At 36.5% G+C, this 135,195-nt stretch overlaps 24 protein-coding genes, 2 non-coding genes and 1 pseudogene across 36 annotated transcripts; 10 read left to right on the forward strand and 17 right to left on the reverse strand.

Annotated features, from left to right (window-relative positions):
• Window positions 1-1,439: 1,439 nt before the first annotated feature.
• LOC108862374 (alpha-glucan water dikinase 1, chloroplastic) lies at window positions 1,440-10,428 on the reverse strand. Its single transcript, XM_018636479.2, has 33 exons — window positions 10,269-10,428; window positions 9,647-9,930; window positions 9,514-9,555; window positions 9,327-9,427; window positions 9,148-9,226; window positions 8,929-9,020; window positions 8,684-8,837; window positions 7,927-8,325; window positions 7,720-7,827; window positions 7,519-7,614; window positions 7,301-7,441; window positions 7,122-7,210; window positions 6,618-6,752; window positions 6,319-6,481; window positions 5,981-6,070; window positions 5,709-5,894; window positions 5,534-5,596; window positions 5,390-5,452; window positions 5,236-5,295; window positions 4,981-5,133; window positions 4,793-4,876; window positions 4,387-4,563; window positions 4,173-4,279; window positions 3,872-4,085; window positions 3,684-3,787; window positions 3,474-3,606; window positions 3,225-3,350; window positions 2,826-2,936; window positions 2,545-2,643; window positions 2,307-2,480; window positions 2,131-2,223; window positions 1,920-2,035; window positions 1,440-1,821 (listed from the first exon to the last, which is right to left on the reverse strand). The coding sequence occupies exons 2-33, from the start codon at window positions 9,887-9,889 to the stop codon at window positions 1,617-1,619; spliced, it is 4,200 nt and encodes a 1,399-aa protein (XP_018491981.2). The 5' UTR covers window positions 9,890-9,930; window positions 10,269-10,428; the 3' UTR covers window positions 1,440-1,616.
• A 510-nt stretch (window positions 10,429-10,938) lies between these two features.
• LOC108860041 (uncharacterized) lies at window positions 10,939-11,771 on the reverse strand. Its single transcript, XM_018633948.2, has one exon. The coding sequence runs from the start codon at window positions 11,714-11,716 to the stop codon at window positions 11,213-11,215; it is 504 nt and encodes a 167-aa protein (XP_018489450.2). The 5' UTR covers window positions 11,717-11,771; the 3' UTR covers window positions 10,939-11,212.
• Window positions 11,772-12,398: 627 nt separating this feature from the next.
• On the reverse strand, window positions 12,399-14,695 carry LOC108863024 (F-box protein At1g10780). The gene is made up of 4 exons (XM_018637311.2): window positions 14,472-14,695; window positions 13,261-14,007; window positions 12,900-13,177; window positions 12,399-12,821 (listed from the first exon to the last, which is right to left on the reverse strand). Exons 1-4 carry the CDS (start codon window positions 14,497-14,499, stop codon window positions 12,585-12,587), a joined length of 1,290 nt encoding a protein of 429 aa, XP_018492813.2. The 5' UTR covers window positions 14,500-14,695; the 3' UTR covers window positions 12,399-12,584.
• An 8,667-nt stretch (window positions 14,696-23,362) lies between these two features.
• On the reverse strand, window positions 23,363-28,027 carry LOC108863026 (uncharacterized). Of its 4 annotated transcripts, none has more exons than XR_008946016.1 (10): window positions 27,660-28,027; window positions 27,323-27,569; window positions 26,809-26,908; window positions 26,070-26,126; window positions 25,612-25,717; window positions 25,426-25,508; window positions 25,251-25,312; window positions 25,061-25,136; window positions 24,483-24,680; window positions 23,363-24,390 (listed from the first exon to the last, which is right to left on the reverse strand). XR_008946016.1 is itself a non-coding variant. In XM_057010524.1 (8 exons), the coding sequence occupies exons 1-8, from the start codon at window positions 27,517-27,519 to the stop codon at window positions 24,624-24,626; spliced, it is 738 nt and encodes a 245-aa protein (XP_056866504.1). In that variant the 5' UTR covers window positions 27,520-28,027; the 3' UTR covers window positions 24,400-24,623. The 4 variants fall into 4 exon arrangements, 1 of the variants encoding a protein (XP_056866504.1); XR_008946018.1 differs by having other exon boundaries at window positions 27,323-27,572; XR_008946017.1 differs by having other exon boundaries at window positions 23,363-24,345; window positions 27,323-28,027.
• A 274-nt stretch (window positions 28,028-28,301) lies between these two features.
• LOC108857225 (eukaryotic translation initiation factor 3 subunit H) lies at window positions 28,302-30,999 on the reverse strand. The gene is made up of 12 exons (XM_018631179.2): window positions 30,839-30,999; window positions 30,680-30,759; window positions 30,377-30,493; window positions 30,199-30,302; window positions 30,048-30,114; window positions 29,592-29,725; window positions 29,460-29,508; window positions 29,241-29,312; window positions 29,055-29,156; window positions 28,902-28,969; window positions 28,625-28,777; window positions 28,302-28,531 (listed from the first exon to the last, which is right to left on the reverse strand). Exons 1-12 carry the CDS (start codon window positions 30,846-30,848, stop codon window positions 28,474-28,476), a joined length of 1,014 nt encoding a protein of 337 aa, XP_018486681.1. The 5' UTR covers window positions 30,849-30,999; the 3' UTR covers window positions 28,302-28,473.
• Window positions 31,000-31,201: 202 nt separating this feature from the next.
• On the reverse strand, window positions 31,202-32,657 carry LOC108859256 (uncharacterized). Of its 2 annotated transcripts, none has more exons than XM_018633143.2 (4): window positions 32,519-32,657; window positions 31,941-32,016; window positions 31,693-31,797; window positions 31,202-31,560 (listed from the first exon to the last, which is right to left on the reverse strand). In XM_018633143.2, the coding sequence occupies exons 2-4, from the start codon at window positions 32,007-32,009 to the stop codon at window positions 31,555-31,557; spliced, it is 180 nt and encodes a 59-aa protein (XP_018488645.1). In that variant the 5' UTR covers window positions 32,010-32,016; window positions 32,519-32,657; the 3' UTR covers window positions 31,202-31,554. The 2 variants fall into 2 exon arrangements, with proteins under 2 accessions (XP_018488645.1, XP_018488644.1); XM_018633142.2 differs by having other exon boundaries at window positions 31,202-31,564; window positions 32,519-32,654.
• Window positions 32,658-39,740: 7,083 nt separating this feature from the next.
• Window positions 39,741-41,523, forward strand: LOC108858414 (F-box protein At1g11270-like). Its single transcript, XM_057010837.1, has one exon. It carries the CDS (start codon window positions 39,793-39,795, stop codon window positions 40,732-40,734), a length of 942 nt encoding a protein of 313 aa, XP_056866817.1. The 5' UTR covers window positions 39,741-39,792; the 3' UTR covers window positions 40,735-41,523.
• A 403-nt stretch (window positions 41,524-41,926) lies between these two features.
• On the reverse strand, window positions 41,927-45,747 carry LOC108862163 (phosphatidylinositol 4-phosphate 5-kinase 7). 2 transcript variants are annotated; one of them, XM_018636209.2, is made up of 10 exons: window positions 45,554-45,747; window positions 45,259-45,346; window positions 44,099-45,163; window positions 43,786-43,953; window positions 43,414-43,579; window positions 43,206-43,316; window positions 42,935-43,122; window positions 42,686-42,840; window positions 42,389-42,554; window positions 41,927-42,311 (listed from the first exon to the last, which is right to left on the reverse strand). In XM_018636209.2, exons 2-10 carry the CDS (start codon window positions 45,267-45,269, stop codon window positions 42,032-42,034), a joined length of 2,310 nt encoding a protein of 769 aa, XP_018491711.1. In that variant the 5' UTR covers window positions 45,270-45,346; window positions 45,554-45,747; the 3' UTR covers window positions 41,927-42,031. The 2 variants fall into 2 exon arrangements, with proteins under 2 accessions (XP_018491711.1, XP_018491710.1); XM_018636208.2 differs by having other exon boundaries at window positions 44,099-45,172; window positions 45,554-45,746.
• Window positions 45,748-47,430: 1,683 nt separating this feature from the next.
• Window positions 47,431-54,719, reverse strand: LOC108862164 (ATP-dependent DNA helicase Q-like 4A). 2 transcript variants are annotated; one of them, XM_057010946.1, is made up of 26 exons: window positions 54,581-54,719; window positions 54,057-54,137; window positions 53,793-53,960; window positions 53,654-53,714; window positions 53,055-53,471; window positions 52,596-52,769; window positions 52,373-52,503; window positions 51,774-52,140; window positions 51,569-51,700; window positions 51,329-51,415; window positions 51,088-51,215; window positions 50,746-50,866; window positions 50,507-50,658; window positions 50,300-50,435; window positions 50,086-50,209; window positions 49,946-50,016; window positions 49,758-49,826; window positions 49,545-49,667; window positions 49,305-49,463; window positions 49,132-49,212; window positions 48,742-48,903; window positions 48,542-48,597; window positions 48,354-48,450; window positions 48,154-48,248; window positions 48,001-48,078; window positions 47,431-47,905 (listed from the first exon to the last, which is right to left on the reverse strand). In XM_057010946.1, exons 2-26 carry the CDS (start codon window positions 54,077-54,079, stop codon window positions 47,599-47,601), a joined length of 3,519 nt encoding a protein of 1,172 aa, XP_056866926.1. In that variant the 5' UTR covers window positions 54,080-54,137; window positions 54,581-54,719; the 3' UTR covers window positions 47,431-47,598. The 2 variants fall into 2 exon arrangements, with proteins under 2 accessions (XP_056866926.1, XP_018491712.2); XM_018636210.2 differs by having other exon boundaries at window positions 54,540-54,702.
• Window positions 54,720-54,953: 234 nt separating this feature from the next.
• Window positions 54,954-57,378, reverse strand: LOC108862165 (serine/threonine-protein kinase SRK2A). Of its 2 annotated transcripts, none has more exons than XM_018636213.2 (10): window positions 57,169-57,378; window positions 56,907-57,093; window positions 56,734-56,808; window positions 56,545-56,646; window positions 56,304-56,357; window positions 56,136-56,228; window positions 55,923-56,015; window positions 55,721-55,825; window positions 55,544-55,642; window positions 54,954-55,464 (listed from the first exon to the last, which is right to left on the reverse strand). In XM_018636213.2, exons 2-10 carry the CDS (start codon window positions 57,024-57,026, stop codon window positions 55,126-55,128), a joined length of 1,080 nt encoding a protein of 359 aa, XP_018491715.2. In that variant the 5' UTR covers window positions 57,027-57,093; window positions 57,169-57,378; the 3' UTR covers window positions 54,954-55,125. The 2 variants fall into 2 exon arrangements, with proteins under 2 accessions (XP_018491715.2, XP_018491714.2); XM_018636212.2 differs by having other exon boundaries at window positions 56,907-57,101.
• A 652-nt stretch (window positions 57,379-58,030) lies between these two features.
• LOC108856580 (transmembrane 9 superfamily member 1) lies at window positions 58,031-61,989 on the forward strand. Its single transcript, XM_018630418.2, has 12 exons — window positions 58,031-58,360; window positions 58,581-58,773; window positions 58,842-58,946; window positions 59,246-59,263; window positions 59,357-59,454; window positions 59,537-59,689; window positions 59,881-60,015; window positions 60,146-60,312; window positions 60,412-60,506; window positions 60,602-60,975; window positions 61,229-61,502; window positions 61,583-61,989. The coding sequence occupies exons 1-12, from the start codon at window positions 58,271-58,273 to the stop codon at window positions 61,648-61,650; spliced, it is 1,770 nt and encodes a 589-aa protein (XP_018485920.1). The 5' UTR covers window positions 58,031-58,270; the 3' UTR covers window positions 61,651-61,989.
• A 2,123-nt stretch (window positions 61,990-64,112) lies between these two features.
• Window positions 64,113-65,972, reverse strand: LOC108856266 (zinc transporter 4, chloroplastic). The gene is made up of 4 exons (XM_018630033.2): window positions 65,704-65,972; window positions 65,554-65,617; window positions 64,703-65,424; window positions 64,113-64,623 (listed from the first exon to the last, which is right to left on the reverse strand). Exons 1-4 carry the CDS (start codon window positions 65,716-65,718, stop codon window positions 64,174-64,176), a joined length of 1,251 nt encoding a protein of 416 aa, XP_018485535.1. The 5' UTR covers window positions 65,719-65,972; the 3' UTR covers window positions 64,113-64,173.
• A 3,681-nt stretch (window positions 65,973-69,653) lies between these two features.
• On the reverse strand, window positions 69,654-73,973 carry LOC108859061 (MLO-like protein 4). Its single transcript, XM_018632908.2, has 16 exons — window positions 73,821-73,973; window positions 73,514-73,700; window positions 72,927-72,984; window positions 72,598-72,809; window positions 72,386-72,502; window positions 72,102-72,162; window positions 71,695-71,786; window positions 71,524-71,598; window positions 71,282-71,367; window positions 71,122-71,171; window positions 71,010-71,050; window positions 70,749-70,922; window positions 70,634-70,669; window positions 70,481-70,548; window positions 70,348-70,408; window positions 69,654-70,262 (listed from the first exon to the last, which is right to left on the reverse strand). The coding sequence occupies exons 2-16, from the start codon at window positions 73,637-73,639 to the stop codon at window positions 69,807-69,809; spliced, it is 1,713 nt and encodes a 570-aa protein (XP_018488410.1). The 5' UTR covers window positions 73,640-73,700; window positions 73,821-73,973; the 3' UTR covers window positions 69,654-69,806.
• Window positions 73,974-74,271: 298 nt separating this feature from the next.
• On the forward strand, window positions 74,272-74,356 carry TRNAM-CAU (transfer RNA methionine (anticodon CAU)). Its single transcript is given in 2 exon segments — window positions 74,272-74,309; window positions 74,321-74,356. It is a non-coding gene; the product is annotated as a tRNA-Met (tRNA).
• A 73-nt stretch (window positions 74,357-74,429) lies between these two features.
• Window positions 74,430-75,587, forward strand: LOC108860078 (uncharacterized; annotated as a pseudogene).
• Window positions 75,588-75,793: 206 nt separating this feature from the next.
• Window positions 75,794-75,867, reverse strand: TRNAR-UCG (transfer RNA arginine (anticodon UCG)). The gene has a single exon. It is a non-coding gene; the product is annotated as a tRNA-Arg (tRNA).
• A 1,047-nt stretch (window positions 75,868-76,914) lies between these two features.
• LOC108856747 (probable receptor-like protein kinase At1g11050) lies at window positions 76,915-78,999 on the forward strand. The gene has a single exon (XM_018630624.2). The coding sequence runs from the start codon at window positions 76,997-76,999 to the stop codon at window positions 78,869-78,871; it is 1,875 nt and encodes a 624-aa protein (XP_018486126.1). The 5' UTR covers window positions 76,915-76,996; the 3' UTR covers window positions 78,872-78,999.
• Window positions 79,000-79,373: 374 nt separating this feature from the next.
• Window positions 79,374-84,012, forward strand: LOC108856229 (wings apart-like protein 1). Of its 2 annotated transcripts, none has more exons than XM_018629994.2 (13): window positions 79,374-79,920; window positions 80,336-80,435; window positions 80,539-80,881; window positions 81,065-81,177; window positions 81,379-81,507; window positions 81,647-81,740; window positions 81,836-81,928; window positions 82,013-82,632; window positions 82,717-82,967; window positions 83,053-83,200; window positions 83,287-83,384; window positions 83,468-83,552; window positions 83,647-84,012. In XM_018629994.2, exons 1-13 carry the CDS (start codon window positions 79,499-79,501, stop codon window positions 83,728-83,730), a joined length of 2,580 nt encoding a protein of 859 aa, XP_018485496.1. In that variant the 5' UTR covers window positions 79,374-79,498; the 3' UTR covers window positions 83,731-84,012. The 2 variants fall into 2 exon arrangements, with proteins under 2 accessions (XP_018485496.1, XP_018485497.1); XM_018629995.2 differs by having other exon boundaries at window positions 79,375-79,920; window positions 83,471-83,552.
• A 1,164-nt stretch (window positions 84,013-85,176) lies between these two features.
• Window positions 85,177-86,942, reverse strand: LOC108833375 (uncharacterized). The gene has a single exon (XM_018606800.2). It carries the CDS (start codon window positions 86,832-86,834, stop codon window positions 85,260-85,262), a length of 1,575 nt encoding a protein of 524 aa, XP_018462302.2. The 5' UTR covers window positions 86,835-86,942; the 3' UTR covers window positions 85,177-85,259.
• A 787-nt stretch (window positions 86,943-87,729) lies between these two features.
• Window positions 87,730-90,813, reverse strand: LOC108833374 (uncharacterized protein At4g04980). 2 transcript variants are annotated; one of them, XM_057010320.1, is made up of 10 exons: window positions 90,684-90,813; window positions 90,285-90,605; window positions 90,095-90,186; window positions 89,871-90,004; window positions 89,719-89,787; window positions 88,751-89,639; window positions 88,493-88,658; window positions 88,249-88,413; window positions 88,020-88,172; window positions 87,730-87,948 (listed from the first exon to the last, which is right to left on the reverse strand). In XM_057010320.1, exons 1-10 carry the CDS (start codon window positions 90,708-90,710, stop codon window positions 87,730-87,732), a joined length of 2,235 nt encoding a protein of 744 aa, XP_056866300.1. In that variant the 5' UTR covers window positions 90,711-90,813. The 2 variants fall into 2 exon arrangements, with proteins under 2 accessions (XP_056866300.1, XP_056866301.1); XM_057010321.1 differs by having other exon boundaries at window positions 88,020-88,173; window positions 88,214-88,413; window positions 89,871-89,997; window positions 90,094-90,186.
• Window positions 90,814-93,579: 2,766 nt separating this feature from the next.
• Window positions 93,580-94,753, forward strand: LOC108833373 (uncharacterized). Its single transcript, XM_018606797.2, has one exon. It carries the CDS (start codon window positions 93,828-93,830, stop codon window positions 94,605-94,607), a length of 780 nt encoding a protein of 259 aa, XP_018462299.2. The 5' UTR covers window positions 93,580-93,827; the 3' UTR covers window positions 94,608-94,753.
• Window positions 94,754-104,722: 9,969 nt separating this feature from the next.
• On the reverse strand, window positions 104,723-107,201 carry LOC108861485 (pentatricopeptide repeat-containing protein At1g12300, mitochondrial-like). The gene has a single exon (XM_018635359.2). The coding sequence runs from the start codon at window positions 106,869-106,871 to the stop codon at window positions 104,997-104,999; it is 1,875 nt and encodes a 624-aa protein (XP_018490861.1). The 5' UTR covers window positions 106,872-107,201; the 3' UTR covers window positions 104,723-104,996.
• Window positions 107,202-109,194: 1,993 nt separating this feature from the next.
• Window positions 109,195-111,377, reverse strand: LOC108861486 (pentatricopeptide repeat-containing protein At1g12300, mitochondrial-like). The gene has a single exon (XM_056986340.1). The coding sequence runs from the start codon at window positions 111,228-111,230 to the stop codon at window positions 109,362-109,364; it is 1,869 nt and encodes a 622-aa protein (XP_056842320.1). The 5' UTR covers window positions 111,231-111,377; the 3' UTR covers window positions 109,195-109,361.
• A 2,766-nt stretch (window positions 111,378-114,143) lies between these two features.
• On the forward strand, window positions 114,144-118,402 carry LOC108861484 (protein STRUBBELIG). The gene is made up of 16 exons (XM_018635358.2): window positions 114,144-114,483; window positions 114,817-114,946; window positions 115,037-115,108; window positions 115,204-115,269; window positions 115,369-115,440; window positions 115,515-115,586; window positions 115,658-115,729; window positions 115,821-115,886; window positions 115,974-116,039; window positions 116,115-116,629; window positions 116,700-117,055; window positions 117,147-117,418; window positions 117,498-117,636; window positions 117,715-117,830; window positions 117,914-118,067; window positions 118,145-118,402. Exons 1-16 carry the CDS (start codon window positions 114,393-114,395, stop codon window positions 118,205-118,207), a joined length of 2,322 nt encoding a protein of 773 aa, XP_018490860.1. The 5' UTR covers window positions 114,144-114,392; the 3' UTR covers window positions 118,208-118,402.
• Window positions 118,403-119,276: 874 nt separating this feature from the next.
• LOC108861482 (katanin p80 WD40 repeat-containing subunit B1 homolog KTN80.1) lies at window positions 119,277-124,948 on the forward strand. 2 transcript variants are annotated; one of them, XM_018635356.2, is made up of 17 exons: window positions 119,277-119,610; window positions 119,907-120,037; window positions 120,124-120,241; window positions 120,319-120,545; window positions 120,629-120,731; window positions 120,846-120,916; window positions 121,209-121,283; window positions 121,376-121,519; window positions 121,593-121,755; window positions 121,966-122,343; window positions 122,425-122,658; window positions 123,074-123,837; window positions 123,930-124,004; window positions 124,093-124,205; window positions 124,290-124,406; window positions 124,499-124,567; window positions 124,685-124,948. In XM_018635356.2, the coding sequence occupies exons 1-17, from the start codon at window positions 119,586-119,588 to the stop codon at window positions 124,743-124,745; spliced, it is 2,868 nt and encodes a 955-aa protein (XP_018490858.1). In that variant the 5' UTR covers window positions 119,277-119,585; the 3' UTR covers window positions 124,746-124,948. The 2 variants fall into 2 exon arrangements, with proteins under 2 accessions (XP_018490858.1, XP_018490857.1); XM_018635355.2 differs by having other exon boundaries at window positions 119,278-119,610; window positions 121,960-122,343.
• Window positions 124,949-128,890: 3,942 nt separating this feature from the next.
• LOC108859609 (endonuclease 1) lies at window positions 128,891-131,911 on the reverse strand. Its single transcript, XM_018633521.2, has 9 exons — window positions 131,683-131,911; window positions 130,883-131,063; window positions 130,660-130,767; window positions 130,511-130,566; window positions 130,311-130,394; window positions 130,122-130,217; window positions 129,969-130,033; window positions 129,820-129,893; window positions 128,891-129,253 (listed from the first exon to the last, which is right to left on the reverse strand). The coding sequence occupies exons 1-9, from the start codon at window positions 131,806-131,808 to the stop codon at window positions 129,132-129,134; spliced, it is 912 nt and encodes a 303-aa protein (XP_018489023.1). The 5' UTR covers window positions 131,809-131,911; the 3' UTR covers window positions 128,891-129,131.
• Window positions 131,912-132,630: 719 nt separating this feature from the next.
• LOC108860605 (syntaxin-125-like) lies at window positions 132,631-133,915 on the forward strand. The gene is made up of 2 exons (XM_018634471.2): window positions 132,631-133,215; window positions 133,297-133,915. The coding sequence occupies exons 1-2, from the start codon at window positions 132,752-132,754 to the stop codon at window positions 133,727-133,729; spliced, it is 897 nt and encodes a 298-aa protein (XP_018489973.1). The 5' UTR covers window positions 132,631-132,751; the 3' UTR covers window positions 133,730-133,915.
• Window positions 133,916-135,195: the final 1,280 nt, after the last annotated feature.

A 135,195-nucleotide genomic window follows, 5' to 3' on the forward strand; every position in this document is an offset into this window, starting at 1 on the left:
CAACCAATTAGATTTCATAATCTTTTTTATTATTGGTTAATTAATTTTAAAATTATATCTTTAAAATATTTTTTATTAGAAAATACAATTTTCTTAATCTTTGTGCACTATGGTAAAACATCAAGTATTATAAAACGGAGGGAGTAATAAAAAAAATACGAATACGTACGTACTGTGGTATACTAATATCTATAATATGATACGTACATAATTATGCGCTTCATATTTCTGTAGTACTTTTTTGTCCATTACATGATAGATAATCTTAATTGATGTCTTGCATTGGTGGAAATAATTACTACCCCCAATTAATGGTGTAGTACATAAATTTACTCAACGAACAATATACACATGCAGCATGATATTCTCAAAGGGAAGAAATTAGAAGACATGCATGATGTTCAAATCATGGACATGATAATTAGATTCGATATAGCATGGCAAACATAACTTTGATACTTGTTTCATAAACCTTAAGAACTGATATTCGGAATCTATTACACACGCTATATAACTTGAGATTTATACTCCAAGTAAGCTATATTATCAGATATAAAGTCCGTTAGTTCATGTACCAAATTATATAGATTGAAGATTCATCCACAGTTCCACTATTAGAGTGGGTTCTTAAAAGATGAAGAAAGAAACCTTAAACTTGTTAGTTAAGCATTGAATACGATAATTTATACTACTACTAATCCTTCTTTTTGTTTTGCGTAAAATTCAAAACCAACTCATTAGTCATTAACCTAGCTAGATCATTACCTCATACTAGTACTTATCGTGAATACCATAATTTTCATTGATTGACACCCTATCTTAACCAAGATTTTATTTGTTGAAAACATGAATTCAAGATCTGTGTGTGTGTGATTCTTACACAAGCGGATGACATTACTGCAATAATTGGGATCATTGGTCAAACCGGTAGTGTGATCTCTACAATATTATTGTGGTTTCTATTTAAGTGCACACATTTGGATTTCTGTGCTTTAACTGCGGATATACATTTCTAATAACTGAACGAACCACTGAGAATGAGATGGTGGTTGGGTTCAGAGAAACCCACTCGTGAGATTCCAATACAAACACATTAAATTAGTAGAAACCAAAAATAAAAGTAGAAATAGAGAAGAAAACAGAAAATTCAAAGAAGCTGGTGGTTATCATTTGGCAGCTAACTTAACTTAGAAACAGAAAGAATAGTGTAACTTAATTCAATCTTATTTCGTGGACGTTGCCAAATTATGAAATCTTAGTGATAGAAATATTTTTTGTTGTAATTTTGACCCTAGAGACTATTATCTATAACTTGCCTAAGTTAATCAGAATTGTAATGACACCTTTGACTCACTAGACCATAAAATCAAACTTGAAGTAGTGTCTCGCTCGACCACTGAAACGGCAAGCAGTTTCAGTTACTCTGAAGAAACCACGAGAAAGCAAAAGCTGAAGAAGCTTTCAACTCCAATACAAAGTGTTTGCTTACATTTTGGTGGTAATGCGATATGATGTTATTTTGTACTACACATTGATCTATATGCTCATGCTTTTTACTCTTTGCTTATAGAGCAAATAATAAGTTCACTGGACAAAGAACGTCATATATACACTGATCACACTTGTGGTCGTGTCTGGACAACATAGAGTTTCCCGTCTCTGATCACCCCTTCAATGTCTTGTGCAGTTCCATACAGCTTCTCAATGGCATCTCCGGCACGTGCAATGTCTGAGAGGATCTTTCTCTGGAAGCCCTCGTCCGTGATCAGAGGATCTGTTGTGTAATCGAGAACGACTTTGTCTTCCTCGTCCATCGGTACACTGCCAAAACAAAAAGGAGAAGTTTTATTGTTCAGCAAGTGCTGTGATGTAATTAATCAAAGACAATGACAATAGGTTTTGAGTTTTGTTTATGTTACCTGTCGTAGAGACCTGCACCTGCATAACCTTCGAGATCCTCTCCGTTAGAATCAGACCTGAAGATGATCGAACGTCTTATGAATAGCCCAATCGGTTTGCTTGGGTAACCCAACACCTGAACAATGAACATCCCAATCGGTTTGACAACATCCTATTCAAAGTTTTAAACAAATAAAAAGAAAAAAACACTAGGGGTTAGGCTTTTAGAACCAGTGGAGAATCGAGGTTGTTTTTCTTGGTGATGAAACTCAGAGACCGACCAGGATATGCTCCTACAAGAGTTTCACCAAGGCCTTTCACAACCTGAAACCAAAAAAAAAAGAAAGAAGGAAAAGTCAGGTGAAATTGAAAGATTCATTGGTTCGCAACATGGTTAGATCATTTACCTCGGCGTAAATCTCTGATGAGTCTCCAGAAGAAGGGTTGGTTGTGTGAATAACGAACGCATAGTCCGCATTGATGACTTCTTGGACCAAAACAGCCATACAGAGATAGTCATGATCCAGTTTTACTTTCTTCGTGCTGAAGTAGGCTCTCTCGTTCCATTTCGACGCCCAGACCTGAGATTTAAAATAGCCGGTTAGTGATAGATTTGACATATTCAAGTTAACGCCGAGATTTGACCTTTTTAATGGCTGCCCATGCTTGTTCCCATCTCTGTTCACCTTCATCACCCGGCCATGGCATGTCGGATTTTTTCATAGTACTTTTTAGTTCTTCAACCTAGGCACCCCAACCATTGCAAAAGGCACACTTCTATTAGCAAAAGCTTCAGGTTTGATCAATGGTATCAAGAAAATAACATCCAAACTCAAGCAATGCAAACGCATCAATGAAGGGGCTGGCCAAATAATTGATGATTGTCTCACAAGGTTCTCACATAAAAAAAAATCAATATGACATACCAGTTCTGCGGGTGCAACTAGTCCCAAAACTGTCTTGCGTATTTCTCCGAGAGCATCTTGGTCTCCCTCATCAAGACTTTTCTTCAATACTTGCAGTTTCTCACTCACCGCCTGCCACATCCAGAGGTAGTGAGTTTGGGTGAAGGTAATCATGAAAACAGCAAAGTCTTAAGATGTATTGGTTTTAGACAGGAACTACTTCATGATAGTCATTAGTCATGCACACTAAGGCACATTGGTAACAAATCCTAAGAGACCTTGGAACTAACTCTACTCTTAATATCTCCAGATGAAGACCACCAGTAAAGAACAGCTAAACTATTCAAGTGACCAAAAATCAGCTAATTTGTCTTCATATTTTATTAAAACCGAATTAGTTAAGAGTCTGCTATCGTGTACCTGATTCGTCTTTTCAGAGAGAACCTTCTCAAAAACACCAAATGGCAGCGCAACTGAAGTTGGGATACCAACCCAAGAAGGAACTTTCCCTTTCAGATATCCAATATTTCTTGATTTAGCACCAACCTAGATAAAGATAATTATGGGGTTGCATTAGCCAGACCCATTAAGTTAGTTATAAAAACATGAGTAAAGCTAAGTATTATGTTGTATGATACAAAGATAAAAACTACGAAAAGAGACACTAACCAAGTCATTTGTGAACTCCTCAGACGATATAGCATATCTACCCACAAACTGCTTCTTGACCAAAGAAATGCTTGGAGGGGCATCTTCTAAGTTATCCGAACTTTGACTCGAAAGTTCACTCTCGTTTACCTCTCTGAGTAAAAGAATCAATTAAAAAAATGAATTAAAAGAATTCAACATAATAACACTATCAATCACAAGTATAATCACCTATAGACCACATCTGCAGAGGTTGGTTTTAGGCTCAGCACTTTCCCATCCATTGCTTGAAGATCAGATAAGATACCAGAATCAAAACATGTCGCAAAGCAGATCTGCAAATGAAAGCCAGACAAAGTTGAATGAACAGACCGCGAGCCTCGATAACCGTTTGGCACCTTGGTGAAAGTTTTTCTTACCTTTCCATTTCTTGCTCGAACAGAAACATGAGATAGTACATCCGGCATGTCAGGTGTCAGTACTGCAACAGCACCATCAGGAATTTCCTCCTCTCCTCTCACTCTGTTTGCAACTATAATCGTAGGTCTGTCGTAGGTTTTATTCTGTACAGTGAGCAATTCATCCACAACAATGACATATCCAACGACCTCTACAGGACTAATAACCTGCCAACTGATCAAGAGAAAGCAAAAAAAGAAGTTAGATACAACTTGCTACAATGTCATATTAACCAGTTAGATAATTGATTGGCCATCTAACCTTCCCAAGTTGGCAGTCTGCCTAAGAACTGGGTCAAGTCGGTTAACCAATGACGACAGTGCTGCAGCAGATCCAGCTCGAATGATCTCTTCAGTAAATATGCTAATCTGGTAAAGTGGTTAAAATGATATTATAAGCATCTCATGTTTCAGGGAAATATAAAAATGATGGACGAAAAATGACGATGGTGTCAGATGCACGAAGAGTAGCTTACAGCCCACTGTTCGACTCCAAGACAAGATCCAAGATACTCAGCCGACGGTTGCAAGATTTCAAGGTACCTCTCAGCTTTGCTTGCCAGTGCCAGACGACTTCTGTCAAGAACAGATTTTGCATACAGAGCCCAATGATCTTTTTTGTTCTTGAACATGCTGAGGGCAAATTGCCATCCCTGCAAAACCAGTAGAACATAATCATGCATCTTGTCTAAACTCTTCACATTTTGGGCCATGGAGCTTTAGCCACAACGAAAAATTAGAGGGAGTTTAATTCTGTATAAAACATGGCTATACTAGTGGAAAAGGTAAATAGACTAGTTAAGGAAGCCAAAATGCTAGATCTTGATGAAACCAGTCTATGGGTAAGTTCTATAGCATATGGCAAAGTCACTGAATGTTCACCTTCAAGCAGTAGATAAGATCCTCATTGTCATCTGAGGAAAGGGCGAGATTTTCAATAACGAGGCTGATGAAGTACATAATTTTCTGCAATATAAAAGCACTATATAAGAAAAAGAAGATATCTTAAAAAGAAACTATTGTCACATGATGTTCAAGAAGTTATCATGACGAGTAATAAATCCACTAACCTCAGGTCCAGCATTATTCAGTTGCTCATATCCTCTTTCAATAGCTGTTCTGACAGTAGAATCGAGAGCCAGGTCCAAGAACAATAGATCCTTGAGGCGGTCATGAGACTTCAGCAGAAGTGGCCTTAGCTCTTGACGAGCTTCGAGCAAACCCTACATCAATATTCCTCCTCATGGTAAGTATACAGTGCGTTCCAAAGAGTTCATATCAGTAGTAAAAATAATATCGACCAAGTCGATAGAAAATTATAACACCTCAAGAAGTGGCTCAACATTCTTTTCTTCAACATGTTCTAGGACGAAGCGAAGCAAGTCCTGTTGAGGGAAGTGCCAACACAATGTAAATTGTACAGACTTGACAGGTGTATTAATTTCTTGAAATGCGTAAGGAAGATGAGAGGAAAGGTACTGGATATCCCGAAGGCAATCCTGATATAGGATTAATCTGCACTCCGACCATGAAACCTCTGGCCTGAAAGGCAACAACAAAAACGATCAGTTACCAGTTCCAAGAAGAGTCATTACTGTTAACTTTTTAGTATAATGGCATTACATCATCTTGGTAGCCCATGCAATTTTGTATAGCTGACTCTAGGTCCGCCCCTGAATGAACAGCCTAAACAAAGTAAAGAAGACCACAAATTACATGATATCCCTTAGTAAAAACAAGCAGAATAAGGTGCAGCTAGTTTCGTAAATAGCGGCTAACAGGAAGTTGGAGAATCAACCTTTAAAGTCCTCATGTAGTGTCCAAGATCACGGAGGAGACCATCTTTTTGGTCATTTCCAAAACTTGGTTCAGAACGTATGGCACGATCATAACTTAAGAGTCGCTCTTTGGTTATGCCATTGTCATTCAAAGTCTTCCAGTAAACACTCATGTCAAAGTCACTTTTGATATAATCCATCAAAGCCTACAGAGAGAAAAGTGTTAAGAAATAGATTAAGATTGGAACCAGAATCAGGAACCATTATATTATTAGGGTTAAAGTACAAATACCTGACAAATGATAACATCATCTGGACTAGTGTTGTTATGCAACTTCTGATGCCATTGCTCCATCATTCCACCCTTGCATTTATTTTTGCTCTGCAAACAAGAAATTCACTCAATCTTATAACCAACAAAATTATCTCATCATGTTTCAAATAAATAGAGAAGTTGCAGGCTAATGAGGGCATCCCATCCCATCCCGAGCTTTCTTTGAGAAAAAAGGTGGGACAGTGGGAGATATTGGAACCACTAGAAGACATGGAGTTCTAACCCTGAAGTAAAATTATTGTTCGCTCAGAAGTAAAATCATTTTGACTAAGATTATGAGAAATCTAAAGACCAACCTGGATGACTAGAATTTCGTCTCGGATTCGTTGCCCAACATCTCCTTCACCGCCCCGACCAACAGTAGACATTATCATCCGCAAAAGTTCTCTGTACTCTGGATAACTTGCATAAACGTCCTGTAGACCGCTAGTCAGCCTATCCTGCGCTTGGCTTATCTCCCTGAAATAATGTAGCGAGTTGTGTAATTTTACTCAACAAAATTATTGCAGATGCCAGAACAAATTAAAAGGCTCCCACAAGATATGATAAACTTTTACCCTGCGGCAGAATAAGAGTCACATTCTTTGAACTGTACCTTGGCTTAACATTGTAGCTTTTGTTCCACACAAGCTGTCTTGTAGCCATAAACCTCATCCAAACTAGCATCCCAGCAAAGCCCAGTTGACCAGCATTTTTTGCCTCGTCCACAAGATCTGATGCAATGTTGAATCTACAAATACAAAAGGAAGATTTACCCCGTGACTAAAGTTAAGAGTATTTTCCAGAAGTTGCAAACCACTTCATGCACAAAAGAGATGTATGACTGAGGATATAAATTTAGTGACTGTGAAACATGGATCAGTCACTGTATTAGCGATCGTTGTATATGGATCATCGACTGTAAGTTGTAGAATTTAGTGTTAGTCTCTTCAACCTCAAAGGCGGAAAAAGCTGACCCAAGAAAACTAACAAAAAGTTGGGTCACCAGCTTGGAAGGGACTTGAAGCAGAAAAATATTTAAAGGAAAAATGCCAGTTAAGCTTCTTCAAGTCTAAAAAACACGAATAAAATAACCAGAATGCTTGACCATAAAACTGACCGATGCATGAAAGACTGTTGGGCCTCGCTTTCCAGATCTGCAATTTTATCCAGTAAATTATTGGCTGTACCTTTTCCATCACCATGATCCTGTCAAACGGAACAATAAAAAATTAAGTGTCTAGGAGACAATAGACCCAACTGAAAGATCTTTCTAGAAGACCAAGAAGGAAGAGGAACCTTCTGAACATGTTTTTCTTCTTTAGCAAAGTCCACATAAAAGTCACTGTCTTTATTTTTAAGCCACCTCTCACCAACATTGAGTACAAATGGCATGCCCTTGTAACTCTCGCCTTCTATTTCCAGCTCAAAAGTTTGTACCTACAGTTTTGGTTAACATGAGGCTTTAATATTCAAAGCTATTCGGCTTATAGTACAATAGATTCAACTAGTCATACCGGACTAGGAAGATCTGTTGAAGCAATAGTCAGTTGTGTATCAACAGCGCCACGTACTGGCAAAGAGTTTGGTGGCAGTATATCTGAAGGTGGGTCCTGCATTGTCAATGACTCATAAACTCAGAGCGAAAGAGGTAAAAAAAAATTGCGATCAATGTGAAAAGTATGCTCTTGTCTGAGAAATTTAAAAATAAAACTTACCAACCACTCTCCAGCCTTTTGAGACAAAGCCCAGTGAAGGGTAATTGGCTCTCTGAAATCGGTTGCCAGATGAATTTTCGTCTTTCCGGAGAGTTTGGTGACAAGAACCTAAATAAAGGGAATAATGACTTGCCATTAGATTGTCGGATGTATATGTAGCCCAAAACTGCGATAGAGAAGAGAGCAAGATAGTTACTATCAACTAACCAAAATCGTGCTGCCTTCAAGCTTGAATATTTTCTTGCTAAAGATTGGAGTGGTTTCTTGTTCCTCCTTTGCTCTGGCGTATAACTCGAGAGTTGTTAAGGCCCGTGGTTCAGTTGAAGATATGGATTTTGGGTCAACAAAATCAGCAACGTGCTTACATATAAGCTTATTCAGGTCCCTTCCTTTGCGCTGGATCTTCTCAGTGCTAAAATATTGTTTTTGCTTTGGTTGCTTGGAAACTTTTTTCTGCGACTCCTGTTCACTAGATGAAGTCCCCTTAGATTTTGTAGATTCACTGGTGTTGTTATCTTTCTTCAACAGCTTTGCTCGGAGATCTTCCACTGAAGCACCTCTCATCATTCCCTCGCGTAGCTCCGTACGGGCGACTTCATACTCCTCCTATTGACCATAGACTAGTTACTCAGCTTAACTATAAAACAATGGATATGCACACAATGCAGAGTACTTGATTAAAATGCAACTATTATTTACACAGGTTTACCGGATAAAGCAAGAAAAAATATTTTATGACACCAGCAGCCAAGCTTTTTTAAGTGTTACTTTTTCGTAATATAATCCCAACGAAGTATTTTGTAATTGTGGAAATATTAACCGGTGATGAACTCAATCCTAATGCCTTGTGAGAATGATAATTCCTCTATTAAGTGAATCCCACAGCAACAATAAGGTGAAAAATTAAACTGATATCAAAGAAAAATATCCTTGGAGATATGCTAGTATAGGTACAACGTCTTACCTTCTCTTTCTCAGGGCTGTAATTTTGTTTACCATTACGCTCCCATCTAAGATATGCTTGGATCTGTACAAGATCCTCAGGAACAGACACATTGTGATCCACGTTCCTTTCCGTGGGTAAGTTTATACGAAAATTTTGACTATTGCTTTTGTACCTGCACATGTTGAGATTATAAGAAACGACACTAAAATTAGGTGTCTATCTGTTCCAATTTAAAGAGTAAGAAGAAGAGAAAACAAGCTCACCATTTGTTCCGACTTTCGTCAAATATAAGAAACTCGATAGCGTGTATGGCATGATCATCTATCTCTATTTTAAGGTAAGAGTTGCCACCTGACTGTGAATGAGAACCCAAAGAACCATTTTGAATATCTTAAGTCAGACTGGTATCAACTGGAAAAGATACCATCACAAGTAGCAATGGAATGTTGTATGTAATGTAGAGGAAGGAATTTAAAACTCACTTTCACAAAAGGAGTTCTAAGCGCCCTGTTCTTGTAGTTTATAGTTCTATCCGGACAGCGAGAAGGTAGAACCCATTTCCTGACAGGGAAAATAAGAAAGAAAGTTAAACAAAACAATGTGACATAGTAATCTTGAAGAAACAACTAGGCAAGCTGAACATCATTTGAGAAGACCGTACTCATTGTTGTCACGTATTGCACCCCAGTGGAGAAGCAATGAGTCACTTGTATTAGCTATCTGGATATTCACTTCTCTTACATTTGTAGAAGTGACTTCAACCTATTGAATTATATACGTTAAACTTACCATCACAGAAATATTATCGCTACAAAACCAACAAGATAATATCATAAGGATAGACTTACCAGTAAGTCAATGTTTCCGTCAAGATTAAATCTCTTCACTGCCTGTTCAAGGATTGAGAAGTTGTTGCAACCAAACAATGTCAATACAGGGTTAGAACAATCTCCTTTAAGAAAAGAAGAACTTTTTTTTTACCTGAGAAGCAGGATCCATGGCAAGGACAGCTTGTGTAACAAAAGAGACAGGTCTTCCTGTTCCAGTGATCAGTCTCCGTCTTGTCTTTTTAAGACCTTTCCCGTATAACTGTGCACCCAGACTAGATCTTCCAATCTTCCCCGCAGCCGGAACGCAAGAAGAGTTGAGCTTGTTACGATGTTCAAAACTCACGGGACGAGTGAAACCCCGGTTAAGTAAGTGATGAACCACGGAGTTACTCATGCTTTCTTTCTTGTCACACTTGAATCAAAAGCTTGGCGGATCTGATAAGTAAAGTATTAATTATATAAAACGATAGAATAACAAAAACAAACATGGATGAAACAAGTTATACTAAACAAAGGTAATTTCTCCAAAGCCAGAGATACTTTTTCTTCTTTTAGATATTTTTTTTTTTTTTTGCTTTTAGTTACTTCATCAGCTAATATGGGTAACAAGTTCGATAATATACACAAAGAAGAAGATAATTCTACGCAAAAGAGTCACAAAGCAATGGCAATAGCAACTTCAATCAAACATAGAGCCACGAAATCGAAACGGAAGCACATATGAAACAAGCAGAATCCAAACGAAACTGAATGTAAATTCAAAGACAATTCACCTGTTGATCAGATCCTGAAGCCAAGAAATCTGAAAAAAGAAAAGAAATCTCAGTGATCTTTGAAGGTGAGTGAGTGAGGTTTCTCTCTCTCTCTCTGGTCGCCCTTCTTCACTCACGTGTAGTGGAAGTAAGACGAGGGGCACTTTATCCTGCGATTACGCCACGCGGCGCTTCGTGATTTGAGCCTGTAGGAGGAACGGTAGTCCAGTCTCGTGTGAATCTTCTTGGGCCCCGTTGATAGTCGGTATCTATGGGCCCCAGTTTTGTGATATTTTCATATGTTCAATAGAGAATCTCTTATCAACGTTAATTTTATTTTTATTTCATTTTCTGTTTGTCTTTTTGTTTTGATATTTTAAGTTTCCTTCTTTCTCTTTGTATTTTTTTCTTTGGTCGACATGTTTTTTTTTTCTTCTACCATTCGCAAACCACAAATTACAGAAGATATTTTAAGCTTTCATTATACATCTCTATGCTTTGTAGCAGAGTACAAAGCCCACTTGTTATTTCATGTACTTTTTAGGTGTGGTGTTTCTTCACATTGTCAAAAGATGTATGTTAAATAGTAATTATATGACTGCTTTAAAAAAAATAGTAATTAGATGATCTTTTTTTTTTTTTGTAAACTGCTTAGAATTAGATGATCTTTGCACCAAATCGACAAGTATAATGGTTGAGATTTTTTAAATTACCATAAGAAAAAGAATTCTATCAGCAATTAATTTACAAGAAACCAAGTATAATTAATAACCACCCAGTGGCGTTTTACATGACAAACGATGATCCAGCAAACATCTCCCCCTCAAAACAAAAGTTGCAACATAAGAAAAAACATTTTTAATTATTCAAGATTTTTTTTCCTTCTTATTCATTTAGACGAAATTAATTAGTTTTTTGTTTGTTTTGAGAAAAAATTAAATAAATGGTAATCTGTAATCAATCATCTAAACCAATGTAGACAACGACAAGCAGTTGCTGCTAATTTTTCTCAGGTCGACCGCTACATTCTGAACCGTATTAACTTGGTTCGCGTCAATAAACCCTTCAACACATACACCGTAATCAGACACAGCCGCGGTCAAAAACGTGTTCATCCCCATCACGTCACGTTTCCTTATACTCTTCCTCGCGTTCGCAAGATTATAAACTGCATCGCTAAACGTCGCGTAACACGTCGCGATTGCTTGGTTACCGTCTTTGTACCTAGCCGCTTCAGCTAAAGCCACTTTTGTCTTAGCTTCCAAAGCCTGAATGGTTCGGTGCGTGGCACGTCTTGGGTTCGTGATACGTTTAATCAAAGGTTGGCATAGGGATGGATACGCGGTGTGTGAGCAGAGGTTCATCACACGTGACGCTTCTGTGACTTGAGTGGAGACGAGGAAGGTCAATACGGCGACGGATACCGCGACAGCCGCAAAACGCAGCTGGAAAATGTCACGGCCCGCCATTTTATTTTGTGTGTTTAAATCTGTTTTAGTTTAACTGAGAATAAATTAGCTTGGTGTAGTTTTTGAATTGGGACTCTTGTTGTTTATATATAGAGAAGTCTTTTGGGTTTTGAAATTGTTGGTAGTACGTTTTTTGCGTTTATTCCTGTTTTTGTTTGGCAATGTATGAAAATGTTACTAATAATCTGAGGTTTGTCTTGCTTTTAGGAGATTATTTTCTTCCTTTAATCTTAGTCCAACCAAAATTTTATGCAAGTTTAAGTTTTTTTATCATAAATAAGTACATTTTTCTAAATTTTAAACATTTTCTATTTTTTTTTTTAAATTGAGAACTTGGCTGCTTTTAATGTGTCCATAATTACCGTAAACTAAACAAAAGTAAAGCAATTTAACCAATAGTGCAACTATTTCATAGAGAGTGGCAGCCGTCAATTTAGTAGTAGCATGCATAGTGGATGTATTGTTTATTTTGAGAGTGGCAGCCGTCAACTATTTCACAGGTGTATCATTTTTTTAGTTTTGTTTTCTTAATTTTTATTGATCATAACTACTGGCATATATAATTTAATAATACAATCCAGCTTAAAGAATTAGTGCAACTAATGCCTATATCAGAACAAGAAACCAACTTAAAAAAAGAAAAACTAAAATATCAAGAAATGAGTCCATGATGATTTGTATATAAAGACAAACAACAAGTAAAATTACCGAACCTTTGTCGGAATCAGAGTTACAAGTTCATAACAATGAATCAGGAAAACAAAAAGTTACTCAAGAGTTCAAAACTAGAAATGCTCAGCTTACAGAATGAGAAAACCAGAAATCAATGGCCCAAATATTGATTACCAGCAAAAAAAAAAACAATATGTCATTCAATGTGAACAAGATGTTTATTCATGTGGTGGAACTTGCAGATATCATCGCAGAAATCATCAGCACTGCTGTGGTTACTCTTCATCCTAAGAACCCTTATCACCATTCTTCTCAAACCTTTAGCGTATCTCACAAGCGACTCAAGCGTGTTCATCTTCTGTTCTGCGTTCAGTGGAGATCTCACTGTGATTACGACTTCCTCCAAACACCCTATTTCAAATCCTGTCTCAAGCTGCATAAGAGAAATCCAAATCAGGCTTTGATTTAACAGAGAAGGTTTCTGATGAAGAAGAGTGTTCTTTTTTTTTACCTTCTTTAGGCTGTTTTTCTGGCAAAGTGCAGCGAACATTGCTCCATGGATATCAAACTTCTGAAGCTTGGGATGGTTCTTGAAGAACTCGACAAAATCAATCTCAGGGAAAGGTTGAAGAGCCTCATTGCCTGTGAACTCAACCTTCATAAAGAGATGCTTCACGTCTCTCCCTTGCTCCAGAATTGTGGTTAGTGCATCCCAACACCATTGTACACCTCTAACTGACAAGGACTCAAGGGATGACAGGTTACGGAATTGCACCATGTAAACTCTCCCTGTTAACCAAGAAAGAACACAAAGTAAGACCAATGACATCTACAGACAGTAGTAGTTAAACTCAAAGACAAGATATGTTTACCAGAAACATTGGCGATGGATAAGTTCTTCAAGAAACTGGTTTCAGGGACACTGATCCAGCTACAGCCTTGTACATCAAGAGACACTATCCTCGGAGCCGTGAGCGAGAGCAAGGTGTTACCTTGTCCGTAAAAATCAAGCTTACAATGCTCCAAAAACGGCAGGCTGATCGATATGGATTTAACTCCTTCACAAGCAAGAAGAAGCAAGCTACTCAGATTCGGGCAAGCACGCAAGGCACTACCCAACGCATTATCATCCATCCTAGCTCCAACAATCTCAAGACAACGAAGTTTTGGGAACAAATCCCACTTAGGAGGACTCATCATCAAAACACCCCAAAGCTTCAAAGTCTCCAAACCCTTAACCACCCCAATACAATCAAGCTTCAAGGGACCCTCCACGAGAGCCTCGTCGGTAGCGAGATTCTCCATTCTCAGCTCCAACAGCTTGAGAGATTGAGAGACATGGGAGAGCCAGGACCCTAGGCCTTTGCTGGTGAAGGGGCTGTAGAGGACGAGCTCCTCGAGGCGGTGGAATGAAGAGATCATCTTGAGGACGATGGCGTCGGAGAGGGCGACGTCGGAGATGTTCTCGAAGGAGTTTCTTGGGAATTTGATGCTCTTGACGGAGTCTGTAGACTCTTTCCATCGCTTGGAGACGCAGTTGCAGGATGCCACGTCTTTGGCTTCGGTGAGGTTGGAGAGAATGTACTGAAGGATTGCGTCGGGAAGTGAGTCCATGTTGGCTGTGACATTTCATCGAACAGTTGGTGGTCAGTTGATAAAAATTAAATAGTTCAATACCCTCAAAAATTGCAAATAATTAAAGGAGGTCAAATCTTGTTGTCTACAAGTAAAAATGTCAAATGTTTTTTTTCTCAATCAACATTATTATCATAAATGCAACATGAAAGCAGATCTTATCAAAAAGTATGGATCTTGAGATAAACTACACAAGTTCACATTTTGAGATCTGGAAAAGTTATCAGCTTGTAGTATAATCTGAAATACTCAGACATGAGAAAGAATCAAGCAACCAACTTTATAAGTGTGGTAGACAAAGAAGAGGGAAACAATCCACATTCATCTTTAGCATTTGTGTGGATGTGTCATTATGAAATTGAGCTAATGGGTGTAATGAAAGTAAGAAGAAACAACACAGAAGAGTGTAGATTCGAAGGAAGCAATGTGAATAGAGAGAGTTACTTACGGTATGAGAATCTGAATCTGCGTCGCATTTAGTGGTGTGCGAAGGAAAGAATTGAGAATCTCTCAGACACAATGGGAGGAATCTGGGATCTGTTTGGAGAGCGATAGAGGAGAGAGAAAGAGAGAGAGAGAGAGAGAGAGAGAGAGAGATGAGAGAGTGTATTTGTAAAGGGAGGGAGAAGGTGGCGCGTGAGGAAGAGAAGGGCGGAGTTTCAAATTTTGAAAAGAAACACACACAGATCTCTTTCTCTTTTTGGTTTTCAAATACATTTCGCACCTTTCGTCAAAAAAAAAAAAATACATTTCGCACCTTTATTACATAGTACTGTCTTATTATTTATTTTTTTTTCTCAAACGGGAAACGACAAAATTATTTTATACTAAAGTATCTCGGTTTGATAAACCAGAATCCAATCTGAAACCAAACCGAATAATTTTAAATCTCAAAACCATCCATTTGAAAGAGATAACTAAATAAATATTATTATCCAACCAACAACTAGGCCCTACTTACCAACAACAAGGAAAGATATCATATTAAAATGAGATGCAGCTTGAGTTACTGCATATGGTTGGTTTGTTACAAATAAAATATAAAAAATATCTTTAGCAATTAAAACATATTTAATTCACGAAAATAACAATGGAACAAAATTTTAAAATAACATTAATTTTAAATTAAACTTTTAATATTTGATTTTGGTTTAGTGATTTGTTGTTAAGTATTTAAGAGCTGTAGACAAAATTAGAGTTTAAGAGTAGGCTAAGTATTTTTAATTAAGTGCTATTTTAGGAATTTTATCATTAATAGTTATTTTAATTTTTTTAAAAATAATTTATGTTAGAGATTGGTCCATAAAATATTTAATATTTGTTTTAATCGGTTTAACTCTTCTTTAAACTTCTTGAATACTTTTTTCTTTTTCTTTTTTAATATGTGAAACCACATTTATAAGATTAGTTTTGTCCCAACGGTCACTCGAATTTATATATTTTAAAACAATAATCAGAATTTTTTTGAATTTATTAAATACTTTTATCTTCCTCTGAAAGAGTCTCTAAAAATGTTCTATTCTCTTTACTAAGTGCTTGAAATTGGCTATTGATTCCATCTATCTCCACTCCATTGGCTTCGTTACTAAGCTCAAACGCAGTTTCCACAACCTTCAAAACCCATCACAGGTCAATACTACGATGAAACCAGTAAGCTTGAGATATGATGCAAGTTGAGAAAATTTTAGGTTTTTTGGGAAATATGACTCAACATAAAAGAACAATCCCATCGACATGATTTTAAGAGAAAATGTCATACTCTATACATAATACAATAATTTTAAGAAATGGTAAAAGTTTAATTTCTCATCTAAGTTTTAAACATTTTGCTAGTAGTAATATATTGGAGCGAATAAGAAAATCGTATTTATTATTATGGTTTTTTTTGGATGTGATTATTAATTCATTATATTCTCCATAATTGTTTTTTAAACTTGGGCATACAAATAGAAAATTGTTGTAAAATAGTGTGAAAATTTATTTCATTAATGATCAAATAGATATATATTTATACAAGATTTAGATCGTCATAAATAGACCGTCATAAGATAAATAGAAAACTAGCTTTTCCTATACAACGAAGAAAAGACAAATACAATAATAAAAATATTAAAGATAATAGAAATATGGAAATTATCTATTTGTTGTTTCTCTCTCTTTTTTGGCGCTTGGACTTGTATCTCCGGGCCTGGTTATGGATCGTTCACCAAATGATTTATAACAAAAATAACTTTAATACTGCAAATTCTTTTTTTCCAGACAAAAGCAAAATAGTACTCCCTCCGTTTCACTTTATTTGTTGTTTTAGATTTATGCACACATATTAATAAAACATCTGATTTTATGTATTTCCAAGATAAAAACACAATTACATATACACCTAATCATATTTCAACCAATAGAAAAATTAACCGGGGAATCTTATTAATAAATTTTGTATTGAAATTTTAAAACGGCATTTATTTTGAAACGAAATTTTCTATATTTAATCTGAAACGAAAGGGAGTACATGCTAACAAGACTTATACTCCCTCCGTTTCTTAAAGAGTGTCGTTGTGACATTTTTCACACAAATTAAGAAAATTGTTGAAATATATGTAAGTTGTAATTAATTATAACTCTTTGACCAATAGTATTTTAGATAAATAAAATTATTTATAAAATCAATGCAGTTTGTAATTAATTTTCAGCTGAAAGTTAGTATATTTTACATTGGAATTGTAAAGTGACATTCTTTGTGTAACAAGAAAATGAGCTCAGAATGACACTTATTATGAAACAGAGGGAGTATGGATTACTGTTATATTCAAGATTGACAGCTTAATTTCGAGCCACTACAAGACTTGTACGCTTAGTGCATTGACTGTAGGTAATGACGAGTTAAAGTTATCGTCATATTAACAGTGTCACAGTGATAAAAATAGCAGCTTATACCATGCGAGTAACGTGAATCACAAGAATTTTGGTATACAAATACAAAATAATACTGCAAACCCTTTATTTCAGACAAATCAAAATAGAACACGTTAACAAGACTTTTTTTTTTCGTTAACAAGACTTTTCAATTCCTTATTTGACATTGGATTAGTCTTATATTCAAGATTGACAATATAGTTCTTGAGCCATTTCAAGACTTTTACTTCGTTTTGTGCATTGACTGTGATAGCAAAGGCGAGTTCAACTTTTTTTTTTGATAAATACGGCGAGTTCAACTTACCAATCCACTCTTATAAATCCCTCTGAAAACACCTTTCAAATCTAAATAAACTCAAAACATTCTTATAGTCTCTCTATCAAATCAATGGCGGCTGCTAGTGAAGTGAGGAGGATCAAGCTAGGAAATCAAGGACTTGAAGTATCAGCGCAAGGTCTTGGCTGTATGGGATTTTCCATCTTCGAAGGAGCTGCCAAGTTTGAAGCGGATCACGTTGCTCTGCTCTCATTCACCATGCCATTAACTCTGGCATCACGCTCCTTGACACTTCCGATGTCTACGGTCCAGAGACCACCAATGAGTTGCTGTTAGGAAAGGTTCATACTTATCCCATCTTTTGCTCATACTAATTACTCTCTCGTGATTGATTGACTGAGATTGGTTTTGGTTGATGTGCAGGCTTTGAAAGATGGGATGCGGGAGAAAGTGCAGCTGGCTACTGATAGACCTATGAGAGTGTACGTGGCGAGAAGAAAGAAGCAGAAGAATAGGGAAGGAGAAGGAGAGAAGAGTTGCTGAGCTGGCAGAGTTACTTACCGAATAAGTCACGTGAGTCGTTTGTAAATAGAAGTGATATAAATAGATGAGTGCAAGGTCTGTTACGATTAGGCAGTTAGAGAGTAATTGCTTGTGGCTTGAATCTCGAGTGTGAGATTCAAGAAGTGGCTTAGTTCTCCGATCTGTGGAGACTAAGAGAGGGTGGTTGGGTGGAACGTAATCGAATTACACTATTGTTCTTATCAAATTGGTGCGTCGTGAGCGCTCGGATCGAACAATCACGAAGAAACGGAGATGACGAGACCGACACTACCGAGTGTTGAATCGTTAGCGGCGTCAATGGCGTCGCAGTTTGCGGAGCAGAGAGAGACGAATGCGAATCTGCGATCAACGATTGAATCTTCAATCGAGAAGCTGGAGGAGAAGTTTACGGCGAAGATCGATGCGAAGTTCTCTGAACTTATCGAGCTGATGTCGAGGTCGGTTAGGTCGTCGGAAGGGACGGCGGTTACGGCGAATCCGATTTCACATCCGTACGTTACTCAGGTATCGAACTATAACTTGGAAACTGGCCCTAGCTCTAGAGGAGAGGCCAATCGAACGATTGCGCCACTGATGGATGATAGAGATAGTTGGATCAAGAAAGTAGAGTTACCTACTTTTAGCGGTGATGATGTATATGGATGGATTGCTTTGGCTGAGCGATTTTTCAGGATTGGAGGTTATGATGAAGTCAGGAAGCTCGAGTTGATTTCGGTCAGTTTGGGAGGAGATGTGTTGAGTTGGTTCAATAGTGAGGTACTAAGCAGGCCGTTTGTGAGCTGGCTCAATTTCAAAGAAAGGTTAATCGCGAGATTCAGCAAGGTGAAACTGAGAGATCCTAGTCAGCCGTTCTTTGCAGTGCATCAAACAGGAGCAGTAGCTGAGTACATACACAAGTTTGAGGACTTATCAACTCAGGTTACAGGGATATCGGATACACAGAAGGAAGGCATTTTCATGAATGGTTTAACTCCGGAAATGCAGGAAGTGGTGACTATTTGCAAACCAGTAGACTTACCGGAGATGATTGCCACAGCTTATCAAATGGAGTCGAGTTCATTGTTGAATGTTGTTAAGAAGGAGATGCAACAACGTAACAAAATGAACCACACCAATCATCAAGATACAAGCAAATCTTACTCAAGTTATCAGGCGAATTCTGGTTGGAAGCAGAAACAAGTTACTCAACCTGCGCTACCTACATCAGAACAGAAGAAGAACAACACTAATGCTAGACCGACGTTGCGTTTATCTGATACTCAGTTAGCAGAAAAGAAAAGATTGGGGCTTTGTTTTCAATGCGACGCTAAGTGGAGCAGACAACATGCATCTGTATGCCCTAATGCAGTGTTGCGCGTGTTAACGGTAGTAAATGGAATAGAGATGGAAGTGGTTACACATGAACTTGATGAGACAGAGGAAGATGACATTGTGTGGGATCCACAGATGAGGACGATATCAGTGAGTTCGTTATTAGGCTTGTATTCGCCAACTACAACCAAGTTAAAGGGGACGATAAAGAAGCAAGTGATGGTGGTGATGCTGGACAGTGGAGCAACACATAATTTCATTTCACCAGCAATGGCAAAGCAGCTGAAGTTGAAAACAGATCAAAGAAGCTTGGAGATCATGTTAGGTACAGGAGCATCGGTACCAGGAGCAGGGATTTGTCGCGATGTGATCATAACTCTTCAAGGATTAACGTTTCAGACTGATTTTATCATGTTGGAGTTGGGAAATGTCGATGTGATTTTGGGAATGCTTTGGTTCAGAACACTTGGGAAATGTGAGATAGATTGGGAGAAGCATGAGTACGTGTTCTATCATCAAGGGGAAAAGGTGACCTTAACGGGGGATCCTTCTTTACATCTTCAAGGTTCATCAATGAAAAGTCTACAAGCAGAGTCGGAGATACCGAGCCAGCTGAATGAAGTGCTAGAGAGATGTGCGCATGTTTTCAGTGAACCAACAGAGTTGCCACCAATAAGGGGTCATGAACACAGCATTTTGCTACAACCAGGGCTAGGACCTGTTAGTGTACGACCGTATAGATATCCGCAAGTTCATAAGGAAGTGATGGAGAAGAGTGTACAAGAGATGCTTGCCACAGGGGTTATACGGCCAAGTCACAGTCCCTACTCTAGTCCGGTATTGCTAGTCAAGAAGAAGGATAACTCGTGGCGTTTTTGTGTGGATTATCGTATGCTAAACAGAGCCACAGTACCAGATAAATATCCTATTCCCATGATAGACCAGTTGTTGGATGAGCTCAGTGGTTCTAAGTGATTTTCGAAGCTAGATTTGAGATCGGGATATCATCAAATAAGGATGAAGGAAGAGGATGTGGAAAAGACAGCGTTTAGAACACATCAAGGGCACTATGAGTTCATGGTGATGCCTTTTGGACTGATGAATGCCCCGGCTACTTTTCAGTCATTGATGAATGAGTTGTTTTCTGAGTTTCTGCGCAAATTCGTTTTGGTTTTCTTTGATGATATCTTGATATTCAGTTCATCATTGGAGGAGCACATCGAGCATGTGACTGTGGTGTTGAAGGTCTTTGAGAAACACAAGCTCTTTGCGAATAAGAAAAAATGTGCTTTTGGGCAGAGACAGGTGGAGTACTTGGGCCACGTGATTTCAAAAGATGGTGTTGCGACTGATCCTCAGAAAATTGCAGCTGTAGTTAAGTGGCCATCACCGAGAACTGTGAAGGATGTAAGGGGATTTTTGGGTTTGACAGGGTATTACAGACAGTTTGTTCAGAGCTATGGGATGCTGGCTAAACCGCTAACTGAGCTGCTTAAGAAAGAACAATTTGTCTGGTCACAGCACACGCAAGAGGCGTTTGAAAAGTTGAAGACTGCGATGACAAATACTCCTGTTTTAGCATTACCAGATTTCTCAAAGGTGTTTATTATTGAATCCGATGCCTCTGGATTTGGTTTAGGCGCAATATTGATGCAGGGTAAACATCCTATCGCGTTCTTCAGTCATGCTTTGACTGATAAGGAACAGCTTAAGCCAATATACGAGAGAGAGCTCATGGCGATAGTACTATCGATTCAGAAGTGGAGGCACTATCTTCTGGGTAGACGATTCCTTGTTCGAACAGATCAACAGAGTCTCAAATACTTGTTGGAGCAACGAGAAGTTACTTTGGATTATCAAAGGTGGTTAACTCGTATTATGGGATATGATTTTGATATCGAATACAAGGTTGGGGCTGAAAACAGAGTTGCAGACGGTCTTTCACGTATTGTGCAGTACCAAAGCCTATCAGTGAAGCTGCATTGTTTTGCTCTGACGTTGCCTGCGTCGTTGAACGCCCAAGACATTTATGCAGAGGTGGATGCTAACGAGTGGATTCAAGATCAAATATCGAAGTTGAGCAGAGGGGAGAAGATTAAAGAGGGGTTTGTGGTGATTCAAGGGAAGCTTTTTAATGGAGGGAGTTTGGTTTTACCTTCAAATTCCTGTCATATTCAGCTGATTTTGCGAGAGTGTCATGATAGCCTTTTTGGTGGCCATTCTGGAGTTTTGAAAACCTACAAAAGAGTGAGAGCTAGTTTCTATTGGCCGAAGATGCGCAAACACATCCAAGAGTATGTTGCCGCGTGTGAAGTTTGTCAAACCCACAAGTACACGACCTTGTCACCTGCGGGATTACTTCAGCCAATTGAGATTCCTAACCAGATTTGGGAAGACATCTCTATGGACTTCATAGAGGGACTTCCTTCATCCAAAGGAGCGAATGTGATACTGGTGGTGGTGGACAGATTGAGTAAGTACAGTCATTTTATCACATTGAAGCATCCTTTTACTGCCTCTGACGTCGCGTTGAAGTTTGTTCAAGAGATTATCAGACTCCACGGGTTCCCAAAATCGATAATATCTGATAGGGATAAGATATTTCTGAGCAACTTTTGGAAAGATTGCTTCAAAGCTTCGGGAACTCGCTTGAGGTTCAGTACAGCCTTTCACCCACAGTCGGATGGTCAGACAGAAGTATTGAATAGGTGTTTGGAAACGTTTCTACGTTGCTTCGCTTCATCACATCCTAAGACATGGGCTAAGTTTTTACCGTGGGCAGAGCTATGGTACAATACGTCGTTTCACACCGCTACGCAGTGTACTCCGTTCAAAATGGTTTATGGCAGGGACCCTCCTTCGTTATTACGGTTTGAGGAAGGGTCGACGCAGAATTACGAGTTGGAAGTGATGCTGAGGGAGAGGGATGCAATGTTGGATGATGTTAAACACCATTTGTTGCGCGCCCAAGAGTTAATGAAGAATAATGCTGATAAGAAGCGTAGGGATTTGGAGTTTGAAGTCGGGATGCGAGTGTATTTGAAGTTAAGGCCATATCGCCAACAATCAGTTAGTAGGCGCTTGTGTCACAAGCTCTCAGCTAGATACTATGGGCCTTATGAAGTGTTGGAGAGGATTGGTAAAGTTGCATATCGACTGCGGTTGCCGGTTGATTCGAAAGTGCATCCAGTCTTTCATGTATCTCAACTTAAACCAGTCATTGGAGAAGGAAGAAGTGTTACACCGTTACCACCGGTGCTATCTGAGAATGATGAGTTGATTGTGGAACCAGAGGAATTATTGGATACTCGCTATGATGATGAGGGCCATTTGGAGGTATTAGTTTCATGGAGGAATTTGCCGTCTCACGAGACATCTTGGATGCGTTTGAGGGACTTTAAGAGTCAGTTTCCGGATTATCCACTTGAGGGCAAGCTGGTTCTTCAGAATGGGGGTATTGATAGACCTATGAGAGTGTACGTGGCGAGAAGAAAGAAGCAGAAGAATAGGGAAGGAGAAGGAGAGAAGAGTTGCTGAGCTGGCAGAGTTACTTACCGAATAAGTCACGTGAGTCGTTTGTAAATAGAAGTGATATAAATAGATGAGTGCAAGGTCTGTTACGATTAGGCAGTTAGAGAGTAATTGCTTGTGGCTTGAATCTCGAGTGTGAGATTCAAGAAGTGGCTTAGATCTCCGATCTGTGGAGACTAAGAGAGGGTGGTTGGGTGGAACGTAATCGAATTACACTATTGTTCTTATCAGCTACCAAGTTTGGAATGCTATATGAAGATGGGAACTGGTGTTACAGAGGAGATCCAACATATGTCAGGCGTTTAGGTGTTAGCTGCATCGACCTCTATTACCAGCACAGGATTGACACCACTGTCCCTATTGAAGTCACTGTGAGAGATCTTTTGGTTTTCGTTTCATCTTTGCTATTCTAGTGTTAACATTTTTATCTCTTGTGATGTCATTTCAAAGATGGGAGAGCTGAAGAAGCTGGTTGAAGAGGGTAAGATAAAGTACATAGGTCTGTCTGAAGCCTCTGCTTCGACAATAAGGAGAGCTCATGCTGTCCACCCGCTCACCGTGGTGCAGTTAGAATGGTCTTTATGGTCCAGAGACGTTGAAGAAGATATCATTCCTACTTGCAGGGAACTTGGGATTGGAATTGTAGCTTACAGTCCTCTGGGACTAGGCTTCTTTGCTAAAGGGCCAAAGCTCATTGACAATGTGGACAGTGGTGACTACAGAAAGGCAAGTACTACAACATGGACTTGAATGTTAACTTTATTATTTACACATTTCAATATTATTATGAATGTTACTAAGACTATGTTTTGTTCTATTCCAGGGTTTACCGAGATTCCAACAAGAGAACTTAGACCACAACAAGATTCTCTATGAGAAGGTAAACGCAATGGCGGAAAAGAAAAGCTGCACTCCTGCACAACTAGGGATGTCAACTGGACACTCTGTCCATGGACGTCCATGTCCAAATTAATATGGACTAATATGGACATGCCCAAATCCGTCCAAAATATTTTGTTGTCCAACTGGACAACTCCCAAATACGTCCAAAGACCAATGGACAAGACCAGATGGACATGGACCGTCCAAATTATTAAAATGTCTAGGGTTTTTAATTGGGGAAAAATCATTTTTTCATTTGGCCGTCACTCTTATCTCTCGATCTCATATCTCTCGATCTCAAGCTCTCCATAACTCAATTTATCTCGATCTCGAGCTCAAACATGTAGTTTTAATCTAAGTATATGTTGTTATATATAAAATTTAGAATCTGTATATTTTTTTACATCAAATGGGCGAACTGGACTCCATGGACAGTCCAACTGGACATGGTCCTATTTGGACATGGACTATTTGGACATGGTTCTATTTGGACATAGACTATTTGGACATAGACCTATTTGGACATCAAAACCAAAAACGCCCAAAAAAAAAAAGTCCATCTGGACATGTCCACTTCCGTCCGGACAGCCCAATTGACATCCCTATGCACAACTAGCACTCGCATGGGTTCACCACCAAGGAGATGATGTCTGCCCAATCCCAGGAACCTCCAAGATCAAGAACCTTAATCAGAACATTGGAGCGTTATCTGTGAAACTCACCACCCAAGAGATGGCTGAGCTTGAAGCCATAGGACGTCCAGATTCTGTGAAAGGGGAAAGATCAGTCACTTATATAGTTACCTACAAGAACTCTGAAACTCCACCCTTGTCTTCTTGGAAAACTGCATAAACCGGCTGTACAGTCATACTGTTGTCTGTCTGTTTGTCTTAAAAAGTAAGAAAAATACATATTATTTGACATGAGGTTTTGAACCATGAAAATGAGGACTATGTTACATCATGAATGAAAAAATATTACCTAAACATGAATTTGTATTACACATAAGTGGCCTCTGAAGACCAAACCGTTGTGACATGTCGATCATGATATCATTTCCACTTATGAGGTACTTGTGCTAATTTCTTTAGCATCCGTCAAAATCCAGCTTTCCCACATATGTCAACTTCTCGGCTCTTGCTTCAGGTGGATGCTTGGTTGAATGGTGTACGATATTAGCTGTGAGACAGAGAAAAAAAATCCACTTAACATTAAACTTAACCAGCTCCCAATAAACGCTGAGACTGATAAACTAATGGCTCCTGTGTGTTTTCCTTATATATGTTTCTCCTAAAAACCGTTCCTTCTCTAGATCTATCCTCTCAAGGCATCAAATTAAGTTCCTCAAAAACAAAAGCATAGACAAAAGACTTTGTTCAAGAAATACGACAATGACTCTCAAGTACTACTTAAGGGTCAAGGGTCATGAAGCTCTGATTATTTGAGGTAAGTGGTAGTAACAAAGAGACTTTGATTATCTTCAATTTTTCCAATCCTATCTGTAGTTCTGTTAGGTAGCACCAAAGAAGTTTGTACCCATTACAACAATAAATTTTTACCTGAGTTGTACTCGACCATAAATGGCTTGCAAGCTCATCGTTAATTGAAACAGGAAGGGCAGGCATCTCCTTCATACTGCAGCAGAAAGTAAGAGTTTAGTAATTGAATGCTTCAATCATAGAAAGGAAAAGAAGAAAAATGACATGTCTCAATGGCAAGAACTGATATCTGATATAAAAATCCACATACTGAGTCAGAATGGCGCTGATGTTATTTCTTGTCTGATAAAAGAGACCGATGTTATCCTGCAGCTGTATTCACAATATGTGTTTCAATTCCATTGCAAAAGAATAACAATGAAACCAAAATTATGGTACACAACTAGCCACAAGGATTGCAAACAAAAAAAAAATATACAAATTACCTTGCACACAGAGAGATTGTAAGAAATTTGACTAAAAGCTTGAGCATTTTGCTGTAGAAGATCCAGTAAGGCATCACTTGAACCTGAGAACAAGAGTTCATCAAAGGTAACTCTTTGACAATACTGTTTTTTTTTTTGCAAGGCCACAACCAAGGAGAAGAACAAATAATTAAAAGAGCACTAAACCTTCACCAGGCATGTGTGTACTGTGACACATATTGTTCATGACATATAAAGCGTTTTGTTGTGGCACATTGGCTAACATGCTCAGTTCTGGGGATGTATCCACCACCTTACCATGAAGAATCATGGTTTTTAGAATCATGTTCAAAAGCATATTGATTTCAAGAGAGCCGTAAAAAAGAAAAGCGCATGAAATGAAACACATGAAACCAACCAATATATAGATTTCTCTTTAATCAAAAATGTCAAAAAAACTATTATTATACCATGTTAACATCCCACAAGGTTAGATATTGATGTTAAAGTGATACGTATATGTCCTTATTGTTTGGTGTCCATCCTTATTGCAAAATAGATCACAAAACTTTATCACCATACAAAACAGAAATGAGACCACCTATGTTCATAAGTTTATTAGATAGTGAACTAGACATAGGAAAGGTTTAGGTGGGCAAGCATACCTTTCTATTGCTAATGCTCTTCCCAGCACTATTTTCTTTTCTTTTTCTCCGTTTTCCCTGTGAGAATAGATGTCCGTCTTAGCCAACAATTTAGAGATAAGGATACATTATATCTAACGAAAGATAAAATAAAGGCAAACAAGCACTAATGAATAGGAAAAAAGGAACTTTATGTTTGATTTCATCATATATCTGACTGAAGACTCACAGGAGAGAGACATGAAGGAGATTGTAACATAATGATAATAAAACATTATATTTCTTCTAAATCATTTTGTTTCACTTTATTATGCAAAGATTTGGCATTATGATGTAACCTAGCTTCTCATACAATTTCCTCCACAATCATGGACTCCAAAGCTAATCTAAAGACAGGTATATGCGTCAGCATTTCTCTTTTTCCGCTCATCCTTTACATGGCAGGGTGTCTTTTCATCAGTAAAACCTATTAACTTTTTGTATGACTATCTTTATCACAAAGCACACACCCGAAGTTGCATCATCATATCATATTCAGCATACGTTTTTTTTAACAGTGATAGATAGAAATATCCCTCGGATTGCTACTTCCATGACAGCCACATACCATTTGCAAAAAATAAAAATAAGAATGCTAAAAACTTCTAAGTAAGAAACATCCTTTGTAGAAGTCTACACTTTCGAGTGGTAAATTTTCTTCTTATAGAAGCAAAAGCACATGAACAACATGGAGGGAAACATAAGAGCATTAAGAACTTACCGTCATCCATCTACACCTCAATGCTACATCCCTTACAGTTTTATCTGGTAGTGTTGCAGCGATCTTCACATACTTTGAAACTTTCGGTTCATTTGTTAATCTACAAACGAAAAAAGAAAACAAAGATGTCATGCATAGAAACCGGCAATACAAATCAATAGCCTACATAAACCCAAAATAACAAGTAAAAAAACAAACATCAGCTAGTTTTTATAAAAAAATAGATGTATATGAGAAATAATATGCTTAGAGCTAATGGTCACAAGTCCAAGAGAACAAATATCCATTTCTTATTCCAAGGGAATATACTTTGATAGTCCATCATGGAGAATAATATAATGTGCGCACTACTTGTCATGAAACAATTCTTGATCTAGCTTTTATTGTTTGTTTTGAAAATATGATATCATAGTACGGAAAAATCTAAATAGTTTATAATAAACTTTGCATTTGCAGACTAAACAAATAGCAAATGGAAGGAAAGATCCAAATATGAAACGGTGAAGATACCTACTTTGCAAGGCCGTTGTCCAATACATACTGCTCCTCAGGAGACCAATCCATGACCAAAGCAGCTTCAGGTTTGATTCCTCCAGCCACCGGAGAATCCACAGCAGGGTGTAACCCGGAAACAGAGTAATTCGCTGGAAAAACAAGACCTGTTGTCGTGCTAGTGCTCGGCGGTACAAAGTGACTATCCATTGGAATCATCCTTGGGGGTGGCTCAGAGGCTATTGAATGAAACCGGTTCCAGCTACGATCTACTAGAATGCCCCACCACCCAAGGATGAGATTAATTAAGCTCTCCAAACAAAAAGAAACAGTGGAGGAGCATGAGATGAGCAATTCACCTCAGATTTTACAAAAGACAGAGCACTCCGGAAGCTATAGATAGTCTTTCAGTAAGATCCCCAATCCGCATCAACGGTGGTGTCACAGTCACAGTCAGAGATTTAACCGACAAGAGAGACCTGTAAACACTCCCAAGATGCACCAGCAAGCAGAAACGAAGTGCAAAGAAGATAGGAGAGCGGCACAGCAAATTGCGAACTCAGTCAAGAGAGAGAGAAAGAGAGTCTAGTAGTAATAATAAAAGTACAGTTAAGTATTGGTGTTTGGTTTGTTCTTTGTTTTTGCAGAAGCACTCTGTTTTCTTGTCTTCATATGCCCCTTTGCTCTTCTCTTTGGAATTTTCTTATTTTTTTTATCTGTTCTCTGCTTTAGTGATGAAAACTATACAAATTAATTAAATACTTGAGTTTATGACTATTTTTAAAAAAGTTCAGACCAATGAGTCAATGACTTTAGCTTTGGAGATATCTAGGGCATCAATATCTAGATATCAAGTTGCTAGATGTCAATCTATACTTTGAATCAAGATTTAGTATAAAGAGTTCATTATGCGATTGTAACAATGGTTAAAACAATTCTTATTGGTTTGGTGCTTGTCGCCATCAGAGTCCCCGTAACATCTAAGTGGGGTCAATGTTAAATATTCTAAACACTAGTATGAATTACTTGTGATTGTAAATATTGTTTTCAAAAAGTGTATTATAAAAAAAAAGAGTAAATCTTTCACGATTTAAAGTTATTAAACTACTTGAAAAACTTCCAGCAAAAACAAATATAGGATCCGTTATACCACCAAGTCTCACTTTCTCGTACTCAGTTCTCGTGCAACGCCTTGGTGAGGTAGAGCCTGCTGAAGTTTTGGCCAGCCACTCTGCATAGCAACGGGTTGACTCATTAAAGTCAGTCTCTTTCCAAGCTAGCGTTGAAGAAAATGGTTAAATTCAAAATTAACACTAGAACATACCCATTGATTTGGCCACAGAAGTTTGAAACTTGGTTTGTGATGAGGAAACTCTCTAGCCTTGATGGTTCAGGGATCGGCTTGAAAATTGGGTTTGATGGATCCTCCTCGGGTAGAGGCTCTTCCCCAGCTGACCTACGCGCCATATTCTCCGTCCTATACACCAAATCCTCTTCGTTAGTAATTTCAAAGCGAGAAAGAAAAGCACAAAGGCTAATGTTTAACTCTTGCCACAAAACCGAATGAAACAAATTGAACCAGAACCAATCATGCTACCTACCTCCTCTTCTGGAGCCAGGCTTGCTGCTGCGCTTGCTGGCGAGACAGGTTCCGGTAGTAGTATTGGAACTGAAAGTGTTAAAGGTAAGAAATTGTATTAAGACAGTTCTGAGGGTGAGAGGATTGAAGAAAAATTACAGAACAAGGCACACACCTTTTGCTGTTCCATAGATAAATCATCCATGCATTTAATCAGAAACTCCATATTGTTCTCAAGGAAAGGAGTGGTTGATGACTGCAGACGATCGTAATCACCCTATAAAAGAGATAATCACCAAAGAATCAAAATCTGGAATACTGGCAGCAAGCGAGAATCCCTGCCCAGATACTAATAGTGTACCTGTGAGACAGGCGCATCAGTCTCCAGTTCCGTCATGAAGGCACTGACAAGTGCAGAGTTTGAAACCTTAATCTGTTCAAAGAAAGAAATCGACATTAAAACCAAAATCTTTTCTCAGCAGAAGCTATAATTATGTAACACTAATATTTTAACATATTTACTTAAAAGACAAGCTAGTACGACTTTAAGATACACAAGAGTAAAGCTCAAGAAACTTACAGGAATTTCCTCAAAAATATCCATCCAGGAGAAGTTTTTCTCTCTCAGCCTGACAGAAACAGTGATTAGAACACTACAACTATCCCACGTGGCTCAAAAAAAATTTGATTAGTAATAAATCAGGATACATACTTGTCGCCTGTAAAGTTTCCGGCCCGGTACAAGTCCATAAAGGAATCTGAAAGCTTCAAAGCCTTCAAAGCTAAGACGCCTAGGTCAGCTTTAGAGGGATCATAGATGATGCAAACACACCTCTTGATGTTCTCCTGTAGATACGGATTTGAAAAGTTATTAATTTTTAATTTCCTGATTTACAAGGGATCTGTAACAATTATTTCACCACAAAAATTCTTATGGTTCAATTTCCAAACAAGTTATTAACCCGACCAAATGCCAATCTACCTATTGTACACTAGAGTAACCATTATATACATATATAGAAACATCCTCAACGCTGGTTTATGTTATCCTAAGTAAAAAAAAACACAAACTAAGGCAATCTGAGGGGGCGTGCGTAACATATGAATTGACTAAACCAAAAATCTAAAGTATCGTAGTATGGTAAAAAAATAAAGATTCAGGAAGTACCTGGTAATTCATGAAAGTCTCAATGAGTTCTACAGTCTGGTAGGACCCAAGGACAGTGGATTGATACCTGAACAATAATCAAACAAAATCTAATTACATTCACAAAACAAGTAAGCAAGATTTCAGAATCAGATGACAATGAAAAACCTACCAGCCAACAGTGTTGTTGTCAACATTAACCTCCCTGAGACACCTCATCATCTCAAGCTGATAATTGGCCCCATCAGCTTCAATCTCTTCATCGTCATCTCTCACCTAAGATACATCAAAATCAGAGACGAGCTATAACACATTCTTACAAAAGCGAGAGTAACTATGCTCAGACTTACGGGGAAAGGAAAACAATTGGTGACTTCAAGAACACTACCAACATCAAGTCCGAGAAGCTGCCCCGTGACAAGCGTCGGTGCAAACTCCTTGCAATGCTTGATTATCTTTAACACAGCCTATATACACATTACAAAAATTCTCAGAATCGTTACTTGTTCAAAACGACAACGTTTGATTATCATTAGCAAAGCCTATCGCATATTAACACAATTCAAAAATCCTCAGCATCAATTACTTCTTAAACAAGGAGATGAATCACAGCATAGGGAAACTCCAGAGATTTAGGTAATGGAGGAGTTTACCAGTCCTTCGATCTGAACAACTCTGAGAGGAGGAGCGACGGCCTCGTCCTTCGATATCGCCTGCAAAAACGACCTAGCCACTGCACAACGCAGAGCAAACTCAGATGAGATAGATTCTATGTTGTACTTTGAGAACGGAGAGGGAGAATTTTTACTGACTGGTTGCCATATTGATGAAAGCTTTCTCAGGTCAACGAATGGGATTCTCCGACGATGCGGTGTGTCTTTGCCGGCGGCGGAGATGAGATGAGCTAGAGAAAGAAAAAAAAACGATGCGATAGGGCTTCTTCGACTTTGTTAGACGAAAAGAAAAAACTAAATTGCAAAATAGTCGTCGAAATTGAGATTATATCCGTTAATGACCCAATAAATATATTTCTTACAAACAAATTGATCCCAGCCCATGGACCTATAATATACTATTCGCTTGTAGAAAAGGCCTAGGAGTCTTGTGATTCTTTTTTTTTGTAACGACATTTTGATTCATCGACTTGGAGGACGACTTACATAAAATATGTAGAATAGGTTAAGTTTGAGATGTGTGCATTGAGAAATTGGAAGAAAGCAGCATCGTTTACATTGTTTCACTCTCTTTAAGCTACATGAAGGAAGACATTCAAGTGCATCCGGTCCGATGAAATAACAGCTTTTATGAAAGGAAAAGGGAATCAAGTTGGGTATTATTAGGAACAAGCCTAACTTGATATTGACATGGCAAGTATTGTAAGTCCCTGCATTCCCACCTTTAGCATCGTGCAGAAACCAGAAAGAAGACAAAAAATAACAAAGTGAAAAATGCGGTGGTATTGAACAAGCAAGCAGATGCGCAGTACATGTCTTCTGTTAGTAACCCTTGTTTCCTCGAATCCTGGCTCTCATGTCTACCTACACAAATACACACTGTCCATTTAGTCCAACACACTCTAATCTCTTCCACCATCAAGGTTGAACATAAAAATCTCAAAGTGTGGAGAAAAATGAGATTCTATAAGTGTGGAGAAAACAAAACATACCTGTCCTCTTTTACAATTGAAGTAGGTTTCCCGTAGGCCAACACATTCACTCGGTATACATGGGCTTTTCTCACCCGCGCAGTCCCTAATTGACCGTTTCTCCTCCTACACCAAACATTATCCAAAAAATTAAGAAATAAAAATGGTATGAAGCCAAGTGGTAACTTAACAACAAGTTGGGAATACACGAGAGAGAGAGAGAGTAAAGGAAAAATCAGTATCTCCATATGTGTTTCAGAGGTATTTACCTTGACACACATCGATTCACTGAGACACTTGACAAGCTCTTCAGCAAGACCCTTGCAAGACTTGGCCATATTTCAACTGTCCCAATACAAAGAAGGCAACCCATGTTCCCAAACAAATGAGATTTCAAGATAGCCTCAAAGGTATATTGTCAAGAGATTAAACAAGAGACTGGCTCTAGTGTTACCACTCGATGCATACAATACAAAACATAGTCCAAAATATCCAATGTTTCTTCCAAATGAGGTTTGAATTCAGAGAAACGTTTGGTGTGTTGTGAAGATACAAAAAGAAAAAAGAGATGAGATTTCCAAATGCAGATATCTAGTACTACTAGGAATAAACAAACCATGATCAAGCGTCGAACTCTATACAATAAGGTAGTGCAAAATAAGCTTCAAACTTATGATGAGCATCCAAAAAAAATCCATTCTTTATCTCCACGATAAAAATCTCCCCCTTTAATCACAGATTAAAAATCATCTTTTTTCACTAGCTCTTCCTCCCCCTCGCAGAGAACTCAAATAAAATACAGAGAAATACAACACGAAGATCTGAAAGATGAGGGCTACCGACTTACCGGACTAAGAGACGGATGTACGTCGATGAAGACCCAAGGGTTCTTCAGTTTTGGCTTTGCGGATGAATGACTTGCTTCTCCGTCGGTCCTTTTTGGTTCGGTTTATAAAATTTTCCATTAACCGACTACAAACCGAATTAATCTGTTTTTGACCACATTTCGATTCAATTTCGGGTTTAAATCTAAATTATGTTTCACCTCTCTTCCGGTTTAATTAGGTTTGAGGAACTTTCGTTATTTACACAATAGTATTTGTGTTACAAAAGAAAAGTCAATCGTGTTCAATATTCATTATGCCATGCGTACACGCCGTGTTTGCATTTAAATTTTATGATGGTTGGGTTTAATCTTCTGTTGAACTTTATATTTTAGGCCTTTAAATCTGGGCTTTGTATTACTTCAAAAGAATGTTGAAATAAAAAAATATCAATATTATTAATACACGTTTAGATAGTAGGCACTGGTACTCTTATGATGCCTATAAACAAAACTAAGCGTGATTAGATTGGGGTTTTTCAAGGTAATTAATTTCATGTCTCTCGATCATACATTACAGATGACACGGCCATGCTCTGGGGAATCAACTTCTACAAGGGTATGTTGAGCCAAGCCGGTCCAATAGGCAATGTACAGTCAGAACTTCTCTTCCAAAAGAACCCGTCAAAAGTTCACGTTTGAGAAAGGATGGGCGTTTCCAAGACGCATTTACTTCAATGGAGATAATTCTCATCACTTTCTTTTCTGTTTTCATTCGTTTATAAAAGGATGACGTCGAAATATAGTGATTTTGACCCGGTTCAGACTTCTGAAATCGGACTGGATCCGGTTAGGGATATCTGTTCTCGCCGTGTTTACCTTACAAGTGCGTTACTGTGAGTGTTATTATGAAGCTACCTCAGTTTTATAGGCCTAATTGTATGTGCTAAACGTTACTCTGTCCATTGATAGACCAGTGTTGTTGTAAATTTATTTTTCTTTATTATTGGATTGTTAATTTTTACCCCTACTTCTACGTGAAATATTACTTTTTTGCCGTTGGACCTACTTTACAAAAACTGATTTTTATCTAACTGGTTCTAATTATATTTAACAACCACCTTCTATTATGCTCTTTCTACGGTAACTGTTCAATTTTTTTACTAACAGAAGTTAGTAATTTTAATCGTAAGTTCACCAAAAAATAGATATTGCAAATGATGTTATATGTCGTTATATATAGGTTGCATTCAATATTTTGATTTTACAGTATGATTACCTTCAATTATAATATTCTCAAATAGATAAAAAAAATCAACCCATCGTCATTTCAAAGGTTATCTTTACCTGGAAAGTTTTGCTGACCAATAAAATCAGTAGTTGATAATTTTTCAAAACATTTATGTAAAAATATATATGCTTTTCTGATATGTTTACGATCTTAACAAACTTCTATAACTACATTTCATTAGTATATTATGTACAATATAAAAGTATATAAAACTTAATTTTAAAAAGATTATCATTTTCTGAGTTTCTAATGGATCAACAAAGATTAGAATACGAATATGACTTTATTTATTTAAGGGAAAATTATATCAAATAAACTATACTAAATACAAATATGATTATAAAAAAACTCAAATATAAAAATTAAAATTTTCAAAAAAATTAAAACAAAAATATATCTGCATTTTAAAGAGCGGTCAGAATCTAGTTACGGTATAAATGTGAACCCCATAATAAAAATTCTGTTAAAAAGAAAGCAAGTGTAAACTGTTATTAAAAACCATATCAGATTCGATCCAAAATTTTCCTAAACATATTTTTTTCTCCTGCCGTTACTAAAAAAATTTCTTCCGCCACTATATATATATAGCCATCTGCTTTCAATATTCCTCTTCCGCTTCCTTTGTTCACAGTTGTACAGTTCGAAGAAATTGCAACATAGTCATGCCCAGCCACGATCCTCGAAGTCGACGCATGGGTTGATTCTGGGTCAGCCTCATTGATAATCGTGATTTCTAATTGTACAACCGTCGCACCATTTAGTCTTTTTTATACATATACACATGTCTACTATACAAAAAAGACTAAAACTTGTCTTTCCTTCTTTTTAAAGTTTTGGTATGAAAATTTTCTACCTCGTTTACAGTAGATCCTAGGTTAAAATAACCGGACATTTCAATCTCACTAGTCTAACCGAACTTTCCCTCATTACCATTAACTAGGTGGTAACTTGCGCCATGCGCAGGATGATTAATATATTAAAAAGATTATTACTTTTAATTAATAGATAATATAAAGTTAAAAGTAGTCACAAATATTAGATATAATAAAATATTTAACTATAATGTACAGAATAATATAATGTAAGCTTATTTAAAATTTTATATAAAAGTTTGTGTAATTAGAGAGATGCATTGAATTATATTGTGCGGAAAAAAAAATTTAAGAATAAGTAAAGAAATATATAAATTATTATGAATTTAAGAAGAAATAAAAATAAGCAAAGAATTTTATTATTATGCATTTTTGAATGATACTTTTGAAATTGTTTGGGTTGTGATGGAGGTGTGGGCATAGGATATGCAAAATATATATAGTATTCCGAATATAAATTGTAGGCGAGGAAGAATCTCTATGTAATCAAGATTTTAATAGCTGATTGATCATGTTTTGGTTTCTAATTGTAGGCAAAGTAACTTATAAATGAAATTATTTGTCTATAATCCAAAATTAATTGTCTAATTTGCATTAAATTCTAATCCCCTGATTGATAATATTTATGTCTAGGACTTTACAATTGATCATGTTTCCGAATATAGATTGTAGGCGAGTGAATTTCTCTATGTAATTAATATTTTAATCACTGAGCCTGATAGTAAGAGTAAAAAAAAATATATTAAGACTAAAGTTCAGAATTATCGATCATGTTTCCAAAACTATTTGTAGGCGAGGTAAATTTTATAGAAATTTATTTATGTCTACAATCTCAAACTGATAGTTTAATTTGCATTAAGTTCTAATCTACTGATTGCTTATATTTATATCTAGAATCCGTAATGACATGTTTCTGAATTTAAATTGTAGACAAGTTGATTTATCTATGTAATTAATATTTTAATCACTCATTGGTCATATTTCTGAAATTAATTGTAAGCGATGTAACTTCTTTGAGAAATTATTTATGTATATAATCTCAAAAAAAATCTAAAATTGATAATTTAATTTGCATTAATTATAATCCACTGATTATATTTATTTCTAGAATCTCTAATTGATCATGCTTCCGAATTTGATTGGCAAAAAACTAATCAAGTGTAGACTCAAAATCGTATTGGTGACAAATTAGTCTAACGTAAAAAAGAATTCAATGGGTGGTCATATTTATACGTGGTATACTATCAACTAAAGTTTTATATGCGATCATATTCATAATTTAGCATAACTTAATATTTTATTGACACATATTTGATTTGATTTTATTATTAAATATACAATATGAAATAATATGGTGTTACCACATATGAGATGACATTCTTGTTAATAACACATGAACATAAAGTTACTATTAAAAATACTTCTCAAATAATATAAAAGAGATGAACCGTATAATAGACGTACTCAAATCTCAGTGATTCATCGATGAGTAAATCAAAGGCATCATGATTAATAATCCGTGTAAAAGTACATAGAAAATAATAAGGACAATAATCGTAGACATTGTATTTTTGGTTAGTCAATAAAGAATAAATTATAATGTAGTGACCAATGGCAGTTAGTGTAATTAGTCTAGTTAACTAAGGGTTTTGAATATAGATCTTGAGAGAGCATGTGGTGACGATACATAGGAAATGACACTATGTAAATCACACATGAACTAAAGGTTATTTATTTTTAATACTCCTAAAATAATATATAGGGATGATAAGTTCGTTACTGTAAATACTATGCGGGGTCAGTATCATTTTCTTAATTTAAAAAATACCATTCATTCGGTACTTTTCTGATGTAAATCTCCATTTTCGAGTTCTTTTCATATTTCTTCTCTTTTGCTACCATGTGCTTTCTCATCTCATGCATTTAATAATTTATTTCAATTAGTGTAAACGATTCAGTGTCCATTTCGTTTAATTGTTCACGTTTGACAAATAGACAACACAATAGTAGGTATCATTCTCACACACATATAGTTTGTGTGTGTATTTTCAATTTCATAAGTATTGTAATAATAGTAGTAGTTACCTTTTGGTCATGGTAGATCTCCTAAAGCTTCTTTGTAGATAATAGTTGAACATTAGTCTTACCTTCATTCTTTCTTGAGTTGTCAAGCATTTCTAGGCCACTTGGTGGTGTCACACGTAACATATATCATGGAGTAAGTGCTATTTTTTCCTCTAGTTTGGAGGCGGGCTCTTAAATTTAAGACATGGATCTGTTAAGAACTTCTTTTGCCTGCAAATTCATGGTTACCATCCATGAATTTGCAGGCAAAAGAAGTAGAGTTGAATCTAACGTACTAAGGTTTTAGAAAAGTAAAGAATAAGAAAGTAAAATGAAAAATAAAATGCAGCGGACATATACATGAGGATCGGGAGTGAAAATTCCTGAAGCTACTTGCATCCACGTTTGAGGAAAGTTGTGAAGTCGGTATGATGCAACCCCTTTATAGGCGTACGTTCATCCAGCAGAGCTTCTGCTGAGTCACCCACCCTGCCCTCTTCCAAACGCTTGCATGAAATGTTTATATTTTCTTTGGCTAACCGAATTGTAACTTCCATCGTTGGCAGCAAGTTTTTGGTCCATCATGAAATCCTTGAGTGGCGACATGAATCTCAAATGGTTCTCCATCAATAGGTTTGAGAAGCTTCGAGACTTGTCTTCATCCTTGGAAACAGTTGAAGTTTAAAATGTAAAGACAGAGATTTATTACTGAAAAAAAGTAAAGAGCATTTGAAATTTTGAGTGAACAATCTAGCTTAAAGTATATGCATTCGTAATCCCTTTTCCATTGAGAATAAGTTCTTGTACATGCTATTTTCATGTCCCTAGAAGCAAGCTTATGTGTAACACTTGTGTTCCAGTACCTTGGTGTATATATGGTCGCACTGAATTTTCATAGGCACTGGAGAAAATAAAGCAGTGCAATGTGAAGATTAGTCTTTTTGTTTGCAAAAACCTCTATTAACTTTGAGCCAAAGAAGGTATATCCACATAGTATGGGGTTTCTTGGTTGTCTTGTGGTAGGAAGAGATGCTTAATACTGACCTTATCACTCTGTGAGAGTGCATATGAGCATATCCACAGAGAATAAGACTTTTTGTGATATCCAATGACATATATATATCCAGAGAACAAGGCTCAGCGGGAATTCTGAAAAAAGTAATGATACATCCATACTGTAATTGTCTTATATCAAGATATGATGGGAAAAACAGATTTGATACAATTTTGGTAAGGACTCATCACTGGATGCGTGATGTTTATATTTCTCTATAAGGACTCATCGCTGGATGCGCGATGTCTATATTTTTCTATTGTTTGGGAAATTTGATTGAAGAATGAGCCAGATAAGGCAGAAGAAAGTCTTCCTGTAAGGACCCAAAAATAACAGTTTCACATTAGAATTGAAACTGTAGTAAGTACTCTATATTAGGGATATAACATCCCACATCGGAAATTCTAAGGGACATTAACTAATATATAAAGGGTTAGAGCCACTCCACTAATTGTCAATTGGTTTTAGACATCTAGGTCTAAAGCGTAGACAATGTGGGAATAACATCCACAGAGGGCCCAACATCGGTGTAGTAGTAGTTGTAGTAAATTAGGTCAAAGGATCTTATCGCTCTGATACCATGTTAAGCTAGATGGGCTTCACACTTAAAATCAATTGGTAATCAATGGATTGGCCCTAACCCTTTATATAGTAGTAGAATAATTCTTATATTTCCGATGTGGGATGTTTCTCATCAATACCCTCCCTCACGTTCAGACATCTAGGTCTAAAGCGTGGACAATGTGGGAATAACATCCACAGAGTAAAATAATTTTTATATTTCCGATGTGGAATGTTTCTCATCAATAACTATATTCAGATGCAAATGTAAAGAATGTGGTAAAACATGCATAATGCCACCGGCAAGACTTTTGACATAGCAGACTAAGGCATCCCCTTTCAGATTGCATTTTAGTGCACTTGATTTTCAGTTCCCTGAACAATTCATTCAGCTGTTTTTTTTTTAACACAATATTCAGCTGCTTTTATTATATACTTCATCCGTTTCATATTACTTGTGTTTCTAGGTTTATGCACACGGATTAAAAAAACATTTAATTTTACATATTTTCAAAATAAAAACACTATTACCAATACATCTAACCATATATCAACCAATAGAAAAATAGAGTAGAGAATATTTTTAATAAATTTTACATTAAAAACCGAAAACGATACTTATTTTGAAACGAAAATTCTACTCTAAAACGACAAGTAATTCGAAACGGAGGGAGTACTTTTTATCATTCAAAAGGGTGTAACACTCTAGCCAAATTCTAGATGGGGTTTTCAGAAACAAATAATGGCAAATGTTAGAAGTTTTGCATACCATTCGATACTGGCGCTATGGACATGGATAACATTTGAGCAAAGTATGTCATCTCAGCTTCTCAAGCAACCAGTATTCCTCTTGAAAAATATAGCATTTCTCCAGTGCCCTAACAAAATATTGATCCAACCAACTGAGTAACCTCAAATCAACACGTGAATACGCACGGGGACATGAGCGACTTTCAACCAATGAGCATACACTTTACGAAATCACTTACTATTTTTTTAGCTTTGAAATTACTTTCGGTAAGTGATTTGATCACTTGTTTTTGGTTATTTATTGGGTTATTTATTTATAACAAATCTCAGTCTTCTAAAAATAGAATATGGCAAAGCCCATACGAGGGGAAAAGCCCAAAAGGGGGAGGGAAAGACAAAAGGGGGGTTGCGAGTAACTTTTTTGAGCGAAGGGTTGCAAGTAACTTAATTAGACCTATCTCAGAAGTGCTGAGGAAGGATTTGTACGACCAATACCCTAAGGTACGTACAAGTACAAACACTATGTTCTTAATTTGTAATATTCATTCGATGACGTCGGTCTGTTGAGTTTATCTGTAAAGGAGAAAAAGTGTTCCTGTGTGTGGTACTTCAAGTTTTCCTTTATTCCGATTCCTAGCTCAAGTAAGATATATATATAATATATGCATAAAGCCTCTACTGTCGTTCTTGATCAAGGTAGGATACAATGTTGAAAAGACATCGCGCGAGTGTGGAACTATTACCACATGATGTGGTAGAGCTCATCCTCGAGAGGCTTCCCGTGGATTCTCTGCTTAGATTCAAGTCTGTATCAAAGAATTGGAAATCAACAATTGATTCTGGACGTTTCCAACAAGGTCAATTTATCCGTCGTAAGCAATCACGAGGTCCTGATGTTCTTTGCCTGCCCTTCAGTAATGATGGTCTGGAGGATGAGGACAACACATATGCTAAAAGATTTGTGTCTGGTTCATCAGTAGCTTCTACACTCAAGTTCCCGGTTTCTCGAAAGTTGTTCTGCTACGGTAGTTGTGACGGACTGCTATGCCTCTACTCTCTATGCGAACAAAGTGCCAGCGTCGTGGTGAATCCCGCCACTAGATGGCATCGAACCTTTCCTCTATCCAACGTTCAACACCTCAGCATCGAGAAATTTAATATATGTGAGTATAATGCCTATACTCTTCCTCGGCTTGGATTCGGTAAAGACAAAGTAACAGGCACGTATAAGCCGGTCTTTTTATATAATTCATATGAATTTAAACCAGACAGCGTTACTACTTGTGAAGTTTTCGATTTTAGCACCAATGCTTGGAGGTACCTTGTCCACGCTTCTCCTTATCGGATTCTTGGTTACTATGACCCCGTGTATTTAGATGGGTCGCTTTATTATCTCACTAACGAAGAAACCAAGGTTCCACCTTTCATTTTTCCCGCTGAAACTTTTGAAGTCAAGTTATTATCTTTGGATCTTCACACCGAAACGTTTCAAGTCATCTGTAAAACTCCCACCCATTATTCATCTAATAACCCTTACACCATCACAATGTGCATCCTCCATGATCGTTTGTGCGTTTCCGAGATAAACTGGCCCATCCAAGAGATATGGTTGTTGGATGGCGCCAACAAGACATGGATGATAATATAACGCCCGACCCGCCCACGGCTAATGGGCCACCCACACCCGCTCTCTCGGCCCGTGGGCCCCATCCCATCCGACGGTCGGTCGTTAATTTTCCAAGGCTCCAAATCATTGTTTACTGACCCTGCAATCACCACATGACCTTTCCCCGTGCTTTGGCCTCACTCACACGCTATCGCGAATCACTTCCCGATAGGTCACCCATCCTTCCACTACTCCAGCTCAAGCACGCTTAACTCTGGAGTTCTTTCAGGATGTGCTCCGGAAAAGGTAAGTCAACTTTGGTGACATAGGTAGCCAAATCAATTCTCTTAAGCCTTTCCATATACCACAAACCCGGGATGTTACAATTCACCCCCTCTCAAAGAACGCAACGTCCTCGTTGCGCCCCACGACAGGTCTCAAGACGCCTCTCAGGTCAGAACTGAGACGGCTAACCTGCTCTGATACCACTTATAACGCCCGACCCGCCCACGGCTAATGGGCCACCCACACCCGCTCTCTCGGCCCGTGGGCCCCATCCCATCCGACGGTCGGTCGTTAATTTTCCAAGGCTCCAAATCATTGTTTACTGACCCTGCAATCACCACATGACCTTTCCCCGTGCTTTGGCCTCACTCACACGCTATCGCGAATCACTTCCCGATAGGTCACCCATCCTTCCACTACTCCAGCTCAAGCACGCTTAACTCTGGAGTTCTTTCAGGATGTGCTCCGGAAAAGGTAAGTCAACTTTGGTGACATAGGTAGCCAAATCAATTCTCTTAAGCCTTTCCATATACCACAAACCCGGGATGTTACAGATAATGTGTTCGATAGACCTTACTGAAAGTGTTTCTTTGTATGAGGAAAGGAGGTTTGCGAGTTCATCAATGGCGCAAACATCAATAGCAATTCTGGATAAGAACAAGTTACTGCTCAGTGGTAATGATTACATACCGACACTGGTTGTATATGATCTTCATACCAAATCTTTTGATTTATTCTTCAAACCTACTAAACCCATAGGTTCTGTTTATTATTTTGAAAGTTTGTTCTCTTTCTAATTTGATGGATCATTGTAATTTAACATTTAAAATTTAGTTCTCTTTGACATTTTAAATTATTTTGTTGTGATAATATGCATCTTCTTCCTCTTTATGATTATTGTTTTTTTGGAGCTTAAACTTTGAGCTCATAAAAAAAATTACAAAACACATGCACAGTCAATTTTTTTATAATGTCAACAATGTACATGAAGAATGTATAAAAATCATTGATAGAAAACAAGATGATAGACAAATGATTTTGTTGATATATCCTACTACCCTTCTTCTGGAAACACCTTTTGAAGAAAATCAACAAAGCGTTTTGAGTAAACCTTAGGTTCTGTCACCGATACTGTCATGGGATCATACCGGAAAGACTTGCATTTATGTTCCACTTTCTTCTTGGTGTTATATTCCTGTAGAATATCTATGATTCCCATGTATACAACCACATCGTATACTTCAAAGAGCTCAATTGTGGCAGACTCTTCCTTGTCCTCATCAAGCTTGTGATGAGCTTGAGCCGGCATGTTCACTCCTAACTGCACCCGAAGCCTGATAAAACCAATAGATGCAAAGCTATAAAGCACATGTCAACAGAAGAAAGCAAGAACATTGATGAAGTAACCAACCTTGCAGTTCCAGGAAGAATAAGATCAACTTCCTTCTCTCCAACTGAAAATGCTCTGAGTGTGCTTCCTCTGATGTGAGGACCCGGAGCAGTGTTAACTGAATTGGGTTCGTGTGTCACTAGTAGCAACCCTTTTGGAGGTATGGATAGTTCTTGAGCCATACCAACTGCAAATCAATAATATGAGACACTAAGTTCATTGCTAGGTTCTGCAATCATCCTCCCATGTATAGAGGCATCATGTGGTGTAAGCTCATGAAGCCATCAAAAAATTTCTTCATGAAACAATGATACCTACCGTCTACAGAAGAAACACTCTCTTGATCTGACATTGAGTTAGGAGGCTCAAGGATGTCATTAAGTTGTCCAGGAGCTCTGAAATGTACTCCCAGTAAAAGACTGTAGTCAATGATGTGCAGAGATTCCAAGAACGCACAGTCTAAATAAATTTGCCTGCCAAAAACAATGAGGGTTACCACAAACAATTAGAAACTTTCAAAATGAAAAACACGCACAGCTGTGTTTAGTCATTGTATAAGCAGCTCACTTGAAGAGGGCCTCCCTTAACAGCATGTCCATGTGAAACTCATAAGCTAGATCAAGATCTTTCAAGGTGGTTTTTTCTTGGATTTTGATCTTTTCAGTGATTCTCCCTTGTGTTGATCCTTTAAGATCATATCTACGATGGATCTTTAACTCGGTGCAAAACATATTTCCCATGACCACAAAGCGTACCTATCAAAAAAACCAGTAAGGCTCATATTCCAAGGGAAACAAAATAGAAAGTAAGCTATGATAGGGAACAGAGAGATGATTACCTTCTTCCCCAGCTTGAGTTTTATTCTGTGAACTCCAAAAAATTTGGTTATAAGTGTGTTTTCATGGTCCCCTACATGTCCATAGTACTTAGGCAACATTCTGAGTAGAACCTAAAAAGAAAAAGAAAAACAGCTGGAATGACTTAGTATCTGTATTATTGACTAGGATATAGAATGTTACCACCACAAACTATAGTTAAGTTCAAACCTTCAACTCAGATTTTCTTAATGTCTTGATCACAAATCTGTCATCATGAGAAAGGTAAAAGATACTGCCACTTTTCCCAGAGGAACAAATTTCTGTCAGGCCATCATCACCACATATAGACATCATGTACTCTGCAGCATCTAACTTGAACATTGCCCTCAAATTCCTGATTCCATTTCATTGAAACAAAACAGAACACATAATATCAATTTAAGAAAGATAAGATCAAGAGGGACAACAGAGGTATAAGGCAAAGCTAAGAAGTTCATAAACTAGTCTAAAAGTGCCAAAATTAGTATACATATTGATAGGCTATTTACTTTGACTCTAAACTTCTTTGCTGTCTTATCTGCCTGAAGGAAACTGTTTTACCTGAAAACCATAGGACAGTAGTCTTTCCAGGAAAAGTCTATAGATTTGTGTGGAGGTGTAAAATTGGAGCCGTCTCTAGGGAAGTACACCATTGTTCTGGCCTTCTTACCAAAGTCAGAAGCACGTACTTCTCGCCTAGGCACCGGTGTAATTTTTCCAACAGTGTACCTGTAAACCTCCAGTGACTGTTGTGTTAAGAGGATGTATATTAACTATAGTGCAATCATAGAGAAGTATGCAGTGGGCTACATAAAGCCATATCATAACAGGGTATGCAAACAATTTGTATGTTTTAGCTTATAATGTAGTTTACCTGATACCAAGTTGGAGATTAAGCATTAGATAATAGTTACGTTCCCCTGAAAGAAAGGTCATGAAACTCCTAGACTTGACTTGTTTATGCACATTTGGAGGTCTTATCTTGTGTGACCTATCAACTGAACTTGTAATAGTTTCTCTAATCAAAACTCCTTGCATGTATTCCCTTTCATAAACAACACGGTTCTTAACTTGTCCCTCTCTCTGGTCTGAGCCAGAAGACCGTGCAGGCTTAAATGATGGCCCGTGACATGTGAAGTCACTTGGAGGAGGATCAGAGTTCCTCAAATTTTCATCTCTAAACCTCTCTGACAATGTTTTAGACGTTCCACTAGCTGAAGTTTTCACTGAAAGACTTGGCGTCACAGTACTCAAACTCCTCAGCTCCTCAACGTTTATCGATGAGCTACGAGAAAGCACAAACTTTCCAGTGTCATCGTACTCAAGAGAGCGGCACCACTTCTTGAGAGACGGATGTTTACTACCAGCAGGATAAAAGACTCCTTTGCCGTCTTTGAGTCCATGAGCCCAGGCTCCATAGTATAAACATCCATCAACGAACTTATAAACTCCAGAGCCATGTCTAAACCCATTCAACCAAAACCCGTCGAAAAGATCACCATTAGCCCATCTCATGACCCCTCTGCCAGACATTTTACCGTTCTTCCAGTTACCTATGTACCGGTTTCCATTGGTCCAAGAATAGCTACCATTCCCTTCTTGCATCCCTTCTTTCCATGAACCATCATAAAGATCTGAGTTAACATACTCTTTCCTCCCAAGACCATGTCTTACATTCATCCTCCAGGCTCCACTATAAACAGATCCATCAGGTGAAGTCATGGTGCCAATACCATGAAGGTATCCACCAGAGAAATCTCCTTCATACTTAGCTCCAGATGGCCACACAAGCTTCCCTTTACCAGAGATTTTTCCTTCGTACCAGTCTCCTTGGTAGATAGTTCCATCTGACCATTCATAATTTCCTTTCCCATGAGGAAGTGATCCTTTAAGCTCACCAGAATAGAAATCACCATTTGAGAATTCTCTTTCTCCAGGCCTGAGGATGCTACACAATAGTATACTACGTTATAACAAGCTAGGAAAACTGTTACTCAAATGCAGGAATTGATTTTGGTTAACAATAAAACACACCTTGTATCCATCTCAGCTAGCCTCTAGTGATCCTAGAACATTTTGTGGCGCCTCACAAATGATGTTCTTGAGCGCATGGTCTACTTTTCTGCACAAGTTAAGAAAATATGAAGATAAAAAATCACAAACTTAAAACAGAGAACTAATATTAGATTATTTAATACACAGAAATCATTATCATGAGCTTGAATCTCAGATCATATGACTTTTACAAGTAACAGTTTAATAAGATTTTGGTGAATATAAAATCAAACTCAACAAACCCGATATCAGAAAGGAGATGCAGCATACTCACCCAGATGAATGAAACTTTGAAGAATCTAAGAGGAGAGATGGAGAAGAAGAAAAGACAGTAGAGTCTGAGGTTTGAGAAACTTTTCTTCCTGAGAATTGGTTCTTTTTGTATTGTAAAATATTTAGAATGTTATCCCATGCACCAAGTTCCATTCAAACCAGCTTTCTCTTTTCTTTTTTAACGAATTTATGCGACATGTGTTTTTCTTTCTTTTTTCATTAATTTATTTTATTAATATATCATTATATTGACTGGTTCATAAATGGGCACATATTTTTAGAGGAAATGTAGAAATTTTTTATAAAGAGTACATAGTAATATATAGTATTGAGATAATCTAACTAATGTTTTAAGCCGGATCAATAACTAGTTGGGATAATCTTATGTTATCGTATAAAAATGTGGAACTGTCAAATCATCCAGGAGTGTCGAATCCACAAATCCATCTTTGTTTTATTTCAACGTTCGATGATTAATATTCCCATATAATTTCAGTTCCAGCTACTTTTTTTTTTGTTGATAAAGGATTTTCCAGCTACTAATCCAATAACGTATTACGCATAATAATAATTGAAGGGAAAATACAAGCCAACGTTACCCTATAAAAGTTTTCACAAAACATAATTGTGTTAATTTGATCACATGTGTGACTATGATATTTGTATGAAGAATATCATCTAGCCTCCTAGCTTTGACGAGTTTTAAATTTTTATTCCATCTTAAAATGTGAGATTTTAATGTTCATCTGACTAATAATACTCGCAAAGCTTTCGACCGAATAAAAGCTTTATTCCCACGATATAAAGTCATTTAAGCTCAACCGATTGCTTTAAAATGTTCGAATAGAATATAAAGTTGAACAATAATTATATTTAAGGATATAATAATAGCTCAACCAATGTGAGACAAAAAGAAAAAGTTGGCAAAAGCAAAGGAAAAAAGAAAATCGACCAATGTTTGATCATATTTACGAGTACGACGTTGAAATTTATGGCTATCATCATGAAAATACCTTGTGTAGAAGATAGATTTAAAGTGTTTATGAAGGTAAAACACTCCTAGCGATTTGTATTTTGTGGAATAATGACAACAACGTGAAGAAAGAGACAAGTCAAGTCCCTACTGTTTATATACTTCTTAAAAGGGAAACACAACAGAAGAAGCCCAATTAGATCACATAAAATCTGTATAAAATGAAAGTCATAAAAGATATTTGCACCGTCCAGGATCTGATATAGTTTATCTATCGATAATATAGCCAGACCATATAAAACAGTTCTTTGTTCCGCTCGGCTCAAGGTTTGTAAACTTTGTAGTAATGAACTGAATTTAGATATGAACGATGTTGACGTCGGAAACTAGAAAAATACATGAACAAAGAAGAAGGATCTTCTTCTGCAATACTATATCAAAAGTGAACGTGCCTTCGTGAAGACGTGAACTATGACAACACAACAGAAGAAGACAGAACCATGAGAGGACCTTAAAATTTATTTATTTCATTTTTTTTTGCTAAACCTGGACACGCTAATTACATTGCTTGTTAAAGTCTCCTACATTGGGAACGAACAGCCAAATAGTATTGGAACAGACTAAGAAGTTGATTAAAATATGAAAAAAAGGGTGGAGTGGATGTCACGAAAGGTATGAAGAGAAGGGAAGTGGGGCTGTGCTGTCCCTTGTCGGTCTCCTGCCGTACAGTTCTTTGCAAAGTATTTGATTGCTTCATTTTCCCTTCTGATTTAGGTAATAAGTCTAATCATTTCTTTGTATTTTCTTCATGTGTAAAAGAAAATAACATATATAAAAGGTTATTAAAAATGAAGAAATTGTCAATTCTACGATTCATGTAAGATTATCGGTTTAAGATCCAGTAATCGAATAAATCTGATGGAATATCATTTCCTAAAGATCATCCAAGAATTCAACAATATACTTCACATTAGGGTACACCAACGTGGCCATCGAGAAGTTTACCAAAACAAAAAAAAAATTACAGCAATTTTTTTGTACAATTTAACATTTCACAGTGGTTGGTTGCAACTTCACCAAGGTAAAACTCTTCCCTCCGGACGTATCTCCGACCCATCTCTGTCTTCAAAATCAAAATCTAGCTTCTCGCTGACCATATCAACCTCATTGCTTTTGTTCCTCGCTGTTTTCTTGTAGGACTGGATTGACATGTCTGCAAAGTCATCATCCTCGGTTACATTCGGACTAGTATTCTCGTCTCTTCTCCTCTTCCCTGAATCCGGACTGATCCTGGAGTCTTTGTTACTGGTTCCATTGTACTCGTTGACCGTTGACTCTATTGTTTCCAACAAACGGTCACCGTACTTGGTTACTTTGGCCCTGAAAGAAAAGTTTAAACGATGCATCATCAAACTCTTTGTGCTTTTCTTCATTACCTCAACAACTACAGGTTTTGTAAGCTAAAAGTAACTTACTTCCCAAGGCCATTTATCTCTAAGAGTTCCTCTTTGGTTCTTGGAATTTTCTTGCTTATCTGCTGAAGCGTTGCATTGCTACCACCACAAAAACAAAAATGTATAAGTCACATTGACCATGATCATGAAAAATTGAGAAGCGGGATGATTTACCCAAATATATGATATGCCATGACACCGTCAGGGGCTTCTTTGACAAGAAGCGTACGAAGCTTCCTCAAGGCTGTGTACATGATGGCGGAGAGATTCTAAAGAACAAAAAAAAAACATAACTAAATCAACCTCTCAACAATTCAAAGTGGTAGATCAATCTCATCAGGAAAAAGGAGATTTAAATTACAAAGTGATATTACCAAATCCTCTGGAGAAGCATCTGCTGATGTTACCGGAGGTTTTGCAGGGGTTGGCGCCGGTTTAGTCGGCTTTAATACTTTTACAGAAGAAGGGAATCTGCAACAGATTATGCAAGTGTTAGCTAAAGTTACCTGGTTCATGTGAACCAACCTAAAATAAAGATATATCTCAACGCCCAAAGACAAACCTCATCATTATAGTCTGGTTTCCAGAAAAGAGTGAGGCAGCCTTTGAGTTATTCACCTAGATACAGATAGGTACATAGACGTCAGGTCTGTAACAACTTCAAATGTTTTATGCATACACACAGACAACCAGGGTTCCATATCATTCCTTAATCATCATTGAGAGGGAGAAGCCAAGTGGAAAATATTAAAAATTAAGTACCTTGAGCAACGATGACACGGTTCCGTACATATCACTTTTCCTAACATCTTCCACAAGAATGTCTTCTGTTACGAGATAGTGCAGGATACGAGAGACTTCAATTTTCGATAACTGTTTTCCAGCTCCATGGAACTGCAAAGTCTCATGTCTGTGTTTCTTGACCTACATGCAGAGAGGACAGTTAGTTTCAAGAGACTGAGACACACTGATTGGATTGCTGGGATTGTGAAGGCAAGGCTTTCACTAACAGGTAGTACAAAAAAGGAGCAACGTTTATGAGGCGCAACAGGGTTTAGGTTTTAGCAGAATCTGGAAGAGAAATGGAATATATGGATATAAGATAACTCCTAAAGCTTGAAAGAGATGCGGATTGTTTTTACTTGTGCATACCATTTGGTTTAAGGAACCTCTGTAGACTTCAAGAATATGAGACGAAGAAAACCTTTCCCCTGTTTGCTTCACCAGTTCAACCTGTGGAAGGCACAGAAGATAGTGACACGTGATCAGTAACAACACATCCACCAAGTGAGATATACACGATAAACAATAAGAAAATCAGATACCAGTTGCCTTGTAATCAAGGTGACATCTTTGTCAATCAAACTCTGGCTACTGCAACAATTATCACACGTGTTTTTGCAGTTTGTGGAGTCAAACTTTTCCCCAAAATGGACTAGTTGTAGGAAACGTCGGCAGTCCACCTCATTTTCACAGTACCTAAGCTGAAGCAATAATTTTTGGAGAAATATATCAGCAAGTAGAACTTCGAAAAAGCAAATAAAAGGGATTTTCACGTTAAGTACCATGCAGAGAAGGTTTTCACTGTTCGTTTCAAGTAACCTCGCTGAACTTGCTACACGATTATAACCACTTGCCATGGGACTCTGGTCAACTCCTCCTTGGCTAATCATATGCTTAACTCGTATCTACATAATATTGTGGATCACTAACATGGCAAGACCAGAAAAAATGACGAGGAAAAAAAAAGTCATTATGTTAGTATACATGCAACTTACATAGTCACCGTATCCGTAATACAAAACACAAGATGCCCGCTGGCCATCCCTGCCAGCACGACCACATTCCTTGATTTTCAAAAAAACATATTTCATGTGAGTTTCTAGTAGAAATACCAGTATTTAGCTCTGTGTGCAACTAGTTAAAACAAGATTTTCATGGCTGAATGTACAATACAATTACATACCTGATGATAGCCTTCTATAGACTTCGGGAGCGAGTGATGAATAACAAAGCGGACATCAGGCTTGTTGATTCCTGGAATGTACAATGTTAATGGGTAACAGAATTTCATCAATTAAAACAAACATTAGCAAAAACCAGTACCCATTCCAAAGGCAACAGTAGCACAAATTATATTGATTTCGTCTTTGCTCCATTGTTTCTGTACTAAGGCACGTTGTGTAGGCTCTATACTGCCATGGTAGAATGCTGCTTTGTGACCAAACTCCTGAAATGGTATCCAGTTTTACGTTTAAACAATTATGATATTTGTAGTATGCACAAGACATGATAAAGCTTCAATATACAAATGACCAACCTTCAACTTTTCAGCAACTTTCTCACAGTCCATTCTTGAAAGACAATATATAATTCCACATTCATCAAAATGGTTTTCCTTGATAAATTTGTCAATATCTTCGAGACACTTTTTCGTCTTGGGAACAACGGAATACCTGCAAATTTCTGGGTCAGCAGCATTTTGAATATATATATAAACATCTGCTTTTAGTTAATGTTACTTTACCATAGATTTGGGCGATTAAAACTTTGCCGGAACAAAACACAGTTGACAAGGCCAAGGGCTTGTACAACGTCTTCTTTCACACTGGCTGTTGCGGTAGCTGTTAAAGCTAACACGGGAGTGTTTGGAAACTTCTGCTTCAGAATACCAAGACTCTGCATATTCCACAATATTCTTGGTGAAGAACATGCTTTTCAAAACGGTAAAAGAAGTTCCTTGATTGAAACTTTTGGTGGCCTAACCTGATAGTCTGGTCGAAAGTCATGCCCCCATTGGCTCACACAATGAGCTTCATCAATAACAAATCGAGCAAGCAAACCTCGGGAGTTTAAGCTTTCTAAATGCCTCAAAAGAGAATCGCTTCTGTAGTCAAGAAATAGATACTTCTAAGCTACGTGTTACTAGTAATACCAATCACTGAGGCGAGCCTTGCACTACTTGTCCACAGCATGCTAATAACCAATCTAGAATTATAAGAAACCTATGGTAGAGAACTGCATATATCTTAGTAAGTAGTAAACCAGGAAAACAGAACATATAAAAAGGAAAACGAGAGTTTTTATAAAAGTAAAATAATAACTCACTGTGCCACTTTTTCAGGTGTGACATATAGTAATTTGTACTTAGAATGCTCGTAACTAAGCTCCTGAAAGATCTTCAGTTGTTCAGCCCATTCCATGCCGGCACTTAGGGAAGCAGCGGGTATATTAGCCTGCAACCATGATTCACTAATCAAACCGTGAAATGGAAATAATCCTCTATAAGAATAATTATTAAAGAAACAGAAGATATAGTAGAATCTCTGGGGGTTGTTGAAGTATTCACCTGCCATAGGTTCATTATCTGGTCTTGAATAAGTGATACAAGTGGAGAAATGACTAATGTTATTCCTTGACAGATCAGAGCGGGGAGCTGCAAAAGAAATATGTTAGAAAACAGTTCGGAGAACACAACCTGAAACTTTCATTGCTTTTGCGTATGACATATTCGATATCCCAGTGAAAAACAAGAAACTGGTTGAACATCAAAAGCGACATTAAATAGTATTGTTTTAAGTGTAATGACCTGATATGTCAAACTCTTTCCTCCTCCAGTTGGCATCAAAACAAAAACATCAGAGCCACTCATCGTTGCATTGATGATTTCTCTCTGGTTAGGTCGAAACGAGTGATTTCCAAACACCTTTTTGTTACTGACCTGAACGTTGCAAGAAAACACATGAGCACATGGAATGTAAGCGAACAAATAAAATAGAAACTCAGCAAATCACCTCTAATTTTCTCGTCCAAGGAAAATCACGACTGCTCCACCTTTTGTCATTTGAACCTTCGGTGTACGTCACGTCGATAATCCTTGGAACATATTGTTCTCTCTCTACAGGAGCAGATGAAAGACCATACCTATCTACAGAAAACGAAGAATCTCTTGGCATGTTCCAGCTATCAGAAGCATATCTGCCTTGCTCACTAAACTGTGCTCGAGAATCAGTTTGTGGCTGATTCATATTTCGATTTGTTGCTGTAGGTGTTTCATACTGGAAAGAACGAGTAGCTTTAGATGACAAAAATTCAGATGTTTCCCTTTCTTTATCTTGGATATGGTTCTCGAGCTGCTGAATTTGGTTCTTCAGCTGTAACCTAGCAACAATGCAAATTGTAATACATTAGAACTGACCAAAAGTCAAGGCATACTAACAGTTGTGACACCCTTAATACTCAGACTCTAGAAACAGATGTATTGTCCATTATTTCTTTAACCCTTATCTCTTTTGGCTGTATTATTCGCAATAGATTTTGCAGGATAGTATACCAAAAGGGAGCACATATAACACCCAAGAAAATGAAAAAAAAAAATGATTTGGATATAGACCTCTCTTGACGAAGCTCTTGAATACGCTCAGGACTCAGATCAGTATCATCGTCAAGGAGTTCATTTGATATTGCAATCAACGCGTTCTTCATTTGTTCCACATGGGTTGACGCTTCAGGACAAAGTCCTAGCTGAGGAGATACTAACATTAAACAAAATGAGAAAACCAATAGGTTTCAAAATGTAAGAGACATTAAAAGAGAGAGAAAAGGAGTAGTCATACCTTTATTCCATGACTACAGTTGGAAGATAGTTCAGGAGGCAGACAACACTCTTCTTCTCTACTGGAAGCACTTCTATCCACAGGTGGAGTTCTCAATGGAAAACTAGATACAGATGGTTGTGGGGTACTTGTTGATTGGTAGTGTTCCATCAGAATTTGGTCGACATCAATATTCTGCATCACAAAGTGTTACCATGCTTGAGTTGACATATTTTCACCATGAAGCCTTATTCTGCATAAGCATCTATGAAAAGACTTCTTTCCAGATCCGAACCGGGTAACAGTTACACCTACAAGGTAAGCTATACGTAGTTTTGATATTTACTGTCATCGAAACATGCTACAATTTACAGATACTACAAATACGAGATTGAAAAAAACCAGCTTCCAGTTTCTTCACATAGAGTACTAATTACTAAATAAGGAAAAACCATGTGCTACTTTAACTGGTAACATTACCTGAAGTATGTCGTCATCATCAATCTCATCAAGACATACTTCTCCAGATTCCAACCGCTCAGCTGCGAATGCAGAATTCTTGAAGGGTTTCTCCACACCATTTAAACGAGTACAACTGGTTTCTGGTTCTCCGACTTCATCATTTACCCGTGAAAACTTTTCAGCAGCTATTGTCTCATCACCAGGGACAGAGGAAGGAAAGCTGTGAGAGTATCTTCCAGTTCCTGGTACACCCATTTGACTTTGATTTTGTTGATTGTTCGAATAAAAAGAACCACCAGTGCTAGATGTAACTTTCACAGTGGATCTCTCTCTTGCAGAATATGAGCCATTGGTGCCAGTATCATCAACCGGGGGAGTGATTCCAGGTCTTAGGTAGGTCTTATTTATTGAGAGATTTGAAAGAACACGCCAAGCCTGCCAACATAGATACCAATATGTACATTTCATGAGAAGAGGTCTTTCAAAACGGGGAAGCTGAATCACAAAGTAGGGAAATATAACAACTACAATGAAATAAACATTTACTCAAAGATACTGATAGCGAAAAAGAAAAAAACATATAATTACCACCACACTTTCTCTTCAACAATATTTACCTTGTCAATTTGCGGGTGCGCGGCCAAAGTAGGTGCATTCACACTGGGAAAAGCAATTGACCTAGAACAGAGAGAGCAGAAAGCTTTTTAAATACCTATGAATCCCTTAGTTGTATGAAGTAGATAATAAAGATGATACCTTGCAGCCATATCTCTGCACCCTCTGGGCTTTTGACTTTCAAGAGCGTAAAGGAAACTGGAGCTGAGATGCTTAGTAACGGAAGATGGAGTACCGAGCGCCTTGACATGTTCTGACCAATTAGTGAGAGGAGCTTTAGGTTTCTGAACTTCAGGGAGATGAGTCCTACTGCAAATTCAACGGTGAGAAACTGTCAAAAAAAAGAAGTTCTTGGAATAACAAATAGCAGAGAGATAGAGAGTAGAGGGAAAAGATCAAACTTGCCTCATTTGATTTGAACTAATCATAGATTTTTAAGACCGCTGAAGAAGAGGTTGCAGTAAGTAACTTTATCTTCCCTTGACACTGCAATGAAGAAGACACAAAAAAAAGAAAGTTGCATTCAGATTAGTGGGAGGAAGCTGAAGAAGATACATCATCTAGAACAGAGAGAATTGCACTCTATCACTGACTAAATACTCAAAATTTGAGTTGAGAATCTCATATTGAAACACACAATTCGAGTGAAACGTAACGAATCCAAGTCTGCCAATTTCAGCTCTTTGGAAGAATAAAAAAAACGGTAAAAAACACTTGAAAAGAATCGAAGTGAGAATGGATCATGTTCATGGCTCCGACGGAAAATGAAAACCCTAATCGGAAACTAAACAGAAAGTCGTCACATTTACAGGCCGAAGAAACGCATCGCTGGTGACAAAGAAAGAAACCCTAGAAATTACTGAGAAAGGGAAGCTGAGGAGGATATACATTTTTAGAGCGAAATGATTATTTTTGCATCAAACACCCACCGGTGAGGCCAAGTAGAGTAGAGAGAAAGAAAGGAGCAAAACGGCGTGAAGGATGTTGCGGTTCGGTTCCCCCTAATGGCGGGATAGCTTCCCTCCCTCTCCCAATTTGCAAAAGCTCATTATAATTCTGTTTTTTTTTTTTGTTTTTTTAGTATTAAACATTTTTTCCTTCCAACATTTTAGTAGAGATGTGTATTAATTTCAAAAAATATAACAAATCACAGAGAATACTGTAAAAGGCAAACAAACTTCTTTCGTACACAAATCAAAAACTTAAAAGAAAAGACTCCAATGATTAACTTCATAAGATACACAAAACCTCTCTGAATTCTTTTTTTTTAAATCTAATTCACAAGATATTTAGTTGGACTCATTTACTCAACCTCTGTTTGTTCTTCTTCTTTCTTATACCAAATTTTACAAATCTTCAAAACCAAAAAACCAAAGTATTGTACTTGGCAAACACAAAAAAAAAAAAAACACAACAAGACTTTTAAGTTTCAGCAAACCAACAACAACTTTCTTTCTTACACAAACCAAGAAATTCAACTTATTCTCACTTCTCCACTTGCGTGTACTTCCTTTACAGTCTTGTCATATTCATCTTCTTCCTCTTCCTCTTCCTCCACCACCTCCTCTTCATCCACCTCTTCTTCCTCATCCTCTGCATCTCCCTTTCCTCCCCACCCAAACCCTCCTATGGATCTCGAAACAGGCGGAGGCGTTTTGGCTTCATCCACTATCTTCATGATCTCTTCAGCCGTCTGCGGGGAGAAGGTTGGATTCTCTTTCTTGAAATATGCAGCTTGAGCCGTCTCTGTTAGTTCCCTTGGCAAGTTCTTCAAGAACCATGGATGTTTCTTGATTTCTGCAATGCTTATCCTCTGCCAAAAACAACAACTTAGCTCCATTGTCATATATAAACTGCCTTCTAACAAACATTTGCTCCATGTATGTATATACCTTGAGTGAATTGGCAACAAATATACGGGAAAGCAGATGTTTGCAATCCTGTGAGATGTGGACGTAGTCCGGGATCTTGTACTGAACAGCCATGATTTTCTGTATATCAACAAGATCACAGGTTGATGAAATGGATGCGGCATATGAATACACATGGATCAAAAGAAGGAACCTTACTTGTATTGTTTTCCTGAAGTTTTTGGGGTCTTCCTGGTCTTCGAATGGGTATGCTCCAACAAGCATGACATAAAGAGTTACCCCACAAGACCATACATCAGCCATCTGAAAGAAGAAATAAGAAACACATTGGTTTAGGTAAAGATCATTGCACTGAGCATGATGCTCTGATTTACCAAGGCTCAAATAGCAATAAGACTACCTTGCCGTCATACTCTCTCCTAGAAAGGACCTCAGGTGCAATATACGCTGGAGTTCCAACCGTTGATTTGGGCCTCGAGTGCAGTAGAGAGGACTACAAAAAAAAGGAAGAATAACAATGCTTTTTACGACAACACGGGGAATAAGACACAGAGGATATATCATATAAAATGGGAGAACTTGGTAGTTTTTTTTTAGTATAATGGCAGCAGACCTTGGAATAACCAAAATCACAGATTTTGAGACGTGGAGCAGGACTTCCATCCAGGAGTGTATTCTCGAGCTTCAGATCTCTATGGCATATTTGCTGCGAAAAAATGGACACAAAGGGTTGATAAACGAACTGATCTCAAACATCTGATAGAAATATCATTGGCTTTACCATAGCATGGCAATAGCTAACACCTGATATAAGCTGCTGAAAGAAGTATCTCGCCTGGACAAGAGGAAAAAAAAGGGATTAGAATATATATATCCCAAATAAAGAAGAATCACATGTTTTCTCTTCTTCCTAATCTATGGAAAGACCATAGAGAGCTCTTACAAAAAAGAACTAATCCTAAATAGTAGTACTTGCAAAGTAGCAAAAGAAAGACAGATGTTTAAGATGGGAAGCAGACGACCTCATCCTCACTGAATCTGCCAGCACTACAAATACGCTCGAAAAGTTCACCACCGGCAGCATATTCCATAGCAATAGCAAGATGAGTTGGAGTCAACACCACCTGCAATTTTAAGTAAGTAAAAATCATCATCAACTTCACCATAACGAGGAGGAGAAAGACACACATGTGGAAAAAAAATTGACAAACCTCCTTAAATCGGATAATATTAGGATGGCGAAGTGATCTATGATTAATGATCTCTCTTGCCACATTCTCATCAATCTGTTGTACCCCAAAAAAACAACAAAGGGTACATGAAATGAAATGAAATGAGAGATAGATCAGGTAGCTCATAAGAAGATTGAAAACGCTCCACGGACCTTGGGACCACGCTCGATGTATTTCATGGCAACAAGTTCTTTAGAGTTTTTGACCTTCATGAGCCTCGCCACTCCGAAATTCCCTGCTCCTATGTCTTTCACCAGCTCGTACTTCTCCATGATCTTCCCCTCTCGTCTAACAAACCCCCCAACAATTCCTCGTTGCAACTAAGTTGCAATTGATGCCCTATTGAGCTTAAAAAAACACGACAATTTAAAGTGAAATCCCAAAAAAAAATAAAGACAAGAAACCAATCAGTACCCCCAAAATCAAAGATGCGATTTCGAGATATTGAGATTCAACAAAAAAGGAAAGAGATAACGACGATGGAGGGTGATCGATGAGATTTGGTTTGATGAGATTTGAAGGCAAAGCAAAGAATCGATTTTTTTTATATTTTTTTTTGCAAAAGTGGTGATGATTGTGAGAATGAAGATGATTGAAGAATCTCCCTCTCTCTCTCTCTCATGATGCTTCCTTTTTTTTAATTAAATATTTAATTAATAGCATCATTTATCTTTTGTTAAGACAGGGGGCCCAGATGGTACCACGCCATTACATCCATGTTTCTCTTTCTGATTCAAGCGCCGTTGTATTGTACGGAAACCCGCTTCTTCTTCTTTTTTCCTAATTACATACTACTAATTTAATACGTATAGCCAAATAGGTAATAAATTGAGAGTTAATGTTACAAAAAAAAGGAAATGAATTGAGAGTTTATGACTTTACTATTAATGTAAGATCTCAATCCTAAAATGGAGAAAATCGACAAAAATTAAACAGCATTGTTATGTAGAAAAACACTTTAAATATGTAATTCAGTAAAAATTTTCATAGGCTTTTTACATTTGCATAGAACAATAATGTTGGAAAAAATCAGTTTAGATAGTGCCTAGATTTTTTACATGATAAATCGGACGTAAGAAAACGATTAATTTTTGAACGTTTTAAAAACGCCTAATTATTTGAATATTGTAGTGTAGAGCAAAGAAGAAACGTGTTCCAAGTGGCCACATAGAGGCCCAAAGTTTCAAATTTTGCATGAGCCTGTAAACTACTAATACACACTTTGAGGCCCAATTAGCTGAGTGTTGAGATTTACCAATAGTTTTATTAGTCTCTTTTCAAAGAGCGCGATACACTGAGGAGAGGATCTCTGCCGAACAATATAATAAACAGTAGTACTGTGCTCTCTTCTCTCTCGATCCCTCGCTCGCTGCCGAGAAACGAGAGGGGGAGCTGACACTGTAGTATTTCTCTCAAATTGAAATCAGATCATCATCGAGCCTATAGTCACTGTTTCAACGCATTTCCCACCACCGTCTCCGTCTTCCTCAGATCCGATCCTCCGCCGCATTTCGCGATGCCGTCTTCCCCCTACTCCACCCGCGCCGTGTTGCTTCTCCTCGTCTCTCTTCTCGCAACTGCCCTCGCCTCCGATTCGGATCACAAGGTTAGGAGTTCGGATCTCCCGTGCCTGTCTGTCATTTCGGTTTCCATATATATACAGCTCGGATCGAGTAACGCGTCTGTAGATCTCTTGATTGCCGTTTCGTTCTTGGATGGGCCCCAGATCCAGTTGCAATTCTAGAAAGATTTTATTAATCAAAATGTGATTGAGATTCTCATTTTATACATTTCGTCAATGATTTTGCTTTCCTGTTATCTTCCAGTATGAAGCTGATGAGCAGGTTAGCCTGTGGGTGAACAAAGTTGGGCCATATAACAATCCACAAGAGACATACAACTACTACAGTCTTCCCTTTTGCCGCCCCTCTCAAAACGATGTTCACAAATGGGGTGGCCTCGGTGAAGTCCTTGGTGGCAATGAGCTCATTGACAGCCACATCCCCATTAAGTTCTTGAGTATGTTTTTCATACTACTTATCATACTTGTCCTCTAATTCTAATACTTTTTTTTTTTGTTTCCACAGAAAATGTTGACAGAAACGTTATCTGTAAGCTTGAACTCGATGAAGCTAAGGTTAAGCACTTTAAAGATGCCATCGAATCTAGCTACTGGTTTGAATTCTTTATGGGTATGTTTCACATTCCCTTGCACATATTTCTCATGAAGTTGCACGGAACAAATTAATAGATTTTTGTATTACGTAAAGTTTGGAACATTTTTTTCCGTTGGCTGAGCTTGCTTTTGGCTCTCTGTTATATCATGCAAATCTGAAATATCCCATAATTACATCATTAGAAGTTCTACTGCCTCTCGTTGTAATAGACCAATAAAAGTCACTTCGTTGAATCGCTAACGTTATTTCTCACATCTATCTTTTTTTGTGGCATCTGGTTTGCGTGGATTTTCATCGGCTGGTTCTAACTTCAGATGATCTGCCTTTATGGGGTATTGAGCTTTTGTATAATTACTTAAATATCCAAAATTAATCATTTCCTGTTTTAGTTTTAGATAGTATTAATACTGTCTCATTGACTGTAGGCTTCGTGGGTGAGCTGCATCCTGACAAAAACAGTGAAAACGGCAAACATGTCCTCTACACACATAAGAACATTGTTGTCAAATACAACAAAGACCAGGTCGGTTGTTGCTCCGCCATTAAGAAATACTATGGATTCCATGTGAGCTATATGCTTAACCTTAGTTATTTATTTTTTATAGATCATTCATGTTAATCTCACTCAAGACAACCCAAGACCACTGGAAGCAGGGAGGACAGTAGACCTGACGTATTCTGTGCAATGGATTCCGACAAATATCACATTTCCTCGCCGTTTTGATGTATATCTGGATTATCCGTTCTTTGAGCACCAGGTAACTTTCAGCTTGTTATGTACCCTTCTGCTTTGGCTTTGATACTGATTTGTTCACACTTCCATAATGTATCATACTGAATGTCCCATTTCCTGCTTGTTTAATTTTTTTCTTATCTAAAGTTCATCTCGTCAAGATGTTTGTTCAAGCTTTATAAGCCTTCTAAGAGTCTTTTTTGTTTTGTTTTGCAGATCCATTGGTTCTCCATCTTCAACTCGTTCATGATGGTTATTTTTCTCACTGGTTTGGTCTCGATGATATTGATGAGAACTCTCAGAAATGATTATGCGAAGTATGCTCGTGAAGATGATGATCTCGAGAGCTTGGTATGTTTCCTTTTGTCATAGCTGCAAAATTTTGTTCGCTGTTATTACTCTGTTGTTAATTTCTCCAACACTGCTTTCTTTATTTTTGAGGTTATAAAACCATTTCTTACATTGGTATTGATGACTACAGGAACGGGATGTAAATGAAGAATCTGGTTGGAAACTTGTGCATGGGGATGTGTTCAGACCACCATGGAGTCTAGTTCTTCTCTCAGCTGTTGTTGGCACAGGTGCACAGTTGGCGTTGCTTGTCCTTCTTGTCATATTAATGGCCATTGTGGGGACTCTCTATGTTGGGTATGTGTTACACTCTTCGTTTCACTTGCAACTAAGTTTTCCGTGTTGTTATTTTCGTGTTGGCTGGATTTTGCTCACTGCGTATTCTGATGATTTCAGGAGAGGAGCAATCGTCACAACGTTCATAGTTTGCTATGCTCTAACTTCCTTCATCTCTGGTTATGTGAGTGGTGGAATGTACTCAAGAAGCGGGGGTATAACTGAATTTTCTTGTCAGATCTCTCCAGTGTTACTTTCCCCTTTGATTTTTTATTTTTTTTTATTTCATTTCTATGCCTAATTTGTTCAGGTAAACATTGGATCAAGTGCATGGTTCTCACGGCTTCGCTGTTCCCCTTTTTGTGCTTTGGAATCGGCTTTCTCCTAAACACAATTGCTATATTCTATGGATCCCTTGCGGCTATTCCTTTCGGGACAATGGTGGTTGTGTTTGTAATTTGGGGTTTCATATCCTTCCCCTTAGCCCTTCTCGGGACAGTCGTTGGAAGAAACTGGAGCGGTGCTCCTAACAATCCATGCCGTGTGAAGACCATTCCACGTCCAATCCCTGAGAAGAAATGGTACTTAACTCCATCAGTTGTCTCCCTGATGGGAGGTTTGCTACCATTCGGAAGCATCTTTATCGAGATGTACTTTGTCTTCACATCCTTCTGGAATTACAAGGTAATAGTAGTTGCTTTGATAAGAGCAAATCTGTGAAACTGCTAATTAGTTTGCAAATTGAACAAACCCTCACTAACTGCCACAGCTACAGTCTGCTATACTAAAACCTAGGCTTGTTGTATTAGACATATGCTTAAGTTTGAGCAGCTGAACTTCTTCAAGTAGAGCCATGCTGTGTCTTGGCTTATCACAGTAGAAATAGTAAATTTGATTGGCTATTCCTGATGCCCCTTTTTGGTTTTGGGTCTGACAGGTGTACTATGTGTATGGATTCATGCTGCTGGTATTTGTGATTCTGGTCATAGTGACGGTCTGTGTGACAATCGTGGGAACATATTTCCTGCTGAATGCAGAGAACTATCACTGGCAATGGACTTCGTTTTTCTCAGCTGCTTCAACGGCTGTCTATGTCTACTTATACTCCATCTATTACTACTACGTAAAGACCAAGATGTCCGGATTCTTCCAGACAAGCTTCTACTTTGGATACACCATGATGTTCTGCCTTGGCCTTGGAATCCTTTGCGGTGAGCTCACGACTCTCTTCAAAATCAGGGTTTGGTGTTACCGATTGGACTAAAAAATATATCCTATGAAAATTTTGCAGGAGCTGTTGGATTCCTGGGCTCAAATCTCTTTGTAAGGAGAATCTATAGAAACATCAAGTGCGACTAGATGATACTAAAAGGAGGAAAAACATCCAATGTAGAAGAAAGCTTCTTATGGGGTTTACATATATTATATAAACACAGTAGAAAGGGAAATTAAGATGGAGGAAGTTTGGAGCATCTATATATATTCTTCAGTGAGGACTTATGTTTCTTCTTCTTAGTTTCTCCCTTTTTGGTAAGTGAATTGTTCTCTTTAGATTAGAAACGAGTGGGTGTAATATACTACTACTACTACTGCCTGTAATTTTTTTTCTCTATTCCTTTTGTGTTTTACTTCACTTTCTTTTAGATCAATGAATATGGTGTCCTCTAAGAGCAATTCGATATAATCTTCTGTCTTTCATTTGTTTGTATGCATAAAAAAATTCAATTTGATTGCTTTCTACTTTCTTTAATTCCATCCAAGAATAAGATAGTCAACAATCAACATCAAATAAATTTTGTGGTCATGTAGAAAAAAGTTGCATTATCTGGGTGGCTTTATTTGGTGTCACTTGTAAAGAATTGAAAAGTTTTCATACAGTTTAATAAACATGTGCATCCATAATTATAAAATTCATATAACTTATTGTCGTAGATTTTCATAGTTACTTTAACTTCTGTTATGGTTTATGTAAAGTAGTTATATAGACGATGACAAAATGAACTATTATCATTAAGCTTCTTTGATGGAATATGATTATACGGGACAAAGCTCCATGCATAAGTCATATTTTTCTCTACTTCGCTATTCTGGCTCACCCTATTATAAGATGGACTTATTTGCCAACTAGCCATATTTTAAGTGTAAATTAACTAAATAACATTGATTTTGACATAATTCATTTTCTAACATTTGTGTTCCAAATTATCTGGTTTTATCCTTTGTCTTTGTAGGTATCAGGTAAAAAGCGAAAAAGAACAATGTGACCAACATAAGAAAAAATCATCCACGCCTGCCTTTATTAACCACATACACATACACCCAATGTTCTATTCTATACAGCCAAAATAGTATAAAATTATAAATTTACATACAATCCCTAAATACAAAACATATCAAACCTGATCCCTAGATACTAAACCTCAATCCTATCCCACCCAACTCCTATACTAAACCCTAAACTGTAATCGGTGAACTCTAAATCCACGTAGAAGTTCTATTTTATAACACCAAAATAGTATAGGACACCAATTTTATCTCAACCTCATTTAAATACTGAATTTTATTTTAATTTCACCCTAATCCCCAAATACTAAACCCTAAACCATAATCAGTAAACCCTAAACCTAAATATAAACTATAAACCCAAATATAAACTTAAACTCAAATAGAATAGAACAAAATAAATAACATAGTATATAATGGTGAAATACCCTTTTTTTAATGAATAATAAATTTATTCATCAAAAAAGCCTTAATACAATCTAGTTGCTTACTGTTTACTTGTGCAACAAGCAAAATAAAAGAAATACAACTCAAAACCAAAATCAAAAACTTCTCCAAACTTCCAATTCTCCCTCAAATTTGACCATATGGCACAAGTCAAATTTGGAAATGCTATGAGGTTCTCCTCATTAAAACCCTCATTAGAGAAAACTCAAATGGGACAAAACTCTAATGAGATGGTGAAATACCCTTAACCCATATATAAAACTAAACCATGTCTCAAACAATCTACTTGGAAGATATAACTCATCTATACCAAACCTGAAGAATGAAAAGTAAGAGAGACAAAGAGTGAGGACGGTTCACACTATAATATGCAATATATAAATGAATAATGAGTTAAACAGAATAAAAACCGGCAAACGAATGGAATAGTATATGATGTGAAAGTACGATTCCATGTAAAATGGAATAATCTGAACCGCATACTATTCTACATGAGATGACATATAACAACGGAATATACTGATACAGTCATAGACGTAACACCAAGAACTTACGGCGTTGTCAAAAATCTGAGAAAAACTGAGTTGGTGAAGTTGGAGAGGCCGGTTGTGTTACTTCCCTCGGCCGAAATGGTAACGCAAACCACAACCACCAAAACCCAAAGCCGAAGACGATTAAAAAGGAGGACGACGGAGATGAAAATTGGACTGTACGCAGTGGCGAAGCGTTGGAGCAGATCGGCGGAAGAGGGTTTTCGATTTCCAAAAATTACAGAAAAAAGTGAGAAGGAGAAGATGTGAATAGGGCGAAGACACGATTTACTTTGGACAATTCAGAATTATATTTTTAATTAATTTCTTTTAGCAGGTAAGCCGGTTAATTTTCAAGGACACTACCGTATTATTATGTATATATGACGCTGTATAGCTGTCCGTTAGGTAAAACTGCTACTCTGCAAATTACCATTTTTTTCATGGCTATAGGCCCCAATTCCCCTTATAAGATCAGTAGATCACAAAACTTTTTTGTTTTAACATCATCGTTTTCCAATATATTCCCCTAAACATTATATTATATGAATCAATGCAAAAGAGAGAAGGCGTATATTTATTTGTTTCTACGGGAGATCAATAGCATGCAATCTAAAGAGATCTACGCCCAAATGGCAAGCGCGGACATAAGTCCAGCTCCAAGGAACAACATTACATAAGACACAATTTGAAGCCTAACATTACAACTCATCCTCTTGCTTAGAAAATCAGCTGCGATCAGGTCCACCAGAGCCATGTACACCAGTATCCCAGCCGAGAGCGAGTCTAGTATCCCCTCTGCGATCAGAGCTCCAGGACTATGCGAGTTGAAAGACGACGCCACCGCTGTTCCAATCCCTACAGGTGTTGTTAGCGCGAAGAAGCAAGCCATTATGGTCGCTGATTTGTTCTTAAACTCTGCTTGAGAGATGCAGCCTCCGAGCGCAAACCCTTCAAAGAACTGGTGAAACGATAGAGCTGCAATTAGAGGTCTGATCGTGCATGGAGACTGAGATACTCCGAGGGATAAACCGATGATGATTGAGTGCGATACAATCCCAAGCTCCAATATCTGTAAAAACCCAATCTTTTAGACACAATCTTAACATAATGTTTGAGAGCAAAGAAGTAACTTATAAGAGACTTAAAACCTGTGAAACAACAACATGCCTAGCTCCGTTTCCGACATCTTGATGTCCGTGGGCGTGCCCATGTCCGTGCGCATGTCCATCGCATGTACCAAGGCCATTAGAGTGGCTATGTCTATGATGAGCAGCATGAGCACGAATGCCAACAATATGCATCCCACCACCTTCCTCTTCACCAAACACTTTACTACTACAATCACTCACTCTTTCAACAACCACGGGAACAACAACAGACGCCTCTTCACGACCAGACTCAACACCAACAGCAGCAGAAGCTTCACTAGCAGCAGCAGACTCATCACCCCTCTCTTGCCTCCTCTCATAATACTGAGTCCCCATGAAATCAACAAGCAGAGTGATCAAAGCAGCCACCATTGCAAAGAACCCAGGAAAGGGAAACTTAGACCACGGAAACTCAGGCAAACAAGGGTTGGTGAGAGCTTCAGTGCCTCCAGCAAGCATGTGGACGAACCCAGTGGCGAGTATGACACCAGCTGCAAAGGCCTTAGCGGATACAAAGAGGTTCCCTTCGGTTTGAAGGAAGCGGCGGTTCTTGCCAACGAGAGGTATGGCCACACCTGCAGCTCCAGATAGGAGAATGGACGCAATGGCGACGAATTTGAGTAGAAACGCAGCTGAGTCGTCTCTGCAGAGGTCGGATTCGCCGGCGTCGCAGAGGATCTTGGGAGAGGCCATTGTTGACGGAATCATCTGCAAAATGGACTCTTTTTTCGTTGTTTCGACGGTCCATACATCAAGAGAGAAACCCATTTCAGAAGAATCAAAGTTTCGTAATCTAACAATCAATGGCGAATCTTACGGAAAAAACGCAGATAAGGTGTTCGACGAAATACCTGAGAGAGATTCTCTTCCTGATCCACCACCGAACAAGTATAGAGGAAACAGTTTCCAGAGAATCTAAAACACCAATTAAAGGATATTTTTTTTCAAAAATCAGATTCAAGAATGGAGAAAGGATGAATTCTGATTATAAAATGACTAACATCGACGATGATCATGGGGAACAAAGAGAGAGAGTATATTCTTGGTTCTTCGTTCTTTCTCGGGATCAGTGAGCGGAAAGCTAAACCTTTTTTAAAATAGGAGAAACCTAAAAGAAGGAAGAGTGTTGGAGAAAGAGTGTCGACATTGTCAGCAAGAAAGAGTAACAAACAGGCTGCTCCGTGGCAGCTCAACACTGATGAGAGACTGACGCGATTCAGTTACTCTCTCAAAACTTTGTCTATACTTAGCTAAATATGTCGACATTCTCATGTTATTCTCTTTTTCCCTTTTTTCTTTTTTTTTGTTCAACCTTCTCTTTTTCCCCTTTCTTGTGATTTTGAAGACTTTTAAGGTAGTGATACTTTTAAATTTGGTTAAAACTTTTCGGTAAAAAAAAAACACTTAACTTTTGTTGACAATCAGTTTAATCATATCATTTTCGTCATATTTTTAGTCAGCACTTCTAATTTCCTTTTTAGAAACTGGAAAGAATGGAAACATCTAATTCATATAAAGCCATGGAATCGTTAGTTATAGTTGACTAACAATAGATCTAAAATGATTTTTAAAGTGATAATTTTTTTGGCACAAATATAAATCAACAGTTTTAAAAAAAAATGAATGTTAAATTTTAGAATAAATTATTTAGTAACAATAAATTTTTATAAATATAAATATTGAATAAAGTAAAATGCAAAAGGAATCTTGTAACTCATTTATAAAAATTATACATATTTTTGTTTTGAAGATATTTATTATAAACATAAATAATCATGAAGAATTCATCAATTGATAATTCTTTTCATTTAAGACTGAAAAGTTGAACTAATTTCACTAACATTTTTTTTTACGGTAAGAGTATAAAACATAATTCAAATAAGATTGAATAAATAGTTATGTAAATTGACCGTAAGTAATTATAAAAGTTCTTCATAATCATTTTATAACTAAATACTCAATTAATGATATGTTAACTAATTATTTTAGAATGTAGATGAAAATAAGAGAAATTGTTACTTTGAGAAAATGAAAAAATTATATATTTTGGTTTAAGTTATTTCTTATCCAAAGTTTTATTATTAGTATTATAGTTACTAAAAATATATTTTCAAATTTCATTTTTTTAAATTAATGATTTATATATGTTTCAAAAAAATCATCAACTTCAAAAGACATTTTAGACATAATGATATGATCAACAAAAATTTATAATTAAAATAGCTTGTCAACAAAAGTTTAGCATTTTTTTAGTTTACCGAAAAATTAGTGGTTTCTTTCAATCAAATTTGAAATTTGATGATTTAAATGATATATTTTTTTCTATTATACAACATTATAGTATTATTATATCTGTAAGTGGTCTTCTTTAACCGTAAATGTTGTGATGGTAAATTTTTTGTTTGTTTGTTAAATCGAGTAGTCTACATATTATGTTGTGTATGGAGAGAGGTAATGCAGTGACCATCTACATTTGACTGCTAATGCATTGATAGTTTTATCAATTTTCCTTCATCTCAAACACTATACCTTCCTACTAATCATGAAGATACCAGAACTGATCTATTTTTTTTAGCAGATTCAATTTGTCCTCACAAAAGTTACATCATCAAACCTAAACAAAGATTGGCAGCAAAAAAAAGTTTAGTTGCAGTGGTGATGAAACAAATAAATCTTCTCTTAGTGGCTTATTAGAGGCTTATACATATATAGTTTATATAAGTACAAACAAAAGTTGTATTGTTTATTTTATTTTCACAATAGAATTTATCTCTGTCTTAGCATTTCAATACATTCTAATATATTTAGTAAAACTATATCCAAAACAACATTTAAATTTCTGTGAAGCATATTTTATATACATGAAATAATATAATAAAAATTGATTTAAAAAAAAAAATTAATGTATGTATGATAAAAACTAAAAAGAATTTTTTTATAAATAATAACTCTATAAATTAATAAAATATAACAGTCTCAGTGTTATTAGTATATAGAGTTGTTTTTATATTTACACTAATCAACTATCTAATATAAAAAATTATGTTATTTGGTTTATTATATTTTACATAATACTTGTTTCATGATATTTTATATTTGAAATTTATTTATCATTGTAGTTTCGTTTTATTTTGATGATTTTTTCTTTTTCTGTTTTGTTTGTCCATATTTTCATCAAATATTTTCTTGGTTCATATTATATTAATCACTTATAATTTTACATCTTGTTCACAATCACCTATATAATTTTATATTAATTTTTACTATTATAATTTTATTTCTTCCCTAAAATTAATATATATATATATATATATATATATATATATATTTGGATATATTTTTGCTGATATATTAATTATATTTCCATAAATATTTTATGGTAAATTTTTAAGTTGTTTAAAATGCTAGTCAATGTGCTGATTAGGCCAACTCATACAACACAACTAATCAAACTTTAATGCTAGAGCATTTGCAAGGTCTTTCAGTTCAAGATGGTGAGATTCAAAAATATGCTCAAAGTGCTATGGTTGAGGTAGACATTATGAAGGTAGACTCTCTCTCAAAAAAATTATTTGTTATCAAAAAGGTACATATATATAAATTTGGATATATTTTTGCTGATATATTAATTATATTTCCATAAATATTTTATGGTAAATTTGTAAATTGTTTAAAATCTATAAAATGCTAGTCAATGTGTTGATTAGGCCAACTCATACAATACAACCAATCAAATTTTAATGCTGGAGCATTTGCGTGGTCTTTCAGTTCAAAATGGTGAAATTCAAAAATATGCTGAAAGTGCTATGGTTGAAGTAGACATTTATTATTATGGTAAAAATTCCCTCAAAAAGGTACTTGTTATCAAAGTATGGAGGAGAACCATAATTTAAACAATGTAATTTTCTTTTCAGACGATTAAATTTGGCGAAGTAAGATTTATGCCAACGAGTATCTCAGCCATCAAATGTGGGCAATATTTGTGGATGGTTTCAGGATCTTAAAGACCCCTTAGTTCAAGTTAACATCCTGGTGTTCTAAGAGTCAGTCAATGAAGTTGGGGATTAGTCATACTAGTTTGTTAAGGAGGAGAACGTTCCTGGAGGAAATTAATGCTGAAGCATTTGGAAAGAGGTCACAAAGTTGAAGATGGTGAAATTAAATATATCCTAGAAATGCTATGGGTGAGGTGATATATCTACCATTGTGAAGAAGGGGAAATTTCAAAAGTTTTATTGTGGAGACATAATATTCTTTTATAGTGGTCAATTTAAGAACAATTTCATTTTAAGGGGGTCAATACATTAATCTCTTAGACTATTTTATACTTTTTCTGTTTCCATATAAATGATGTTTTATGTGATTTTTGTTTTTTCGTAATAAATGATGTTCTTACATATATAGGTAACTTTATCTTCATCAAAAACTGCGTAACCAATCACATTTTTCATATTTACATTTATAATTTAAAATTTTATATTTTAATTATATTTTCATTTTATATTTAAGATGAAAATAGATTTCTTAATATCTGTGCATTGATGTGAAACATCATCTAATATGAAACAGAAAAGTAATATTTTAGAGATAAAATATAAGTAAATTTCATTTTTGTTCAAAATTTTTTTTCATTTTCTGAAAAATCATATGGGTCATGTTACCCACCCTCCTTGTGAGCTCGTTCCGCCACTTTCATCCAAGAGTTGCAGCAATTATGTCAATAGACCATTGGAAGTATGATTATTACTACCACCATAATGGATACAATATGAAATTGAACCTTGCTTGTCTCGGATAATGGTTCCATATTATAGAACTAATCTATATTTACATGGTTATCATGGTATCATCATCTACTTTGACACTGAAATCTGCATCCCACATTGTTTGTTAACTTGAATAGTCTACATGACCATCTACATTGATAGTTTTGTCCAAATTCACACTCATATCAAAAGAGCAAAAGCGCACCAAATTATAATGAGAACATTGTTAGGAACAAAAAGATTTACTCTGTTACAGTAGTTTGTGCTTTTATGGATGTCATTGTCAAGTAATTACAACTTTACCAAGCTTCACTAAGGAAGAAGAAGGAGAAACAAGATCAAGTCCTCCTAAACAAATCAAAAAGTGTTTCACCAGCTTCACCATTAGTCTCTTCACTCTCACTCCTTCTCCTTTCATTATCTTCTTCACTTTCAACCTCAATCTCAATCTCATCGTTTAAAGATTGCAACGAACCAATGTTATTGAATGTTTCAGACAGATATTCTTCAACTCTAGAAGTGTATTCATCTTGAGGACTGCTCGATGAAGCTGCTGCTCCGAATATGGACTCTGCTTGGTCTGTAGAGTTTATGGTGATCTGATTCAGTGAGGTCATCGATGAGCTCCTCGACAATGTTCCCACTGTCATCTCGTCTCTCTCGTCTATTGTTGCTGTGTCCAGTGAACACACTGACCTCGCGTGCTTTGACCTCTCTTTCACTCTCTTGCACCAGCTGTGAAGTGAGTCTCTTACATTCTCCGCTATCACAGCTTTCTTGCACCGAGACCCCATCTGTTCAGATGAATCCATCGAATTTTTTTGATGAAAATTGCTTAGCTAAAGACCTGAAGATATATGAAAAAGGTTTAGAACGAACCTGAGTGACAATAACATTGAGAGGCACAGTGCCATAACTACACCAGAACTGAACAATAACCCTGCATTCACCACAAAGAAAATCGTTAGAGACGGTTGGTTGCTTAAAAACTATTATGTGAGTTGAAACGCACCCGGAAATGAGACGGCTAGATATCATAACGTGGTTCTTCATGAAGCAAGATCTTTCCTTGATTCCCCACTGATACATGAGATGAAAGATCTTGTTAGAAATCTGAAAAAAAACTTTGCATAGCTGATTTAAGCATTGATGCAGGTGTTCTTACCAAGAACCAGATAAATGTTGCCATCTCAAATGCATTCTGCATTAGCAGAAAGTATATAAGGATCATATCTGTGAATAAATAAACAAGATTTCATGGCTTGTAGTTTTGTTTATACCTGAAAAATGATAAACTGTATCAGCCGTAACAGAATTTCTGGTTTCCCGAACCAGAAAAGTCCATCACGCGGTTTCACTTGAGCCCCAGCAGTTGTGCCTGTCTGCTGCTCCTTAACCTCAAGAGCTAGCTTCGAGACAACATGCTCAAGTTTCGTTCCAACCAACATGACAAGCTTAAACAACAAAACACATGCTCTGAGTGTTAGTGCCTTTATGAATTTCAAGCTATCTACTTGCTTACTCTTGCTTTGTTCACTTACAATGGCAGGGATGAATGATAACCAAAAGTACATATTCAGACCTGCAACAGTATCACTGAATTAAAATGATAGAAATGGAGTTCACATTGTATTTATATAACCGGTGAGTTACCATGAACATTTATGCAGATACATACTATAGCGTAAACCCAAAGCGGCCAGCTGTTGATTTATCAAGAAACATTCATCAGTATTATTAGCTCATGAAATCTTCAGACTGTAGTTTGAATCAAAGAGGCTTAGATAATTTCTGAATTCTAATAAAAGAGTACCTTATTCCAACGATGCCATGAAACTCATCTTCCATGCTCCGTACCATATACATATGGAAGTTGTATGTAAATGGCAAGTTATGTTTCTGAAATTTGAAAGCAACAGAAACATGAATTCAGTACAATCATCATGCCAACTACCAGATGGGCTGAAAAGACTGAAAACAACAATATGAATAACCTTCACAGTCTAAGAGGCCAAAGAAGTGTTCTAGTTTATGCTTGAAGGGAAAGGTACTCACAGTGAGGAAACCTAACCGAAGCGCAAAGTAGTCAGCCTTCCGTATGGAGCCTCTAAACTGCCGCAGGAAACAAAGCTGCAACAGAAAACATAGTATATAGAAATGGTCTTTGATTGTCTGAAGTTCCCAACTGGAGATATAACAGTTTAAGGTAACATCGCAGCGAGTTACCATCCAGATGAGAAAACGATTGTTACTCCAAGGATGAGAGGCATGATGGAAGACAAATGTTGACTGACGCATCATCACTTTCGTCCTCTTTGCTATTGAACAATATCAAGAATTTTTTTTTTCTTTTTATCAAGAAATATTTGAAGATCAAAGCAGCCAATATATGTAGTTATCAAAGTTTACTGGAATTGACTAGATAGTCAAGGCGAAGAGATAATTGCAACTGCGGCATAAAAGCATCTCCACGGCTCAAATGAGCTCATGAACTCAACAACCTAAATAATCCTGGTTTCACGCTGTTCCTAGTCCTAAGACAGCACAGTTCCTCATGTGCCTCAAGATGAGATTCATCAAAGAAGCATAGCAATCTTTACTTGAAGGAGAAACAGAAAAGTTCTGTAATTTACCATGGATATCTGCTTCAGCCATTACGATCGCTTGGGCTTCCCATTTCCTCCAACTGTAAATCTGTGCACATGATTAAAAAAAACACTGTTACCATGTTCTCTCTACATCACATTAACAACAGTATTTGTAATCAACTGTCATGTACATAACAACAGCACAGTCTATTTGATTAAAAAGGCGGTAGCAAGTATAGTTCAAATGTAGTCCTACCCCGAGCAACATAGAAATACCAACGAATAAAATTGTAACACTCATATGCAGATTCAGGAGCTAGATTGTGTACCTTGCTCATGGCTAAACCAATGGCAATGCCACTGTACAGAACATGAGTTATACCCAGGACAAACAAGAATCTCAGGAGTTGCTCGAGGCCCTCATACGACACAAATGGTTCACGGCCCTGACATTGTGTCCAAGTTCCACTTCAGATATATATGTATCATCAAAGGTAAAAGGAAAAGTGACTGCTTAGTCGACTGATAAGTAGACATTTACATGACCACATTGATGAGGGGCTACATGATGTGGTAAGGAAGTGTTGCTTGTAGGAGAGGTGTGCTCCAAAAGAAGTTTCTTATGGATTCCGTAGTCTTGTTCAGAGCAAATATAAAATTTACTGTTGAAAAGAGAAGAGTTTACACAGATGTCTGAAATCCATCTCGCGCTTTGTGACAAGAGCAGTGATATGAGCCCCAGCAACATCAACTCTACCAAGAAAGTTTAACAAGTCAAAATCTATAAAAGAAGACAGCACATTCACTATTGCCAGCATAAGATACAAGGACCACAACTCTAAAATTCCACCACTGGTATAATTTACATACCTTCTTTCATCTTCTCCAGAGAAGTAAAAAGTGCTTTTCTTCTTGTCTTCTTTAACCACTAAAACACAAAAAAAAAACATAGAAATAAGCGTCGCATCTTCATCTAACATGGAACACTTTCTTGTCCAGTTAAACAATTATCATATAACAATGACATCTCCTAAAGTGAGAACCTCAAAACTTGTCCTAAATTTCATAACAGAGCAAGGTCTTCTTCCCCTAACATTTAGCAACCATTAACACAAATCCTGAGTAACAGTTTCTTGTCCAGTTAAACAATTATTATGTAGCAATGACTTCTCCGAATTCCTAACAGTGAGAACCTTAACACTTCTCCCAACATTCAGCAAACCATAAGCACAAATCCTGAGGAACAAACATCTCCTCGTCCATAAAAACTCTCACTTTCTAGTACCCATTAACAGATAAAAACACTAGCTGTTCACAAATCAAAGGAGAGCAAGACTTTTAGTCCCCCCCCCCCAAGTGCATAAAACTTCATATACTCATTATCCGAGCTGAACATTTCAACAAACACTTACCAGACATAGAAAGCTCAAAAAAAAAAAAAAAAAAAAAGAACTAACCTTTCCGAATCTGTAGATGGCGCGTTCAACTAGAAAGCAAACGAACACCAAAACAGTGACAACCGAAGCAACAGAGTAAGTCGGCGTCTCTGCGAGAGACCTCCCTTGTTTCATCATATGCTCCATCTCCGGCTTGTAAAGTCGCCACAAACTTTTCTTCCGAGAAAGTTTGAGAAGCGATCTGCATCTGTGTGATTACGTTGGAAATAATAAAAGTTTTTAGCTTTTTATATTTTTTCTTTCTTCATTTAAATTAGAAATAAATAAATAATTCAAGGAGGAGGAGAAAGCTCATGGAATGCTGTACCAAGTAGAAACCGCCGCACATGGCTACTTCCTCTTCCTTCCTTCTTCCTCCAACGTCTTTCATTTAATGCATCTCATGTGCTCCTGTCTTAAAAGTCGTTATAGTTTTTAATTATGCACAAAAGCTGGCCTTGACCGACCGGTTCAACCGTATAATCCCCCACCTGATATGATTGATTCATTAGTCATATCCTCCTCCCACGATCTTTCTCCGGTAGACTAAGATTCAGGACTTGACTGACCGGTTCAACCGTTTCATCCACCATTTGATAATTAAAAACCGATCAGCCGTCTAATCCACCAACTGGTAATAAAAATCCGGTTTGATTTATGTCTGATTGATTTATAGACGGCGGTTAATATAATAAGTTACGTGTGTCCCAAGATGTTTTTAATCACTGAGAAAACATTATCAAGTAAATATTTTATTGTCAACAAAACAGAGCAACAACGGGGTGGTGGCGCAGTTGGCTAGCGCGTAGGTCTCATAGCTATTGAGTGATCCTGAGGTCGAGAGTTCGAGGCTCTCTCACCCCATATTTTATTTTTTCCCAACTCTCTCTCCCATTGACCTTTTACATTTTGTCTCTCTCTCTCTCCTCCACTCTCCAAATCTTCTTACATGCACAATCTTTTTTTTTCCGACAGACTACAAATTCAGACATCGGAGACTCTGATGCAAGGTGAAGTACAATTGCAGCCACCAGATTCTCAGAACCTCAGTGATTCCGCTCCCTTATTAGGAAACACTCTATCATCTTCTTCTTCTTCTTCTTCCTCGGCAGAGGCAGAGAGTTCCGATCATGAGATAAACGCTGAAGATGATTTGGAGAGCGGTGGTTCTGCTTCTTTATCTCCTCTTGTTGTCGTATCTGTCTAGAGAACGACAGCGATTTCCTAGGAGACGAATTGATATCGCCGTGTATCGTTCGTGTCTCGATCTTGGCGTTCGGTCAAGGAAGGGTTTGCTTTCTCTCACTGCACTACCTGCAAAGCTCAGTTTCATCTCCGTGTTGAGTCTTTGAAGATAACAACTCTTGGCGGAGGAAAAATAAGTTCAGACTCTTTGTTGCTAGGGATGTGCTTTTGGTCTTCTTCGCTGTGCAGAGTTTCGCAACTCTTTCAACGATGATTGGGATCGTATACTGTCCAAACGTCCCATCCCCTTCTACTATTGCATCGGTGAATCCTCAATCTTTAATAATCTCCTTTCTTGTCCATCATTAGAACCTAACACGCTTCATGAATCATCATATAGGGGTTGTGACTTTCTTTGTGCTGACTGGTTTCTTGGTCTCGTTCTACACTGCTCGTCTCTCAACGGTACTGACCCGAGGATGGCTGGGTGTCAGAACTGCTGTTACGGATGGGTGATCTTGGATTGTTTCCCTGCATCAGTGGAAGCTTGTTTTGCTCTTGTTGTTGTCTTTGTTGTCATCTTCGCTATTCTTGGTTTAGCGTATGGGTTTCTTGCTGCGACTATGGCCATTCAGAGGATATGGCAGAGGCTGAGAGGCATTACCATATTCTCACAAAGCGAGAGCTCACGAAGGAGTACGTTGTAGAGGATCTTCATGGATGTTACACTCCCCCGAAGCTTGATGCTGAGCATGAAGGAAGACTCAAAATGCTGAAACTTATGTGACAGTTCTTTGAGGTGGAAATAAAAGGTTATGTAGAGTTTTTTCATGAATGTCTTTTACGCGCGGTTGTAATAAGTAATAAATACGCTACCTTGAGATGAAGCAACACTACAGCTTTAGTAGTAGTGAGTACTTAAGGATATTGAGACCAAAGCCACAACACAGAGTCTATCACTCAAAAAGCTCAACTAAGAAGGGACTAGCTTTCCTTTAGAAATCACTGAGCTAATCAGTGGCGAGCATCTGGCAAGTGAAGGATTACAGGTTATGCAGTTTCAAAAATTTGCTAGAAAACTCCAAAAGCGAAATATAAAAAAATATTTTAAAAATCCGACCACAGTGGGAGTCGAACCCACGACCTTCTGATCCGAAGTCAGACGCGCTAATCCACTGCGCTATGCGGTCAATTGATATTCGTTTGTATATAAGATTATATATAGCAGGATGTAGTTTTTGTAATCCACTATTGAAATCAATGGAGCAATGAAGAAAGATAATGTACTTCTGTTCAACAAAACATAAGTTGTTAGCCACAAAGAAATGCCAACCAAAGCCTTTAAGCTTCACAAGAATGAGAATAAACTAAAAGTATTATTTACATCAAGAATCATATAGTAGAACAGTCCACTCTAAGAAACAAACAAAATAATAATTTGTAAAAATAAGCATAAAGTGTCAACATATCACAACTTGCAAAGCCTCAAGCTCTCAACTCGTGAAACTTATATACAAGGAAGAATAGAGAAAAAGACATGACGTGTATGGCACGTAACCCGCCAACCTTTATGCTCAAGAACAATCTTCAGAACCTCATAGGCCAATGATCGTTTGTTCTTCACTCAACTCTTTAGGAAAATTCACTAAAATATATTTTCAAATCTCCTCGTTTTTAATATTTTTTAGTATTAGGCAAAACTTACCTTTTTAGTATCTGCCACTTGAGATTTAACAACAAGAGCATCTGATAACGAAGATGGAGATTTAACAAAAATTATTAATCGTTGTATTATTATTCTTTTATTCTCCCATGTTACGTTGTTTTCAGACAGCAGCAATGAAACGTGGTCATAATAAAAAATATACTCCCTCTGTTTCAAATTATATGTCGTTCTAGAAGAAATTTTTTATTTCAAAATAAGTGTCGTTTTCGGTTTTTAATGCAAAATTTATTGATAATATTCTCTTTTCTATTTTTTATTGGTTGAAACATGGTTAGGTGTATTGGTAATAGTGTTTTTATTTTGGAAAATATATAAAATTAAATGTTTTCTTAATCTGTGTGCATAAGGTTAGAACGACATGTAATATGAAACGGAGGGAGTACAATATAATTATCTTCATCGTCAGACAGTGTTGGCAGTTGGAGGTGGGGACAAGCTCTCTGAGTTTCCACGTTGCTTCCAAAAGTCAAATAGATCAAAGCAGCCTCTTTGACCAAAGACCAAACAAATCCAACTTTTTGTTCTCTATCTCCCACTTTCAATGTCCAAATCAATCACTCACAAACCTCTGTTTCTCCATAGCCATCAAGAACATGGCGAAATCGAACCTCCCTTTCCTTCTCCCCCTCCTCTTCGCCATCGCCAATCTCTCAGCCTCCGCTCCATCTCCGTCACCGTCTCCTACTTGCCCTCTAGACTTCAGCCACGTCACGAGAATCCCATGGAACACCACGGACTGTCAAAGCTACGACAGATCAGTCGAGAGAAAAAACAGCTGCTGCCAATCAGTTCTCACTCTCGTCGGAATCCCCATGGCTCACCGTCTCAAACAAACATCAAACTTCCGTCTCCCAAACCTCGCCACCTCCGTCTCCTGCCTCGACGACCTCGAGAAGAAGCTCGAGTCCCTCTCCCTCCCTCCCAACCTCACCTCCGTCTGCTTCGATCCGAACCAGTTCGTCATCAACAACGAGACCTGCGCGGGAATCCAGACCACCAAGGACTGGGTCTCCCGCCTCGGCTCCACCACGGCGCTCGACTCCGCCTGCGCCACCGGCCTGACCGATCTCACCCGCTGCGACGCTTGCGTCGCGGCTGGCTTTCGCGTTCAGACGCAGCTGATCACTCTGGACGGTAACACCTCTCACGGTGTGTACTGTTACCATTTCGCCGTTCTCTACGCTGCTGGCATCGTTAACAAGAACGGACCTGAGGGCGATGACGCTCTGTCTTGCCTCTTCTCCTTGAGCTTGAGATCTCCGTTGAGCTCGAAGAAGAAAAAACACACGGTCGTGGCGCTTGTTTTAGGCTTAACCGGAGCTGGCCTCGCGGTTTTGGCAATTACCGGTTTGTATCTCCGGTTCGGTAGAGCGGTTAAGAGAGGAGAAATTGGTTGGGAGGAACAAGAGTCTAGACCGAAATGGAGACCGAACACCGGTTCGATCTGGTTCAAAATCGAAGAACTCGAGAAGGCTACCAACAGCTTCTCCCAGAAGAATTTCATCGGTCGAGGCGGGTTCGGTTTCGTCTACAAAGGCGTTCTACCGGATGGTTCGGTTATCGCGGTTAAGAAGGTGATAGAATCCGAGTTCCAAGGTGATGCGGAGTTCCGCAACGAGGTTGAGATCATTAGCAATTTGAAACACAGGAACCTGGTCCCACTTAGAGGTTGTAGTATGGTTGATGACGAGAGCGAGAGTCAGAGGTATCTTGTTTATGATTACATGCCTAACGGGAATCTTGACGATCACTTGTTCGCTCCCAAGACGCCGTTAACCTGGCCGCAGAGAAAGAGTATCATTCTCGACGTAGCTAAAGGGTTGGCTTACTTGCATTACGGCGTCAAACCGGCTATATACCACCGTGACATTAAAGGTACAAACATATTGTTAGACGTCGAGATGAGAGCGAGGGTTGCGGATTTCGGTTTAGCTAAACAGAGCAGAGAAGGGGAGTCTCATCTCACTACTAGAGTAGCCGGTACGCACGGTTACTTGGCTCCAGAGTACGCGTTGTACGGTCAGCTAACCGAGAAAAGCGATGTGTATAGCTTCGGGGTTGTTGTGTTGGAGATAATGTGCGGAAGGAAAGCTCTCGATTTATCTACTTCCGGTTCACCAAACACGTTTTTGATAACGGATTGGGCTTGGTCGTTGGTGAAGGCAGGGAAAACAGAGGAAGCGCTTGCGCCGTCTTTGTTGAGAGAGGAGCCTTCGGGGATGTCGAATCCGAAAGGGATCATGGAGAGGTTCTTGCAGGTTGGGATCTTATGCGCTCATGTTTTGGTTGCGTTAAGGCCGACGATATTAGATGCGTTGAGGATGCTTGAAGGAGACATCGAAGTTCCTCCCATTCCTGACCGACCAGTCCCGCTCGCGCATCCTTCGTACCGGATCGATGGGAACGGTTTCACTATATCGCCTGCGCTTAGTGGGCTACAAATACATTCCGGAGACATGCTTAGATAAAGTTTAGAGAATAAGGAGACTCATGTGTGGAGTTTTGGATTTTGTTTTTGTAAATATTTTGAATGCAAAGATCACATTGTGTAAACATATTACATTAGAAATTTATTAACAGCACATCATAGTTCCTATTCGAAATCTATTTTATTCAAACTAGAGACACGAATGCTTAGTTGCTTTTTAGGTAGTGTAAGTCCAAAGGTGTGTTTGAGGCAACTTGCAGCCTATGCACCACAATTGGCGCTGGTCCTTAATCGATGCACCTTCTGCTCACTAGGTGGTCCTCTGGCATCAGCAACCATCACAATTTGCTTTTTATTTGTCCATTTTATAACATACTGTATATACAAAAAAGTGGAGTTGACAAAAGAAAACATTCAAATGAAAATTACTCTAAAATTAATATTAAAATCTAGAGAAAAGCAAGTTATATGTTTACGAAAATCAACAACAATTGTATTATATGCGACTTGATTATAAAAGCATGGAAACAACGGCCATCGCTTGCTTTTGCTGTTACTCTACTCACGAGCGAGCTCTATTACTTATTCTTTTTATTCCCAAAATACCCTTCTCTCGACTCCTCACCTGAAATCTCCCCCGATTTTGCAAAATTCAACGATCTCGGCGATGATGGAGAGAACGTACGGCCGCCGCAAACCGGGGATCCCGCCGAGAACCCCATCAAACTCCCTAAGCGACGCCGTTTCGCAGACGGAGTATCTCTCCTCCTCTTCCTCTCCGGACATCGAACCCTTTGACTACCCACTCGTTCCTTTCTTCAGTCAAGAGTCGTCGTCCACTTACCGAGAGGATTATCCACAGCACGAACGGAGGGAGAAAAGAGCGAGGAACCGCGAGGCCTTCGCGGTTACTTCGACGTTGCTCGAAGCGCAGGAGTTCGGGGAGCTGATGGAGCACGAGGACGAGGTTAACTTCGCGCTTGATGGGTTGAGGAAAGGGCAGCAGGTGAGGATCAGGAGGGGCAGCTTGTCGTCTTTGCTCGCGATTTGCGCTTCTCAGCACCAGCGCCGCTCGTTGAGAGCTCAGGGGTATAACGCTTTTGAGCCTGCCCTAGTTTCGTAGATTCTTCAGTTTCTCCGTTACTCTTAGGGCTTGGTTTAGTGCAATTTGTCACAAATTTTGCGAATTGGCATGTGGGTTTTACGAAAAGGCTTTGCTTGATGTCTTCTGGATTAGGGCACGATTAGGATTGGATTTGATTAAGGCATGAAAGTGTAGAGAACTATTAGCATTTTCTTCTAGGTTTTAGTGAATTGGAATGGTGTATTATAAGAAAGGGTTTGTATCATGATGCACTCCAAGTAAGGTTTTGGTTTCAAGGACTGGAAGTTTTGTATTTGTCTCATCAGTTAATTCATTAGTTGAGTTGATTTGAATTCATAGATGGATTCGAGTTTTATGAAATCTCACCAGACAAAATTTACCCTAATTTCGTGGTTTCAGGATCTCCCAATCCATAATTGATGCGATATTGAATCTTACCCTTGATGATATACCAAGCAATCTTGCCGCAGCAACCCTTTTCTTTGTGCTAACTGCTGATGTAAGTGACTAGCAGATGCTGTTTCATCTTTGATTCACTTTGGTTACGATTTCACCTTTTTTATATATATATATAATTCTGCCAATTCATTTCATGGTTCCAGGGTCAAGACGAGCATTTTATGGAGTCACCCAAGTGCATTAAGTTTCTGATAAAGTTGTTGAAACCTGTGACTGTTACTAGCACCCAAGGGAAGCCGCCGAATATTGGATTTAAGCTCTTATCATTACTTAAGGATGTTGATCCAGCACGGGATGCAGTGAAAATGAATGATCCAAGCGCCAGTGTTATACTTTCAAGAGTTCAGGAACTTCTTGTTAATTGCAAGGAGATCAGATCTGTTGATGATAACTATAAAACCGAAACAAAGAGACCTGAACTAAGTACGAAATGGGTAGCTTTGTTGACTATGGAGAGGGCGTGCTTGTCCAAAATTTCTTTTGATGGTATGTTTTTTTTGGTCTCTTTTGTTGTAAGGTGATGACTAGCTAATTATTTCAGTTATCATCTTAAAATTGATAAAGATAGATAATATTCTCTCCATTTGCTTAGCTAGATTCTTAGATTCTAGTGTGATAAGATTGTGATCCTTTGTCCATCGTTAATCATTTTTTTGTTTCCCCACCCAGATACTTCTGGTTCTGTGAAAAAGACCGGAGGGAATTTCAAGGAGAAACTGCGAGAACTAGGAGGACTTGATGCAGTCATCGAGGTTATTATGGACTGCCACACTGTAATGGAGGTGTGAGTCTGTTTGTTCTTTTCATCTGCACCATAATAAAATACAAACTTTGGTCTCTAACTGCCTAGGACGTTGATAACTTGTATAAAACATCTTAAATTTGCTACTGTTATAACCTGCGTTTTATTGTCTTCTTGTGGAAAGTTTGCAATTGCATATATTAAATTCAGCGAGAGAATCTAATACAGATTCTATATGCAGCGCTGGATGGAATACGACGCACTCTCCTTCCAAGATAAGAAAGATAACCAGCACAAGCAGAGTTTAATGCTGCTTTTGAAATGTCTGAAAATCATGGAGAATGCTACATTCCTCAGCATAGACAACCAGGTATTTCTTATTTATATTGGTTGCTATATTTATAACAAAGTTCTGGAGACCCTGACGTTAATCAGCTGTTCTCAAGTTGTAGTATCTACAACTAAGTATCTGAGATAATATTAATTGTGACGCTAATTTTGTTTGTCAGAACCATTTGCTCGGATTTAAGAAATGTTTGGGTTCTCATAAATCCCGAGTGTCTTTCACAGAGCTCACGTTAAGTGTCATTAAGATGCTTTCAGGTTCGCAGTTGATACCTTGTTTTCTTTTGAGCACACCATGGCTTCTTCTTGTTCTATCATCTTTAATCCTGATAACTCGTTGAACTGATGGTTAGGTCTTCACCTACGTGGAGGGTGTTCAAGTCCTCACAAGAACAATGAAAATCCTCACTGTTCAAATGGTGGTATCTTGGGAGCCGATCGTAGAGGTATTTATTCTTACAGTTACAATTGAATCTCTATCCCCTTCTTATCTCTGTATTTTTATATGTTAAGCCACTCCTCTTTTGCAGTTAACGTTGAGGTCGTGACAATCAGTTCAGATACATGTTCAACCGTTGGCTCTGTCTCCACGAGGAATGGGAGTCTATCCCAGAGAGGCCATACCATAATTGATTTAGATTCATCACCGCCGTCATTGTCGGGATCTCAGTCAAGTGTTTCAGGAAATGATCCCGCTACGTCAACGACAAGAGTCGGTTCCACCGTCTCTGGTTCGTTTGCAGGCAGATTGGCGTCATTGGGTGGTGACATTGCCAGAAGTACTCCAAGGACTAGTCAAGTTGGAGAACCAAGTTGTAAAAGAAATGAAAAATTTTCAATCCCAGAGGAAAACGAAGATCCTTTTGCGTTTGATTTAGAGGATTCTGAACCTTCCAAGTGGGCACTAGTATCTACAAAGCAAAAGAAATCCAGAGCTCAAAAGAAGAAAGGGTGTCACAAACAAAGTAAAGATGAACGTTTGTATCAACCTCTCTCGAGCCAAGAGGAATCATCAAACCATAGGGTGAATTCCCAGGAAGAGTCAAGTGACAGAGACTGCAGTATGTCTCTGCAAGTATCTTCCTCTACAAATGACATTGATGAAGAATGTCTCTGTCTTTTATCTGATTGCCTTCTGACAGCCGTTAAGGTAATTTCCTTAGTCTTGTAACGTCTCTTTGCTGGTCAGTAGCTGGAATAGCATCAATTTAGTTCATAAAATATTCACTTGCAGGTTTTGATGAACTTAACAAATGATAACGCTGTCGGTTGTCGGCAAGTTGGTGGGTGCAGAGGGCTGGAAAGCATGGCTGAATTAATTGCGAGACATTTTCCGTTCACCGAATCTCCTCTTTTCAGTGAGATGGAAGAAACTGAACCTTCACATCAGAAGAAAGACAAACATCTTACAGATCAGGAGTTAGATTTTCTTGTTGCCATCTTAGGTTTGCTGGTAAATTTGGTTGAGAAAGACGGCGTGAACAGGTACAAAACTTCTTGCAGTAAGAATTTAATACCATCATGTGGTTGAGTCAATAGAAACTGAACTAGTTACTCTGTTTGTTTTTAGATCACGGCTTGCTTCAGCGAGTTTTGCAATAACAAAACCAGAAGGGTTGCAAGAGAGTGAACAGGAGATGATTCCTTTATTATGTTCAATCTTTCTCACCAATCAAGGATCTGCAGACACCAAAGAAGAAACAACTACTTTCACCCTAGTGAGTAGCAGCATCTAACTATTTCTTGCTCCTACTCTGAGATCCCCAGAAAAAGTAAACCTGCTTCTTTTTCTTTGGGTGTTCAGGATGACGAAGAAGCTGTTTTAGAAAGTGAAAAGGAAGCGGAGAAGATGATTGTGGAGGCATACTCTGCTCTATTACTCGCCTTTCTTTCAACTGAAAGGTCTTTTTCCTTTCCAATCGTATTATATGTTAATAGTATATCTACACTTTCAAGAAAATAAACATGTTTTTGGGTTTTACTAGCAGTACAAGTATACGCAACTCTATCAAAGACTATCTCCCAAAACGCAATCTCGCAATTCTTGTACCGGTCTTGGAGAGATTTTTGGTATGTGCCTCTTTAACATATTATGTCTGCTCCTTCCAGGCGAGAGGAATCTCGAGATCCTTTAATATATAGCTATGTTCTTTGTTTTGTTTAGGCATTTCACACGACTCTAAACATGATCCCTCCGGAGACACATAAAGCAGTGATGGAAGTGATTGAATCCTGCAAATTACCGTAAAAAACGAATAGAAAAGGGCAGATTAGTTCTTTCATTCGCCTTCTTCTCTGTACAGCTACAAAAGAAACATTCGAAATGATTTGCGGTGATCACTGACTCTGGAGATCGTATACTGTGTAACATAGTGATCATGTTGATGTATAATATAAGGTTACAAGTAGTATGTTAGATCTTTACTTTTAGAGTTTAATCACGTTGTTTGTCTCAGCTGACTTTTACTTACTCAATTCTTTTGTAGTTTTCTTGATACCCTTAAATCATATATACAACTTTGCTTTACTACATTGTTCTTTACAGGTTGTTATATTGCATCCTGAATTGATTATATGAATATCTACATTTTGGTGATGTATATATAAAATTATAAATGTCAGATTATGTGATGATTTTCACAGCACATTCGAGTTATGAAATTTGAAATCTATATTTGTTTGCAGATGTAAACAAAGTTGGCAAAAAACAATTGATCTCATGGGGTAATATCTGAACACTTATTCTCTTGAAGTGTCTTCTAAAAATACTGAAACTTTCTTGACGTTTTCAGGTGAAACAAACTAAGAGGAGTGCCGTGGTGAGGCCTTTAGTCATTGGTTTCTGAGGACTAATTCAATCTCCCTACCCAACTCTCTGGTAAGCTTATCAGCTCGGTCATCGTGTCCACCAGCAAATGTATAAACTCTATATGCAAAATGAAATACTCTCCACAACGTTTTAGCCCATACTACAGTCTTATTCTTGATCATGCTCGACTTTGCCTTGCGTGATTCTGCAGTTGGCGCAGGATGCAAATCTGTGGTTCTCTTTTTCCCTGTGAGTTTTGAACCAAGAGATTCTGTTTGATATGGTTTTCATCTGTTGTATGTTGTAAGTTTTAAGGTTTTATATCTTGCAGTTAGTCCTCACCTTTAACGCAAGTTCAATGTAACCTGAAGCACATGTTTCATTAGCTTCAATTCTGGTTCTGCACTGCAATTAGGTGTCAAGTTTCGCATGAGGTTGAATCCTGCATTAGAAATTTAGACAAACAATATCTAATATTATAAGTAAAGCCTAGTTCTAATTAATATAAGATTTTTGAGAAGAGGTCCAAAAATAGTTTATATGAAGCTTTCATTTGGATTCAAAATGGATAAATATCATACTATTATTTTACATGGGCTTGAAAAAGCCAAGAAATTCATTTCTCTTTCTTTTTTTCTACTTTCATCTCCTAATGAAACTTCAATCAGATTTTGCATCTTATTTTGGTTCACAGCTTCTCATTGTGATGCCAAAGAATCTGATTAGGAGCTCCCAGAAATGTACAGCTACATTTTGTTTTGGTTTGATTTTGAAGTTCACTTCTAACTGTCAACTATTGTCTTTGTTTTTTTCTACAGAACAAAGAAAATGCCTATAGAAATCGGACCACGTAGCTTTGCTTCGAGGAAGAAAAAGATTAGGACGTTTGCTTAGAGATTATTGTTTTAGAAGAAAAAACAATTCCGTTTATAAATAAAAGTTACAAGAGTTTTATGAATCGCATGCGATTATTTTTCAGGAAAGACACAAGAAGAGCACATGAATACACTTTTATTTACCTGACTTTTCAGAACCAAATCACCGATACAATGGTTTTTACATTCATAGCAAGTTGGCCGAGACAGACTGTTGTTGGGAAGCAATTCAAATGTTCCTTTGTCACGTATCTTTAAAGTGTATCCAGGTCTTGGGTGTAATAGATTTGTAAATACGCATTTAGTATGAAGAGTGGAGTTACAATCACGACACCAGTAAAACCCTCTCTCGGGGAATCCTTCCTCTTCGCATACACCGCAACAATAGGTTGAATTCGCATTTCCCTCACCATAGCCTAAGGAGAGAGGATGGTCATCATATTTGTGTCTTACCAGCTGTGTGGGTAGAGTAGCGCATTTGAAGCATAAAGTGAAGCCTCCACAAGCACCATGATTAATAATGCAACGTAGATGCACCTCATGTACCGAGTCACAAACTGTACATTTCCTGCGTGACTCATAAGATTTAAATGGGAACAACCAATGTGGATGGCTTTCATGTTTAAATGCATCAGTAATTGACGCACAACGAACATCAATCTGGAAGCCGAATATATAATTAGCATATTTGAAACCAGTGCAATAACGTTCGCAAGCGTCACACGAAAAATAGGTGAATTTAGCAGACGAATAGTTGACATGCAAATTAAGTTGGCGTCTGCTGATCAGGTGCCTTTTTCGTAGAGGGAGATTAGCGCATGCAACGTGAAGCATAAAATCACATTGTGTACATCTGTAACACCTTTCAGAATTAAAAGAAATGGTGCATGCATAGCAGTGTTTATCTTCTTGGAGTCCTAGTGAAGCCTCCAGATTGTGTTCATGGCTAAAATGTTTGATTAGGTTTTGATCTATCACTTCAAATGGCTTACCTTCTTCTTCTTCTTCGGGTTTCCCTTCGAGTTCTCTCCCATCCCAAATATAACGATCTGTTGCACACTTTGAATGAACAACATAAGAGCAAATTAAGCAAGAATATGCTACATACCCTCCTTGAACAGGCTCATGGCATATACCACAAATCCAGTTCCCAGGTCCCAGAGAGGAAACATGAGAGACGCGGTGGTCGTGCCGGTTGATATATATAACACGTGGTAAGAAGATGCATTTTCTATGGGTTATGAAACAACATTGATGACAAATACATGGGTAGTCTGAACTGAAAAATCCACATGCATCACAGGTGAAGGAAAGCTTAATCGGTATTTGTTGGAGTTCATGCTTGTGCGCCTTAGCTTGGTTGATGATCAGAGGCTTTCTCGCACACGGGATACATATATTAAAATCACATTGTGAACATCGATACAACACTTTGGGCTCATCGTCGTGACATAGATGGCATTGGTAATAATTTGCGAGCTTGAGAGTGTGTTTATGATGAGAAGGAAGGTTGAGGTTCATGCATTCCTCGTGGAAACTAAAATTGCAATGATCACATTTGCGGCCTTGTTTTTTGTCATCTTCTTCGTAACATGCAGTGCATTTTGATGAGGAGGAGTTTGTGGATTTTAAGAGATTACCGTCATTGGGGCATCGCATAGGCATCATCTTGTGCAGGGTTTACATGTTGAGTTATGGGTCTTTTTAGGGAAAGTTTTCAATTTCTCTTTTCTATTTGTTTCTTCTTTCACTGAAGATTTTTGTTTATATTGAAAAGAAGAACAGGAAGAAGAAATGAATTAATTATTGTCTTTGTGGTTAGTAGATTTTATAATTGTCGGTTTGTCTTGAATTGGATCATTAGATTACTTACTTGATAATAAAAAATAACAGATAACTTTACGTCAAAAGCGAATCAGGTCTTTTGCCTATTGAATAAAGAGAATCAGGTCTTGCCTACTGAATGACCCCATAGTTACATAGATTCTTTTTTCATATAAATCATTATTCTTTCTTTTTCTAGACACGATAAGGAAATATAATAGGAATATATATATATATATATATATATATATATATATGAAAATAAATTGACCATTACCATTTGTAACTTGAGCATTACAATTACACAAATAAATGGGAGAACCAATACATATGCTGATGACTTAGAAAAATTCCACAAAACTTGAAACGCTTGGGGTGATCACTGACTCTGGAGATCCATATACTGTGATTCATAGTGTGATCATGTTGATGTATAATAGAAGGTTACAAGTAGTATGTTAGATCTTTCCTTTTTAGAGTTTAATCACGTTGTCTGTCTCAGCTGTCTTTTACTTAGATACTCCATTCTTTTGTAGTTTACTTGATACCTCTTAAATCATATATACAAGTTTGGTTTACGACATTTTTCTTACAAATTGTTATTATTACATTCTGAAATGATTATATGATGATGTAAATAAATGTCATTACGTGATGACATTTCACAGTACATTAGAGATGAAATTTTGAATCTATATTTTCAGGTGAAGCATATTAAGAGGAGAGGTGAGGCCTTTAGTCATCGGTTTTTGAGGACTAATTCAATTTCACTACCCAACTCTCTGGTAAGCTTATCAGCTCGGTCATCATGTCCACCAGCAAATATGTAAACTCTGTATGCAAAATGAAATGCTCTCCACAACGTTTTAGCAAATCCTACAGTCTTATTCTTGATCATGCTCGGCTTTGCCTTGCGTGATTCTGAACTATGTGATGTAATATTTGCTTCTCTTTTTTCCTGTGAGTTTTAAAACCAAGAGATTTCGTTTATGAGGTTAAAGGTTTTTATAACTTGGAGTTAGTCCTTACCTTTAACGCAAGTTCAATGCAACCTGATGAGATGTTAACCATTGTTTCCTTGATCCGAGTAAGGATACTGAAGTCGAAAGGGATGTTATGTCTCTTGAACTTCTTTTCCTCTTCTATTTTGATCTGGTCTAGAGTTTCAATCTCTCCTCTGATCTGTTTTTTTTTATCATTACTCTTCAAATAAGTATGGTGAAAAATAAGGGGAACACGCTATAGTAAGATGACTTGCCTTTGCAAAGTAACGTTCAGTCTTGTCAAAGAGTAGGTTTGCAGGAGACTCGATCTTCCAGTTATTGAGCTCTTTCATCATATCCTGCAGCTTTGAGTGCAATGCTGAAGCCGTTCTTATAGCATCAAGTTTATCCTCCGGGAACCCTTCACATCTCGCTAGAACCTAAGCTCAAACATCTTTCATTTGATCAAAAAAATCATAAGGTAACATCTTGATCACATTTGTTGTTGGTACCACTGACCTTTGTTTCATCTGTTAGTTTCTCAAGCACTGATTCTATATACAAGTGGAATCTCTGAAGCTCAGTCATGTCCTTACCCTGGAAGCTGGAGATCTCTGTTTTAAGCTCATTGATTGCTTTCATATATATTTGCACATCTGCTTCTATTTGCTGAAAGTAAGGTGACCTGTGTTGCCATAAAACACAAAGCTAAGTATCAGCTTTTTTTACCCCTTGTTGTGTGGTTCTGTTGTTTATAAACATGTTATGTGGTTTTACTTCTTTGTTATCTCAGCAAGAGCATCAGCCATTCCTTGCTTTCCACCAACGCCTTTGCTTCCTCCTCTCACTCCACGTGATCTTGGTTTTGGATCCTTCCCTTCAATTTTCGCCTTGAGGAATCTGTAGAGTTCCCCTAATTTGGTTGATCTCTTCAGTTTACCAGTTGCTTTCTTGGCTCCCAAGCGAAGTGGCGGCGGTGGTGGAGGAGCCCCTGGTCTTTTTCCTGGAGCCATTGGAAGTGGCTGTGGTGGCAGTAGTGCTGAAACCCCTGGAGGTGGAGGCAGCAGAGCTGGTCCTTTGGCAGCAATCACTGGAAGTGGACTTGGAGTTGGTAATGCAGCAGTCATTGGAAGTGGCTGTGGCAACGGTAGTGCAGCACTCTCTGGATGTGGAGGAGTTGGGGCCAAAGGTTCCAGAACCCTTTCAGATTTTTCTGAACATTTTGAGTAGCTTTTATCATCATCAGTCTGACTCTTAAAACTATCTTTATCCTTAGGAATTGCTTCTTTTGCTTTCTGAACCCTCTCTGTTTCTCTCTTCTGCTTCTCACTCTCATCATCACCATCATTTTTCTGAGCTTCTTTCTTACACACAGTTTGTTGGATAGTGAGTCGCTTCACATTGATAGGACTCAGTATTACAAGCGCCTGCATTCTCACATGTCTTGGAAGATTTGAAACAGATATTTCAATGTCTCTCGGTGGATGCAGCACCGTTCTTGGTGTGATGTGTTGCTTCATGACTGGTTTTGATGGTAATAAGGCTCGCTTACTCTGAGGAGGAGTAGTAAACTTTGGCTTCTTGTCCTCATTGTTGATCTCAGTCATGTTGAGCATCTCGTTCCTCCCAGTAATGAGTCCATCTAATGCAGCTAAAACTTTTCCCACTGCAAGAGAAACCAAATCAAATAAACTCAATAAGATCCTACAACGTTAACATGACTCTTATCTATCTCGTTTTCTTACATTTTTCGATCCGGCAATGTGTTAGCCGACGCCTTAGCGAAGAAGTTACTTCTCTACTACACTCCTCACCTGCATAACTTCTGGTTTAATGAAAACGTTGTTCAAGAAAAATAGAGTAGCATAATAATTATAGAACTTTTTGGAATGCTTACCAAGTCCATCGGGCAGATTCTTCCTAGGACTGCTATTGTTTATGTACTTGGAATTGATGATCCATTTGTGGTCATCGATCCATGAATCTCCAAATGATTTCAAAATGTTGTAAAATTGGTCAAGCAACTGTTGCAAGAGCAGTTTTGATTAGAGAAAAAAAAACAAAATAATAAATCATAAGTTGGTTAACTTAGGCATGAGATGAAAGTCTGCATGAAAAACCTTATCCGTATCACGTCCTATATCCAAGAGACACGAGGTCTCGACGATCTCAGGAAAAAGCTTGTGGAGATCTTTCATGGTACGCATCACCATCTACCAGTAGGAACAAAACATGTAAGAAGATGCAACAAAATATCTACGTATCATGATCAGTTTTTCTTGATAAAATATTATCAAAACGTTTAACTTACATTGGTTATGGAAAGATAACCGGTGAGAGGAGGAAGTTCAATGATGCCCCTAAATGTGATAATCTTCCTTCGAAGCTCGTGCATAAAAATGAAATGTCCTGTCCATTTGCTTGTACCGCAGCTCGAACTTGAGATGTTTGTTGTTTCTCTGTGAGCATTTTGTATATCTTCAGACGACGAAGCAACACGTCTTGATGGTTTTGGGCTAATGAAAGGAGATCTAGACTCCATGATATTGATCGATGATGGTGGAGAAACCAAGGAAGGTTTAACATCTTGTTTGGTCTTACTACTTGTAAGTAATGCTTGCCCTTTTACAGGCTGTAACAAAGTTCACAACAAATAAAGAACATAGATCAAATCGATGATTAAAAACATTGGTGAAACTGTGGTTTATACCTCAACTTTATGGGTTCTCACACTCATCAACTGAGAGAACGAGAGGAATGAAGTGTGTGAAGCTTAGAGTCGTTACTGTTAAAGCTAGCGCTCCACATCTATCAGAGCACCTCCTTCTCCTAGATTTTTTCATCCATGAAAATAAAAACAAATGAAAAATGATTAAAAAAGAAAAATAAAGAAGAGTATCTCAATTGATGATTTATAACATATTCATGAAATACTTCTAAAATCTGTGTTATTTTAAATTACTTTCCTTTTCTTTTCTTTTTGAATATTAAATTTATATAAATAACTAAATTATATAAGATATAATATTTTGTTTAATTATTTTTCTCAAAATTGTATGACTGTACATGCTCTCACTCATCCTTTAAGCACCCGCATTGGTTCTTTTCCACATGAGTCTCTACCTACAAAAAGGAATAAAAAACCAAACAGTAGCAGAAAGAGATAATTATATGAGGTACGTCCCTTTATGCAGAGATTCTTCAACAACAGTAATAAACGCCAATGCAACTTGGCATGCCCTCATTCAGACAATTTTGTTTTGGGTTTAAAAATTTACCTATTTAATATATATTTTTTTTGTCTGGTACCTATTTAATATATTACTTTAAAATAATAGTATAATAATCATAATTCTTTTTTTTGTCAAACTTAATAATCATAATTCACAAGAGATGTGTGTGAGAAACCGATCAATGCTGATGCTCTTAAGAATACAAACATAAATAGTAAAACTGTTTCATTCTTTTGTTTTTTGAGGTCAACAGAGGATATTTATTATAAATAATTAAACGTTCAGTTTATTTAATTTTCTTTTTGTTTGAAACTGAAAGTTATTATTGTTAAGTTTCAACTACGCCAGCAAGAGCCAAAAGATTAAGTAAAAAAAAAGGGTGAATTTGCTCAGTAACCAAATTTTCAATGGAAATTAAAAAAGTAGCTTTGATTTTGATGTTATTAAGTAACTGACTTTTGTCTCATATTTTATCCGGTTATATCCTTTGCATTAGCAAGTTTCCGGTGAAAGAAAGAGAGTGCATGACATATAGGAATGAAACACCATTATTTTCACCTCATATAAAATCAGCTACGTCAAATTCTTATTTACCTCATACACATTCAATATGCATCGATGTTACTATGCTAAATCCTTCCAATATATCTTATATTCTATTTAATAAACTTTAAACCCAATCCCCACATCTAAATAATAAACCTAAACTTGAATCCCTAAACCCAAATCCAATTGTTAAATCTAATTAAAGTTGCAATATGATTTCTAAAAAATCAAAAAAATAATATATAAATTTTTAACTATTATTCTATACTATCTAAAATGGAATAGAGACTACTTACATGAATTAATACATTTGTGTAGCAAACTTCAACCCTTACCCACCTCCAAACCTTAACCCAACAAGCTATTACATGAGGTGTCTATTCCATATTTCATACTATGTTATTTGCTATTATTTGCATAATACATCAAGCATTGATGTATATAACATAGAAAACTAATTGGAGGGGATTGGTAAGCGAAAACATGACAGTGAACACTAAACCCAAATTGGGAGAATATAAACTCTCATCCATTGCAACAAAAATCTTTCAGAAATTAAACTCTTGTGCGTTGTAAACGTTTGAATGGGGAAATGATAATTCATTATTACTGGTTCCTATTTGTATAGTACAACCATCATTGATTCACATAAAATAGCTAGCCAATAGGGGATTGGTAATAAAACACCTGACAATAAATACTAAACCCAAAGTTAGAAAAATATAAACCCTCATCTTTTGTAAATTAAAGTTTTCACAAATTAAACTCCTTTTCTGGAATTACGGAGTCATGTAATTACATTCATCCTCAAACATATGGAATAGACTTTGGGAAATATAGACAAGATAATAGAAATATGGGTGGTGGAGAAGGTATGGTCCCACATCTGCAATACTTGACCAGACTGTGACGAAGCCAACATCGCCAAGTCCTTATGAGCAGCTCGATCCAACGGAGATTAAAATAGTTGTTAATCTGTTTCAAATAGAATAATTTGACAAGATAGTTTATTATATTCCATTTCATATAGAATAGTCCATAGAAATCTTATGTTATGTCCACACGAAGACAAACCTATGTTTTTGCAGATGTTATTCCATACAACAAGCTATATTACTATATTCTGTACTTTGTGTATCTCCGATAAAAATCACAATTCAAATTTAATAGAGACTAAGAACACCAGATGAACAGAATCAAAAGAAAACTCCCTAGGAACTTACCATAGTTGAAGAGATTTGGAAAGAATCGTCAATGTGAAGTGGAAAAAGCACGTGGGAGTCATTACGCGATGCTGCGATTTCAACGCCGTCCGCTTGCTGACAATTTCAGATGCGGAGAAGAATATACCCTTGCAAATAATGGAGAAGAACTCAAATAAACGCTTTGAATACGGTGGAAGTGAAGTTGTGAAGGAAATCTGTGCTGGAGCTAAGCACTTTCTACGTTATTGTCAATGGAAATAAAAGGGAAGATGTGAACGCAGTTAGGCCACGATTTATTTTTTATAAATAATAATTGTGTTTTTTTTCTTCAGGTTTTCCCGGTTGCTTGAAGGGACAAAACAGGATTATTATGCAAAACTAACACCGTGTATAGAAACGTTAGGTTAAATGGGTAGATAATGAATTATGATTTTTTTCATGGTTATACGTCCTAATTTCCAAAAAAAAAAAGCCAAAAGATTACTTAACATTTTTACCAAAAAAAGAAAAGAGCCAAAAGATTACCGTCTTAAAATCTGCATCTTCTTTTTTCGGTCGACTACTGCATGCTTTACTATAGCACGTGCCACGTGTAAAGACAAAATTGGTTATCAATTATAAAACGTGAAATTTAAAACGAATCGTAAAAAGGTGTCGGCGTATGCCTGTGATTTCTTTAGGAGTTGCTAACTTTTTTCTCCAGGATTTACAGGTTAAAGCAAAAATGGTTATAAAAAATATCTGTATCATTTTTATATAAAAATCTTTTGGTGAAAGTTAGGCTAATTAAGCATAGCCAATAAATACCCAAAACTCTCACTTCACTGATTAAACACCAAAACAAGACTACACCTCACACTGTCCTCTCTTATGGGTTGTTGCGTCAGCTCCCTCACCACCGACCAGAAAGATGATCCCATCTCCGGAAAGAACACAGCACCGCCTCCATCCGTCAATGAGGAAGAGACAGTAGTCAAAGAAGTCTTGTCCGAAACCACATTGGTAACTGACGACACGACGTCGAACAAGATTCCGGAAGACAAGGAGAAGAAACCCGGAGCCGTCAAGTTAGATCCGGGCCCTGGTTTAACCGAGAACGGTTTGGTTGAACCGGAGAAAGGATCGAAAGTTTCGGAAATTTGCAGTTTGAGCGAGAGTCTGCTTTGTATAGTGAACGAGTGCAATGAGGAAGAAGCGAAACAGAGGAAGCTGCATGGCGTGAGACAGAGATCTCCGGCGAAATCTAGGAACCGGGTCATGGTTCATAACTACCCGACCCGGAGAACCGATATGTCGCCACGTAAGAGAAACACAGAAGGAGGAGAAGGAGAAGAAGCTGGCTCGGTGAGGCTGGTGACTTCGGGTACGGGTCAGAGAGACCCGAATGAAAGATCCGGGAGGAGGAGGTCCAGGTCGCCGGCGATGAAAAGGTCAGTCGTGATGGGTCCCACTCGGGATCATTATAGTATTAGTACGGACAATGGTGGAGCAAATCTGTCTCCGGGTCGGGTGAGACCTGATCCGAATAAGAATGGGTCGGATCATCAGCGGTGGCCGAGTTGCGGTGCGGCTGGAAGGAATGACGTATCTACATCTACCGAGTCGTTCGAGAACCCTCTTGTTATGTTAGAGTGTTTCATCTTTGTTTGAGAATTTTATGAAAAAAGATATATTCCAGGAGTTGGAACAGGTAGGTACGGTCAAGAGAATTCAAGAGTGTTTCATCTTTCTTTGAGAATAAATTGTATTAAAAACTCCATATGTTTTCTTAATACATCTTATTGACTAAGAGAGAATGCTTACTCCGTTTCGGATTAGATGTAGTCGTAAAGTTAAAAATTTGTTTTATCATTTTATTTTTTCAGTGCATCTAATTATTAGTTTAAAAAAAAAAAAATATCCATATTCTTTTAACTTATTAATTAACAAGACCTTAATTATCTATTAACTATGTTAGTTACATTTGGTTTGAGTATATATTACTAATTTATTATATGCTATTTTGGAATATAAAGGGATAAGTGTTGTCGGTTCGAATTTACAAGTGAACATAAGCGATAATCTTTTTAGTTCGTGCATATATATATAATTTTAAAAATAAATCATAAAACAAAATTAATAAATAGTTTCATTTTTATTAGTTTTGAGTCGTTTGTATTTTATATACATAAACTTAAGTAAAAACCAATGTTAAGTAATAATATATATCTGTCTTAGTTAACTTTGGGTTTTGAATATAAGAATCATGATCGAATTAGTTATTCAATATTTTTATATATATTGAGTTGCAGATATTTATTTTAATTAATCACAACTACCTCTTATACTAAGTATGCTAAAACCGATTTCATTTTACTACATTTATTTTGACTTTCTGGTTTTAGATTTGAAAAATAATTTTTATAATTTAATATACACTGAGTAAGAGAAAATATTAAGAAATCTGAAGTGAAGATTCTTACGCTTTTAAATAAATGAATATGACATTTAATTTTACAAAAATGTTATGCAAAAATATACATATTTATAAAATAACTAAATCATAATATAGGTGTCAAAAAAAAACTAAAGTCATAATATTTTCTTATTTCGTTCTAAGTTTTCTATTTTTCATTTTATATGTAGGATACTAGATACATAAACAAGAGATTGTTTAGAATATTACTAAGTATGAAATTTTGATTGGATTGGTTATCTATATTTAGGATATAATGGACTCATAGATTCTTTTGAGTTGAATCACAACTGTTTGTGTTATTACTGAGGCTAAAATAAGATTAATATTGTTAATTAGTTTATCTTCTTAGATTTATAAAATTATTTCTGTTAAATTTTAGAAGTACACAAATCAATTAGGTTTTAACAAAAACTAAGAAATTGATTCCATACACTTGGTTATATTTGATTTGGGTCAAGTGCTTTTAAGTTAGTCGTAAAATAAATATTTTTTTTTTTAAAATTAATATTAAATGATCGGTTATCCTATTTAATAATGATCGGTTATCCTATTTTTTTAAAATGTGATATTAGATATCTGATTTATGCTATTTAAAAGAATTTTATTTCATTTTCAATATTTTGATCAAAATTGTTGCACTCTAAATATTTTAAGAATATAAATTATGTTATATATATATATATATATTAAAATGTATAGATATTTTTTATCTTTGAAAAATATAATGAATAATAACATTAAAATTTGTCATAGATGTAACCGATACATTTATAGATACTTTCTTTTATTCTTTATTTTGTTTGTAAAATAAAAATAAAAAGTAAAATAATAGAAAAATATAAATTGATTATAAAATTAAGCAAAAATAAATAATAATAATTTTAGAAATAATGATAATATATATATAGTTTTTAGTTGATTAAGGTTAACATTTATAATTGACCTTTAACATGAGAGCAATAAACATAGGAAAGTGAGTATTCAAATAATATTATAGAAAAATATTCCGATGATATCTACTTTGTATTTACGAGTTTCACAATTTCATGATTTGTTTGGATGTGTCTCATCAAATGTATTGAGCGCTTACCTTAAGCTGAATATTTATGTTTCAAAAGGTATATATGAAATTTTAAGTAATTGATCATGAAATACACTAATTATTATTGTGTATGCTTTTATTTCCAACTCAACAACAAACCGTAGGCTCCAAATCTTGATTTCAGGTTAGAAGCAACATGATTTCACATAAGACAACATTTAAGAAAACACCAGAAGCAAAATTTGGACAAAAAGAAACTTTGGCTTGTCCTTTTAAAAAAAAAAATTTGGTTTGTATAAAGCTAGCTAGCTTTGTAGTTTATAGTAGTATAAGTGTGTTGTCATCTTCATTAAATGTACAACTTGAATATAATATTAAGAAATACTTAACATTTTTTTTCAAAAAAATACCTAAAATTCTTCATTATATGTACAACTTGAATATAATGTACAGAGTTCAATTGGTAAACAAATCCAATATATTTTTTGGAATTCTAAAATTTAAAGTTTCTCATGCGCATTTCATTAGAAATATATATATCAATATCTATATAGTCTTGTATTAGACAATTGATACTCGATCTTGCATATTGATATACATTTGCTCAAGACACAGGGATATAATCACCTATAAAGAATTTAAAATCAAGTATTATTTTCAAATCGTTGTATATGTTCGTATTTGTGATATTCACAGCTTACTCAAATCTCATACACAAAAATTCTATCAAATTTTTATTTTTTAATAGTTTGGATATTCAATTTCGTAAACAGAGATTGTTATATATATTTCAATTTGGTACCAGTGAAGGTAGTGTCATTTTTAGTTTAGACTGTTAGATTCTTTTCAAATGACAAAGATTTGATAACTCTTTTTGTCTGGTAATCATTTAAACTTTTTTCTCTTTTGCATAGTAATTTATTTATTATTTAGGCTCATCTTTTATATAAAGCATTGTAAAGATTTTGCTTTAAAAGCTTTCTTGCTTGTCCTTTTGTGTACACACACCACATAAACTATTTTTGGGATGAAAATTGAATAATCCGGCGAAGCAAAGATGGTTTTACGGTTAATTAGCTTAAAATTGTGATCATACTTTTTTTTTTGTTTAAGTTTGTCCTCATGCTTATGTATATGGTAAAACAAAAACAGGATGAGACCATAGGTTCTAGACTAAATTAATATACTCAAAAGTGCATCATAGCACATTATTAACTATTGATATGCATATCGTTCCTCGGAGAAACCATAACTTTAATATGCTTATTGTCTCTAGGAAAAAACATCTTTTTAAAGAAGAATAACATTTATCTAAGTTACAGGGACTAGATGATTTATATCCAAATTAAAAAATGGTAGGGCAGAAAATGCTGGGAGGTAGAATCCATAACAAAAGTTTGAACTGCAATTGTCTGAAAATGAATGAAACAATCGTTATGTGATGCCTTGAATCCTCTGGTGACCAAAACGTACAATTTTCATTCTTTATTTTTGTTTCGCTTTTTGGGTAATGAGAGACCATCAAGGACAAAAATAACCATCAAGGACAAAAATAAAGGCTAATTTTACAAAATCTAATATATTTTGCCTCAATACTTTTTTTCTTAAGAGAGACCAATGATTCGAATTCACATCAATATATCTTCCAATCTCATTACTAGTTTTTGTCTGTATTTTAGTACTACAATCATTGTTCGGAACAACATAAAATCTGAATTAATAGTTCAATTGGTTTTAATAGAAGGCCTTTTCTGAAAAAAAAAAAAATTTGGTGGTTAGATAACACGGCTATTGGTTTGTGTGTTTCCTGCTACCGAAGTACAATAATCAATTATTTAATAAGAATGATCCTCGGACAAATGTTGAAAAGTAAAACCATAATGTTATTCAGTATTCGTATAAGATATTGGTTCCGTGTATCCTGCCTGATTGGCATCTTTGGTTTTGAGTAAAAAAAACACAGCATGATAGTTTTCTGAACTGGATTAGAGGAATTTCAGATATCCATTTAGATTCGGTATAGGTCTATTTGAGTTTCATATTTTCTGGATCAAATATTTTAGCTCTATCTGAATATTTTTAAATTTTGGTTTGGATCTTTTTGGGTTCAGATAATCCATTTAAATTATTTTAAAATTTTAACATTTCAAAATTTATTATATAAAATTTATTATATATTTAAAATTTCTCAAAATCTATAAAAAAATAATATATTACATATAAATTTGAATAATATATGTCAAAATAACTAAACTTAACATATAAATTTATTTGATTTAAATATTTGGATAGATAATTAATTAATATTTTAAATACTTTTGATGTTTTGAAACTTTAGTTATTTTAGACATTTATTTTTTACTATTTGTATATATATATATAAGTATTTTAGACAACTTAAAAATATCTTATATATTTTGGATGTTCTTATATGCATTAAATCTAAATATAATTAATATACTTAAGTATATAAATCGATTTCGAATATATTGGGTATACGAAATATTTCGATTCGGATCGGATACGGTTTCGATTTTTTTTAATACCAAACTTTTAAACTTTTTCAGATATTTAATCAATCTTGATTTTTTTTCGGATCGTTCTTACACTTTTTGCTCAGCCTAAGGTTATCGTTGTAATCTATTTGCATTATTAGGCGGACACGACTTGGGCTCACCCCCTAAGGTGAACATTTAAATTCACCACTTGATTTATGACCAATCAATGTGACATGTGGATAATTAAATAAAAAAGTATTAATATATTTAAAAATAGCTAAAAAATTATAATGTCAATTCTAAACCCTAAATCTTAATTTCTATGCCCTAAACATTAATTCTTAAATCCAAACTCTATATCCTAAACTCAAATTCTAAACCATAAACTCAAATTCTAAACCCTAAACTCAAATCCTAGACCTTAAACCCAAATGTAAACCTTAAATCTAAACCCTAGATCCAAATGCTATACCCTAAACCCAAACCATATATCATAAAACCAAATTCTAAACCCTAAACCCAAATCCTATACCAAACTGTAAACCTTAAATCTAAACCCTAGTTCCAAATGCTATACCCTAAACCCAAACCGTATACCCTAAAACCAAATTCTAAACCCTAAACCCTATGAGTTTACGGTTTGGGTTTAGGGTTTAGGATTTGGGTTTAGAGTATACGGTTTGGGTTTAGGGTCTATGATTTGGGTTTAGGGTATAGAGTTTAGATTTAGGGTTACTGTTTGGGTTTAGGATTTAGAATTTGAGTTTAGAGTATGCGGTTTGGGTTTAGGATATAGCATTTGGATATAGGATTTGGGTTTAGGGTATAGGATTTGGGTTTAACGTATACGGTTTGAGTTTAGGGTATATGATTTAGGTTTAGGGTATATAATTTGGGTTTAGGATATAGAATTTAGATTTATGAATTAATTTTTATGGTTTAGAAATTAAGATTTAGGATTTAAAATTGGTATTATTCTTTTTTAGCTATTTTTAAATATATTTAATACTTTTTATTTAATTATTTACATGTCATATTGATTGGTAATAAATCAAGTGATGAATATAAAGGTTCACCCCAACCCAAGTCTTGTCTTTATTAGGCCGATATCACTCACCTGGGTTTTATAATCGACCAATTTGGGCCCAGCTCTTCTTTATGTGGGCCAGTACAGTGATGGTGTTTCTTTTCATAGTTTCACTGAAGCATATTGTTCTTGCAACCTGCAAAGATTAGTGGAGGATTTGTCACGCCAAAGTACTAATTCAATTGTAAACGAAAAACTAGATTAAGACCCGCCCCAAAGAGCGGAAATTGATTTGTCAAATTTCAATTAATAATATATGGTATATATAATATGTGTATATAATATTTATTTATTTTGTGTAACATTTATATATATATATTATATATATATACATATTAGACATATATATAATTTTATTAAATATATATAGATTTAATAGTGTTATAATTTGTGTTGTACTTGTATTAGTTTGTATTTAATCTTTTTTTCATTTTAGTATAATAATTGCCTTCTCACACCTTTTACCTTTTAACTTATACACATAGTTATGCTTTTTTTCAAAAAAAAACGTATACACATAGTCTCGTAAAATGTATAATATTAAAAACATATTTAAAAAATCTACTGACCATATGCCACCATTATTTGGTTGTTTGAACAAAAAAAATCATGTTCTTGCATAACTGTGTATGTTTGATATGATGTAAGGTGAAGTAGTAAATATATGGAAGTAAAGTTAGTGATACGAACATGAGCATATGTTGGTCTATGCCACAATTATTTGGTTTTGGAAGATCAATGAGCATAAGCATACACGGTCTTTGTATGCTTACGTTGTAAATGAGTCGGATATTTTTTCTCTTATGTCTGGATGATATGGAAACTCGTTGATTTAAGAGTGGTTCAGTTTTATATGATCTAATTATATTAAGAGATAACCAAAAAATATTATAAAAGTGTTACTGGTTAGGTTTTAACTAATCTATGTTGGTTAAGATTTGGTTTAATTTAAGTTGGTAGTTGCATTGTATAGGAGGTATGATATATTCTAGCAACAACTATGAAATAGTCCAAAATTTAAATGAGAACTTCAAATAGTAGATAATCCCTAAATTAATAGATTTTAAATTAATATAACTTCAAATAGTCCAAAATACTTTTTTTCTTAAGAGAGACCAATGATTCGAATTCACATCAATATATCTTCCAATCTCATTACTAGTTTTTGTCTGTATTTTAGTACTACAATCATTGTTCGGAACAACATAAAATCTGAATTAATAGTTCAATTGGTTTTAATAGAAGGCCTTTTCTGAAAAAAAAAAAAATTCGGTGGTTAGATAACACGGCTATTGGTTTGTGTGTTTCCTGCTACCGAAGTACAATAATCAATTATTTAATAAGAATGATCCTCGGACAAATGTTGAAAAGTAAAACCATAATGTTATTCAGTATTCGTATAAGATATTGGTTCCGTGTATCCTGCCTGATTGGCATCTTTGGTTTTGAGTAAAAAAAACACAGCATGATAGTTTTCTGAACTGGATTAGAGGAATGGCCGTTCAGATATCCATTTAGATTCGGTATAGGTCTATTTGAGTTTCATATTTTCTGGATCAAATATTTTAGCTCTATCTGAATATTTTTAAATTTTGGTTTGGATCTTTTTGGGTTCAGATAATCCATTTAAATTATTTTAAAATTTTAACATTTCAAAATTTATTATATAAAATTTATTATATATTTAAAATTTCTCAAAATCTATAAAAAATAATATATTACATATAAATTTGAATAATATATGTCAAAATAACTAAACTTAACATATAAATTTATTTGATTTAAATATTTGGATAGATAATTAATTAATATTTTAAATACTTTTGATGTTTTGAAACTTTAGTTATTTTAGACATTTATTTTTTACTATTTGTATATATATATATAAGTATTTTAGACAACTTAAAAATATCTTATATATTTTGGATGTTCTTATATGCATTAAATCTAAATATAATTAATATACTTAAGTATATAAATCGATTTCGAATATATTGGGTATACGAAATATTTCGATTCGGATCGGATACGGTTTCGATTTTTTTTAATACCAAACTTTTAAACTTTTTCAGATATTTAATCAATCTTGATTTTTTTCGGATCGTTCTTACACTTTTTGCTCAGCCTAAGGTTATCGTTGTAATCTATTTGCATTATTAGGCGGACACGACTTGGGCTCACCCCCTAAGGTGAACATTTAAATTCACCACTTGATTTATGACCAATCAATGTGACATGTGGATAATTAAATAAAAAGTATTAATATATTTAAAAATAGCTAAAAAATTATAATGTCAATTCTAAACCCTAAATCTTAATTTCTATGCCCTAAACATTAATTCTTAAATCCAAACTCTATATCCTAAACTCAAATTCTAAACCATAAACTCAAATTCTAAACCCTAAACTCAAATCCTAGACCTTAAACCCAAATGTAAACCTTAAATCTAAACCCTAGATCCAAATGCTATACCCTAAACCCAAACCATATATCATAAAACCAAATTCTAAACCCTAAACCCAAATCATATACCAAACTGTAAACCTTAAATCTAAACCCTAGTTCCAAATGCTATACCCTAAACCCAAACCGTATACCCTAAAACCAAATTCTAAACCCTAAACCCTATGAGTTTACGGTTTGGGTTTAGGGTTTAGGATTTGGGTTTAGAGTATACGGTTTGGGTTTAGGGTCTATGATTTGGGTTTAGGGTATAGAGTTTAGATTTAGGGTTTACTGTTTGGGTTTAGGATTTAGAATTTGAGTTTAGAGTATGCGGTTTGGGTTTAGGATATAGCATTTGGATATAGGATTTGGGTTTAGGGTATAGGATTTGGGTTTAACGTATACGGTTTGAGTTTAGGGTATATGATTTAGGTTTAGGGTATATAATTTGGGTTTAGGATATAGAATTTAGATTTATGAATTAATTTTTATGGTTTAGAAATTAAGATTTAGGATTTAAAATTGGTATTATTCTTTTTTAGCTATTTTTAAATATATTTAATACTTTTTATTTAATTATTTACATGTCATATTGATTGGTCATAAATCAAGTGGTGAATATAAAGGTTCACCCCAACCCAAGTCTTGTCTTTATTAGGCCGATATTACTCACCTGGGTTTTATAATCGACCAATTTGGGCCCAGCTCTTCTTTATGTGGGCCAGTACAGTGATGGTGTTCTTTTCATAGTTTCACTGAAGCATATTGTTCTTGCAACCTGCAAAGATTAGTGGAGGATTTGTCACGCCAAAGTACTAATTCAATTGTAAACGAAAAACTAGATTAAGACCCGCCCCAAAGAGCGGAAATTGATTTGTCAAATTTCAATTAATAATATATGGTATATATAATATGTGTATATAATATTATATTTATTTTGTGTAACATTTATATATATATATATATACATATTAGACATATATATATAATATTTTATTAAATATATATAGAATTTAATAGTGTTATAATTTGTGTTGTACTTGTTATTAGTTTGTATTTAATCTTTTTCATTTTTAGTATAATAATTTGCCTTGTCACACCTTTTACCTTTTAACTTATACACATAGTTATGCTTTTTTCAAAAAAAAACGTATACACATAGTCTCGTAAAATGTAATATATAAAAAACATATTTAAAAAATCTACTGACCATATGCCACCATTATTTGGTTGTTTGAACAAAAAAAAACCATGTTCTTGCATAACTGTGTATGTTGTGATATGATGTAGGTGAAGTAGTAAATATATGGAAGTAAAGTTAGTGATACGAACATGAGCATATGTTGGTCTATGCCACAATTATTTGGTTTTTGGAAGATCAATGAGCATAAGCATACACGGTCTTTGTATGCTTACGTTGTAAATGAGTCGGATATTTTTTCTCTTATGTCTGGATGATATGGAACTCGTTGATTTAAGAGTGGTTCAGTTTTATATGATCTAATTATATTAAGAGATAACCAAAAATATTATAAAAGTGTTACTGGTTAGGTTTAACTAATCTATGTTGGTTAAGATTTGGTTTAATTTAAGTTGGTATGTTGCATTGTATAGGAGGTATGATATATTCTAGCAACAACTATGAAATAGTCCAAAATTTAAATGAGAACTTCAAATAGTAGATAATCCCTAAATTAATAGATTAGATGGGTTTTTAGGAAGTTAGGACATATGAATATTAAAGTTAATCTCATCTCAGACTAAGAAATCATGGCATTTCCATTATGTTATTAGTATCACGATTGAATTCTTCACAGCTCCTCCATCATATCACTAAAAACAAATAAAATGCAAATTATATAAATTTATATTCCTATAAATTCACATGATTGTAAGTTGTAACTGGAAAATGCCATATTTGTGATTACTGTCCCTGCGATAATACCATACTCGGAGCATCTTAGTATCCAAGTTTCTCGTCTAGTTACTTTTGCGCATTCAAAGAATAGCTGATGAGAAAGATCTGCAAAATAAGATCAGTAGAGACCGACTTGACTGAACGAGAGAATTGGAGTTCATGGAGCATTCTCTCTACAGGTTCAGATTCTGAGAAAGAGAGCAAAACAACAATGTGCCGTATATACCATCATCGGCCTATTGTTATGTTTCAAGACCACCCAAGAGAAAGACATCTAGAACAGATCACGTAAGGCTCGTTTCAATGCAGAAACATGTACCAGAAAAACCAATTTCCAAAACAAACGAGAGAGATAACAGATTTGTTCATAACGTTACAAGTAAAACCTAAAAAGCAAAGTATGCAGATGAACATAGTGAGAAATGGCTTAAAGAAGAGCTTGTTCAGTCGTGTTTAGTATCTTGAAAATTCCCCAAATCTTCCGCAAAGTAATGCCTATGTTGTAATTGAAGGACAGACCAGAGAACCCACATTGACATAAAAAAACAGGTTTCAACTAATAAACCCAATTAACTAGTTAGATGAGGCATTCAAGAAAGCATGTCTAGAAAGCTTTTGTCCAACCTACCATCCACTAACATATCCATAACCATCTTTATGGTGGAAGCATTTGCAGCAAAGCCACACCTCTTCATTTCTTCGATGAGTTCAACTGAATTGCTTATGTCACTGCCTCGGAGATGAGCTCGGATTAGTGTGTTGTACGTACAATCACTTGGCGCAGTCCCATCCTCTTTCATCTTTGTAAACAGCATATCCGCTTCAGATAGCGAGCTTTTCCTGCATAGTCCTCCAATCATTATATTGTATGTTTTGACATCACGCTTCACTCCTTTGAGAGGGAGGCTAGAGAATAAATTCCATGCTTCATCGACCTTACTAGCATTGCACATCCCATGAATGATGATATTATACATACCAATATCAAGTTCCATCTTACTCTTGTGCATTTTTTCAAGTATTCCCAAAGCCTCTTCTACTTCTCCGTTGTCACACAATCCATCCAGCAAAATTTTGTAGGTCACAATATTAGGATGGACACCTTGAGAAACCATCTCTTGGAAGAGTTCCTTGGCGTCATCAAGTTGCCCAGATTGACAAAACCCTTGGATGAGAGTGCTATAAGTGACTGTATTGGCAATCACTCCTCTCACAGACATACTGCGGAAAAGTCTCATACCATCATCAACTCGTTTAGACTTGCAATATCCATTTATAAGGATATTATAAGTCACAATATCAGGATCGCATCCCTTGCTAACCATCAGGTCCAGCATCTGGTCGGCTTCATCTAAGCGGTTGTCAATGCACAACCCATGTATCAAAGAACTATATGTAATGATGTCAGGATCTATGCCTCTTAGGATCATCTCATTGTACAATTCTTTAGCCTCAGTAAGCTTTCCCTCTTTCACAAGAGGATCAATCAAAGCATTGAAAGTGAAAAGGTTCGGGGTGATTTCCCTTGCAACCATATCTCTCAGCAACTGTGCGGCGTCATCCCATCTACCAAAACTACAGAAGCCTCCTATGAGAGAGTTGTAGGTAATGACATCTGCTTTGACACCTTTGGTTTCCATTTCATTGAAAAGGGTGAATGCATCTTCGAGGCTCCCATCTTTGCAAAGACCATCGATAATCATATTGTATATGACTACATCAAGCTTGATCTTTCTACCTTCCATCTTCCTGAACAGATCCAGAGCCAAGGCAGTGTTCCCTGACTTGCACATTCTGTTCATAACCGGACCATAGGTAAACTGATCAGGATGACATCCATTAGCCATCATTCGATCAATCAAAGCCATAGCTTCAGAGACTCTATCTTGGAGACAAAGTCCATTGACAATAGTATTGAGCGTGATGAGATGTGGAAAAACCTTCATTTCCACCATTCTATCAACCAACTCCACAGCTTGGGAAACTCGACCTTGGAGACATAAACCGTTAATCAAAGTAGAGAATGTGATTGTGTTAGGCTCATACCCGAGTTTCAACATCTTTCCCATCACAGAAAAAGCAAAACCGAGTTTACGACTCCTACAGAAGCAGTTGATGACAATGTTGAGAGTGTAGAGATCATACGCAATCCCTTTCAAATCCATTTGCTTGCAGAGAGATAACACGAGACCGTACTGTTTCGTTCTGGCAATCCCACTAAACAATCTGTTGAAATCTATAACCGTGGGAAGAGGACGAGACCGAAACATGGACTGGAAGAGGGCAACAGCATCGTCTCTCTTGATCTCGACGAGGAGCTCACTTCTCAGTTTCTCTCTATAGGAGAGATTTCTATCGCTAGAAAAGCCTCGTTCATTTCTCAGAATACCTGTCTCAGTTGAATGAACCAATCTCAAAGTAGTAAGACGACTCCATCTCTGTGTCCTCAGTATCATCATCATCATCCCTGCTTCAGATGAATCGTCCTCTTTCTTCTTAGGGCAGAAACACGAAGATGGATTCTCTGAATCTCTCTGTGTGCTTCTGTGAGCTCTGGAAACTTGCGAGAGAACAAAAACGAAGACCGGTTTTAGGTAATAAACTCCGGTTCGTTTAAGTTTCGTGTGTGTTGTTTTATGTGATTTTCATTTTGTTTTGGAACGTCGAATAAGCGAAAACGCCGCCGTTTCGACAGATCGCCCACAACTTGTTCGACTGAATAAGCCTCTGTTTAGTATTATCGGATTAGAATCCATACAATGATATGGCTCTAACGAAGTTGCGAGAATGTGTTCAACCTCAAAAGTCAACTTATTATTCAGGTTACAAGCTTTACTTTCTTTTTAACTCAAGCTTTACTTACATATGAGACCTATCTAAGCTTTTTATTATTTATGGTCAATACCCAAAACAAGAGAGACTTTTTCTACACGAAGCTATATACCCAACTAAGGCTGGGCATATTACCCGATATTCGAACCCGTATCCAAACCCGACCCAAAAACTCCAAACCGAAATCCGAACCGAAATAGCAAAATACTCGAATAGATATTGAATTAGAAGAAATTGAATATCCGAACCCGAACGAGTAACAGCCGAACCCGAATTGATATCCGAAGATAACCAAACTTATGTATACTTAACCCTATATTCTTAATTTACTTCTCTAATTTTATTCAAAATATTTATATTGATTATATACATGGTTCACAATTAGATAACATACATATAATTACAAAAAAAAATTACTCATTTAAAATACTTAAAATACATGTCAAAATTTTTATTTCATGCAATAACGAAAATTACATATAAAATTTAAAAACAATGATCAAATTAGTGTCTTTTATTTTTAAAATTTTATCTTCAAATCATTCAATCTATTAAAAAATAAAATATTAGCTAAGTAAAAGTTATAGTTTTTAAATTAAAAAAACTAGAGAAATGAAGAATTTAATATATTTTTTTCAAATCTGAATGTCCGAAAACCCGACCCAAAATCACCGAATCCGAACTAAAAATACCCGAAACCGGCCTGACATACAAAAATACCCGAACGAATTCTATACTCATATACCGAAATACCTGATCCGAACGGATATCCGAACGTCCACCCCTATACCCAACTATACTGCTTAAAACGACCACAAACCCGTAACACAATCAATATACAACTGGGAATCAAATTAATATCATCCTGAGTGACAACAAGTAGTGATCCATCACCAAAATCACAGTTGAAAATAAGGAAAACCAAGCTATTTTTTCCCATTTTTCTTCCAAGTTATGATCACATTCAGAAACGTTTTATACATTTTGATAAATCTGTTAGATAGAAAACAGGATCCAATCACAAGAGAATAGAAGATAAACTAACTGCTCACAGCTAATTTTTCTTGGACTTTCACGGCTAATTTATTCACAAAGTCAACAAGTCTTCTGTTACAGACTGCGCAGCCAAACTAGTTTTATTTGATGCCCTAAACAGATCATCGCAACACATGCAGAGACGACGAAATAAGTGCCAAAAGTGTTACTTGCTTATCAAGTTTCAGCATTTGTGAATACACATTTGCTCGACTGAACAATGACAAAAAGAGAGGAAATAAAGCGACATAAAAAAAAGGACAAGACATCAAGATCTGCTTAGATGTAAGCAAACAAACTTAGTTTATACTATTAAGTCCAAGTACCTCATAAATTACTAACCGGGACTTTTGCACCATCATCCCATCTGCCGGCACTACAGAAGCCTCCAATGAGAGAGTTTTAGGTACTGACATTTGCTTTGATCCCTTTGGTTTGATCCCTACAGAAGCAGTTGATGACAATACTCAGCGTGTAGAGGTCATGTGCAATCCCATTCAATTCCATTTGCTTGCAGAGAGATAACACGAGATCATACTGATTTCTTCTGGCAATGCCACTAAACCAAACAATCTGTTAAAAGAAGAAGGTGGACATTACCCGGATTTTGCCATTGAATTCCTTATTCAGAATCTGATACCCATTTGTTAAAAAGCCTGAACAAATTACGATATCACCAGTTCCACACCAATACCATAATTAACTCAATAATATCACAAACTAAAACTTTCAGACAACATTTATATATGATGCCTTATATCCGTATGCCTCTAGGGGGATTTCATGAGATTTTTGCCTATGGTTGAATCATGGATTCATGTCTCTTTCTACACCAGACTGCACTTATAATCCATGTTTCTCCACAAGTGAATTTTGCACGCACTTAATACACATTTTCAGTGAACATAATACATCAGCATGAATTAGAAGCGAAACACTAATAAAATAAGGACAAGGCTGAAGGCCTCAAGCTCTGTTTAGATGTTAACAAACAAACAAACTTAGTTTCGATGAATAAGCCCAAATACACATCATCCAAACACTAACCAGGACTTTTGTCTATTGCAAACTAAAGAGTCTTTAACATTCTAAGAAAGTATATCCAGAAAGCTTTTCTTCATTCTACCATCCGATAACATATCCATAACCATCTTTATGGTGGAAGCATCTGCTGAGAACCCACACCTCTTCATTTCTTCGATGAGTTCAGCTGATTTTGTTAATTCACCATCTCGGAGATGTGCCCTGATAAGTGTGTTGTATGTACCACCATTTGGCGCAATCCCATCCTCTTCCATTTTTTTAAACAACAGGGCCGCTTCAGACAATGAGCCTTTCTTACACAATCCTCCAATCATTATAGTATATGTTTTGACGTCTGGCTTCACTCCTTTCGAAGGTAGGCTACAGAATAAACTCCACGCTTCATCGACCTTACTAGCATTGCACATCCCATGAATGATGATATTATACATACCAATATCAAGTTCCATCTTACACTTGTGCATTTTTTCAAGTATTCCCAATGCCTCTTCTAGTTCTCCATTGTCACACAACCCATCCAACAAAATTTTGTAGGTCACCATGTCAGGATGAACACCTTGAGAAACCATCTCTTGGAAGAGTTCTTTGGCAACATCAAGTTTTCCAGATTGACAAAAGCCTTGGACGAGAGTGTTAAAAGTGACTGTACTGGCAACCACCCCTCTCAGAGACATTTTGCGGAAAAGTCTCATACCTTCATCAACCTGTTTAGACTTGCAGTATCCATTTATAAGGATATTAAACGTCACAACATCAGGATCGCATCCCTTGCTAACCATCAGATCCAGCATCTGGTTGGCCTCATCTAGGCAGTTCTCCATGCACAACCCATATATCAAAGAATTATACGTAATGGTAGTAGGATCTATCCCTCTTGTGATCATCTCATTGTACAGCTCTTTAGCCTCTGTAACCTTTCCTTCTTTCACAAAACTATCAATCAAAGTATTGAAAGTGAAGACGTCCGGGGTGATGTCCCTTCTGATCATATCTCTCAGCAACTGTGAGCCGTCATCCCATCTACCAAAACTACAGAAGCCTCCTATGAGCGAGTTGTACGTAACGACATTTGCTTTGATCCCTTTGGTTTCCATTTCATTGAAAAGGTTGAGTGCATCTTCGAGGCTCCCATCTTTGCAAAGACCATCGATAATCATACTGTATGTGACTACATCGAGCTTGATCTTTCTACGTTCCATCTTTCTGAGAAGATCCAAGGCCAAGGCAGTGTTCCCTGACTTACACATTCTGTTCATAACCGGACCATAGGTAAACTGATCGGGTTGGCATCCATTAGCCATCATTCGATCAATCAAAGCCACTGCTTCAGAGACTCTACCTTGGAGACAAAGTCCATTGACAAGAGTGTTAAGTATGATGAGATCTGGAATAACCTTCATCTCTACCATACGATCAACTAACTCCACAGCTCGGGAAACTCGACCCTCGAGACATAAACCGTTGATCAAAGTTGAGAATGTGACAGTGTTAGGCTCATACCCAAGTTTCAACATCTTCCCCATCACAGAAAAAGCAAAACCGAGTTGGCGACGCCGGCATAAGCAGTTGATGACAATACTCAGCGTGTAGAGGTCATGTGCGATCCCATTCAATTCCATTTGCTTGCAGAGAGACAACACGAGATCATACTGTTTCGTTTTGGCAACTAAACCAAACAATATGTTGAAATCAATGACCGTAGGAAGAGGACGAGATCTAATCATGGACTGGAAGAGATCAACAGCATCTTCTTTCTTGATATCCACTAGACCACTTCTCAATCTCTCTCTATAAGAAAGATTTCTGAGACCAGAATAAAAGCCTCTTTCGCAGAAGAAGAACTCGTATGGGCTTTGGGAGAAAGCATTTCTCAAAGACGTAAGCAGACTCCATCTCTGTGTCTTCAACATCATAATCCTGTTTCAGATGAATCGTCTTCTTCTTCTTAGGCCACGCTAAAATGGATCCCCTGAATCTCAGTGAGCTCTGGACATTTGTGGGAGAGAGAACAAAAAAGAAGAACGACCGGTTAGGTAATTACTCCGGTTCATTTAAATTTCGTGTCTTGTCTTCTTCTTTGTGTACGTGTCGTGGTGTTTCGTCGGTCGTTGTTTATGTGATTTTAATTTTTTTTTTTTTTTTGAATGTCGACTAAGAAAACGACGTCGCTTCAACAGATTATTAGAGTAGGTAGACACAGGACAATATCTTTTTTTCTTTTCGACTGAAACTTCAGGACAATATCGCCCACAACCTGTTCGTCTGAATGCATCAACGAGCCTCTGTTTGGTATTATCGGTTAGAAACATAGAATGCATACAAAGATATCAACGAAATTGCAAGAAAGTATTCAACCTCAAAGTCAACTTATTGATTCAGATTACGAGCTTAGACATATAAGTTCTTTAGTAAGAATTTAAAACTTTAACAATATTTAACAAAATGTAAGTTCCTGATAATTATATTTGTTTTTAGTTATTTAAAATTTTATTTTGTTTCATTTATCTCACACATTTATTAATAGGGCAATTGCACTTGATACACAAGAAAATAAAATTATTTAGGTGATCGGGAGAGTACTGTTTACTTTTCCTAAATCCCAAAAGTATCCCTATTACGTAGCTACGATAATCTCACGCGCGTAGGAGTAGTCTCCAGCAACCATAGGCTTCGTAGCTTCAGTATAATAAATTAATAATGGTGGTATATGGAAGTAAATCGTATTTTTTTATGGAAGTAAATCGTAATAGATTTTTCACTTCTGCAAAAAAAATCTTTCGACGCCATTATTAGTGAAGGACTATTTAAAAGTCTTCTTTATTTGTAACGGTGGCGGAGTATACGAAGGTGACGTTCTTGGTGCATAACCGGATTCTTTATTGTAACGATGGTGTCCGCTAGCTTGTTTAACCGTATTCAATCCCGGACCCCTAAACCAATTTCGCCTCTGTTTTTAATGTTACTTGGTCTTTGTTTTATAACCACATATTTACCTTGCTTATTCACATCCTTTGTGGTTCTCATTGTTACACGTATAGACTTTCTGATTACCTCTTATTCAGCACCTTTTCCTTTCCACACTTTACTCTTCTTATTCGCTTTACATCACTATGAAGCGGTTTAAATGGCGTCTTCTTAAAAATCCTCTATTATAGGGACTAATACGAATCATGGCCGGTGATTCTACAAATGTGAAGCTCATGGTTTCCTTGCGTGGTCAAACAAGGAAATTCAGTGTCTTTTGCACATGCACACTCTGTTGAAATCGCGATCAAATGATTCTCCATGATTGTCTTTTCTATAATGCATCTCTGTGTTTCCTCTGTTAGTAATGCCTTTACTTTTTTATGTTATGTAAGTGTTTTATGTACTTATTTTCTATTATATTATGATTTATCTTCATAATTTCGAAATTATGGTTGTTAAGTATGTAACAAAATTTTATAATCTATCAACTTATGATTGGTATGTCCCAGATTGTTGTCAATTGTAACATATGATGTATTTTATAATTGTCCTATATCGAAGGACTTAATGTATCAACACATAAAGTTTGTATATATAGGGTTTCCTCTCCACAATACACGTTTTTATACACTTTCAATTTTAATTCATGGCAGGAATACTTGTAATATATAAAGACAAAATGTTGTTTTCTTCAGACAGTATCTGACAATAGAATCTTACCTAGATTTACCTAAGCTACTCAAACTCCGGTAGATGCAGGCAACTTGGAGTACGCATGGGGGCAGCTATGTAATTCCGTTAGAACTGTTCCAACCTGATAGCTAAATATATTTTTCCCTGCATAGATTCCTAATAAACTTATGTTTTATGGTTTTTCAGCTAAATTGGCCTTATTAATACCTTTTATCATATAAAATTTGCGAGATATGTTATAGATGTACATATTATGTTATGAAAATAAAATGTTTCATGGACTAAAAATTTTGAAAGTAAATTTTTTTATAATAGACATTCTCTCTCTCACTTTCTCGAGTCGAGGGTTTATAATCTTCTAAAGAGGAATGTGAAAGGATGCATAATTAAGAAATTAAAAAAGATGGGTAAAAAGATGTGTCGGAGAAGGATATGTTCTTTGCTAAAACAGTAATGATTTCTTTCTTGCTTTCACTCAAGATTTCTTCGTTTTTGAAAGGTTCTAGCACAAAAGTAACTTTGTAAGTAAGTGTTTTAGTTTTGTAAGTGATTCAACTAAAAAGACCTTAACTAGTGAATTTACAAAAGAGAAAAAATGAGTGTGGGATGAAAAATGATGAATTTATGACCACGTAGGGTCTCACTCTCATCTCATAATACAACACTTTGCAATTGCAGAGCTTTTTCAGTTCACTGGTTTCATGGCCCCCATCACACTGAATAGCTTGTATGTCCATATTTTTCCTATCTGATTATATAGCATGTTACCCTGTATCATTTGCATTTATTAGGTAAATTGATTAACGGATTTACATATCCTCCTATAATATGCGAATCAATGGATTTAAATTTAATTATTTGGATCTATATGTTATATGCATATTAGATATTTGAGCAGTACCACAAGTTGCTAATCTATGATATATCCAAAACAGACAGTGTTTTATTTTAATGTTCTTGGACAACACGAATTTTTCTTATAAATTGCTCAAAGTCTTTTAACTCAGTTCTAGTAATACGTAATGGCATTTGAAAATCCATTTCCATTCAGATAAAATATACCAAAGAAACTATAGTTAGATGAGCATGGCGACAAAAAACAACATAAAATTGGGACAAGACTCGAGAGATAAAATAGAAGTCATTGAGCTTTTGTCCTCTGTTTCACACTAAACCCTGAACTGAGAAAACAAAGCCGCTCGTTCTTCGAGACAAAACACACTACTACTCTCTCACTCTTCCAACTGTTTCCCTCTTTCTCTCTCTCCTCAAAATCCGTCCAGATTATGTTTCACTTTCCCTTTTAATCAGGAAAAACTCTGTTTTTTCTTCTTCCACATTACCTTAATAATCTTCGTTCAAACAGTCTAATCCAAGTTCAAGTGGTTTTCTCATCTCCAGTGGAGACTGAAGTCATGAGCTTTACAAGAAGACAAGTGTTCCTTGTTCTCTCTGTTTTAGCTTTGACAATGCCGTTCTCAGCTGGAGTCACCAATCTACGAGATGGTAATAGTCTCTCTTCTCCTGTCTGCAAGTTTCCAGTTTTTAGCTTTGTCCGTTAACATTTTGGTTTATTGAACTGAACACACTAGTTATTGAGTTATGTCAAAAGTGAAAGTGACTTGCATCAGTGTTAGGGTATACATTAGGTTTCTCTGCAACGCTCTAGATTGGCCGATTCCTTTTCCGTGAGACTGGACTAAAAAAAACCCTAAAGTTGATACATAAGGTCTTGTTAGGGTTTAGTTCAAGACTACAACTCTTTTGATTTTTAATAATATTTTTTTTTGGGAAAACTGATAGGGTGATGGGTTTGTTTTGCTGTTTAACATCTTGCAGTTTCGGCGATTAATAATTTGTATATTACATTGGGAGCACCATCTCTATCACACTGGCTTGCTTTTGGAGGAGACCCTTGTGGAGAAAAGTGGCAAGGTGTGGTCTGTGATTCCTCAAACATCACAGAAATGTATACTCTCTTAACTCTTTCTATGGTTTTCAGCAAAGAAAGAAGCTTTAGTCAAGTCCTGACTAGTGTGATTATTGTTGTTGGCTGCAGAAGGATACCTGGCATGAAGGTGGGTGGAGGCTTAAGTGATACTTTGGCTGATTTTTCATCAATCCAAGTGATGTAAGCAAAGCCTCTTGATTTCGTTTCATCCTCATGTTTCTTTTGTTTTTTTTTTCATAATTTTCTTTCTCTCTTCCTTTCAACTGAATGGGCAGGGACTTCAGTAACAATCATATTTCAGGGACTATTCCACAGGCTTTGCCTTCTACCATCCGTAACCTGTACGTTTTATAAATTGACTTCTCTTTATGACTATACTTCTGTAACAACCGTTTTAAAAGACGCTCACTCCTGTATGTGGTTCCTTTTGCTTGTTTCAGATCTCTCTCTAGCAACCGCTTCACTGGGAACATTCCCTTTACATTGTCCTTTCTATCAGACTTGTCAGAGCTGTAAGTCTTCTGTTTCTTGCACCTGCCATTCTTTTTCCTCGGTTTAAAGCAATACTCTTTTCTTTTCCCTTCAGGTCGTTAGGAAACAATCTTCTGTCTGGAGAGATACCTGATTACTTTCAGCAGTTATCAAAGCTGACAAAACTGTATATGCCCTCTCCTTTTCTTTTACTCTCTTCCCAGGTCTTTCACTTAAAGGTTTAGTTTTTTGATGCAGGGACTTATCCTCTAACGTACTAGAGGGGCGTTTACCTCCCTCCATGGGTGACTTAGCGGCTCTCAAGATACTGTAAGTTGCATAGACATATTTGGAACATAAAAGCGGTAAATCCATATTGTTACCATTGCTTGCTTCTATATCTAATGTGGCTGGACTGCAGGTATCTGCAGGACAACAAGCTCATCGGAACACTTGATGTTATAGAGGATCTTTTCTTAACCGATTTGTAATCTTTTCTTGGCTCTCTAACCAATATATCCAACTTCAGCAACTTACTATAGTTTGTGATATCTTCTTTTTTTTGGTGGTTCAGGAATGTTGCAAACAACTTATTCTCAGGACCTATACCTCCAAATCTATTAAAAGTTCCGCACTTCGAGTAAGTATTACTGATTCTGTTTTTGTTTGGTTCTTTAAGCCCACTCAAGTTTTTTTATCTTCACTATAACTGCAGAAAAGATGGAACTCCATTCAATACATCAATCATAACACCGCCTCCTCCTGCAGTAGATCCTCCTCCTCCAGCTACTCACCATTCTCCTCCTCCCGCTAATCACCGTTCTCCTCCTCCTGTTACACGTCTCCCCCCTGGTTCAGGTGTCCCCCCTGCTCCTTTTGCACCTTTTGTTCCACTCCAACCACCACCACCACCATCACCACCTCTGGTTTGGTCACCACCTTCTGATAATGGTGGAGGAGGAGATCCCTGGAACTCTGTGTCAGGTCAACCTACCTTGCAAATCTCACCTCCTTCAGGTTCAAGCTCAGGAAAGTTCTGGTCCACGCAGAGAATCATTCTAGTCATCTCCTCAGTAGCCATAATTGTTCTCGTCTCCGGGCTATGTGTCACACTTTGGAGATGTTGCAGAAGCAAGAAGTATAACCCATATGGCGCTGGGGCTCGTAAAGATTACCAACGACCATACTTTAACAAACCTCAACCTCAACCAACTCCCATTATGCCAAAAGGTTACACTGATTCTTTTTCCTTCCAAGAAGAAAAGTGTTAGGCTCATTGGCTTTTCTTTTGTTTTTACAGTTTCTAGGGAGCCTATGGTTAAGCCTTACGATGGATATGGAGCTGGCGAGAGATTATACGGCTACCCTACGCCGCCAAGGGCTGAAGAGAGCCGGAGAGCGATGCCTCCTACTTCATATTACAATGTTAATCTCCCACAAAAACCGCTGCAACAACCACCGAGGCGTTTCCAGCCCAATGATGCTGCTTCTTCCAAGAGAGCTGCTCATTTTCCTCCGGGGTTGAACACATCATCTTCCGCTACAGTTTTCACTGTTTCTTCACTTCAGCAATACACAAACAACTTCTCAGAGGAGCATATCATCGGTGAAGGGTCCCTTGGTAATGTATACAAAGCCGTGTTTCCTCATGGGAAGGTGTGTGACAGTTTCCCCTTCTTATTGTTCATTCTTATTAACATCTTGAGATCTTATTATATAACTCTCTGTGATGTGATGTGATATGTAGTTTCTTGCTGTGAGGAAGCTGAGCAATACAATCAACAGAACGCAGAGTGACGGTGACTTCCTCAATCTAGTCTCAAACGTTTTGAAACTCAAACGTGGCAACATACTGGAGTTTCTTGGTTACTCTAACGAGTATGGTCAGAGGCTGCTTGTGTATGAGTATTGTCCTAATGGATCACTTCAAGACGCACTTCATTTGAACCGCAAATTGAACAAGAAGCTCACTTGGAATGTGCGTATGAATATCGCGTTAGGAGCTGCCAAGGCACTTCAGTAAGTTAAAAAACGAACCTCAACCAATCTAATATTAAGAAACATGTATGCAGATGATCTCAAGAGTGTTTGGTTTCAGGTTTCTTCACGAGGTGTGTCAACCACCTGTTGTACACCAGAACTTCAAGTCTTCCAAGGTTCTACTTGATGGGAAGCTCTCAGTACGTGTTGCAGATAGCGGTTTGGCTTATATGTTACCACCACGTCCAACGAGTCAGGTAAATAACATATTTTGAAAGATCCCAAATCCCCTGACATAGGAGTGTGGTTGATGGTTTGATTATAAAATTTATTAGATGGCGGGTTATGCGGCACCTGAGATTGAGTATGGAAGCTACACTTGTCAAAGCGATGTATATAGCCTTGGTGTTGTCATGTTAGAACTGCTAACTGGAAGCAGACCATTTGACAGGTTATATAGCTAACTCTAAAGAGACAAAAAAAGATATTATGACACTAAAGAGAGAGAGCATGTCTCACTTAATTTTTGTGCAGGACAAGGCGGGGAAATCAGACACTAGCTCAATGGGCTACACCTCGGCTTCATGACATAGATGCGTTGACAAGAATGGTTGATCCGTCGTTACATGGAGCATATTCAGTGAAATCTTTGTCACGTTTTGCAGATATCATATCACGTTCTCTCCAGGTAAATATTTTTTTTTTACCATACTAGGTGAGAAAGCAATGTCAAGCAACAGTTTTTGACTTCTTTTGTGTCTATAGATGGAACCAGGATTTAGACCGCGTGTATCTGAAATTGTCCAAGATCTTCAACGTATGATCTAAGATATCTACAGCCTCTTTTAAGACTAAGACGCAGAAAGATATATATTTTTATTGTTCAGATTCTTGTTTTATTGGGCATCATCAACACATCCTTTTGATGAATGTAACATATGATGTAACATAATTCTTGTATTGGTTATTACTTATATGTCGAACATGTCTTAATTACTCAAATAATTGATGTTTTGTATTTTATGACACGAAAGAAGGTGGTTGATTAGGACACAAGAGGGCCCGTTCTTGTGCACGAAAGATATATAAGCACCAAACATGGCAAGCACTTATAAATCATGTTGTTGTGCTCATGCTCAAAAAAGAAACAAATTATATAACAACCAGATTAATCATTTTCTACCTACTAAAAATTCAGTTGAATAGAATATACGCAAATGTTACAGATCATATACCAACCAGAAGCTTAACTGTTATCTTTACTAAAATAACCCTATTAGTGTTTAAATCTTCTTTTTTTATGTGGACATAATATTTAGCGTTTGAAATCCAACCAAAAATATTTTAAAATCTAAAAAAATTAATAACAATTTTTGTTTGCATAGTCAATCTTCAAAGGAACGAATAAACCAATACATATGACAAAATAGTTTATAATCAATCTAATCCAAAGATTGTGATCCATATATAATAAACAACATTGGTAGTTACTTAGTCATTTACTAGATATGATATAATTGTAGATTGGATCGTTGTCTTGGTTATATAAAAAAATCAAATGTTTGAGATGATATGCCATTCAATTCAATCTTGAATTAAGGCCCTGTCATATAATATTTAAATCGAATTAGTTGTTGATTACCTTCTTTAAAAAATTAATCAAATTGGAGATCGACGTCATACAATACGAATACGACAAAGAAAGGGTATTTTCGTCAGAAAATTTACGACGAGGAAACTGGATTCACGGCCCAATACTTTGAAGTTTTCAATGTTTTTTTTTTGCATCTGACATGAAAAAGAAAATACGAACGAGAATATTTGTTTTTCAAAAATATTTTTTTTTTAAATAATGAAAAAGACAGAATCTGAAAAGGTGGGAAGAAAAGTTCATAGCTTTTTTGGTTAAGACTCGTCTCTGTTTTTTTTTTCTTCTTCTGCTTCGTTCGTTGGTACCACTCTTTTTGAATCTCTTGTTTCTTTTCAAGTACTTGTTGTTTATCCGGTTAAACTCTAACTCCGTTGTGTATTAAACCCTGTCATGTGTCATATGACATTTAAAGATCTTTGAGAAGTTTGGTGTAGTAGTGACTACTACATTTTGAAAACTTCTCTGTTTATTTCCCATCTCCGACTTCTAATTACGGAAGCTGGAGATTGATTCGGTTTCAGCTTCTTATGATACGACTGAAACAGAGCTGCAACAATGGCGAAGCGTGGATATAAGCTGCGTATCCTTTATACATTATTCTCTTCTTGGAAACTTATTCGGAATACAAAGTTACAAACTTTGTCTATATTTATTTCGTTATTTTCAATATCCTGACATTTTGAATTTTGGTGATGATTCTATCTATAACTGCAGTTTTAGGGGTTTATCCACACTATGTTCTCTTTTTGGTAACTTGTTATTGTTCGTGGGATTATACAAGAGACATTGTTTAATTGTATTTTGTCTGTATTATTTTGAGTTGTCTGGATATGATTTGTTCTTGTGTTATACCTTTGACTTGATTTGGAACAAAAGAGGAGTTCTTGGCACATTCCGGAAATGTGAATTGTCTAAGTATCGGAAAGAAGACATCACGGTTCCTTATAACCGGAGGAGATGATTGTAAGGTCAACCTCTGGTCAATCGGCAAGTCTACCTCTCTCATGGTCTGTCTCACATTCATCTCTTACTACTTGTTGCTGTTCTTTAATAGAAGAATGATTCAGTTTTCTTGCCTGTGTGTTGTGTGCAGAGTCTTTGTGGACATTCAAGCCCTGTTGACTCGGTAGCTTTCAACTCTGAAGAAGCTTTGGTCCTCGCTGGAGCTTCTTCTGGCGTGATTAAGCTGTGGAATCTACAAGAAGCTAAGGGTAAAGCTTATTTTAATTGTAAGTTTAAGATGGTGAGGTCTTGTTTTTTTTTTTAAACTCTTGTTCTTGAAGTGTAGTGGTTCGAGCTTTTACTGGACACATATCAAACTGTTCTGCTCTTGAGTTTCATCCGTTTGGCCAGTACCTTGCATCCGGATCAAGTGACACAAATCTAAAGATTTGGGATATCAGAAAGAAAGGATGCATCCAAACATACAAAGGTCACACTCGTGGCATTAGTACTGTCAAATTTACTCCTGATGGGCGTTGGTTAGTGTCTGGTGGACTTGATAACGTTGTAAAGGTAAAGAACAGGATTATCATAAAGTGTTCTTATCTTCTCAGTAAAAAGTTTGTAACAATGTACTCTTTTATTGCATCCAATAGATTTGGGATATAACTGCTGGAAAGCTCCTGCATGAGTTTAAGTTTCATGATGGACCTATCCGTTCCCTAGACTTCCACCCTCTTGAGTTTCTCCTAGCCTCTGGTGAGTTTTTTTTGGTTCATTTTAGTAGTTAATTGTTTAAAGGTCTTCTGGTTTACATCCATAAGTTCTATTTAAGGTCTTCTGATTCCATTTACTATGCCCTTCACTCTTCAGGTTCTGCAGACAGGACTGTGAAATTCTGGGACTTAGAAACGTTTGAATTGATTGGATCTACTAGACCAGAGGTACCTGAGCTTTTCAAAACTTTGTTCTACTAGATTTTTATCTCTATTGACTCATAATATGACTTGCTGTGGAGATATGGTGTGAAAGAAAACCTCAAAGATTGACAAATATCAGCGATATCTTTGATAGTGATAGTGCTAAGTAGATCCTGTAAGACAAATGATAATATTGTTCCTTTGAAATGATGTGTGACAAGTACCATCTGTTGAAGTACTAATTTAGATTTGGATTCACTTTATAACATCATAAAAACTTATATCCTCCTGGCATGTGGTGTCCCTTGCAACACAGGCTACTGGAGTTCGCCCAATCGCTTTTCATCCAGATGGACGAACCCTTTTCTGTGGATTAGATGACGGCTTGAAGGTTTTTATTCTCTTTGTGATTAACTATACAGTTTAGATCTTGTCTGGAGTCAAACATTGATATCATAAGTTAGTACATGGTCATAATGCCAGGTTTATTCATGGGAACCAGTGATATGCCGGGATAGTGTTGATATGGGATGGTCAACCCTTGGTGACTTGTGCATCAACGAAAACAAGTTCGTTGGCTGTTCATATTACCGAAATTCTGTTGGGATTTGGGTCTCAGATATATCGGTATGTCACCTATTGCACTTATCCATAAGTTTTGCAAAAGTTACTTGAACGTTTTTGTGCTTGTTTGCTCCAGAAACTTGAGCCGTATGGAGCTGGATCTGAGGATAAGAAGGAATGCATGGTGAAAAGATTCAGTGCCTTGGAGGACCAGTCGTCTGAGAGAAAGGGGAGTGGCTCAAGGGGGAGTTCATCCCCGGACTATGAGACAAAAGAGATAAAGAACATATACGTTGACTGTGAGTGAAACTGAATGAACATACATTGTCTTGATCACATCTAACCGTTTTTTTAATCTTTATTGCATTAAACAAAGCAGTCTTTGAACATACATTTTCTTTGATGTCAGTTTCTGTGCCCAATCAACATCATTTTTCAGTCTCTCACCTCTGTGTGCTTATAGCTTGTGCTTGGTCTGATATGGACCTCTCTTTTTTTTAAAGCCATAGGTGGAAATTTGAAAGCGGGTATTAGGGCGAGCGAGAAGCAGAATGCAACAACATGTTTTGGACAAGCAGAGGACAAGTCTTCCAGAATGCATAGTGTTGTGGATAGTGATAGTGGGGAAGAATCTTCTCATTCAAGAAGGGAATCTATAGCTTCCTCAAAAACTAGTCCGGGAATACTGCTAAGACCAGCTCATGTTAGAAAGACTCTAGCAAAGTTTGAAGAATCAGTGTCTGCTCAATCTGGAACTCGGAAGAAGAGCGCATTGGATGTTGAAGAGGAGACACAAACTCGAAATGCTGAAGACTCAACCATCAAGGGAATTATGTACAAATTTGAAAAAGCTTTATCATCGGAACCACCAACTGATGAAGCGAATCGTAGGTTCCCCTGTTCTCAGAGTAACTTCAGCTTTCAGATATTAATTTATCTTCACAATATAATCTGCAATCTTGGCTCAGGTATGCTGCATAAGCCACCTCGTGCACAGAGGTCATCATATAACAACTACAATGAGTCAAGACGAGCAATGTCTGTTGATTCTGCGACTTACAGCGATAGCAAAGATGGGTTGGAGTATTCAGGAGACTTACCGACAGGTGGAAACTTATGCAATGAGGATGTAAACAACCAGCACACTGCCACCAAAACTGAAAGAGTTCTTTCACCAGAAAAGCCTGGTGATGAACAGAAAAGTAAGTTCCAAATTTAAAATCAGAACTACTAGTCTATGTGTATTAGACAATCTATGATGCAAGAAGACATATATTTGGAAGAGCTACTAGACTGTATGTAATTTACCAAATCTAGGACAAGGATGGCAGAAAAGTCTTTAGCAGTACTAGCGTATAGGTTGTTCCAGTCTAAATGTGTAGCTACTGTAAGAACGTGCTTAACAATGTTCATCATCGCTAGTCCGTTGTGGTCTACTTACTTAGGTTCAAGGCAACAACCATTTAATAATTAGATTGATGTCATGTAAATGAATTGAAAGCCATGGAGATTGATGGAGGATGTTAGGAGTTCAAAACTTTTTGCTGGCTTTGTTTTTACTTGGCAGCATTTAAGTCTGCTGGCTATTGGTTCATTAAACATTTCTATGTGTTTCAGTAAAAGTTGTCTCCGGGAGGACACGCTCATTGGTTGAGAAGTTTGAGAGAGGAGAAAAAATTACTCATACCGAAGCAGAGAATACTAATGCAGTGGAGCAAGATCCGCATAAGACATCAAGACAGGCAGGTGAAACTCCTGTAGTAGCTTCTACACGACGAGCTAGAAGTACTCCAGCTCGAGTGATGCCTATAGTACTCAACCGGGATAGTAACATGAAATCTGATGAGCTTCCTTCAACGCAACCAGCTAGGACTTCTTCAGTTCCAGTGATGCCTATGATACTCAATCAGCCTACCAATGATGAGCCTTCTGTAACATTAACACCATCTAGAACTTCTCCGGCCCGGACATTGCCCTTGACACTGGATCAGACAACAAATGTTGCATATGGTGAGGTTTCTGTTATGTCAAGAAGACCACGCAGGACTTCCTCAGCTCGAGTAAGGCCTATGTTACTCAGTCAGACATCTCATGAGTGTCTTGTAACATCAACACGTTCAGATAGGACTTCTCCAGCCCGTGTAATGCCATCAAAACTCAATCAAACCGATGACATGACATCGGATACATGTCATAGCACGTCCAGGCGCCGAGCTAGCTCATCTCAAATGCTGGCTACACCCACTGAGATTGATCAGGTGGTTGATATGGCTCAGGATGAGGCAAATGTATCACAAACTGATAGTGACATCACTGAGAATCTAATGCAAACTCATGAGGAGTTCTTAAGCACTCTTCAATCTAGATTGACAAAATTACAAGTAAGCATTCTTGTCTCTGTTGGTTTCTCTGGCTACTATTCACTATAGTGTGTTAAATATGCAAGTGATTGATCTTTGTCACAAACATGCAGATTGTTAGGCATTTTTGGGAACGTAGCGATGTTAAAGGCGCGATAGGGGCTTTGAGAAAGCTGACAGATCAGTCTGTGGGTTATCTCAGATTCTTTGTATACTACTTTTTTTTTATTTGATGGTTGGATGTTTAGATTAGCTAACTCATAGATACTGGGATAGGTTCAAGCAGATGTGATCAGTATTTTAACAGACAAGATAGAGATTCTCACATTGGATATGTTCTCTCAGTTGGTCCCTGTCCTCACAAGCTTATTGGGTAGCAGGACAGAGAGGTAAAAAAGGACCAGTTTATAACAGTCTTTGTGTTTTTATCTGTTGTCTTGTTAAAGTTGAGATGGTTAAATGATTTTTTTCAGGCCTGTGAATGTCTCCTTGGACATGCTCTTGAAGCTTGTAGCAGTGTTCGGTACAGTTATTCGCTCAACTGTCTCAGCTCCACGGATAGTTGGCGTTGATCTTCATGCGGATGAAAGGTACTTGAGTTCAGGCCACTCTCTTGAACCTCAGTTACTTTAATACGTTGTTTTTTTCATATACCAAAAGATGTAAAAGAGTCACAATGCAGGATACAAATCTGCCAAGTTTGTTCTGCGGGACTGCACAAGATTCAAAGGATTCTTCCAATTCTCGCTAGGTAAACATCCTACTTCCATCATCTTTCTAATGAATCTAACTGTTGAGGTTATTAGAAATTGGATCATTTGCTTATTTCTCTTGTTTTTTTTGGTTCTCTTATTACATGTGAATACAGAAGAGGCGGTCTAATATCAAGAAAGGCTCAGGAACTAAACCTTGTTCTTCAACAGACATAGCCACATGCAAAACAAACCATGCTCATGGAGCTGCTCCGCAAGTTCTTGTAACTGTAATTTGCAAAGAAACGTCTTGTGTCTCTCACGGAACTTTATAGTATCTGCAGATTCATAGAGAAAGGAAATATTTAACCTCTAGAAGAAATACTTGGAAACTAATTTGGTATATGGTTGTAAATCAAATCATATATTTGGCATGAGTAGCTTCAATTCTTGATTTGTTTGTTGTCATTGGTTATCCATCAAGCGTAGGCCTGGGCATTCGGGTCGTCGGGTCGGGTTCGGGCCGGGTCCTTTCGGGTCCGGGTCTTTCGGGTCTAGGAGTTTAGGACCCGATAGGGTAATTTCAAATTTTCGGTTCCGGATCGGTTCGGGTCGTACCGGGTCCGGGTCGGATCGGGTCTTATATAGTTGGACCCATTCGGGTAACTAGAATTTATCGGTTCGGTTCTGGGTCGGGTTCGGGTCGGGTTCGGTTCGGGTTCAACCTAAAAAATACCTAAAAATACAAAAAAAAATCTGAAAATATTAATATATCCGAAAATATTTGACATTTTATTTAAAATTTGTGTTTTTATTATATTAAAATGTGTATATATACTAAACTATGCGAGATAGAACAATAGTTGGTTGTCTCCTAGTGGCTCACCCCTTTGCTATGTACACAAATAACCCGTCTTCAACTCCCCATTGATTCATTTTATTTAATTTATATTATTAATTCGGGTACCCGCCGGGTTTCGGGTTCGGGTCGGGTCGGGTCGGGTCCAAGACCCGCGGGTCCTCTACAACAAGACCCGATAGGGTAATTTGATCGGATCGGTTCCTACCCGGACCGGGTTTTTTCGGGTCGGTTTTGGGTCGGGTCTTCGGGTCCGGGTAAAATGCCCAGGCCTAATCAAGCGTTAGCATCTAATAATTTTACTAGCTAAAACCCATAAAAACCTTGATAAACATTTACACAAATGTTCAACAAAGCCTGCAGCTTCTTACCTTTCCAGTGAGTTCTTTGTGATCGGTTTCTTAACGGTGTCACAGAACGTATAGTATCTACAATCCATCTTGAAATAGCTGCAGAGTTCATCAGTTGAATTCTGGAGTGTTAGATAAGCGCCACATACACTTAGCATGAAGGCAATGGCATGCAATTGCTATTTTGCTTTCATGATTCTTGATGGTATGTGCTTCATTTAAAACCCCTCTAAACCATGCAACAGTAACAAACAGACCAGCATCTTTAGTAGTGCCATAAGATGTAACAACATCATAATTTGATATCTCCTGCACATCCTCACTTCTACTGGAGCCATGGAAACAGATAGTTTTGCTTCTGGACAGGCCTTATTGAGTAATTCATCAGCCCATTGTTTCATTAAGCTACTAGGACAGACTATCAGTGTCCCAGCTGGTATTCTTTTTGTTGATTGAACACACACCAGCTTTTTTCTCTGTCATCATAAGGGAAAGAATGGAGACAGTCTTGCCAAGACCTTGTTCATCAGCTAGAATCCCTCCAAAAGATGTTGTCTCTTTCTGTAACATCCATGTCAATACGATCCTCTATATATACAATACAATTGCTATTAGTTGTAAATAATCATAACTCACACAAGCAATTTCAAAAATAGACTAATTTGATGTTTCAAAAGATTAATGGGAAGGGAACCATTAGGAGGTTCTGCCTCGACATTAGAGTGAAACTCTATTGCAGCTCGGAGAAATAGGTTTAAGTTTTCACTTGGTTGTGAATAGTTATCTTCAGAAATCTCTGCTCTCTTCACAGTTCTTTCACATGTAGATCTCTTTAGACTCTCAAATGTTTGCTTGCATTTAGCAGAAAAATTAGGCTCTGATTTTTGTTGTGAATAGTCATTTGCTACTTATGCTCCAAATCTGTCAAAACAAAATATCAATCAATCATGTCTAAATAAGAAACAATAACTTTAAATTAACACACTACCCATCCATCTTTAATGAAATCGAATACCTACATTGAAATACATATGAGAAGAACAATCTTCTTTAGAAAGCATAATTCGCTTCACAAATCTATGGACAGACCTTGTACAACTAGAGATTCTGTGGATACCAACATATCTATCTGGTAAGTCTCTATAGAACCAACTCATTAACATGGAAAACACTGATCGAAATGTCATGTTGAAATACTTTTTCTATCCACATATCCAAGATAATAAAAGTTAAGAAAATAAACATAAATAGATACTCCTTCCATTTCACAAAGTTACATACACTAGAGAAAAAAAATGTTTCAAAATGATCTATTTTTTACATTTTCAATGCATATTTTATTAACTAGTTGCAAATTTCAAAAAAAAAAAATTGCACTTATTGGATTTTTATTGGTTTAAAATTATAGAAAAAAATAATCACAAAAATTTATACAAATTTAATGTGTTTTATTAAAATGTGTGAAAAATTTACAATATGTAACATTTTGAAACAGAGAGAATTTTTATTTACAAAGGGAACATTGTTTATTAAATTAAATACCTCAATTGCAAGATTCTCAGTGGATTATGTTTTAGAAATTTGTAAGTTAGATTGCTTGAAATCTTTTTCAAATAGAATGTTGTCTCTTGATTTCTTGAACACAAGTCAACACTATGAACTCATTTACATAAATGTTCTGCAAAGAGGTTACAATACTTCTTAAACTAATTTTTGTAGCATATGATCCAACTAGACGATGTAAATAGAGAGACATCACACTAAAATCTATTTAGTAATTAGTACTAAAGAAAATGTTAAAAAGAAAGAGTGATGAGAAAACAATTTTAACCTCTAAGCATAGATTGTAATAACAAAGTAGTCCACATCACTGAATTATGTATAGTTGATTGATGCAAAAGTTTCTCTCTCTTCACTCTAAAGATCACTCCATCTCTGAGAAAGTCAGCTTTTTTCATTTAAACGTATACCTATCTTGACCATTCCCTTTAAATTATCGTTGAGATTTAAAATTGATGAAAATCTTGTAATTATAGTTATGATTTAAAAATTGATGAAATCTTCTTGAGACTTTTGATTGGACTATTTAATGCCTTTATCTTCAATGGACTATTTTCCTTTTCCAATTCCTATTGATCGATCCGGATGGTCATGTCGTGTGTATGCAGTGCCGGTCCGGAGTCGTGTGGAGCCTAAAGCGAACAAAAAAATACTGTTCTTTAATTATTATTAACATTTAATATATTTTAAGTATGTAATCAAAACAGTATTAAATATTATTAAAACTTAAATCTACTAAAACATCTTTTGAGTTCACCTTACATGGTTTTTTTTTCTTTTTATACTTGTAGTTTCACTTGACTAATTTTAATTATAATTTTTCTATAAATGAAAAGATAAACAAAAAATATAATTATAAAGTAAATCAAAACTTATGATAAATAACTCTAATGCATTTTCACTTTGTAAAATTTATGGAGTTTTGATAGTCCCATAGAATATTAGAACCCTATAATAAATTTGATGTTTGTTTGTATTTCAAAAGTTTCTAAGAAATTTACAAGAACTTACAAAAAAGAACAAAGAAGGAATAAAATATTTTAATAGGAGATGCAGCTGTTCTACTGAAGTCAATAACCATGCAACATGGAATATGCACGACATATAATTCAGATTCATTGTTTATCTCTTGTTGACAGAAAAAAGAACTGGAAAAAAACAAATTGTCTTTTAATAAAGTAAAAAGACTACTAAGGTTTTGATTTAATTAAATTGCGTATAATACGTCTAATAGAAGAACTAGGGTTGTGGGGTGTCCAACCGTTGGCTGTAAGTCAAAATATTAAGTTCACTGGCCACTAGACTAAAGAACACTTATTGAAATTTGGCGCCCCTAAATATTTAATATCATCTGGCGCCTAAAATCCATGCTTTACGTGCTTTAGCTCAGGACCGGTCCTGTGTGTATGTAATAGTGTAATACTATTTATTTTTATAAAGCTTGTGTGCATATATTTATTATGCGTAATGGTTGTGGGTATGATTGTGTCAAAGATATGGTTTTCGGTTTAGTAGCCTTGCATTCAGGATGCCTCTTCATATTTTCTTCTTTTTTTTACCTTTCCTTCATATTTTCTTCTTCTTCGCTCTCTAAAACTTATGCATGTTCATCATCTCAAGAAAAACTTTAAACATTTCAACTAAATATCTGATTATAGTATATAAAACAACCACACGATGAAACTAGCATATGATTTAATCCTAAACACATATACAAATAACTAGCCCCGCAGGCATTAGGTGTCAAATGGAAATAGAACTAAGAAAAGAGTGTCTGATCAGTCTTATGGAATTTTGTAATTGACCAAATAGTTTCCCAATCAAATGTTTTGGTGATCCTGGTCCGGTTTCGGTTCAAATGGCAGCGACATCAGCATGGTCATCACTAAAAATTCGGTTTAGTATCATGGCTAGTCTTAGTCCTCCCTGAACAATTCTCTTCATCACTATTGGCATCCTTGTATCGAAATACTCCTCTGCAAAACGTATTATAGGGAAATCAGTTTTTTTTCTTATAAAAATCTAAATCACTTTGGTATTACACAAAAAGAGTGATTAATGTTATTTAGATCAATAAACTAAATTTCGTGATCCATTAAATTCAAAATGTCTTAACAATCAATCTAGTCAATGCCTTTAGTTATAAGCCTAAAGTTAAGACTTCCCTTTGTATTACAAACTTACAACGCCAATTTGCATACATAGTCTGAAACGACTACTCTGGCATCTCAAACTTTGTTAGTCTTTTGAATCTTAAGATAATAAATTATGCATAAGTTGTTTGGGAAGGACATTTGTCAAACATATTAGTCAAATATGGTTACCATATTGTCGAACTGTATTTGACAATCAGAATCGAGGGTATTTGGTTCATTTGTTGAAATAAAAACACAATCAGAGTCGAGGGTATTCGGTTCATTTGTTAAAATAAAAACTCAAAACCGAATTCATACTACTCAACTCGTTTAGTTATATATCTTTGATTAGGTTTGTAATTAAACTAATTTTGTTTCGTAAAAGATTAAAAAAGTAAACGATGTACCTGATAATGTTACACCTGACTTCACGCCTGCATATCCATATTTACAAGCTAACTCAATACTCTCCGAAGCATACCTGCAAATAGACATTTTCAATTGATTCATTTCACGCTATTGAACCGGTTTTCAACCCAAACAATTTAAAACTTACTTGTGTGGACAAGCGAGGAGATCGTTGCATTCTGTCCACGAAGATATATCGTCTTTCCATAACCCCTAATATTTTATGATAAACCATTATATGTATAAGTCCCGGTTACAAAACGACTACATATGAAAATCATTGTCGAATATAGTGAATTACATTGGTAACGTTCTTCTCAAGATCTTCTTGGAGAAGATCCAAGTCCTTGTCGTAGTATTCTTTTAGGGCTGTGAGAATGATCTCCCTGTCCCATACCTTTACATTTTTTTAAACATTTTTGTTTTCATTTAGTAATCATTTTTGATCGTAATGAAGTTCTCCAAAGTTGTAAAAGTGTAACAAACTTACATGATGTAAATTTGATTTGTGTCTGTACCAGCGTAATTTTATCGTGTTTCCTCCTTCATCGCTTGTGAATCCGACATGCATCGGCTTTGAAAAGAATTATATATAAATATGTTAAGCAGAAAACAAGCTAGTTAGAATTAAATATCGGACAACAACAAATATACAATGACTATAATTTGGAATCGGGAGGAATAATAAACCTGATGAATATCTCCCACAAAATGAGACAAGAACAAAAGGGCTTCGGTCATGTTATCTGTGAGATTAAACAAGACTAGTCAGTTACAAATAGTTTTAAAAATCCTTTGTAGGAAGTTATTATAGTAAATAAATACAAAAGACCACGTACGTCGACGATCAGATATTCCTTCACTGTATTGCTGAAGCTGAGACGTAAAATTCTGTATTGCTCCGTCCACACACATATCTTTTAACCCATGTTGATCATGGCAATCCCCTATTAATTATTTACAGTATTAAAAAAATCATTTTTCACATTTGTTAACTACGGCTCGAGAATGATAGAACCGGAATAGGTATGCTTGTAAAAGAGATTTTTGTTTATGGCTTACTGTCGTATTCGTAAGAGCAGGCTTGGTCGGGAGTGTCGATGTAATGGAGAGGACTGGTCCAACGGTACTTATACCAATATCGGATCTGGTCAGGCCACACACACAATATCGATAAATCTCCTTTCACGTAATCCGGTAATAAATTCTTGACGGCATGTGCCGGTCCTGCTTCTAAAAGATTCTGTTCACACCACATAAACGCCATTAGTGGTGTGACTTTGTAAGAATTGCCAAATAGAATCTTTAAATTTGATATGGCTCAATATCCCATTAGTCTTACTTGTATGCATATTAGAGCGGGTGACTAGTAAAAATGAAAACTTTCCGGTATTTAATTACAATAATTATTATGTCAATAATTCTTACATTTAATTAGAGGTATGTTTGATACAGTGATCATAATCATTTTTTGTTTAAATTTGAAGTCGGGTCCATGGATCACTTAATACACTATTGAAAATTTGATGGAGTCTAATTATGCTCTCATCTGCTTGTAGAACTTCATAGCAATGTCATTTTTCAGCAATAGTATGAGTTTAAATCATATACAATCTAAAAACTAAAATTATAGTTTTAAGTGATCATAAATGTTAAGGCCAATTATATTTGCTTCTGTAACTAGTTTTATATTTCATTTCACTATTTGGATAAGTGTATATATGTATATATATATATGGTGGCAACTAATATTAATTTAATTATAAGCTCTACTATTTCCAATATCCGGTCCAAATTGACAGACAAAAGGTTAGACAATTACTAGAGTACTTGATTCCAATACAAATAGATAATCAACTTACTTGAGCAATCCGGCATGTAAGTATATGACCTTCTTTACTCCAACCTTGGACAGGAGTAACGGAACACAAGACCACTACACCAAATACAAGAACCAACGCCGTAGATGATCTAAAAGCCGATGCCATGTCTTAATTAACCTTTGAATCTTGTGTAGAATGATCTCTTCTTGTGTAAGGGTGTCTCCTATGTATTCTCTTGTTTACAGCAACTTCATAGGATTTTTTCAAGCAGAACACACAGACATTAAATATATAGAGACAAGAATGGGATTACAAGTTAGGTTTTTTGGGTCTGAGCGGTTTCGTTACATACAAGTAACATATACGATGTTGAGTTTGTGTGCAAGCAAGATATTTCTGGTCTCATACGTACTTCTCGTAGAGTTGACAAAAGGAACACGATATATTTTTTTTTTTTTTTGTCAACTGGTCACTTTTGGACCTTTAATCCTCAAACTGAGGTAAGTGGGGGTCGAACCCCCGACGTCAGGGCCCGAAGGCAGAGCTCAGCAGCCACTTGGCTACGAACGACCCGACAGGAACACGATATATATAACATTAAAACAAAGAGTCGTTATCTTATTGATTAAATGCATATTCCTCAATGGTAACAGCATCTTCCCTGCGTGACATATACAACTTGTTACCTAACTCAGATTGAATATTTGACTCAGAATGAAAAAGCAGCATATTTAGATTTTTTTCGATACCTCAACAACAGAAAAAAGAAAAAAAAGGAAGAAGAAAGATGCATAAAGCAGAAAATTGGACCTTTAATTGGGCTCTAAGCTCGGCCCATTACTAGGGTAATAACGTCGTTATATAAAGTGAGCTAATTTCCTAATTTGGTTAAGAAAAAGTTATGCCATTAACTAATTTTAGACAATTACCAAAACTGCATGTGACTCTCGTTTTAACACAACAAAATAAACCTCCCAACAAAACCTCATCGCATCTTCCTCGTACTCAGGCAGAGAGGAAGACGATGGTGATGATCATCATTCAAAAGAACTAAAAAGAAAAATCACAAAAAAGTAATTGTACATAATTAAATAATAACTGTAGAAAAATGAATGACTTATTCTCAAATTCATTCAAGAGGAACCAGGCTCAATTTGGCGATGTCGAGGCAGGTCAAGAAACGATGAACCTCGACAAATTCTTCGAGGACGTCGAGAATGTGAAGGATGACATGAAAGGAATCGAGAGTCTTTATAAGAAGCTTCAAGACTCTAACGAAGAATGCAAGACGGTGCATAATGCCAAGAAGGTGAAGGAGCTACGAGCTAAGATGGATGGAGACGTAGGTCAAGTCCTTAAGAGGGTCAAAATGATTAAGCAGAAGCTCGAAGCCCTTGAGAAAGCCAACGCTAATAGCCGTAATGTCCCTGGTTGTGGGCCCGGTTCGTCTACGGATAGGACTCGGTCTTCTGTGGTTAGTGGTCTCGGGAAGAAGCTCAAGGACTTGATGGATAGTTTCCAAGGTCTACGTGCACGAATGAACGATGAGTATAAAGAAACCGTAGAGCGCAGGTCTTTCCTTTTTAGGTTTTTTGCACCGCAAGCTATTACTATAGTTGTCTTTTATATATGACTATCTTGGAACCGGTGCAGGTATTTCACGATAACAGGAGAACAAGCGGACGAGCAAACAATAGATAACCTGATTGCAAGCGGTGAGAGTGAGAATTTTCTCCAAAAAGCTATTCAGGAGCAAGGAAGAGGTCAGATCATGGACACTATATCTGAGATACAAGAAAGACATGATGCAGTGAAGGAGATTGAGAAGAATCTACTCGAGTTGCACCAAGTTTTCTTGGACATGGCGGCTCTAGTGGAAGCGCAAGGGCAGCAACTGAACAATATAGAGAGTCATGTGGCGAAGGCGAGTTCGTTTGTGAGAAGAGGGACTGATCAGCTCCAAGATGCGAGGGAGTACCAAAAGAGCTCGAGGAAATGGACTTGTTACGCTATCATTCTAATCATTGTCGTCTTTATCCTCCTTCTTATTCCTGCTATGCCTTCTATTATGCTCATGTTGAAGTGAAACTAGAGAGTTTGATCTTGATTCTCACAATCATCTCTTCCCTTATTCATTCATTCTTTTGGGCTTTATGGGATCGATGGAGAATAGTTAGACTATGATAACAACCATGGAAAGGAATTGGTAGAAAATGTTTTGAAATACCGGTTTGTTATCACATTTTTAATGCAATCCTGACTTTTGGATGTGTTATCCTCCATCGTTAGTGTTTGACATGACAAATGTTATGTATTAGGTATTCTATATAATAAAAAACCTAAGGGAAACAAATCATTCCCTTTTTTTGATGGAAGCCAACCCTAAGTAAACTATAACAGTTGCTCAAAAAAAAAAAGTAAACCATTTCAGTATTTAAAAAAAAAAATCAGAACCCTAAATGTGAAAGTTATTTGGGAGACTAACTCCATATACCCTTCTGGAAAAAAAACTATTCTTCTTATCCCTTCCCTTTTCTTATTACCCTTTGTAAACCCCACTACCATAGCAAATACCATACTATCCTTCTTCTTTTTTAATTTATGTTTATTATTCCTTCTTTTCTCTTCTTTCTTTTTTATTTATTTACCTGTGGGCTCCATTTTATTTCTTCCTTCTCCACATTTCGATGGATCCCTTTATTATTATTATTTTTTAGTTGTTTTTTTTTCATGTAACCAATTTTTCTTCCAATAATACATTTTTCTTCATCATATTTTTTTCTTACAATTTTATTTCTATTTTTCTACAAAAATACAAACAATTTATAAATATATTCATCTTAAATTTTCTAATTAAAATATATATATAAACAATAAAATAGTAGAATAAATGATTTTGTTGTATTTCAATCATCAATTAGTTTAAATATTCAATTATTTATTACTGAACTAATTAATAATTTTAAAATTTTATAAAATAATATATATATAGTTTCATATAAATTTTAATATATTTTATCATATTTAACATATAGTATTTTGTTTATTTTGTTACAGAAAATATTTTCTAAATTTACTGATACTACTGACATAACTTCTATTTTATTAAGACAACACAATATTATTAAAACATGATATATTAATAAGATAACTAGATATTTGATACAATGATAAAACTATTATAATTATATATTAACAATATTTATAAACAATCAAATAACGTAAGATATTTTATTATAAATTTCATTAAAATAAAGCTTCTATCATGAATAATGTTAAAAAATAAGATTTGATGTTAATTTCGAGATAATAAAATGATTTTCATCACTGTATTTTTTGTGTTTCGTGTCGATTTTATGACCGTTTTTGATAAATTATTTTAATAAAATATCAATAAAACAAATAATATATCATGGATAATGTAAAAATTAGATTGTAATGCAAAAATTAGATATAAGATGAGTAATGTAAAATCCGTCTTGCACAATCATTTGTTTTGATTAGGAGGAGGATATTATATGAATGATGATACTGAAATAAAATGGATATGGG

Source organism: Raphanus sativus, chromosome 5 (genome assembly GCF_000801105.2).
Source record: "Raphanus sativus cultivar WK10039 chromosome 5, ASM80110v3, whole genome shotgun sequence".
Lineage (NCBI taxonomy): Eukaryota > Viridiplantae > Streptophyta > Magnoliopsida > Brassicales > Brassicaceae > Raphanus > Raphanus sativus.

Coding starts and splice junctions, on each gene's coding strand:
- LOC108862374 (XM_018636479.2), bottom strand. CDS start 9,889: ATGAGTAACTCCGTGGTTCATCACTTACTTAACCGGGGTTTCACTCGT. Junction 2,481..2,544: donor CATGGGCAGCCATTAAAAAG/GTCAAATCTCGG, acceptor TTTAAATCTCAG/GTCTGGGCGTCGAAATGGAA. Junction 1,822..1,919: donor GGTGCAGGTCTCTACGACAG/GTAACATAAACA, acceptor TTGTTTTGGCAG/TGTACCGATGGACGAGGAAG.
- LOC108860041 (XM_018633948.2), bottom strand. CDS start 11,716: ATGGCGGGCCGTGACATTTTCCAGCTGCGTTTTGCGGCTGTCGCGGTA.
- LOC108863024 (XM_018637311.2), bottom strand. CDS start 14,499: ATGCGACGCAGATTCAGATTCTCATACC. Junction 13,178..13,260: donor ATCCATCGCCAATGTTTCTG/GTAAACATATCT, acceptor CTTGGTTAACAG/GGAGAGTTTACATGGTGCAA. Junction 12,822..12,899: donor AGAAAAACAGCCTAAAGAAG/GTAAAAAAAAAG, acceptor TCTCTTATGCAG/CTTGAGACAGGATTTGAAAT.
- LOC108863026 (XM_057010524.1), bottom strand. CDS start 27,519: ATGATTCCAATGGATAGTCACTTTGTACCGCCGAGCACTAGCACGACA. Junction 26,909..27,322: donor TTGGACAACGGCCTTGCAAA/GTAGGTATCTTC, acceptor TTTCGTTTGTAG/ATTAACAAATGAACCGAAAG. Junction 25,313..25,425: donor ACAATCTCTCTGTGTGCAAG/GTAATTTGTATA, acceptor TTGTGAATACAG/CTGCAGGATAACATCGGTCT.
- LOC108857225 (XM_018631179.2), bottom strand. Junction 30,494..30,679: donor TTGTTCAGATCGAAGGACTG/GTAAACTCCTCC, acceptor ATGTGTATATAG/GCTGTGTTAAAGATAATCAA. Junction 29,313..29,459: donor ATATTTTTGAGGAAATTCCT/GTAAGTTTCTTG, acceptor TTCTTTGAACAG/ATTAAGGTTTCAAACTCTGC.
- LOC108859256 (XM_018633142.2), bottom strand. CDS start 32,009: ATGGCCAAGTCTTGCAAGGGTCTTGCTGAAGAGCTTGTCAAGTGTCTC. Junction 31,798..31,940: donor GTGAATCGATGTGTGTCAAG/GTAAATACCTCT, acceptor TGTTTGGTGTAG/GAGGAGAAACGGTCAATTAG. Junction 31,565..31,692: donor TCAATTGTAAAAGAGGACAG/GTATGTTTTGTT, acceptor GTATTTGTGTAG/GTAGACATGAGAGCCAGGAT.
- LOC108858414 (XM_057010837.1), top strand. CDS start 39,793: ATGTTGAAAAGACATCGCGCGAGTGTGGAACTATTACCACATGATGTG.
- LOC108862163 (XM_018636208.2), bottom strand. Junction 43,317..43,413: donor TAAGAAAATCTGAGTTGAAG/GTTTGAACTTAA, acceptor TTTTCTTTTTAG/GTTCTACTCAGAATGTTGCC. Junction 42,841..42,934: donor TTAAGGGAGGCCCTCTTCAA/GTGAGCTGCTTA, acceptor TGTTTTTGGCAG/GCAAATTTATTTAGACTGTG.
- LOC108862164 (XM_057010946.1), bottom strand. CDS start 54,079: ATGATTAGTTCAAATCAAATGAG. Junction 51,416..51,568: donor GAAAGAGTTTGACATATCAG/GTCATTACACTT, acceptor TTTCTTTTGCAG/CTCCCCGCTCTGATCTGTCA. Junction 50,017..50,085: donor TACTGTTGCCTTTGGAATGG/GTACTGGTTTTT, acceptor TGTACATTCCAG/GAATCAACAAGCCTGATGTC.
- LOC108862165 (XM_018636213.2), bottom strand. CDS start 57,026: ATGGAGAAGTACGAGCTGGTGAAAGACATAGGAGCAGGGAATTTCGGA. Junction 56,358..56,544: donor GCAGATTCAGTGAGGATGAG/GTCGTCTGCTTC, acceptor CCTCTTGTCCAG/GCGAGATACTTCTTTCAGCA. Junction 56,016..56,135: donor GTGATTTTGGTTATTCCAAG/GTCTGCTGCCAT, acceptor TTTTTTTTGTAG/TCCTCTCTACTGCACTCGAG.
- LOC108856580 (XM_018630418.2), top strand. CDS start 58,271: ATGCCGTCTTCCCCCTACTCCACCCGCGCCGTGTTGCTTCTCCTCGTC. Junction 58,774..58,841: donor CATCCCCATTAAGTTCTTGA/GTATGTTTTTCA, acceptor TTGTTTCCACAG/AAAATGTTGACAGAAACGTT. Junction 60,016..60,145: donor ATGATGATCTCGAGAGCTTG/GTATGTTTCCTT, acceptor TGATGACTACAG/GAACGGGATGTAAATGAAGA.
- LOC108856266 (XM_018630033.2), bottom strand. Junction 65,425..65,553: donor AGGAAGAGAATCTCTCTCAG/GTATTTCGTCGA, acceptor CAACGAAAAAAG/AGTCCATTTTGCAGATGATT. Junction 64,624..64,702: donor GGCATGTTGTTGTTTCACAG/GTTTTAAGTCTC, acceptor GGGTTTTTACAG/ATATTGGAGCTTGGGATTGT.
- LOC108859061 (XM_018632908.2), bottom strand. CDS start 73,639: ATGGAGCATATGATGAAACAAGGGAGGTCTCTCGCAGAGACGCCGACT. Junction 71,787..72,101: donor GGCTGAAGCAGATATCCATG/GTAAATTACAGA, acceptor ATTGTTCAATAG/CAAAGAGGACGAAAGTGATG. Junction 70,670..70,748: donor TACAGTTTATCATTTTTCAG/GTATAAACAAAA, acceptor CTGCTAATGCAG/AATGCATTTGAGATGGCAAC.
- LOC108856747 (XM_018630624.2), top strand. CDS start 76,997: ATGGCGAAATCGAACCTCCCTTTCCTTCTCCCCCTCCTCTTCGCCATC.
- LOC108856229 (XM_018629994.2), top strand. CDS start 79,499: ATGATGGAGAGAACGTACGGCCGCCGCAAACCGGGGATCCCGCCGAGA. Junction 81,741..81,835: donor TGTCATTAAGATGCTTTCAG/GTTCGCAGTTGA, acceptor ACTGATGGTTAG/GTCTTCACCTACGTGGAGGG. Junction 83,385..83,467: donor GCCTTTCTTTCAACTGAAAG/GTCTTTTTCCTT, acceptor GGGTTTTACTAG/CAGTACAAGTATACGCAACT.
- LOC108833375 (XM_018606800.2), bottom strand. CDS start 86,834: ATGATGCCTATGCGATGCCCCAATGACGGTAATCTCTTAAAATCCACA.
- LOC108833374 (XM_057010321.1), bottom strand. CDS start 90,710: ATGAGTGTGAGAACCCATAAAGTTGAG. Junction 88,414..88,492: donor AACTAACAGATGAAACAAAG/GTCAGTGGTACC, acceptor GTTTGAGCTTAG/GTTCTAGCGAGATGTGAAGG. Junction 88,174..88,213: donor ATAGCGTGTTCCCCTTATTT/TTCACCATACTT, acceptor TAAAAAAAAACA/GATCAGAGGAGAGATTGAAA.
- LOC108833373 (XM_018606797.2), top strand. CDS start 93,828: ATGGGTTGTTGCGTCAGCTCCCTCACCACCGACCAGAAAGATGATCCC.
- LOC108861485 (XM_018635359.2), bottom strand. CDS start 106,871: ATGATGATGATGATACTGAGGACACAGAGATGGAGTCGTCTTACTACT.
- LOC108861486 (XM_056986340.1), bottom strand. CDS start 111,230: ATGATGTTGAAGACACAGAGATGGAGTCTGCTTACGTCTTTGAGAAAT.
- LOC108861484 (XM_018635358.2), top strand. CDS start 114,393: ATGAGCTTTACAAGAAGACAAGTGTTCCTTGTTCTCTCTGTTTTAGCT. Junction 115,587..115,657: donor TTATCAAAGCTGACAAAACT/GTATATGCCCTC, acceptor TTTTTGATGCAG/GGACTTATCCTCTAACGTAC. Junction 117,831..117,913: donor GGAAGCAGACCATTTGACAG/GTTATATAGCTA, acceptor ATTTTTGTGCAG/GACAAGGCGGGGAAATCAGA.
- LOC108861482 (XM_018635355.2), top strand. CDS start 119,586: ATGGCGAAGCGTGGATATAAGCTGC. Junction 121,756..121,959: donor AAAGAACATATACGTTGACT/GTGAGTGAAACT, acceptor TTTTTTTTAAAG/CCATAGGTGGAAATTTGAAA. Junction 123,838..123,929: donor CTAGATTGACAAAATTACAA/GTAAGCATTCTT, acceptor ACAAACATGCAG/ATTGTTAGGCATTTTTGGGA.
- LOC108859609 (XM_018633521.2), bottom strand. CDS start 131,808: ATGGCATCGGCTTTTAGATCATCTACGGCGTTGGTTCTTGTATTTGGT. Junction 130,218..130,310: donor ACAAATCAAATTTACATCAT/GTAAGTTTGTTA, acceptor AAAAATGTAAAG/GTATGGGACAGGGAGATCAT. Junction 129,254..129,819: donor GTCAGGTGTAACATTATCAG/GTACATCGTTTA, acceptor TACGTTTTGCAG/AGGAGTATTTCGATACAAGG.
- LOC108860605 (XM_018634471.2), top strand. CDS start 132,752: ATGAATGACTTATTCTCAAATTCATTCAAGAGGAACCAGGCTCAATTT. Junction 133,216..133,296: donor AAAGAAACCGTAGAGCGCAG/GTCTTTCCTTTT, acceptor GAACCGGTGCAG/GTATTTCACGATAACAGGAG.